At 42.8% G+C, this 140,926-nt stretch overlaps 12 protein-coding genes across 24 annotated transcripts; 3 read left to right on the top strand and 9 right to left on the bottom strand.

The window, feature by feature from the left end:
• Positions 1-19,339: 19,339 nt before the first annotated feature.
• LOC103978474 (transcription factor MYB117) lies at positions 19,340-20,689 on the bottom strand. Its single transcript, XM_009394268.3, has 2 exons — positions 20,361-20,689; positions 19,340-20,135 (listed from the first exon to the last, which is right to left on the bottom strand). Exons 1-2 carry the CDS (start codon positions 20,521-20,523, stop codon positions 19,528-19,530), a joined length of 771 nt encoding a protein of 256 aa, XP_009392543.2. The 5' UTR covers positions 20,524-20,689; the 3' UTR covers positions 19,340-19,527.
• Positions 20,690-27,884: 7,195 nt separating this feature from the next.
• On the bottom strand, positions 27,885-41,209 carry LOC103978476 (small RNA degrading nuclease 5). Of its 4 annotated transcripts, none has more exons than XM_065099875.1 (16): positions 41,020-41,209; positions 40,782-40,901; positions 40,066-40,122; positions 39,928-39,993; positions 38,670-38,803; positions 38,423-38,535; positions 37,806-37,913; positions 37,669-37,739; positions 36,369-36,428; positions 33,946-34,001; positions 32,687-32,747; positions 32,222-32,489; positions 29,876-30,057; positions 29,486-29,781; positions 28,206-28,342; positions 27,885-28,111 (listed from the first exon to the last, which is right to left on the bottom strand). In XM_065099875.1, exons 1-15 carry the CDS (start codon positions 41,116-41,118, stop codon positions 28,219-28,221), a joined length of 1,815 nt encoding a protein of 604 aa, XP_064955947.1. In that variant the 5' UTR covers positions 41,119-41,209; the 3' UTR covers positions 27,885-28,111; positions 28,206-28,218. The 4 variants fall into 4 exon arrangements, with proteins under 4 accessions (XP_064955947.1, XP_018679511.2, XP_009392545.3 ...); XM_018823966.2 differs by having other exon boundaries at positions 40,782-40,847; positions 41,020-41,208; XM_009394270.3 differs by lacking the exon at positions 40,782-40,901 and having other exon boundaries at positions 41,020-41,207.
• Positions 41,210-41,638: 429 nt separating this feature from the next.
• LOC135607791 (NAD(P)H-quinone oxidoreductase subunit O, chloroplastic-like) lies at positions 41,639-49,168 on the bottom strand. Its single transcript, XM_065099878.1, has 6 exons — positions 48,810-49,168; positions 48,227-48,282; positions 47,251-47,316; positions 47,048-47,089; positions 42,125-42,184; positions 41,639-41,910 (listed from the first exon to the last, which is right to left on the bottom strand). The coding sequence occupies exons 1-6, from the start codon at positions 49,036-49,038 to the stop codon at positions 41,881-41,883; spliced, it is 483 nt and encodes a 160-aa protein (XP_064955950.1). The 5' UTR covers positions 49,039-49,168; the 3' UTR covers positions 41,639-41,880.
• Positions 49,169-49,560: 392 nt separating this feature from the next.
• LOC103978478 (peroxidase 43) lies at positions 49,561-51,017 on the bottom strand. 2 transcript variants are annotated; one of them, XM_018823409.2, is made up of 4 exons: positions 50,725-51,017; positions 50,448-50,636; positions 50,199-50,364; positions 49,561-50,110 (listed from the first exon to the last, which is right to left on the bottom strand). In XM_018823409.2, exons 1-4 carry the CDS (start codon positions 50,953-50,955, stop codon positions 49,695-49,697), a joined length of 1,002 nt encoding a protein of 333 aa, XP_018678954.2. In that variant the 5' UTR covers positions 50,956-51,017; the 3' UTR covers positions 49,561-49,694. The 2 variants fall into 2 exon arrangements, with proteins under 2 accessions (XP_018678954.2, XP_009392548.3); XM_009394273.3 differs by having other exon boundaries at positions 50,199-50,361; positions 50,725-51,005.
• Positions 51,018-51,598: 581 nt separating this feature from the next.
• LOC135607790 (putative UDP-glucuronate:xylan alpha-glucuronosyltransferase 3) lies at positions 51,599-56,466 on the bottom strand. Of its 6 annotated transcripts, XM_065099870.1 has the most exons (6): positions 56,026-56,466; positions 55,847-55,903; positions 55,404-55,536; positions 53,749-53,958; positions 52,951-53,594; positions 51,599-52,770 (listed from the first exon to the last, which is right to left on the bottom strand). In XM_065099870.1, the coding sequence occupies exons 3-6, from the start codon at positions 55,469-55,471 to the stop codon at positions 51,764-51,766; spliced, it is 1,929 nt and encodes a 642-aa protein (XP_064955942.1). In that variant the 5' UTR covers positions 55,472-55,536; positions 55,847-55,903; positions 56,026-56,466; the 3' UTR covers positions 51,599-51,763. The 6 variants fall into 6 exon arrangements, with proteins under 6 accessions (XP_064955942.1, XP_064955941.1, XP_064955943.1 ...); XM_065099869.1 differs by having other exon boundaries at positions 55,847-56,466; XM_065099871.1 differs by lacking the exon at positions 55,847-55,903.
• A 2,750-nt stretch (positions 56,467-59,216) lies between these two features.
• On the bottom strand, positions 59,217-63,432 carry LOC135607789 (probable ubiquitin-like-specific protease 2A). The gene is made up of 10 exons (XM_065099868.1): positions 63,218-63,432; positions 63,039-63,094; positions 61,203-61,389; positions 60,951-61,118; positions 60,744-60,875; positions 60,573-60,654; positions 60,390-60,500; positions 60,235-60,302; positions 59,723-59,783; positions 59,217-59,632 (listed from the first exon to the last, which is right to left on the bottom strand). Exons 3-9 carry the CDS (start codon positions 61,370-61,372, stop codon positions 59,756-59,758), a joined length of 759 nt encoding a protein of 252 aa, XP_064955940.1. The 5' UTR covers positions 61,373-61,389; positions 63,039-63,094; positions 63,218-63,432; the 3' UTR covers positions 59,217-59,632; positions 59,723-59,755.
• Positions 63,433-80,311: 16,879 nt separating this feature from the next.
• Positions 80,312-89,084, top strand: LOC135607788 (uncharacterized). The gene is made up of 12 exons (XM_065099867.1): positions 80,312-80,665; positions 82,063-82,184; positions 82,607-83,051; positions 83,353-83,459; positions 83,533-84,346; positions 85,598-86,047; positions 86,402-86,584; positions 86,753-86,980; positions 87,448-87,678; positions 87,761-87,842; positions 87,992-88,178; positions 88,288-89,084. The coding sequence occupies exons 1-12, from the start codon at positions 80,462-80,464 to the stop codon at positions 88,757-88,759; spliced, it is 3,525 nt and encodes a 1,174-aa protein (XP_064955939.1). The 5' UTR covers positions 80,312-80,461; the 3' UTR covers positions 88,760-89,084.
• Positions 89,085-89,354: 270 nt separating this feature from the next.
• On the bottom strand, positions 89,355-95,929 carry LOC135583952 (serine/arginine-rich splicing factor SR45-like). Of its 4 annotated transcripts, none has more exons than XM_065099862.1 (12): positions 95,640-95,929; positions 94,279-94,344; positions 93,243-93,331; positions 92,787-92,833; positions 92,624-92,704; positions 92,328-92,493; positions 91,822-92,062; positions 91,678-91,743; positions 90,341-90,457; positions 90,104-90,176; positions 89,945-89,982; positions 89,355-89,662 (listed from the first exon to the last, which is right to left on the bottom strand). In XM_065099862.1, exons 1-12 carry the CDS (start codon positions 95,837-95,839, stop codon positions 89,599-89,601), a joined length of 1,248 nt encoding a protein of 415 aa, XP_064955934.1. In that variant the 5' UTR covers positions 95,840-95,929; the 3' UTR covers positions 89,355-89,598. The 4 variants fall into 4 exon arrangements, with proteins under 4 accessions (XP_064955934.1, XP_064955935.1, XP_064955936.1 ...); XM_065099863.1 differs by having other exon boundaries at positions 90,104-90,173; XM_065099864.1 differs by lacking the exon at positions 94,279-94,344.
• A 935-nt stretch (positions 95,930-96,864) lies between these two features.
• LOC135606520 (chaperone protein dnaJ 8, chloroplastic-like) lies at positions 96,865-97,868 on the bottom strand. The gene is made up of 3 exons (XM_065097551.1): positions 97,629-97,868; positions 97,292-97,372; positions 96,865-97,216 (listed from the first exon to the last, which is right to left on the bottom strand). Exons 1-3 carry the CDS (start codon positions 97,827-97,829, stop codon positions 97,088-97,090), a joined length of 411 nt encoding a protein of 136 aa, XP_064953623.1. The 5' UTR covers positions 97,830-97,868; the 3' UTR covers positions 96,865-97,087.
• A 21,463-nt stretch (positions 97,869-119,331) lies between these two features.
• On the bottom strand, positions 119,332-122,363 carry LOC135607787 (serine/threonine-protein kinase-like protein CCR4). The gene has a single exon (XM_065099861.1). The coding sequence runs from the start codon at positions 121,781-121,783 to the stop codon at positions 119,426-119,428; it is 2,358 nt and encodes a 785-aa protein (XP_064955933.1). The 5' UTR covers positions 121,784-122,363; the 3' UTR covers positions 119,332-119,425.
• A 3,885-nt stretch (positions 122,364-126,248) lies between these two features.
• Positions 126,249-130,329, top strand: LOC135587038 (leucine-rich repeat receptor-like serine/threonine-protein kinase BAM3). The gene is made up of 2 exons (XM_065099860.1): positions 126,249-129,156; positions 129,661-130,329. The coding sequence occupies exons 1-2, from the start codon at positions 126,492-126,494 to the stop codon at positions 130,116-130,118; spliced, it is 3,123 nt and encodes a 1,040-aa protein (XP_064955932.1). The 5' UTR covers positions 126,249-126,491; the 3' UTR covers positions 130,119-130,329.
• Positions 130,330-132,490: 2,161 nt separating this feature from the next.
• Positions 132,491-134,258, top strand: LOC135606519 (uncharacterized). The gene is made up of 2 exons (XM_065097550.1): positions 132,491-132,830; positions 132,904-134,258. Exon 2 carries the CDS (start codon positions 133,536-133,538, stop codon positions 134,190-134,192), a length of 657 nt encoding a protein of 218 aa, XP_064953622.1. The 5' UTR covers positions 132,491-132,830; positions 132,904-133,535; the 3' UTR covers positions 134,193-134,258.
• The last annotated feature ends 6,668 nt before the right edge of the window (positions 134,259-140,926 follow it).

Below are 140,926 nucleotides of genomic sequence, written 5' to 3'. Positions count from 1 at the left end.
AATAAACTTGAACCCAAAAAGGACCAAGTGATCTGCTATGAATGCAAAAAGCCGGGACACTACAAAAGTGATTGTCCCCAAGTCAAGAAAAGAACAACAAAGAAGAAGGCGCTCCAAGCAACATGGGATGATTCGAGCGCATCTGAGGAAGAGGAGTCCAACACCGAGCAAGTTGCTCATTACGCCTTAATGGCCATCGAAGACGAGGTAACAAATTCAATAGATGCTGATTTATCTTTCGATGAATTATTAAATGCTTTCAATGACTTATTTGATGAATGCAAGAGTATAAGTAGAAAATATAAATTGCTGAAAAAGATGCATGATAGTCTTACTTGTGAGTTTGATAAGTTAAAAGTCGAACATCATGATAGTTTAAATTCATGTATCAAATGTCATGATTTAGAAACTATGCAAAAAGAAAACCTGCTACTCAAGGACACCTTGAAGAAATCCGAGGTTGGTAGCAAGTCATTAAACATGATCCTTGCAAATAAGAGTCACATTCCAAAAAGGAGCGGGATTGGATTTGTGAGAAATCCTCACCAAAATCCAACCACCTTCATAAAAGGCTCCATCTTACATGTTCAACACCAAACCAAGTGCAACTTTTGTTGCAAATCTGGACACAAGACACATTGTTGTCCATTCAAGAAAATAAGTCCAAACAAATTAATTTGGGTTCCTAAAGGAACCATGATAAACTCTATGCAACATGATAGAAAATGTAGATCTATTTATGAGGCACCCAAAAGCAAATGGGTACCTAAACATCATCCTTTCTTGTAGAAAACTAAACAATCGCAAGCTAGGAGCAAGAAATGGTACCTTGATAGTGGATGCTCAAGGCATATGACCGGAGATCCATCTCAATTCTCTAAGCTCACTAGCATAGACGAAGGATATGTCACCTTCGGAGACAACAACAAGGGTAAAATCATTGGCAAAGGAACCATAGGTAACAAATCCAACCTCTCTATTGAAGATGTTTTACTAGTTGATGGTTTAAAACATAACCTCTTGAGCATTAGTCAATTATGTGATAAAGGATATATTATAAGATTTGAATCTAATGCTTGCATCATTGAAAAACCACACAAAAATATATCTATGATTGCATTAAAACAAAACAACGTATACACTATTGACATCAATGACTTATGTGATGAAATGTGCCTTGCCGTTATGAATGAGGATGCTTGGCTATGGCATAGAAGATTAGGTCATGCTAGCATGAAACTAATCACTCAAGTATCATCTAGAGAACTTGTAAGAGGAATTCCTCATATCAAGTTCATCAAAGATAATGTATGTGATGCTTGCCAATTAGGTAAGCAAATTAAGGGTAGCTTCAAAGCTAAGAATCAAATAAGCACCTCTAGGCCCTTACAATTGATCCATATGGACTTGTTCGGACCAATCTCTACATCGAGTCTAGGAGGTAGCAAATACGCCTTTGTCATTATTGATGACTATAGCAGATATACATGGACCTACTTCTTAAAACAGAAAAATGAATGCTTTAGATATTTTACCAAGTTTTGTAAACTTGTTCAAAATGAAAAGGGATCTATGATTTCGTCAATTAGAAGTGATCATGGTGGAGAATTTCAAAACCATGACTTCCAAGAATTCTGTGAACTCAACGGATATAACCATAATTTCTCTACTCCAAGAAATCCTCAACAAAATGGGGTAGTAGAAAGAAAAAATCGAAATTTACAAGAAATGGCAAGAACAATGTTGAATGAACATAGCCTACCCAAATATTTTTGGGCCAAAGCTGTAAACACTGCATGCTATATTTTAAATAGAGTCCTAGTAAGACCCTTACTCACCAAAACTCCTTATGAGTTATGGAATAACAAAAAACCCAATGTCTCATATTTCAAAGTCTTTGGGTGTAAGTGTTTTATCTTGAATGAAAAGGATAACTTAGGAAAATTCGATGCTAAATCTGATGAAGGAATCTTTCTTGGTTATTCTTCGGTTTCTAAAGCTTTTCGCATCTTCAATAAAAGAACCTTAATTATTGAAGAATCCATCCATGTTGTTTTCAATGAGATTTCAGAAATTAAGAAAAATGATCTTGATGATGATTTTGATTCCTTGAATTTAAACGAAACCCCGTCTCCAACTAGCAACTTGGATGCATCCACTTCCGAAACATCCTTACCCAAGGATTGGAAGTATATAGATGCTCATCCTAAGGAGCTAATCCTAGGAGACACATCAAAGGGGGTTCAAACACGATCTTCTTTTAAAAACTTTTGTGCCAACGCCGCCTTTCTCTCCCAAATTGAACCCAAATGTGTTGATGAAGCCATGAAAGATGATTCATGGATTATCGCAATGCAAGATGAATTAAATCAATTTGAGAGAAATGAGGTGTGGACGCTTGTTCCTAGGCCAAATAACCATTTAGTTATTGGTACTAAATGGGTCTTTAGAAACAAGCAAGATGAAAATGGTATCATGGTTAGAAACAAGGCTAGATTAGTGGCCAAAGGTTTCAACCAAGAAGAAGGTATCGATTACGAAGAAACCTTCGCACCTGTGGCTCGATTGGAAGCCATAAGGATGCTCCTTGCCTACGCCAGTTGCAATAATTTTAAGTTATTTCAAATGGATGTTAAAAGCGCTTTTCTAAATGGTTTCATTTTCGAAAAAGTTTATGTTGAACAACCCCCCGGATTTGAAAATAATGGCTACCCTAATCATGTGTTTAGACTAATTAAAGCTCTCTATGGTTTAAAACAAGCCCCAAGGGCTTGGTATGAGAGACTTAGTTCTTTTCTCATTGAAAATAATTTCATAAAAGGCAAGGTTGATACTACATTGTTTATCAAGAATTTTGAAAATAATTTTCTCATTGTTCAAATTTATGTTGATGATATCATCTTTGGCTCTACAAATGAATCTCTTTGTGAATCGTTTGGTAAAACTATGAGTCTTGAATTCGAAATGAGCTTAATGGGAGAATTAACATTCTTCTTAGGTTTACAAATCAAACAACTAAGCAATGGCATCTTTATTAGTCAAACTAAATATGCCATGAATTTATTAAAAAGGTTTAACATGAACAACTCAAAGGCCAGTAACACTCCTATTAGCACCTCCACTAAATTAGAAATTGATGAAAGTGGAGAAAGCTTTGATCAAAAAACTTATAGGGGTATGATAGGAAGTTTACTTTACCTCACTGCAACCAGACCAGACATCATGTTCAGTGTAGGACTTTGTGCTAGATTTCAATCAAACCCTAAGATGTCTCATCTCAAAGCAGTTAAAAGAATATTTAGATATCTTAATGGTACCACAAATCTAGGATTATGGTACCCAAAATCAGAAAATTTTGAGTTAATTGCTTATGCTGATGCTGACTTTGCTGGGTGTAGATTAGATAGAAAAAGCACATCAGGATCATGTCAATTTTTAGGACATGCCCTTGTTTTCTGGTCATCAAAGAAACAAAACTCAGTTGCACTATCAACAACCGAAGCTGAATATATTGCAGCAAGTGCATGCTGTGCACAAGTTGTATGGATGAAAAATACCTTAGAAGATTATAAAGTTCATCTCAAAAATATTCCAATTAAATGTGATAACACAAGTGCAATATGCTTAACCAAAAATCCTATACAACACTCAAGAACAAAACATATTGATATTAGACATCACTTTATACGAGATCATGTCACCAATCATGACGTAACCATAGAATTCATTGATACTAAACATCAACTAGCTGACATTTTTACAAAACCTCTAAGTGAAGAACAATTTGATTTCATTAGAAGAGAGTTAGGAATGCTCATGTGTCCGAATAAATAAACTTGTTAGAATTATTTTTCGGACTATATTGAATGATCAGATCACATGAATGCCATTTTCTATGATTATATCTGTAACAAAATCTTGTCCAAATGCATCTTAGTTGTTCGAATGCTATAAAACAGATTTATTCGTACACTTTCATGAAAAATGAGTTTTTTGAAATAAATCTGATAAAGTGATTCCTGAATATGTATGTCATTCTGTAATATCTTTATGGGTAAAATGAATTATAACAAAAGGGGGAAGAAGTTTTCAAAGCAATCTATGTAAAATCCCTCTATAAGCTTTCGTCTAAATTGGTCTTCCTTGTATAACAATGCTTTTTGTTGATGACAAAGGGGGAGAAATATATGAATTGATAAACACTGTGATTAGAAATACCTTGAGTGATGCTATAAATAATGTTTGCACAATGCCATCCTTGCATCACCAAGAGATATATGAAACATGTGCTATAGTTTGCATTATGTCTTGAGTTGATATCCTATTTTGTGAAGTAAATGCAAACTTGCTAGAATGATAATATGTGTGCATCATGTAATAGTCCTTCGAGCTTTAAATGATAATGTTCAATTACATGATGAATAGTCACAAACACTATCATACAAACTTGATGATGAATGTCAAGCTTTGACATCATCCTTGAAGAGATACATCATGATAGGTATCATGATGGGAGTATTGATAAGTTTAACTGATCTAACTTATCAATACGTCACTTGAATTCTTAGGTCTTGAATTCAAGGTTGACTTATCTCAACTATGGCATATAGACAGGGGGAGTTAAGGATAACTCCATTATCAATTGATTGTCATCATCAAAAAGGGGGAGATTGTTGAATCTCGGATTTTGATGATGAAGTCAATTGTCATTTGTTGTCTAATCTATGTGTTGAGATAAGTGTGCAGGATTAACTACGATGAAAGATAGACAAGCAGCAGGAGTTGCGCCGGAGTCAAGTTCATGATCACGTTGGGAGTTCGAGAGTTCGACGGAAGTACGGACGGTCGTCGGAGGTTCTGCGGGAACAGATCCGAGAAGTCCAGAAGCTTGCCAAGCGAAGCTCGTCGGAACTCGCCAAGTGGATCGTCGCAAAGTCCAGGAGTTTGCCGGAAGTCCGCAGAAGCATCACCGAGGGTTCATCGGATGATCGACGGAAGTTCGCCGGAAACTCGCCGGAAAAAGCAATTGACGTACCGAAGCAAAGCTGCAGAAATTGTCTTAGATTTAATCGTAGTTAGCACGGTGATTAAGTTAGAAATGGGAGGTGATCCCATTAGCTTAATCCTGGGGCAATTGGGCCCCTGAAGAACTCAAGTTGGGTCGAATGGTTCAACCCATTCGAACCCAAGAAGCTGTGGGAGGTGCAACCGCCCAGGCAGGGAGGTGCCACCGCCCAGGCTAAGTCTCCCAGCGAGACTGGGAGGTGCAACCGCTCCAGCCAGGCGGTGCAACCGCCCAGGGCTCAGTCTCCAAGCGAGACTGGGCGGTGCAACCTCCTCTGTCAAGCGGTAGCACCGCCTGAGCTCAAGTTTCGAGCTCTGCCTGGTGATGCAATCACCGAGCTCAGTCTTCGAGCTCTGGAAGAGAAGTACGACCTCTCTGGCCAGGAGATGCACAGCCTAAGCTCAGTCTTCGAGCTCTGGCAGAGAGGTGCAACCACCTCTGGCAGAGAGGTGCAACCACCTCTGGCAGAGAGGTGCAACCACCTCTGGCAGAAAGGGGCGATCACCTCTGGCAGAGAAGAGAAACTTCTCTGGTCAGGAGATGCACCGCCTGAGCTCGGTCTTCGAGCTCTGGCAGGAAGGTGCAACCACCCCTGACAGAGAAGGTGCAACCGTCTGAGCTCAGTCTTCGAGCTCTGCCAGGCGGTGCCACCTCTCCAGTTGAGAGGTGCAACCGCCTGAGCTCAGACTTCGAGCTCTGCCAGGCGGTGCCACCTCTCCAGTCAAGAGGTGCAACCGCCTGATCCCGGAATTTCGGGATTTGATCGTTTTGAGCTCGAAATTTGAATTGGGTTGGGGCCTATAAATACCCCACCCATTCAGCACTGAAAAGAAACAGACCCACACCAAAATCTTGATCTTTTCTGTGATTCTAAGAGCTCAAAAGTGTTGTAAAGCCTTTAAGTCTCCTCCTTCTGTTCTTCAAGTTTTCAGTTGTAAAGTGAGGAGAGAAAGGTCTGTAAAGGTTGTCTCCTGAGCCTGTTAAAAGGAGAGAAACTGTAAAAGGGCAGTTTGGCCTTCGCCCATTGAAGGAAGGCCCCTAGTTGACGTCGGCAACCTCGTCGGTGGAGGAAGCCAAAAGTGGAGTAGGTCAAGGCTGACCGAACCACTCTAAATCTCTGGTTTGCGTTTATTTTTGAGCACTTTATCATTACTGCAAACCTCCTCCATTACTACTGCTCTCTGCGCTTTCACGAACAAGTTCTAAGTGCTGTTCTTCCGAATCTGCATTCAGACGTAAATTCGTATTTTCGTACATTACAGTTTACGTTTACGTTTGATTCTGCAGAACTGTCTTCGGTGCTTTTACGAAAGAGTTTCTTTGCAGTTTACACTTACATTTTGATCCTATTGATAACTGCAAACTGTCCTCTACAATTTTACGAACGAGTTTCAACATTTAGACGTAAAACTGCATTTAGACGTAAATCGGCTTTCTTCTCACAATCATCAGTTCTCAGTTCACGTTTACGTCTTGATTTCAACTGCATACTGCTCTCTGCGAGTATACAAACGAGTTTCAAAGTTTAGACGTAAATCTGCGTCTAGACGTAAAACAGCGTTTAGACGTAAATCTGAGTTTAGACGTAAAACTGCGTTTAGACGTAAATCTGAGTTTAGACGTAAACTGCGCTTAGACGTAAAACTGCGCTTAGACGCAAACTGTGTTTAGACGCAAACTGCGCTTAGACGCAAACTGTGTTTAGACGCAAACTGCGCTTAGACGCAATCTGCGCTTAGACGCAAACTGCACTTAGATACAAACTGAGAATTAGCTTTTGCATCATAATAGTTTTTTTTTATTGAACGAACGCAGCTTTTGGTTTTTAATCGCTGTAAGATTTCCGCTGCACTAATTCACCCCCCCCCCTCTTAGTGCTCTCGATCCTAACAAAGAGAGGACGATACGCCGAAGAATTGGACGAAGCGTCAAGGGACCAATGACATGCCGGACAACTTGATTGCTTAGGAGTAATTGGCTAGATCGAAGTTTTGCTTTACTTATGCAGGATTAACTATGATAGCTTGAAGACATAAAGCAAGTCTACTGGAGTCAAGGTCGATGGGTGTTTGAGAGTCTGCCAAGAGTCCGAAGATTCATCGGAAGTGCTGCCGGAACCAACCAAGAAGGAATCGGGGACTTGCCGAAGTTTTCGGAAGTCCGCCGAAGAGATCATCGGAGGTTCACGGAGATCATCGAGAAGGTTCGACTACTTGCCAAAGACTCGCTAAACTCGCCACAAGACCGGGAGCCTACTAGGAGTCCGTCGGAAGAAATCCGAGGGTATTGGAAGTCCGTCGGAAGTTCGCCGAAAAGCTCGCCGGAAGGAAACTCGACGTTGTCGGTTAAAAACTTGCTTAGGACCATGTCTTAATTTCATAGTTTGTATATAATTAGGGTTAGGATTAATGGTTAATCCTATAACCCGGTTAAGGGCCAATTTGGCCCAAGTTCGGACTGGTTTGGGCCAAGTTTAGAGCCCAACCAGTGAGCTAAAATAGTCTAGGCGGTGGCACCACCCAGAGCCCGAGGATCGGGCGGTGGTACCGCTGGACTAGGCGGTAGCACCGCCCAGCACTCGAGAGGTCGGGCGGTAGCACCGCCGGGCTGGGCGGTGGCACAGCCAATACACTGTCAGTGTCAGACACTAACAGGCGGTGGCACCGCCAACATCGAGAACCCAAGAGAATTCAAAATTTGGAGCCCAAATTTGAATCCTCTTGGGGCCTATAAATACCCCTCAATTCTCAGTAGAGAACACAACCTTTGAGAAGCAATAGATTGAGATAAAAGCCTTAGCAAAGTTTTTAGCAAGCCTTGTTTTCAATTGCTTGAGTGTTCACCTCCTTCCTTTTCATTGAAAATTTGTAAGAGTGTGAACCACTTGTAAAAGGTTATAAGAGGGGTATTTGTCCTTCTCCTTCAAAGTGATTTGCTAGTGGAAGTTGGGAGCCTCATCGAAGAAGGCTTCGCAAGTAGATGTAGGTCATTTGACCGAACCACTTTAAATTGTGTGTTCCTTGAATGTGTGAGTACTTACCTTTATGAAATTGTTATTTACATTACAGCAAGCTTTCGTTTTCACCTTCTCACTTTACTCAAGTTACTATCGAATCAAAATCTCCTCGCATTTACGAATTCGTTTTCAAACTTACAAGTTTTAATCCGCTATACTAATTCAAACCCCCCCCCCCCCCTCTCTTAGTGCCGCTCCGTTCCTAACAGAGGAAACCTGAGCTCGGCCTCGAGGGCATCAAGAGTTAGTCTAAACCAATCCGAGAATGGGTCATGGACCTATTGTCCAGACCGAGGGGCATATACCTCATATTCGGTCAGGATATTGTAACGATCCCTAGTGCGGCCGAACCGCGCCACAATTATGATGGAGTCAAAGTTGTATATAGATTTAGTGACTTCGAGGGCCCAAGCGACCTTCTTGTTCATAGGAGATGCCCCACCCGACGACAGACCGCTACTCGAGGTTGGCACTACAACCTCAGATTCCAACCTACCAGATGACGAAGAAGAGGAATAGAAGGAAGAAGAGGAAGAAGAGGAGGACATCTTGACCGACCTGAGATGTTTACCGACCAAGGAGGACAATGGGAGAGGTGAGCCGGAGCGCAGGAATAGACTTAGGAAGGACCGGTAGGCAAAGGGGGAGAAGGGGAAAGGGGCTTTTATAAGGCAAGATTCCGCCAACCGATGTGACCCTTCACCTCCCCTAGAATGAGAGTGATTACTCACCTCGCCATAATGCCTCATAAAAGAGCACAAGTTCTAAGGCAAGGCATTCCCGCCAGGGCAGAAATTTCCCGTTGAAACTACAAGGCGGGAAGGCTCCCACCCTGGTTAATTTTGGTCAATTGTCCGGCCATATTAGTCTTCAGTCCCTGAGCCATGGAGCTCAGCCGCATCACTCCTTCAACGCCCGAGCAATGATGCTCAATCACACCAGTCTTCAGAACCCAAGCCATGGAGCACGGCCGCATCAGTCCTTCAGTGCCCGAGCCACGGTGCTCGGTCATATCAGTCTTTAGTACTTGAGCCATCAGTCTTCAGTACTTGAGCCATGGAGCTCGACCGCATCAGTCCTTCAATGCCCGAGCCATGGTGCTCGATCACACTAGTCTTTAGAACCCAAGCCATGGAGCTCAACCGCATTAGTCCTTCAGTGCTTGAGCAATGGTGCTCGATCACACTAGTCTTTAGAACCCAAGCCATGGAGCTCGACCGCATTAGTCCTTCAATGCCCGAGCAATGGTTCTCAGTCACATCAATCTTTACAACCCAAGCCATGGAGCTCGGTCGCATCAGTCCTTCAGTGCCCCAGCCATGATGCCCGGTCACATTAGTCTTCAGAACCCAAGCCATGGAGCTCGGCCGCATCAGTTCTTCAGTGCCCGAGCCATGATGCTTAGTCACATTAGTCTTCAGAACTCGAGCCATGGAGCTCGGTTGCATCAGTCCTTCAGTGCTCGAGCCATGGTGCTCGATCACGTCAGTCTTGACCCATGGAGCTTGATCCCCTATCAACTTAACTCTAATGGATCCTCCCCTATTGGGTATTAGATCTTCATCCAACTACCCAAACCTCTTAGATTAGTGAATCTCTATCCAATAATCTCTTATGAGCTCTTATTGGATCTCATCCATAGGATCCAATAATTCAAGAGTTTATTGAATATCTAATAAGATAGGGGCTCCGACGGATATCTCATATCCGAACCTCTACTTATTGCAATGTCTATCATATGTGTGTGACCCTCTAGGCCTAATATCGAGCTAACCATGAGTTATACTTGTTGGAACTCCTTCTGGCTCAGTAAATTATTATATCCATAAAAATTCACTTGACTCATCGATTGTGGACGTACTAGGCTATTACGTCGTAGTCCCCAAACGATACAGGGGAATCCAATCCATTGGACTTATCTATTCTCAATTAACATATACTTATAGTCTCTCATCCATCTAATATCCCAAAGACCGTATACCAGGCATGGTGCTGTCAGACTCATACGGTTTCTACTCGAGTCTCGCTCTAATCGGATTCTCCCGGAGAACTCTTTCTCTTTCAATCCGAATGACCCTGGCTAGAGATTTATCTGAGCAAGAACATATGGGACATTCCTCTCATAATATTGAGAGTGGATGATCCTCTATTGACACTTAATAGCCCTCGTAAGCTTGACTGCCACTCCCGATGACTGACTGTGCTAGATTTGAGATATCCAAACCTATAAGTCCGGTATCAAAGAGTGGAGCACTCATACAAGACATCCTTGGTGTCTCAAGTTTAAGGACCAGATACACCACTGAGACTACGGAATCGTTGTTTGACAATAAGGTATCATCAACCATTCAGCATTTCGTAAGCGGATCAATCAGTGAACTCATTCCCTAGTGATCACTTGTATTGTATCCCTAGTGTCCCCACATAAGCAGCTATGAGACCAGCTGCATCCATTATATAGATGGGTATACAACATACCAGTCTGTCCGGTTATCTCGATGTCCCTCTCGAGTAACCTATGACTGGGATTATTTAGGATCTATGTTTAAAAGTGAATCGGTCTCATTATCGTGATCTCATCACGATCCGATTCCTATTGCACAGATCAAAGGACATCACAATATATATATGCATATATGCAACAAGCAATATAAAGTGATAAATATCAAAATATAATAAGCAAAAAAATTGTGTGTTAAGTCACATGTGCCATCACTCACGTGATTGGCTTGCAGGACACCTATGACTAGCACCCGAGCCATGGTGCTCGGTCACGTTAGTCTTCAATACCTAACTCATGGAGCTCAATCGTAATAGTACTTCAGTGCCCGAGTCACGACGCTCGGCACCACCAATCCAAACCGCTGCGCTCAGTATCAAGCAACGCCACTTGTCCAGTCAAAACTTTGACATTTGTTCCCAACAAACCCTATCTGTGACCGATGCTCGTTCCCAGAAATACCCAGCCAACCACTAGTCGTACCACCAATCACTATGCAATGATCGACCTGACTCGCAAGACGCACCACGCCATGCACCAGGCCTCTTAGAAAGTGACCCGATGTATGTCACATCAGTGCCAACTAGGAGCATCAAAGTCAACATGACGGACCACATCGGCACCACGCCCCTCGGGTATGATGACACTAATTGAGTACGATGTCGCCCCCACAAAGATTGGAACAGCATTGAAGAGTACAATGTCGCCTCGCAAAGGTCTGGGCGACGCCAACCAAGTACAACGTCACCCCGTAAAGATCGAGATGGCACCAATCAAGTACAACGTCGCCTCGTCGGATCGGGACGGCGCCGATCGAGTGCGACACCGTTGTTTGGCGCCGAGGCATAAAGGACGACCGATGTCCGCAAGATAAGTGAGTTCGCCACTTAAAGGGTCAGCGGCCATAAATGTGTCAGGTATGGCTAGTCCCCATACATAGGGTATAAAAACCCACCATCGTGTCATGGCCTTAGCTGGAATTACCTAAGGCGTGAGGCACCCTTGCGACCAAAGACGCGAACTTAACTTGCGTTACCTAAGTCACGAGTCACCCTTGCAGCAAAGACGCGAACTTAGCTTGCATTGCCTAAGTCGCGCTTCGCCCTTGCGATATTGCTCCGCAAGGATCAGCCCACTTGTAACCTCTCACAGGTCCCGAAGGACCTGTAAAAAGAGAAAGTTGATTAGTTCGAAAGAACGAGCAACGGACAAGTCCCGAAGTCTCGCGAAAAGGGGAAGCTTTACAAGTAATTCAGCGAGCACCTTGTGTGCACAAGAGAAAAGAGGGAGAGGAGGAAAACAAGGGCTTTAGAAGGTTGAACCAACAGCTGTAAGCCCACAAACAGCCGCTCACCTGGTCCCGGGCGCGACAACAAGTTCCCGTCAAGGCAACGTGCGAACTTGCGAAAGAGTGTACAACGCCCGGTATATATCCGAAGCCCCATCCAGCCCTGTGCCACCCAAGGAGTTCAAAGGGGCTAAGATGGCTAATGTTTTGGTGAGCAGAGGCAGATTCTAGAAATCAGCCCGCGGCACGCGAAAACGGAGCTGTTTTGGGCTGTTTTGGGGTTGTTTTGCTCGGTTCGGTGAGCGGTCGCTTTGTAACGCTGCAGCTTATTCGAACTTACATTTTTACAAGCAAAATGACCCAAAACCAAGAGAAAACATGCTATCAAGCAGCTGTACATGTAGGTGTGAGCGACGAACGATTCGTTGAACAGAGTTGTTGCGAGTGCGCGACAACCGTTCGTGACATTCTTCCTCACTTAAACTGTCAACGCCCTCGTCGACGCTTGTTGGTAGTTTTTGATGATTTCTTCTTCATGTCGTAGGGTGTCTTCAGGCTCCCAATTGGCTTCAGTTCGAGGAAGCTTTCGCCACTTCACCAAGTACTCTGTCTGTTCAGCTCCGTTGGGTAGCTTTATCTTCGATCCGCTAGAATAGTTTCAACTCGCTTCTCGTAGGATGCTGTGATGGGAGGTAGCCGAGTTGGAACACTTCGGGAAGCATCTTGCGGATCCGAGTGGTAGGCTTTTAGGTTGCTGGCATGAAGAACGTTGTGAATTTTGAACCACGCCGGCAACTGCAACTTGTAAGAGACATTGCCTACCCTGCTGATAATTGGGAAGGGCCCTTCATACTTGCGCACCAATCCTTTGTGGACTTTGTTCCTAAAGAATTGGAGTGATGCCGGTTGGAGCTTTACCAACACCAAATTATCAACTTTGAACTCTTGCGGTCTCCTTCCCAAGTCTGCCCACTTCTTCATCCTTTTTGTCGCCTTCTCCAAGTAAGCCTGCGCAATATCTGCATTTTGATGCCACTCCTTTGCGAAATGATAGGCTGATGGACTACTCGCAGTATACCCAATTGCCATGGTGTGCAAAGTCGACGGTTGTTGTCCTGTGATGATCTCGAAGGAGCTCTTGTTGGATGCAGAGCTCCGTTGCAAGTTGTAGGAGAATTGGGCAATGTCCAACAGCTTCATCCAATCTCGTTGGTTGGCACTCACGTAGTGTCGGAGATATTGCTCCAGGAGCGAGTTTATCCTTTCAGTTTGGCCATCCGTATGGGGGTGGAGGCTTGTAGAGAAGTATAACTTCGACCCCAACAATTTGAATAGCTCGGTCCAGAATCGTCCCAGGAACCGAGCATCTCGATCACTAATGATATTGTGTGGGACTCCCCAATACTTCACCACATCCTTCATCATCAGCTTGGCCGCCTCCTCTGCTGAACAGTGTAGGAGAGCAGCAATGAAAGTTGCATACTTTGAAAACCGATCGACCACCACGAGTATTGATCCGAGTCCCCCTACAAGTGGCAAGCTTGATATGAAATCCAAGGAAATGCTCTCCCACGGCCTTTTTAGTACGGGCAATGGCTCCAAAAGTCCCACCGGCTTCCGCTGCTCCACCTTGTCTTGTTGGCAAGACATGTTCGAACATATTCCTCCACATCAGTCCCCATCTTCGGTCAGTAGAAGGCCCTCTCCACAAGAGCCAACGTTCTGTGAATACTTGGGTGTCCAACCCAAAGGGAATCGTGACACTCTTTTAAGAGTTCACGCCTCAAATTCTCCACTCGAGGAACATAAACCCTATTCCCTTTTATGTAAACGAGTCCCTCCTGGACCCAAAATTGTTGTGTCTTGCCTTCTTTGATGAGCTGCATCAGGATAACTGCCTGGGGGTCACTATACAGTCCATCCCTGATTCTAGAAAGGAAGTTGGAGTGCAACTGACTTGTTTGGTTTCCGCCCTCCAATTGTGCGACATTCACACGCTCCACCTTCCGACTCAATGCATCGGCCACGACATTTGCCTTCCCAGGCTTATACTCCATTGCCATATCAAATTCAGCCAGGAAGTCCTGCCAACGCGCCTACTTTGGGGAGAGCTTCTTCTGAGTTTAGAAATAGCTCAGAGCGATGTTGTCCGTCCTTAGCACAAATCGCGATCCGAGGAGATAGTGTCGCCAAACTCGTAGACAGTGGATCACTGCTGTCATCTCCTCCTCATACACTAGATACCGTCGCTCGGTCTCGTTGAGATTGCGGCTCTCGTAGGCCACCGGATGACCCTCCTGCATGAGTACTCCCCCAATAGCGAAGTCTGAAGCATCTGTATGGACTTCAAAAGGCTCCCCATAGTCTGGCAATTTGAGTACTAGTTCTTCCATAACAACAGCCTTCAGATCTTGGAATGATATTTCACATTTGTCAGACCACTTCTAAGGATGCTCCTTCTTCAGCAACTCCGTCAGTAGGGTTGCATGCTTCGAATATCCCGCTATGAAGCATCGATAATAATTGACGAAACCAAGGAAGGATCTCAACTTTGGCACTTTCTTTGGAGTTTGCCATTCCGCAACCGCTTGCACCTTCGACTTGTCCATCCGAATGGAGCCATCACCGATTCGATGTCCCAAGAATAATATCTCAGTTTGAGCAAAGTAGCATTTCTCCCTTTTCACGAACAAAGTGTTCTCCCTGAGAACCTTGAAAATCGTCCGAAGGTGCTTGACGTGCTCCTCGAGCGTTTGACTATAGACGACGATATCATCCAAGTAGACGACCATTAACTTATCCAAATACTCCTTGAATAGCTGGTTCATGAGAGTGCAGAATGTGGCCGGAGCGTTGGTTAAGCCGAAAGGCATCACCAAGAACTCAAACGCTCCATACCTGGTCACACAGGTAGTCTTCGCTTCGTCGCCTTCAGCAATGCGCACCTGCCAATACCCTGACCGAAGGTCGAGTTTTGAGAAATACTTAGCTTTGCCCAATTGGTCGAACAAGTCCACAATGAGCGGGATGGGATACTTGTTCTTCACTGTCACTTTGTTGAGGGCTCGGTAGTCGACGCATAATCGGAGGCTCCCATCTTGTTTCTTTTGGAAGAGAACTGGAGCTCCGAAAGGTGCTTTAGAGCTACGGATGAGACCACCGCTTAGCAGTTCACCTAACTGCTTCTTGAGTTCTGCCAACTCTGGCGGGGGCATGCGGTAGGGTGGTCTCACTGGAGGCTTCACTCCTGGCTCCAACTCGATGCTGTGATCCACGCCTCTGCGTGGTGGAAGAGTCTTCGGCAACTCAGGTGGCATAACGTCCTTGAACTCTTTCAAGACGTTCGCCACTATAGTAGGTTCTTGAATGGCCTTCTCGTTGAGTGGCTCTAGCTTCATAGTAGCCACGAATGTCAATTCGCCTTTTCGCACCCCTTTATTCAGTTGTAATGCCGATATATGTTGGGGCTCCTTGGTTCCTCTCCGAGAGACGGGAACCACGCAGGGGTCATCGCCTCCCATCATACATAGGGAGTTCAAGAACGGCATCGGCACCAACTTCGCCGCGTGCATAAACTCCATTCCAAGAATCACTTGGAAGTCATCCAGTGGCACGGCCATCATGTTGGTGTTCCCTCTCCATGTCCAGATTTTGATGGGAACTCCCTTCGCCAACCTGGAGATTCGTCTGGCCTCCGAGTTCACCGCCTTCATTCGGCTTGGGCTCTTCTCCAAGATCAACCTATGTCATTGTGCTTCTCGATCGGCTATGAAGTTGTGGGTAGCACTCGTGTCCACCATTACACGGGTCGTTTGGCCATTTAGCTTGATGTCCACATACATCAGCTCACTACTTCCTGCTTTTTGTAACTTTGTCTTCATGTTCTTCCCCACTTGACCCCGCATAGCGTTCAACAAACGCATTGCTCCCATTCGGGATCCTTGCGACTCCTCGTCGTCGCTGCTGGATTCAGAACTGCTCGAACTAAGAGCAACAGCTTTGCCCTTGTCCGATCAAGGGGGGTGGATGGAAGCCGTCAAAGCATTGAGTGCTTATTTTTGTGGGCACTCCCTCACCATGTGCAGTCCTCAGCACAAGAAACATCCTCCAGGTTTTGAGGCCTTGCCTTTCGGGTTTGGCCCTTTGTAGGAACTCTTCTTCTTTTGCTCGCCCCCGAGCTCCTTCCCCCGAGAATGTTTTAGAGGGCGATTACCTGAAGATTGTTTCCTTCTTCCTGGGTCTTCAGAGGAAACAAAGTTAGTGAGCCTTTCTGCAGCAGCAATTGCCCCGACCACATCAGTAACATTCCTTCGATTTAGCTCCTATTGAGCCCATGGCTTCAAACTATCGAGGAAGCTGAACAACTTGTCCTTCTCGGACATATCCTGTATGTCCAGCATTAGTGTAGAAAATTGTTTCACAGAGTCTCGTATGGTGGTACTGTGGCAGAGTTGTCTCAACCTCCTTCTTGCGACGAACTCTATGTTCTCCGGTAGGAACTGAGTTCTCAACTCCCGCTTCAAGTCCTCCCATGTGTCGACTCGACACTGACCTTGTTGGATCTCCTCCCAATCGATTCGCCACCAAAGTTTCGCATCTCCGTTCAGATACATTGTTGCTATAGAAACTTTGGTATCTTCAGAATCGGGCCTTGTAGCTCGAAAGTATTATTCCATGTCAAACAGAAAGTTCTCGAGCTCTTTGGCATCTCTGGCCCCTCCATATCCATGAGGCTCGGGTGCCCTCAAATTTTGTGGCGGTGCAACGCGGGTGTTGCTTCCTCCTGCATTTAGTGTTCTTGTGAGCATGGCCACCTTTGAAGTGAGTTCCGCCACAACATCTTGTAAGTGTTGCACGAAGTCTTTGGTGTCATCAGATAGTCGGTCGACTAGGGCCTCGACCTTGTCGATCCTGGACTCTGCTTCCTCTTGCGAGCTCTCTACCCCAACAAGCCTTTGTTGGCCATGGTAGAGTTCCTTCATGCTCGCTTCAAGAACATCCAGGCGGGTTTCCACCGTTGTGAGTCTTTCCTTGTGACTCTTTTTCCCAGTTAGCGCTCTAGATTGCGCTTCCTCCGCTCGCGGAGAGTAGCCAACTTCTCGCTCATCATGTTTGCTGCCGCGCTCCTCTTGAGCGGCTCCAATAGCATGAGAACGAGTGTGCACATGCAGCCCACCTGCGGCTGCTTGGGGCAAGGGTCCGGCTTGCCCCGTCTTGCTTGATTCACCATGATGCTTTGCCATGGCGAAGTTGCGAAGTTCGTTCGCTGCTCGCTCGAAGTGCTTGCCCACTCTGATACCACAATGTCACGGCCTTAGCTGGAATTGCCTAAGGCGTGAGGCACCCTTGCAGCCAAAGACGCGAACTTAGCTTGCGTTGCCTAAGTCGCGAGTCACCCTTACGGCAAAGGCGCAAACTTAGCTTGCGTTGCCTAAGTCGTGCTTCGCCCTTGTGATATTGCTCCATAAGGATCAGCCCACTTGTAACCTCTCGCAGGTCCCGAAAGACCTGTAAAAAGAGAAAGTTGATTAGTTCGAAAGAACGAGCAACGGACAAGTCCCGAAGTCTCGCGAAAAGGGGAAGCTTTACAAGCAATTCAGCGAGCACCTTGCGTGCACAAGAGAAAAGAGGGAGAGGGGGAAAACAAGGGCTTTAGAAGGTTGAACGAACAGATGCAAGCCCACAAACAGTCGATCACCTGGTCCCGGGCACGACAAGAAGTTCCCATCAAGGCAACGTGCGAACTTACGAAAGAGTGTTCAACGCCCGGTATATATCCGAAGCCCCATCCAGCCCTGTGCCACCCGGGGGGTTCAAAGGGGCTGAGATGGCTGACGTTTTGGTGAGCAGAGGCAGATTCCAGAAATCAGCCCGCGGCACACGAAAACGGAGATGTTTTGGGCTGTTTTGGGGCAGTTTTGCTCGGTTCGGTGAGCGGTCGCTTTGTAATGCTGTAGCTTGTTCGAACTTACATTTTTACAAGCAAAATGACCCAAAACCAAGAGAAAACATGCTGTCAAGCAGTTGTACATGTAGGTGTGAGCGACGAACTATCACGGACTTAGCTGGTTTTGCCTAAGTCGTGCGGCACCCTTGCATGTCCGTCCGTAAAGGTCAGCCTCCCCGAAGCCTCCCATTGTCCCTTAGGACCACCAGAAGAGAGAATGGGTTAGAGAGAACGCCTCAATCGGGATCCACAAGCAAACATCTCCGAAAAACACTTCATAGACAATGCAAATTACAAACAGACTTTAGAAGCTCTGAACAGTGGCACAACAAAGGGTAAAATGGTCCATTATAAATCGAAAATCTCTCACATGTGTCCACATGACACAACCTTTATTTACAAGCCTAAAGAGGCCACCAACCCAACTAAAATGGGACTATTAAGCATTCGGCCGCCCCTCTACATGTTGTACAAGGCATGAACATGCCAAAAGACACGGACATACATAAGCATTACATCAAACATCTTGTTTAGAAGTTTGTCCGTGACAGAACGGTTCGTTGAACGGAGTTGTTGCGAGTGCACGATGACCGTTCGTAATAGTCGGGCCAATGCTAAAGGAGGATTTTCTCGTTTTCACTCAATTATAACTAAATCTTCAGATGGGTCGAGTCGACAAATCTCCCTCCCAACCCCGACCTCTGTGTAGGAGCCAAGCGATGGGAAAGGAAGCGACTAATCAAAGGGGACCCCTCGCGTTCCAAAAGCAAGGTTCGAGCTCGACCCAACCGAACAACGACTTCCGCTGCCCGAGTATCCACGCGGGCGATCTTGCACATCTGGGACGAGCCCGAACCATGTTGGCACCTCAGCCACGGTACAAAGGTTCACTAACACTTTTAAAACTGAAACTATTTACAATCTTTAAAGTTAAATTATTAATGAAATGATTTAGTATAGCCCATATTAGTTAGGTTCAAATTCGGGTAAATTTATAAATGCTTTACGAGGTTGTCATAACTATTTTTTTTCTTAAAAAGATAATGATAATAAATCTAGCCAACAATTTGATGAAACAGTCCTAATTAATCTCCCAACATAAGTTCTGATATTTGGGCTCGGGAAGAGCCCATAGTATTTGTAAGCGAAACTGTTAGTCTAATGGAGATATGAGCCCAAATTCAAGTCCATCATAACCCACCTGAACTTTTAGCAAAACAATATTATTGTATTTTCTCAGCCATTTTATTTTAGAACAATGATAAATGTAGGTTTAATAAGGCTATTGTAAGTAGTTTTTTTCTTTACAAAGCGAGAAGAATATTAATACCACTTCAACTTTCATCATCCATGTTAAAGACGAACAATACAGTACTGATGATGACCTCACATCAATTTCTGTGATAATATATGTACATACATACATCAAATGTTGCATATTCCAACATTTTCCAAGTGGAAAATAAGACCTCCCTATTTCAACATTTCTTCATCGCACGTATTTATAAAGTGTATGTCAGACTCAGACAACACAAAGCTCGCAACGTTGGCATCGATTCCTTAAATTCCATCAAGTAATATTCGTTACATCATGTCAGGTTAACAAGTAAAGTTTCATATATTACTTCCACACATCCATACAAAGATATCCATCGTTTGACCAAACGATCCAACTTCCTGCCTTTATCATCTTTCACTTCCTTCATCAGATTCAAGAAGTTATTCCGACGCCCAAAAAATCTATGAAGGGAACGCCATCGCGCTGCAAGGATCCGTCGTCATCCCCACCATGCTCGTTGCTAGGATTCGTCTCACTTGAATTAGGTGCCTCATCTCCGTATCCATGTCCCAGGGAAGAAAGCTTGACGGAACGAGCAGTCACCCTGTCGCAATTAGCATCCCCCGCTAAGCTTCTGTACGTGAGATGGTAAGGGTGAAAGGACCAGCTGCGGAGCTTGGAACTACCGAAGGTGCTGAACTCCCATGGAAGCATTGAAGTGCCGCTCCCAATTCCCAAGAGCTTTCTAGTGTGCAACTGTGGGTGTTGTGTGGTAGTAGCGGTGCCCTTGTGAGGGACCGAGAATGAAGTTGTCATGTTGAACAGTCTGGATCGTTCTCTGCGCCGTCGAGCCATGACGACATGCCAATGGTTCTTCACGGCGTTGTCGGTCCTCCCGGGGAAGAGGCGTGCGATCAGCGCCCACTTGTTTCCATGAATCCTGTGAGCCGCGAGGAGCCTCTCTTCCTCTTCGTCCGTGAAGGGCCTCTTGTTGATCCTGGGGTCGAGTTGGTTGAACCACCTCAATCTACAGCTCTTTCCTGCACCGAGGGTGGAGGATGATGACCTTTGAGTTAACCCATTTCTTAGAACGCAAGGGAAAGAGAAACATGACACAGACGCCATCACAGAAGAGAGAGAGAGAGAGAGAGAGAGAGCAAGTGGAAGCTTGATGGGATTAAACCATAAGATTACTAAGCTTATTATGATGATCGAACCCTTGCGAGAACAGTAGGGCAGTAGAACTGCTGCGTCGATCGACTCACCTGATCTACCTTGCAGCTTCTCTGCAATCGAATTCCAGTTCTGCGGTCCGAACTGCTCCACCAGCTGCCGCAGCTTCTCGTCTTCTCCTGGCCTCCAGTGCCCGCGCAGGCATGCACGCCTCCCCTCGTCTGATCCACCAGCCGACTTGGAGGACGATCCCATCACCCCAAGAAGAACTTCCCCTCCCCGACAAGAAGGTGATCGCACAGCAGGCGTTGGAAGAAAAAGGATGAGAGGCCGGAGGAAGGACAGTAACAGCTACGAAGAAATTAGGGTTTTGGATGGGAAGTCCTTTTTGTTAGTTTTACACGACAAAGAGGGAATTAGCATTCTATCTATCTATCCATCTTTCCCTCTCGACTGCACTCCTTTAACAAAGTCTCCCCCCACATCACACATGCACGCATGCCAACATCAAACTACAACAATAATACCTAATATTGTCCATCACTGAGATTTGTGCAAGCCAATACACCCTTATTTAAACTAAGCACAGCAGTTTCATCCTATCATTTCGTGATGAACGAGTCTCAAATGCCGCATACATTAACATGGAGAGAAGTTACAGATGGCTCATTAATCCGTATCAGTACTGTGGTCCTCCATGTTATATATATATATATGGTTATTCTTGTTCTCTTCAACACACACTCTAATCTTGTTCTCTCCAAAATGGCAGGCAGTTCTTCTAATAACCAGACCACGGACGTCAGTATTTGTACAGTAACCATTCTAAATGCACCATCGATCAAACCGGCAAATGGCTTTCCAGATACGTATCGAGTACTGTTTTTGTACAGTATGTTCTTATAGTTTCCACAGGTCCAAAATAGATGGAATAGCAATTGCACCGAGTTAGGTGAGGGACATGAAATTTCCAGGTAGGTGGTCTTCGAGGAAGGGCAAGACAAGTAAAAACGCTTACTTGGTCTTGATTTCTGAACTTGGTGACTCTAATGGCGTGCAAGTATGGCATCTATAGGAATGGAGATAGATAGGTAGCCTATCTCCCTTTCTCCACCTTCATGCAGATGCCAAGTCCAAGTTTACTGATGGGGAATTAATTTCTGAAGGGTATACTTTTTCTTACTGATGGGGATTTCACATCTCTTTTGGCTATATTATTCTCCCAATTCTTCTTTTTTATAATCCCTTAAGATTTATGTTGCCACAACTTTGACTCAAATATTTGATTAAAACCTATGTCTTTGCATGTATAGTTAATTATATATCAAAGCCAAAATGAAGGACTGCTCAATTTTTGGATCATTGGATCACTAATGGAACTATATTCTTAATTAAAAATATTATTACTTATAAATTTAATTAAAATTATATGCAATATAAATATATCACTAAAGCCTTTACTAGTAAAACTAACAAACACCTTTTATATATATATATATATATATATATATATATATATATATATATATATATATATATATATTACTTGTCAGTTGTTTATCAATACAAATGATCTAATAAATGAATTGGCGATTTAGTTTCTGATTTTTTATCCAATCATCAATTAATATTAATAACTTTACTTGTAAGTATAGTTAGATATAGACATTGATATTGAGTGGGTACAACTCATATGTCACAAACTCATCATGTTTTCTTGGTCAAAGTAGCTCCACCGGTCAACATATATACTAGGATGATGGAGGGCTGACCCGGTCAACATCAATTAGTCCACCAAACTAAGTAAAAAAATATGGTAATTGGATTTAGAATCGATCGATTTTTGCAAACTAATTAAAAGAATGTATCGATGCAACCAAACCAAATAATCTTAAACAATCAAAATTTGTTTACATCCTCTTTGTACTAATCATCGATAAAAAATGATATTTTTTTTAATCTTTTAAGTGGTCATCATAATGAAAATACTTAGAAAATAACATTAAGATGTTGATTCAAAGTCATAAACCATTATTTAGAATGTTATATAAAATATTAGTTTCTTATTAGACATATAGTATGATTCATTGAACCATAGGCATATGTGTTCCGTGAACTAAAAGATGGCACAATCCACATCAAGTAGAATGGTCCAATCCATGCCTTCACATTTTACTTGGCATTGAGAGGGATGCTTAAACCGATGGCCATAAGAGGAAGGAACGAGGATATGCGTTATGTTTGAGCATTTAAGGAACACCTTCCATGATCATATCTCTTCGCGTTCAAGATGAAGTGCCTTTATCTAATATCAAACAAGTTAGATGAGTGGATATGGATTTAAAGAACTTGTACGTCACGCATGAGAACACATATGCATCATCATATGTCATGGAAAGGATTATAGATACTAAAAGTGTTCCATGACATACATAAATCAATTACATATAATTATCATATCTACTCATCTTAATTATCATATAATTCGATAAGTCAATTACATACATAACTCCGTAGTGTCAGATAAGTTTCCTCCCCCTCATGACATCAAATGAGGTGCCATCATAACAATAATGTCATTTCATCATCACAGGCTTGGAAGTACGGTTACCACCACATGCTTCCTTTGACCACCCACCCGCCTTTAACGCCACATCAATCTATCGGACGTCACGAAATGGGTGGGAAAGATTTGAAGTAGCTCTCCCCAAGTAATTAATGAGCTCGGCTTGTTATCTGCATTCACGTACATTTCCTTTCCTTGGGAACGACTCGAAGTCGACACATGTCTCCGAACGCAACAACCTTGTATCTATTTCCATCACCACACTTAGTTTTCGACGCCGACATCGGCTTGACAGCAACCATAATGATTCCACCCTCACCAAATTCATGACATGTTTGTTCTCCTTAAAATTAAATAGAGACAATTAGTGGTGATTATATATAATTGATTTATGTGTGTGTTTTGATAGGTAGGAAAGATATCGATCCACCAATTTACCGGAGTATCAAGTTTAAATCACGTCCGTTCCTTTTCGTATCATCAAGTTTACACGGCACACGTTTCGGCCATCCGCTGCTCACACGTGTACGCGCGAGCCCTATAAATAGAGCAGATGCTTCGAAACTCCGCAAAACCGTTCGGGACAACGAGATCGGGAAGCCATCGAACCGTCTCTCCCTCCCTTCCGCGGATCGTCGCCTTCTTCCGTTGCGACCGGGCCGAGGACTACCTGCGGCTCCCATGCCGAGGGGCAGGAGGACGGAGCCGTCGCGCGGCCCAAGGCGTTGCTCCTACTTTGGGGCTATTGATGGGGTTCACTTGGGCCGATCATCATCGGAGTCGATGTGGAGTGTGATCTGCTCTTGTCTCGTGCTTGACGTTCTTGATCTTTTGCGCTGTTAGTTTCTCGATCCTTTTTTCTCATCTTGAATTCGGAAGACATGATTTAGATTCCGATCCTACCTCGTCATCGGACTCCGCTGCCGCTCGCACGCTGGTCGTCGCTTTCTTCTGCTGCTGCCGTGGCGAGACCGATGACAAGGAGCAGGAGGACGGAGCCGTCGCGAGGCCCGCGGCGGTTCTCCTTCGTTGGGGCCGATCATCATCGGACTCTCCGGTTTCTCGTCGATGTGGAGTGTGATCTGCTCTATTCTCGTGTCTGATGTTCTTGATCTGGTACCTATGTTTGTTTCTTGATTCTTGTTTCTGGTCTTGCATGTAGAAGACATCATTTAGATCCCGATCCTACTTTCCCCCCCAAGACTTATGGAGCTGTCGCGAGACGTTCAACAAGTTCGCCTCTGTTTAGGCCCAAGCCGGCTTCGCTTCGGCAGATTATCATCGGAGCTTCCGGTTTCCCGCTGATCCCGATCTCAAGGTGACATCTACCCTTTGTTCATGATCTGTTGCTCTCTCTCTCTCTCTCTCTCTCTCTCTCTCTCTCTCTCTCTCTCTCTCTCTCTTGAAATCTGCCCTTCGTTCATGATATGTTCTCTCTCCGTTTCGTGAATCTTTGTTTTGTCAATCTTGGATCTTCAAATGGTAGAAGACATGGTGTAGATTTGGGTTCAATCGAGGGGAGTTCTTATTCGTGGGAAGTTGTTGCCGATGATCAGTTAATATGAAACTTGAAATGATATTAAAGGCTTTCACTTAGTGTTACAGAGGACTGGACTTTTAGAGCATATATGGGGTTTGGAGTAGTTCTTTCCCCAAGAAGGAAAAAGATAAAAAGATATAATAAAGACGAATCTTCGGAAAGTTTTATCTTAATTTGTTCACATCTGTCATCGTGTGTACTACCTGAATCATCTTTCAAATATGAACATAATATTATGTATATATGTGTATTTATTCAGTGGGATTAACAAGGCGAACTAAATATTATTATAGATACCTTGGTATGTGCAATTATAGGTGTAACAAGCTCTTGCAGTAATACTTGGTGCTATGGTGTTGAAACAAAATTTGATGGATCTTATAGTTATTTAGTCAATATCCTTTCGTTTTTATAGAATTTAGGGTTATAGAGCCTTGAAGCACCACACTAGATGAAGGTTACATCAACGGAGCATAACACTTCTCACTCATACCATGTAAATATGCTCCTGCTTACATCCGTATTTCACTAAAAAAACAAGAAGAAAAGAAAACAACTATAGTATTTGTAATCAGGCATGATCATACTTTCTTTTCTTTTTTTGTAGATTGTTTCTTTTGTTTTCATAACGTTGTGATGCTAGATATCTTCTTAGTCCCTAAGATCGTTGCTTTAATTAGTCACTTTTCTGTAACTTCTAGGATTTTAGTTTAAAATGGTCATTATTGATGATTCGTTCGTTTTTATTTTGTTTTCGTTGGGGGGTGGGGAGTGGGGGTAGAGGAGAGAGAGGGAAATCTCAACCACTGTTAGTGCATCCTTTGAAGATGTGGTATTTAATCTGATTAAACTAATTACATGCGTTGTCATTATCAGTGTCCCCCAACATAAAAACGGACATACTCTCAGTATACGAGGCTTCCCTAACATATGAGAACAAATTCCATTAAAAATTGATAGTTAATGTTGCTTTGTCTTGGGCCCCATAAATCTCAATATCCTTTAGGCACAATCTCGTTCCAACGAGGGATGGGAGATTATTCTTAGGCTCAGTAGTCATGTGCTATATTCGCTTTCCAGCTTTATCTTAATTGCATTTGACGGTAAAATTAGAATGTATATTGACAAAAATCGTCTTTAAAGGCATCATTGTATCAGGCGAAAAAAAATGTCTGCATTGCTTTTAAAATTAGAACGCGGTGCTTATCATCAAGTGCTTATAATTTAATAAGGGTGAATGTGGCTATTCGAAAGTAGTTTGAATAGTGAGGAGTTGACATTACGAGACGTTGCGCTCTGATGAGGTTGAAAATACAAATAGATTTTATTGTGATCTCTGTTTTATGTTCTTGATATGTTTACTCTGTTTCTATATTCTTGCTTCTGATCTTGCATATAGAAGACATGATTTCCTTCGTCCCTCGTCGAAAGTGAAGGCCTAACCCGGCTTCACTTCAGCCGATCTTCAATCGAGTATACGGTTTCACATCTGGCGAGTTTGAAAGTTAAGATGCAAACTCCATCTATAATTGTTTTGCCTCTCATTCTGTGCTAACTCCCACATTAGTGTCGTTTCAGCTTCCTGAACAGGCTTCCAGAATCTTGTAAATGTCAAGAAAAATCTGTATATGCAATCATTCCAGAAACTCTACAACGAATGCTCTTTAAATGGTCATATGCCAAGTAGAGCCGATCCAGAAGATCATCAAAACTTGATGATCCTGCAACTTTAATATTGACCCGGAAATTATTATTCTTTACTATAACGAAGAGTGTTTATTAATCCAAAATATATTACCTGTTAGAATATCATTGACTATAGAAATGATAAGAAATCAGATTACCGTAGATTTATTTGATGATAGTAACCATATGATTTTTCCATTTTCTTTTCTTGAAATTGTGGTACACCCGGAACAACCTACCATTCAGCAACTTCTTATAATCAAGCGAAACATTTTCTTTTCAAGTCAAAGATGTTTGAACTGATTGGTTTAACAGGATACATTCAGTAAAGACATCGAATGAGATCAGCATGCTCTTACAAATAAATGATTCAATATCTTGATATAGAATGAAGACGATACTCAGTGAACTGTCATCATATCAACAAAAAAACTCACAAAAGCAACATGATATTAAATGGAACCTGTAACTGTCAAGCAATCAAACTAAAATCCCTTCGATTTCAAGACGATTAATAATGAGTGCCAAAGCAAGGATTATTCTAAACGTTCAACACCAATCAAATGGAATCTGTAACTGTCAAGCAATCAAAATAATCCCATTCCACTTCTAGATGAATAATAAAGAGTGCAAGGCAAGGATTCTTGTAAATATTCAACACCAAAAGCCATTGATATAAAAAGCAAAAACTTCCTGATGATAATCCCAGTAATTAATTATAGCCAACGGAATAACCAACAAATCGATCTTAATAACTACGACTTTTCCTAACTAACTGAGAAGGAATGCTCCCAATAGTCCAAAAGCAATCTCGAAACGGAGATTGACAACGTTAACTCCGCAAGTTGCGTAATAATAAAAAAAGAGAATAATAGTTGATTCAACATCTTTGGAGCAACCACGTCAGTTTCACATTATCCTATAGATACATATAATCATGGGGTGGCAACATTCTTTAACAGACCCATGAAAAATTAAGACAGACAAGAAGATATGGAGTTGGAGACCGAATAGACGGCAATGAACAGGCGAGCAGAGGCCAGGTTCGTGACAGACGAATGTGGCACCTGCGATGACCCAACTCAAGAAAACAAGCAAAAGCGAGAGTATCTTTAAAACCTAAAGAACAGTGAAAAAGAACTGCGATAAGGAGAGACAAGATAAGAAAGAAAGTGCCATAGGCCATGCTATCATTTACACGAAAGAGTACATGATGGAGAAGAGAAGGGCAGAGAGGATCAACACAGTGAGAGTTAAGATACCACGAGACCTGGACGGGTTTGTCGCGGGGTTCGTTGCTTGCGTTGATCTTATCTGAGAAACGAAAGAACCACGAGGACATATCTAAGAACCCACAAGAACCCTCGAAAAGAACTGGGAGAGAGATCGTTTACCCTCCGATCGACGACAAGATGATCGCTCGGATCCTGCGCCTTCTTCGACCCCTTGCTCGAGGGTTTCACAGTGAGATCTTAACCATTAGCTCACCGACGAGAACGAAGACGATGATCGCTCGGATTTTGCTCGACGGTTTCACGGTGAGAATGGATCTCGCTCGGATCCTGCTCCTTCTTCGACTCCTCGCAAGAGGGTTTCATGGGGAAGGGAAACACCGTTGCGCCAATGAGACAGACACGTCATATATAGTACCGAGAGACGGGCACTTGCTTTGGCAGGTGAACATTCTAGACACTGCCAACCCATCGCAGATAACGTGCTTCAGGTCTTTGTACAAACGACTTGCGCGGCAAGATCATCGCTCGACTGTAGCATGATCCGACTGAATCGGACGGTCCAGATTTTGAACCCTTGGCGAATCGAGGCTTCACCAAACAATCTACTTCACATTAAATATGCACATTTCTCATTCATGACATGGAAGAAGAACGAGAAGGCGACGGCAAAAAAAATGTCATACAATAGAGAGTCTGGCACATTATACCGGCGTGCTTTCAAATCATTTCGTGGGAAAATATTGTGCCCACACTCAAAACTGTTTGTACTTCTCGTGCTTTGCTGTATTCTCATCCACTACGCCTCTTGACGAATCCCTGGCAAGCGAACAGTAATGTTAGCGAAAGCAACCACCAACCAAGAGTAAAGAAGGTCAGAGACGTTCAAGATGTCCATGCAAAAAGGGCCTACCATAATAAAGATATCAATGTTTGACACAGACAAAGCAAAGTGCCACTTCCGCTCGGGCTTGGAGTTCTTCCAAGGCTCGCACAACTTCTTCACGATTAATATTTTCGTCACAACCATCGGTGAGCATTTTCCTTAATCTTCACATGTACAAGGATAAGAATAAGTGGTAAGTGGAACCAAAGAGAAGATGAAAAAGTAAAAGAAACTAGGGAACCAAATCTAGAACTAATATCTAGAATTAACACCAGCATAATACAGTAAACAGAGAGGAAGCACACTGTTTCTATTTGCTGGAATTCACCACTCATGGAAATCTTGTGTAGGGGGGTACGTATGATGACTTAAAGATACTGAGAATAACTAAAAGTATTGGACTTTGGACTAAACATGTAATTTGAACTGACAGAACATGATATTATCATGAAGATTAAATAAAAATTCCAGAATAAGTGTGTCCTGAACATGAAATAGTTTGCAGATTGCCAAAATGTACAGTAGTCAATAACACCCTTAAACAGGCCTAAACAAAAGGCTAGGGACATAGACAATCAACTAGAAATTGTATAAAAGAATTAAATGCTAATACTTCAACAAACCAGCCTTGTAGCACACATGATATATCATATGCAATTCCTGTCTATTAGTTTTTGTGTGCATGGGTATATGGTGTTCTTTTCATCACATCACAGCCAATAGTTGCTAGATTTTCCCCTCTAAATAAAATCCTTTCCCATAATGTTTTCATGACAATACACTTTCTCCATATTCCCAAAAACCACCCAATATCTGAGAAAGTAAAAAAGTGTTCCAATTACCATTATAGCTAAAAGACATCCTTCTTGGCCTTCAATGAAAAATATGAATCAAATTTGCAATTTGCACTCAGCTAATAAAAATAAAAAGGAAAAACTTCTGTTCAACTATATTCTTTCCAAGTTTACTTTCTGCTGCACCATCTGTGTACTCTTATTCTGCCCCCTTGTTTGATTTGACCCTTTTTTTAATCTATTGCATCATTTTCTTTTTTTTTATTGTTTCACTAGGGAGTCCTTGAAAAGAAAGGTCCTAAGAAAGAAAAAAGCGGATAAACTTTGACCATAGTTTCAAAAGTATCAAGACAACTGCCAACCTAAACATGGCCAGACTAAACACATCACTAGTTCAAGTCATTTGCTCCAAAAAAAAAAAAGAAAAAAAAACAATATGAAATCAGATCATTCTCATAAGATCAGCAAAAGTAAAAGAGTAGCTGCTCTTATTGTAGAGACGGTTAAACTTACCTCTGAACAATAGCTGTATCTCCATGACCGGTAGAAACTATTAATAAAGCATTATTAGGTAATGCATTGTACAGCTTTTGAATTTTAACATCTATCCCAGTTAGGATATCCTTCAATTCTGAGCATACTGCACCATGCTTTATGGTTGTCCTGGCTTTTTTTCTCTTACATGTCAGGGACGATATCACCTCCGCAATTCGATGTCTCAACCTCTCTACATCTTGAGCTTGCTTCTTGAAATAAGAGAACAATCCAGAAAAACGGGTCCAAATAAAGCTTACTTTTTCATTTTTTACCTACATTAAGAATAAAAGTTCATATTCAAAACCAATTGATCATTAATAAAAAGCAACTCAGAAAGCTGATTCAAAGAGTTAAAACATTTTGAACCTCTTTTATAGCTCTGGAAAGCGCCTCAGAATCTGAAAATACTGGAATTGAATTGCATGATTCATCAGAATATCTTTTCAGAATCGATACATCATCAACGAGAGAACAACTTTTCCCACTCTGATGCAAAGCAGAAACCAGCTTGCTTCGAGTGAATTTTGGTGGTAAGCCAAAATCAGGTCCTGGTGCAACAGAAGTTAAGAAAATAAGGCACTGAAAGATTGACTCATATTTGAATAAACATGTATCAGATACAGCACAAAAGAAGCCTGATTCATGTTATAATCCAAAGCAAGGAAAGAGTATGTCATGCAACAATGGGCATGTATAATTCTAAATGGATGATCATGGATATAAAAAAAAGTTGCCATGATATTGTTTTACCATTTTCACTGCTTTGAAGTAAACTGCAAGAGCTACAAAGCCCGATTTATGCAATTCAGTAGTTTTGGGGGATGAAGTGAATGTTTCATATTTTATACCAAAAGCTCAAACTTCAGAATCAGCAATATCAAGACAATTCAATCCTCTCAATCTCAATGTAACTTCTTGTCTCATCCCTCACCAAGCATAAAATGACAGTAAAGTTCAAAGCCCCCCATATCTGGAGGGTAAAAACAAGACAGCTCTTCATGTACAACTCTACTTTCCAAATGAAAACAAAGATTTATCAGATGCCACGTACAAATTAGCAACTCTCATATACAGCATAAACCCAAATCTACCCCCAAAAATTTGAAGCGTACAGGTGACTATCAACTCACAGACAAACCAACTAAACAGGGCACTTTCAGTAATTAAAACCATTCCTTGCTGATGAAACAGTAAAAACTCTACATCCGTCTCACTGCTCAAGCAAAAAAAAAATATATCCTCAATTCAGATATGCACAAACAATTTTCTGTTTACAAAAAACAAATTGTACAAGTAGGGTATAGAGGCCTAAAAATGATGTACAGCTGTCACGTGAACTACTTAATCCTAAGTTCCTCCCAAGAAATCAATTGTACAAGTGACACCACCTTGTAAGGAAAACACAATTCTACATCAAACTTGCTCAAACAACAAATGGAACAGTACAATGAGTCAAATTAGATATACAGCACAAAGAAACAGCTGTTTGCTGCAATCTCCAGAAATCAAGCTGCTCTCTGTTACTTGGGATCATCCTTCACTGTCACTGCCACACGAACTTTTGATCTTATAGCCTTTATAATATGAGACGATGGACCATTTTTCTCAATTTTCCTTTTCTATTTATCCCAGTGTTGTCAAAAGAGCTAGGCGCTAAAAGATGCCAAAATTCCAAAATGATCAAAGCACTAGGTGCTTCAGTCCATTTGTTTGTATATCTATCTGAATGGTGGTTTGATACTTCTAGTCATTGCCACACTAACTTTTGATCTTACAGCCTCCATAATATGAGACGATGGACCATTTTTCTCAATTTTCCTTTTCTATTTATCCCAGTGTTGTCAAAGGAGCTAGGCGCTAAAAGATGCCAAATTTCCAAAATGATCAAAGCCCTAGGCGCTTCAGTCCATTTGTTTATATATCTATCTGAATGGTGGTTTGATACTTCTAGTCATGTTCATAACTGTTGCAATAGAAGCAACAGTTATCCAAAGATTATTTACCAGACCATGTCCAAGTTCCTTAAGTTCATTAATTTCCCCTAATGTGTAATTAGAGAATAAAACGTCAGAGCAAGAACAGATATCATAATCATGTACTGAGTCATATTAGTGGAGAAACAACAAATACCATGACAACTTGCATATGCCATCAGCATCTAGAACAAAAGAATACAGTCTTTAGTGTGATAGTAGGTTTCTCAATGAAATACGGAAGACAATGGACACTTAGGATGGTCCTTCTAATATCATTTTCAGCAACCTGTCACAATACTAGGATACCAGGTACTATACCAACTTGTACTCCCTGATATCATGGTTTATAATTATTAAAAAAAATTAAAAACCAGACTAAAAAGAACATTAACTGCTTGAAAAAAATGTAGTGCTTTATAGAACTTCTGCATGGTGCATGAATACCTCCTACTACAAAAAGGTGAAACTAGGTCAAGACCTGAGAAGATTTGGTTGAATAACCTAAGTAATCCAAAAGTAATCTATTGTTGGGAAGAAACTGTAAATATCCTTCAAAGACATCTGACATACATGACTATAGTTGGAGAGTGACACATTAACAATACATCAAGCCTTGTTAACAAGATAAGTACTGACAATTCACAAATAGAAATAGCATCAAAACCAAAAAAATAAAACATAACTCCCTAAACTATAATATTAGGATAGGTTGATCACAGTGTCTTGCAAAACATACCATGTCTAATCTTCAAAAGTGCTAATTCCATAGCAGCTCTTGCATCTTCGATACTGTCATGTCCATTTCCTGATGCCTGAATCTGTCGCGAAAGAAATCTACTAGATAGAACTCGCAGAGCTATCTTGTAGCAAGCACCACGAGAATGCTTGTACAAAATAGCCGTATCGATTACCAAATCATGAGATATCTTTAATGCTAGAAGGTCATTCTCAAGAGAATGGCCAACAAGAATTGTTTCTTTGTGCACAAGCTTAAGGAACTCTTCCTGATGATACAAATCAGAACTACCATCAGATAAATCAATTTCTAATGTACTTATAGTAAAAAAGAATTACCCTATGTTAAGGTAACAAAAAACCAAGTATATATTACCATATTAAGCAGAAAGAGTAAGAAAAAAAAATTAATATAAGCATATCTAAAACCATTAAACAAAAAAAAGAATATGCATTTCCACTATACCTGAACGTCCTTGATTGTGGTTGTCACATCATTTAGCATCTCACGAGTAATTCCACTGTACCTGCATAAGCTAAAACCTCATTTTTCTGCAATAAAATCAATGCATTCCAATAGAAAAGAAATACTGCACATAAAACTCCATAAGTAGGCAGTCACTAGCATAAGAAATAATTTATCGAATATTAATTAATTTTATTCGTTATCCTTATCATAAAACACCAAGTTACTACATAATATACTATGTGGATGTGCACTGGGCGGCATAATACATAAACAGAGTACATGATCAGCCATAAAAATATAAGAACATTCACAATTACAATATGTGACCCTCGGCGACTACCTAAGGGCACTGTAGCATCAACATAATATTCGTACATGTCAGACATCTAAGGAATTAGCTATGTACCATCCCAGCACACTATTTCAGATCGGATAATCAGCATCCAGAAAGAAGACAATTAATTTCCTTGAAGAAAGCCCAGATATCTATGAAACTAAATTCCTGACAATTGCAAGACTATTGCCTTCCATATAAAAACATGAAATAATTGCATCTTCCAATCATCACAAGGCAACCAATAAATAAACTGGTCAAAAAGAGCAAGTATAATGTCGAAAGCTAGCTATTCATTCTAATAATTGATATCCAGTAAGCAAGAATGGTATCATTTGGTTAGAAGGAAAACTACTAATTAAATTTATCTTAAATGTACCTAGTATTGTAGTCGAGAATGCTGTTGGAAGGTTTGACTAGTTTGTCAAGACCTGAGAAGATTTGGTTGAATAACCTAAGGAATCCAAAAGTAATCTATTGTTGGGAAGAAACTGTAAATATCCTTCAAAGACATCTGACATATGTGACTATAGTTGGAGAGTGACACATTAACAATACATCAAGCCTTGTTAACAAGATAAGGACTGACAATTCACACATAGAAATAGCATCAAAACCAAAAAAACAAAACATAACTCCCTTAACTATAGCATTAGGATAGGTTGAACAGTGTCTTGCAAAATATACCATGTCTAATCTAAATTCCTGATAATTGCAAGACTGTAGCCTTCCATATGAAATCATGAAATAATTGTATCTTCCAACCATCACAAGGCAACCAATAAATAAACTGGTCAAACGGAGCAAGTATAATGTTGAAAGCTAGCTATGCATTCTAATAATAAGTCGATATCCAGTAAGCAAGAATGGCATTATTTGGTTAGAAGAACGAAAACTACTAATTAAATTTATCTAAATTTACCTAGTATTGTAGTCGAGAATGCTGTTGGAAGGTTTGACTAGTTTGTCGAGCACCACCTGCAAGGAAAATATTGTAAGCTCAAATAAATTCACAGACTCACGGTAACCTTTAAAGGCTAAACAAGAAAAATCCCATATCAAGGATAAAGCATCCATATGACATCCATTATACATAGAATACATGTGCTTGGAATAACAAGAAGACAATGGCATTTTAATATACCATAGATTTTAAGAAATTTTATTTTATTTATTCTCTACAAGATAGAAAAGGGAAGCATAGTTGTATTAATGTACCCATTTTATGCCATTCAGCATGAATATCGACATAGGCAAAAGTTCGGCAGAAACAGTGACCCCTCAGATTTTGTGTTTTGACTCTTGAACAGTCAGTTTTAAAAATTTGAATATTGCAAATTTTACAAATAGCTCCATGTTAGATTACTCGTAAGAACAAACTTCAGAACAAACAAAACATTTAACATACGATCCCTTTGACTTTTTTCTCACTATTACTCATCAAAATCAAGATCATTCTCACAAGAAAAAAAAAAAGTTAATGTAACTCTATTTAGGAAAGCCTCCAAGTATAGATCCTTCATATCTATAATATATAGCAAAAAGAAAGTCAGTTCATCTAATAGATTTTGGCTAAAATAAAAATTTTAAGGTCAGCACTAATTCTTAAACATCTTGCAGGAAGTTATGCTTAATACAATGGGCCAGACATCTGCAACAAACAGAATTGTCTTAAAGGTTGTTAAAGGACAGTTAAATCCTATGCCCGTTCAGTGTGTGACAACGCAAACTTTAAAAAAGACTCTAAGAAAGCTACAAAATTTACCTTCCCAATTAGAATTTGGAGTCTCTAATCAAATTGCCTAATGAGTGCCCAACGATCAACTACATAACTAACACGATCAGTAGGAGTGGAAGCAACAATCCACATAAACATGGGTGCAACTAGTTATGCAGTCATCCATCACCCAAGATGGAATTTACTTGGAAACTCCAAAAATTAAGGAGAAAAAAAAGGAATAAATTCAGAAGATAATGTTCATTTAATGTAACAACAAAGAGAAAATCAGACAAAAACCAATCAAGATTTTTCTTTGAAGCAAGACCTAGATGTTTACAATTCAGCAAGAGAAAAGACACATGGGCGATAAATAACAAAACTGGAATGCTAGATCACCTTTTCTACGCTGGAAAGCGTAGAACTGACTCAACTTCTTTAAACTCATGCAGAAACCCAAAAGGAAACTTACCACTTCAAACTGAGAACAGGTGGTAATACAAAAGAGGGCTTTTGGCTGTTGGAACTGGTCTACCAGACAATAACCTTACCCTGGGTTATCGGAACCGAAGAGACTCATCAAGGGTCTATTTTGACTTTTTTAACCCTCCTTTCCCTTCCTTTCCTCCCATCTTACATCTCTCTTCATTCCCTCTCCCAATCCTACTCAAATTTCACTCAAATTCTATCCCAAGCTCAAGATTTCTCAAAGGAAAGCTCAATCTCAACAAATTAAAGTCTCATTTTGAGATCCAAATTGGGTTTTCTTTTATAAAAAGGTTAATCCATGAGGATCAATTTATCTTTCAAGCTAATCACTATCTAGTTTGTTGCAGTTATTTCATGAATCTAGGGCTAGGTTTTAGATGATTCCCTTAACAGATTCAGGGCTAAATCCATGAGGATCAAGCTGTGAACATTGCAGATATAGGCTAGATCCATGAGGATCAAGACCAGATCTGAGAGGATCAAGGCTTCATCCGCCTAGATCCACAAGATTCTAGGCTTGATCCTATCATCTCTAGCTTAGATCCATGAAAACCTAGCTTAGATCGATATTAATCAAGTCTTGATCCTCGCAGATCTGACCTAGATTCACAAAATTGTAGCCTAGATTCAAAAGGCTAGATCCGCATAGATGAAGCCTAGGTCCATGTTTAGAATTCTTCTATGTATGTTTTCTCTGAATACAATTTGTAATCCACATGTTAAACATGTTTTGACTCATCACTCATTGTTTTCATAGTCAAAATCGACCCATATAATTAGTAGATTTTGACTCTAACAATGTAGAATTCATTGAAAAACCCTAAACTGGGTTCATTTCTTTTTATGGTCCAGCCAGTCCAGACAAATCAAAGCCATGATACCAACCAGTACACCAGCATATGGACCCATTGTATGCTGGTACAAACCTGACCACTACCGGTCTGACTGGTATCGTTCCAGTACTAAGACTTGAAACTTACATAAATAATAGCTTATCCACAATTAAACACATAATTAGACAATTATTGGATGGTTGTTAAATAACTGTCCAGCCAAGTATAGAAGGTGCTACAATATGAAAAAAAAACAATATTACCTAAACTTAATGAGCAAAATTGAAAAGGGAACAAACTGCCTACCTCTCCTGCAACATTTACCAGTGTAACTCTTGTGAGTTCAAACCCTTCTGCAGTCACGCACTAACACCAACAAATGAAAGGTGTCAGTTTTAAATTATGAAATTAGGAGAGTTATTAAGTCTCAAAAGAAACACATGAAATAAAAGGAAAGTTACCCTACAAATAAATATTATAAGAATAAAAAAAACATACAATTAGTCTAAAAGGATAATTAAATTACTAGGAATCAAGTTTTAAAATATCTGTCACGTTATATAGGATTTGGATGCTCCCTATGAACACTCTGTATCTTAAAGAAATACCTTGTCATGTAAGCCTATATGAACACACCCTATCTTAATGAAACAAAACATTCAACTACAAGAAATTAATCTAAGAAAATTTCCTTCTTGGCATATGGTCTGAGGCTGTAGATTTTGTATGTGCACAAAGGGGCGATATGGAGTGAGTCCACAACCATAATAAGTTCAGCCCTTTATCCCTTATCATCTTTTTTCATCTGAACTCTTAACTTTCAAATTTATTTCCAGAATCATATTGCTAGTTTTCTTAATTGTTTGGCTCTCAATCTCTATGCAACCTCTAATATTCCATTATTCTTATGAACATTTGATTGACAATCTCAAACTCATCCATACCCACATTTCACTAATCCAAGTTCCTGACTATCTTTCCCATCAGTTTATTTTGAAATATGTTTCATATACCTTGAATCCCTTTGCATACCATCCATGCATGAGGCCTGTTATCCAACTCATAATCTCAACCAAGTTTATTTACTTAGGGAATGGCAGTGCCTATACTTGGATCAGGACCTTCTCTGGGTCTAGAATCAAGGTCTCTTATATCGTAACAGATTTGTTTGTTAACTAACTTTTTTTTTTCTACAGGTAAAACAATATAAAAATAGTTTCATATATCATAATGTGACAAAGAACGCAAACCTAGCATTACATAACAGCAGTCTCAATCCTATAATCCTTATCTGATCCAAGGAAAAAGGAGCACTTTAAACATGACAACCAACTCCTTTAAACAAATGGTGGGTACATAATCTTCAACTCATTAAGTTCGCAGGATCATTTTTGCTTAGTAAAAAAAATCTGTAATGGGTTATAAATTTGCGCTGAGGTTCTTCTTGATAAGGTTCCTACAACATAATAACTAAGCATTAAGTTACAATGGAGGATAAACACACCTCAAGATGATAGAATGTTATCTGATAAGCTTATGAGCAGCATCCACTAGAAGTTTGTAATGAATAAATTCAATCTAAAACATTATTTTTAGTAAATGTTACCATCTCACAGTCAAGTGCAAGAATTTCATGCAATGGGGACCCTGAAGGAGAAGGAAGAGTGGCGATCACACCTGCATAATATATTTAGCATCACAAACTAATAGAAGGACTAAGAAATATATAAATCAGCAAACTACCTGGCTGATTCAAGATATATCCATTATCCTCAAGTTCCTTTCTGGAAAGGGTATAATAGTGGATAGGAAAAGGTAGTTCCCTTAAATTTTCCAGAGCAAATAATTCTCCTGCAAGAAGCATAGTTATTATTTGTTTAAGAATATAACGAAATTTATGTTGTAGACAACTAGACATATGAACTGAATATAATAGATTGCATAAATTGCACTGTTGGGTAATACCACAAAGAAAATGAAATTCTAATTAGACATTTAGATTTCATCAAACGATGGGTTTAAGAATCAGACTAAAAGCAAAAAAAGAAGTCGATGAATCTACTTAACATAATGGAAAGGTTAACACATGTGAATTAGTTCTAACAACACAAGTACTCGGTTTGGGCACAAACGTAATTTAACAGTAACAATTTAGGATTTGCTAAGCAGTAGATTTTCAAATTTTGGAAAGTTTCCAGCCACGCTGTAACATGTCGTGTGCCATCAGCATGAAGGGTCCATGCCATACTACACTCAAGAATGGAAAGCCAAATGCACTATCAAGCAAAACTCTCATTGCCCATGTCATATGGAGTGTTCGCCAACATCAAATGCATCACGTCACTGAGATCTATACATACCTTGTTCGAAAGTTTGACCAGATGTCTTGGGTTTTAAATCAACCTCATCACGCTTTCTTTTCACTTTGCATGTTAGAAGCGCATCAATTGTTTGCAATTCATCTGAAACACAACTGACATCTAACATAGTAAATTAACAATACTGATGTCTATGTTCCAGCAAGTATCTTAAAACAATAAACATAAGCTCATGTGCTGACAGAAATGTTCCAGAAGCAAGTCAAGAAACTAATACTCAGCCACAGACCTTAAAGCCAATGCTGGCTTGGGAGCACCACAACTGTCCCTTAGACCAGTAAGTAGGCCAGAGTTTTCCATGTACAAAGCTGCATCCAGGCCTGGAATATAGAGTAGTATGACTTTCTGTATAAGTGGCTTGTTCTGAGAAAAATAAAGAGATTGATTAGGTGCTACTAAAGACACAAGAACTGCATCACATGTTATTCAAATAAATCAGTCATGATACAAGTACTTGACTGCAAATGAATGGCATTAGGGCAGTTAAAAAACTAGCATAAGGGTGGTCGATGTTTCGCCAGACAAGAAGGTTTTTAGCGTGAGCAGATGAAACAACAAGAGCTAGAAAGATGAATGACATCAACACATTGACAAATGCAAGTAACAAATACATCCTTGGTAGTGTCATTGAATATGAATCCACATTTTAGTTGAATGATAATCAATGAGAAACAGACCAACGGAATATTGTTGATCACCATGAATATTGAGTTTTCATTCTAAAATACAATTTTCAAACAAATAAGCATAAGGACAAAATTTCTTAATCAAATCACACAATTAATAACCAAATCACATAATTTTCACAACAACCTCAATCTGTGATCATGTTCCAGCATTTCCTATCCCTAAACTTGTTCTGACATGTCCATGAAACATAAACCACAAAAAAATTGGAGTTCTTCCATCCCACTGCTGAATCTCAAGAAAGGGTTTATCCATAGGGACTCTATACATTCAATGATGAACCAGAAGGTATCATATTGTGCTATGTTAGTGATACATCTGGCAAAGATAACTCCTCAACTACGACAATAAGCAGACACCAGCCTTTATAATGCACTACCATTTCATCCAAATAATATCCGACTGAGATCTGAATGCGGATTAGGCAACAATGTTATCCATCACTAAGGCAAGAAGATGTGAGCAGCAGGTGCAACAAAAGATTTCAATGATTAAATTATGGACTCATGAAAGACAAAGAACATTCCTTTTTTACCAAAGATATTTATAGGAAAAAAACCTCACAAGCATAAGGTAAAAGGGTGAGAGTCTTCCAGTCCATTAAATTATAGGAACAGCTAATAAATCATGGTTTATTGGGAACAGCTAATAAGTAACACAAATTTGGCCTCTTATCAATTTCAACTGAATACATAAGGTAAAAGGGTGAGAGTCTTACAGTCCATTAAATTATAGGAGTTAAACATGTTGAAAAACATATACTAGACATCATCATAGTAAGAAGGACAAAGCATTTGTACCTTGACAAAAACCCAGGATGGCATGAGACCATCACCAATGACCCAGGTTACAAGCCCTTGAATATCCTGCTTCACAAGAAACACATGTCAAAATTTAATAGAGCGAGAAACTTCATTAAAAAAAAAGTACTACATAACCTGAAGATTTAGAGTTGAATCAGCTGCAGGGGTTTTATATATAACATCAGCCTTTCCCTGCAAGACATAATCCATAACATATATTAAACACAAACAGGATAACTGCACATCAGATCACCAAATAATTAGATAGAAACATCATGCAATTTATAAAAAAACATAGTTTTAAATAGAAATTAAATTATTTACTTGACAATGCAACTTTATATGCCAACTTTGTCGGCATCATCATCTTCTTCAAACTAACAAATATTTAAAATAAGTTAACATTCGCAACACAGCTCAAGTCATTTAAGGACCAAGGATATAGACAGAACATTTTGTTTGAAAGAGTCGGTTGATCCCCCACTAGCTTTAAACCAGAAATGTCCAAAGTATTGACATGGAAATTACATTTGGGTTGACCTAAAAAGTTATTTGATGGCTCTCCTGGGACAGAGGCATAGACAGTAGCTGCACCTAGCAGGAGTGTTGTGCCCTTATACTAAACCAAAAGGTAAAATATGAGTCTTCGGTAACCAAGACAATAGACAGTCGATGACAATGGAATACGTAGCAACAGATACAGGCAAAATCCCATGTCTGGTAGCGGATTAACTGCAAGCATTGCATCTCATGGGACTTCAAAACTGAATCCACAATAGTCACATTCTATTCAGTAAAAAATTATTCCATATTACTAGGAAACCAAAAATCCAACTTTGGTCGCGGAGTACCTCAGTAAACGCATCCCAGGGGTACTCCGGCTTCGCTTCAGCCAATCTTTGACTGATCACACACCACTTACAACGATGACCAGAGGGAGATTCAAAAGGGTCACAGCTTTCTTCAAACAACTTCAAGAAAGAAAAAAAAAAAACAAGCAAGACAAACTCTCGGCACGCAGGGAAACCCTAGGTTTCCAAGAGATCATGCTTTCGAAGATGAGAGAGAGAGAGAACAAAGGATGCTTACGTCAGGTCCATAGATGTCGAAGAAAGAGGCGGCGGAGCCATCATCGTGGTTCTCTCGGTTAAGGCTCTCGGGGGCTTTGGGGGAGGAGGACGAGCCCATCGAAGGCGGCCGCGATGGTTTTGCGACGTCCGATAGGGGAGGCAAAGCGGAGAAACAAAGCGAGGCTCCGGAAACAAAGGGGCTTCGAGTCATAAAGAGGCCACAATACGAAAGGCTTCCCTTCTCTTAATTTTTTATGTCTTTTCCTTTTTTTATTTTTCTTTTAGAAACAGTTGGGTAAAACTACAGCGGTCGGATACTCGCTTAAGTCGAATTTAAATATTATTTATCATTATTCTTTCAAAGGTTAGTCGATTAAGAAAATTAATAACAACTATTTTCATATGTTAAGTTCGAGTTTGGAGAAGCAAAAAAAATTGCAGGTAAATCGGTTTTGTATCGAGCAATTCTACTATTCTCAGAACTATTTATGGTGTGGTGCGAACCCAACTAGGATTCGATTTCCGGCCACCTCTAAGTTTAGGAATGACTCGACAAATCTTACCAATTGACTCGATAAATTAAACCGAGCCAAACCTGAGTTTTGGTTTAGTCCACATTAGATGCGAAGAAACTCATCTCGACGAACACACACTGAGTTGTCCCATTGACGAAGAAAGGCAGGCAGCCAAACTTGAATTGGACTACCCACACCAGACAGCACTGTGCGAAACCACAAACGAAAATGTGTTCACGGAACAAATATTTTTGTTGCAAAATATGTGTCATTGAACATATAAGAAAAACAAGAAACAACTTTGGTGTGAATGACTTCATTGATCTCTGCAAATATACTACATAAGGATGAAGCTCCCTCCCAGGTCACATCCTCTCGTAGTCGAGTTTCTCCGACTGCAAAAATGATGTTATAAGTGTGAGGGATATATGTGTGGATGATATATAATCACTTGAGCTCATTCTCCTGCTTCTTTCAGTAATAACATACTGTTCATTCCTCTAGTTAGTCCCTACAGTATGTCCTCCCCAATTTCACTGAACATTCAACACATGCCGGTAATCTTACAACGTGAATAGTGTCAAAAGTGTTTTAGATAGAAGCGTTAACCTTGATAAGCATGTCTGTTGGTAGCCATGCAGGTGCAGTAGGAATCCCTACCCAAGCAACCTGTGGTTAGAAATAAAAAAAGTTGAAATTATATTGAATTCCAGCCTCTGGTTACACCATATATTGGCCAAAAAAGGAAATCTCTCTAGTGGCAGACATATCGAGATTGAAGTTACTTATCATTAAAACAAAATAAAGGAAGTACTGATGAAGAATAGGATCTGATCGAACAAAAGATACATTTGAATGATAGATTTAGATGCATCATTAATAAAAATCATAGTTACACAAACAAGCCAATGGCAGAAGGTTTATTAACAGTGAAAGTATTATGCTGTCAAGGTAAAAGGCCAACTATAGAAAAGCTGAATCTGATGAGGTTTTGCCATGACTTTCATAACTAGCAACATGTGACAGAAAAACTAAACCAGACTTCAACTGGCGCTAGTACTTGGACTTCTTGATTGATTCTTAAGCAATCATATCTGGAGAAGGCACCAGTGGTTGGTTCAATCAAATTAGTCCCTGATCAAACTCAAAATGATTTTAATAAAAACTAGAACGGCATATCAAGCTAACTAGCTTGATAAAGATCAAGCCTAATTTCAAGCAAAGCCATACATGACTTGACTACAATCAGCTTGATAATCTTCAGCATTATGTATATCAGACCAAACTAGACTAGAGCATTACTTATAAAATTTCAGATAGCCTCAAGCTTGAGAAGAATTGTAACTAGGGGTGTTCAAATTGAACTGGAAAATCAAATCCAACTGGAACAAAACCTGAACCAAACTGGTTTGGTCCAAACCGATTCACCATCTTGAAGGCTATAAACAGTTCTGATTTGAGGGTACTCTTCTGTGGTTCGGTTAACTGGTTCAAGCTGAACCGATTTTAATTTCAAAGATATCAATCAGGTTGAGTTCACTATCCTAAGCTATTAACTGGTTCAAACCGATTAATCAAACCAACTCAAAGGCCCAATTTTACAAATGACATGGGCTCAATTTCACAAATCTTGTCGTGTCACCCAATTAGACCAAGATTCTGGTTCGATTTGATTAAATTGAATCGATTCATTTAATAAATTTTTTTTTAAGTTAAAATTATAAACCGATTAACCGAATCGGATTATCCGGTTTTAAATCAGTTACGTTAGGTAGATCCAAATTGGTTCCAGTTTGGACTACCTTACTTTAACTGAACCGAAAAAATGGTTTGATTCAGTTCGATCCTTATCGATTTGATTTGAACCGCTAACTGTAAAACCTCGATTAGTCTCACATCGAAAGTGGGTAAAACTAAGATTCACTTATAAGGATCTACTAAGTATACTATTATCAATTTCAGCTTAAGTATTTGACCAGTAGTTTGGGCTAAACGAAGTTGACAAGTCAATTATCACATCGTTATATTGGGCCTTAACGAGGATGTCAATTAAGCATTTTGAATTGAGTTATACAATCCAAAGAGAATAAAGGTGACCAATATTTTTTCGACTTTTGGCAGGATTAAAAAGCTTCAAGAATATATGATCAATCATTGATATAGCTTGGATGTACCATCATGAAATAATGCGATCAAGATGTTCGACAGGCCAGTTATCCCATCAAGTCGGGTTGTGACAAGAACACTTGCTTGAGTTATATAATCCAAAGAGAAGAAAGATAACAAGTGTTTTTTCCATGAACCTCAAACAATTTGGCCCGAGTTATATAATCGAAAGAGAATAAAGGTGATCAGTATTTTTCCAACTTTTGGCAGGATTAAAAAGCTTCAAGAATATGTGATCAATCATTGATATAGCTTGGATGTACCATCATGAAGCAATGCGGTCAAGATGTTCGACAGGCTAGTTATCCCATCAGGTTGGATTGTGACAAGAACACTTGATTGAGTTATATAATACAAAGAGAAGAAAGGTGACAAGTTTTTTTTCCATGAACCTCAATAACCAACCATAACTTTTGGCAGGATTGGGTCAAAAAGCTTCAAGAATATATGATCAATCATTGATATAGCTTGGATGCACCATCATGGAGCAATGAAGTCAAGATTTTTAACGCATGCTCATAACACTTTTCAGTTCTTGTTTCCCATTGTTTTTTTAGTGTTTTCAAGTGTTTTCTTGTAGGTAGCATGTATAGGGTAGAAAGTACCCATCAACCTCATTTTGATTTGTTGTTGATTTTTTTGTTTTATTTTTTTCTATTTTGTAGAACTCGGAATATTTCTAACTATGCGGCGTCACACGGAGAGGAAAATGGCCAAAACAAACCAGTTCTTAGGTGCCATAAGCTGGTTTCTAGCTGATCTTCTTACAGTGCGAAATGTTCTCAGCATCCTAGAACCCCCTGGGTAGCATTAGACCTGATGGGGCCTTGGTTATATGTCTGAGATGTAGCGCAACATCTTTAGTGTGCCCGCATTCTGTTCGACGAAAGTGCTATGTGAACATTGGGCATGCACCTGCCTTCAAACCCTCCCCCCTTTGTGTGAGGTCATTCAACCCATTTCCGAGAGCTTTTTGTGTCGAGTAAAAGCAAATTGCTTTGGGTTTCTTGCGATCCTAGTTATCTTATTACCCACATGTCCGTTTCTCTAACATTTTTCTTCTTTGTGCAAGTCCTTTGTGGATTGCACGAAGTTAAGGTCTAAGATGACCCTTGTGGATGAATATTGTTTGGGTGCCGCATACCTTAGGCAATCTCAGCTAAGTACGTGACAGTATGATGATATAAATGTCAAACCCTATAAGCTACAAGTGATTTTTCAAGCAAAACATTAAACAGGCTTTCAACTGAAGTATTCATTTACAACTCAAGTAGTATATATCAAGGTTTGCCGTACCGGACTGTACCGCCCGGTACGGGCGGTACGTACCGGTCCGACAGACCAACGGTACGCGGACCGCACTATACCGTACCGACACTGTAGCACACTGTAGCACACTGTGGCACACTGTAGCTGGGTGTACCGCTCGGTACACCGTACCATACCGGTATCGAGCCCGGGTCAAAACACTGGTACGGTACGATACGGCGAACCTTGGTATATATCAGAGAAAGGTATAGTAAAAGGCCATAAACAGAATGGAAAAGGAGCAGATTTTGAGCAGTTTAGTTCAGTTACAGTAATCAAATGCAGAATACTGGAAACTTAAACAACACTTACAAAAACTCAACAAGATTTTTTACTGCTATTTCCTACAATGCCTTTAGTTGCTTATCTACTGCTATAAAATTCCATAGATTTCTCTAGGACTTCGTTTAAGTGAAGATAAGCTGTAAATATACTTCACAGAATATGAGAAGCTATCATGCGAGGTATTTCCTTTATGGACACGTATAGTCCATGGATTCATGAACTTAATTCCTAGTAGGTTTAAGACTCATTTGGCCAACATAAACCAAAGGACTCGGATAAAAGAACGCAGCTCAAAGTAGTACCAGACACTTTTTGAAATAGCAATGTTTTCAAAAGGCACTTGGGCACTCCGGCAAGGTGAGGCCCGAGCGCCTTGCAGAAACTCTAGGCGCAACGCTTCAATGAAGCACTACTCGGGCGCTCACCTGAGCCCAGGGGTCAAGCGCCTCGGGCAAGCGCCCGAGCCAAATTTGGTTGGGTTCAAACTTTGGTTCGATTAGACTTATAAGTTGGTTCCATCGAACCAACTAACGTAGTTACCCTAACACCGTCCAACCCCCTCCCTTGCCCGACCCAGTAAAAGAAAACAAAGGGGAAATGAAACCCTACATTTGTCGCCTTTGTTCGCTCTGGCCGCCATCATCGGCAGCCTCATCCAATCTCGTTCGTCGTTGCAACTCGATTGCCGTCACTGCAACTCGTCCATCGCTGCAGCTCGTCCGCCACTACAGCTCATCTAAACCCTAAACCTCACCCACCACTATAGCTTGGTCTGCTACTGTAGTAGCTCTGTTTGCCGCCGACGATAGCCTCTTTCATCGCCTTCGCTCACCACCTTTGCACGCTCCATCTGACACTGCAGCTCTGTCCGCCGTCATCAACAACATCATCTGCTGCCTTCGTCCTCCGCTGCAGCTTCGTTCATTCGTAACTGCAGTTTCTTTCACCGCCCTCTGCTTCCCTCACCTTCCTGTTAATTAAACTGCTTCGTCCATTCCCTCACCTTCTAGTTAATTAAATTGTGAATGGATGAGCAGCAACTCATTTGGAGCAATTTAAATATATTTGTTGTATCTACAACACCATGGACAATATGCACTTCGATTTATACATGAAACTCCCTTAGCTTTTACTTAATGATGTCTTAGAGGAGCAAATCATTCCTAGTTAACAAGATACTTTTGGAGCAGTTTAATTCTAACATAAGTCTCCATAAACGTATTTAGCATATTTCTATTTAGCTGCATATTATTTTAATTATAATATTCAGGAGTGCCTTGCTTCGCTCGGGCGGATGCCTAGGCGAGCACCTAGCGCCTCGGGCGTTTCGAGACCTTGGCACGTAACGCTTTTAAAAACACTTTGACAGAGCAATCAATAGTATTAGCAACTAGATCTCCACCACTCTAGGCTCATCAATAGTTGGCTATGTGCACTTCTTTCGTACTTAAGAAAGCTCCAAATAAACTTAGAGGGAAACAAGTTTCGGGATAGCATAAAACAGCAACATATGGAAAGAGGCAGGTTATAGTAGCTATATAGCACAAGAATTTGACTGTTATTCAACATAGACTAACAGTAGAAAAACTGGAAGCTGGCCAGACTTGTTATGAAGGTTAATCCAAAATAAATTGAAATGAACAAAGTAATATTACAAAAAGCCTCCAGAGGAGCCTTTGCAAGCCCATCAGCATAAAATCATTAAGGAAGAAGGATATCTTTGGAGTAGTAAATAAAGAAGAAGAAGCAGGGATCAGAATGAGAATTACTTACAAGAGCATGTTCCCCAGTCTCGAAAATTCGGAGTTCCAAGACCTAAAAGTACAAAGTAAACAGCAAAGAGATAGAATACAATATGAGCACAAAAAAGCACAACTACTGGATTGATTACGCAAGTGGAAATAAAACATGAGAAAGACAAAAACAAGTTGAATGTGCCAATATCAACTAAAAAGGTGTAACAAAGTGGGGAGCACCTCACCACGGTCTTCATATATGTAATCCAATCCCTTGTAATAAGGAGGGTGGCCAACAGACAGATACTGAAATGTAAAGTATAACTGGTTATCCATATGACAACTTTGTTATGATAGTATAAGCACTCAGAACGTAATGTAATGAACACAAACTTCAATAAAGATATAAGCAAGTCAGCAGCTAAATGTTCTTTTTAACCACTCTGTGAAAATAATCTGACAAAATTTGAATCAACTTCTGTTCAAAATTAAACAGCAGAAGCAAATCTAGCTCTCAATCCTAACAAAATTAGACAAACAACTAAAGGGAACAAATGACACTCTTCATAAGTTGAATAACATGTCTCGATTATTCCTTTTAAGATAGGGCTTGGCTTTTCAAATTCCAGCCTATTCCATGACTTAATTCTATAGTCAAAATCTATCGACCCTCCAATTTGTACAAATCCTCCTCCCCCTTCCCATTGTGCTCTCTGTTCCCCTAGTGCTTTGTCCTCTCTACGCTTTTTCTCTTTAGGCTTTGTAAATCTTGTTTGTGCTGTGACAGACAATGTGGCTCATCTGTAGTCAACGCTCACCACCACCAAACCCTTACTTATATGCTGCATAATATAAGAAAAATATGCAACTTATGTCAATCCAGCATGCATGACCTAAAACCTCTTTCTCATTATCTCAATCTTTGCACATCAACTATCTATCTACCATCAACATGCACAAACCATAGCTTTTAAAATTGAATTCCACTTTGTAACTAAATAGAGTTTGGAAAGCTAATGCCGATGCAACAATGCTGATGTATGACACATTGCAAGGAGAGGCTTAGAGAGCAAAGAAAATATATTCTTTTAGGATAACTGGAGAATCAGGAAACTTGAATTTGTTCTTAGAAGCTCATTCATAAACAAAATAACAATGGAGAAAAAGAACATAATAATGGCACAGATAGGAAGAGTGCATGTCAGAACAGGCTCACATTGATGCTATTTAGGTATTTCTCTTTGTCCACTCGCACAATCTGCCCTTTTTTCACTGCAAGAAAAGAACAATGAGCAAAGTCTACTTCATCCCTCCCACAGCAATTGAAGAGGAAACATAGTTGCTTTCATATAGAATCATAACTTCTTTCCATGACCAATCATCCATCGAGATATTTTTTGTAAGAATTTTCAACTGATATTATTTTCTACACTTAAACAAGCTTAATTTCAGTAGAATATTTCAACATGTTGGCTTATCATGACAAAAACGAATGTGGACTAGAAAAACAGATTCTTTCAATATAATCAAGGATATAAATTCTCCAGAACAAAGCCAGTTATCAATTTTAATCAAACCAATTTAATCTTCAGACTTCAGCTGACAGTTCAACCAACTATCTTCCGATCCTCAAAATCACATCTTTTTATCGAAGAAAATCGTCTGCAGCATAACATTGTTCACGTATGCGGAGAAGAGACATGATCCATGCTAAGAACTATTTTTCATCTCGAAAATTAGGGTTTATCTTAAAATCCAAGAATCGGCTTGACGAGATAGAGGACGGAAGAGGAGAATACTCGAATAGACGGGCTTCTTGGGCAAGGAAGTAGGTGAGCGCGTGGGGACGGGCGTCTTGGTCGCTTCAGTGGAGCTCTTGGCGGGCGTCTCCTTCTGGGGCTCGGCAGAGCTGACGGCCCTAATCCGCGGCAGCCGATGCGGCCCAGCCCTCGCCACGGCGGCGGAGGGGGAGGTAAGGGAGAGGGAGTTGTGGTGGAGAGTGGCAGAAGACGAGAGAAGAGAAGCCATGGGTCGGAACGGGACCGCGACGGACTGGGGGGTTCTTGGAGTCTCTTCCCCACCATCGGTTCTTTCTCGCCTCTCCTTCCTTCGCCCCTTTCGGATAAGACGCGCCGTTGCTCGGTCGCGGGTCGCAGCTTTCACCCCAAACCGTTACGACAAGGTTGCAAATGACGCGGCTCGTCGGCCAAGAAATCCTCAGGCGGGCCTACACCACCAACCAGGAAACGACGTCTTCCTATTGGGTATATGAAGCGGGGCCATCGCAAAGAACGTGTGACGCAATCCCATTCCTCCCCCAGGTGGCGTGTTTGGTCGCTGGATCGAGACACAGGAGCACCGTCAAGGTGAAATGACTTCGGTGGAGACGTCTCATGCAATAATATGAGCCCTCGTCGATTTATTCGATTGATGTATCCAAACATTTGAGTTAAAGTAGATATGTGACCTTATAAATTAATTCAATCTACTTCGATTTCTAACCCAAAAAAAGAAATTAAATTGGGTGTCATAATTTCTCTCGCTCAGCTCTCGTCAAACTCATTAAACGTATATTATTGATATGTTGGCCTATTTTCTATAATGCCATTATACGCACACCGCACACCGCACACCGCACACGTCCCTTTTCACAGAGCATTGCAAAACAAAAAAGGACGGAGAGCTCAGTTGAATCTGGAGCAGACGCGCCTGATCTCGCCGTGCGAGCCTGTGTGCACGTCAAGCATTCCCATCCTCACCATGGACTCCGCGAAGTCCCTGTCGAAGGACGGCACTGGACTTAGGGAGCCCAAGTAGGAGTCGATGATGGCCCTCGTCGACGCATCGGCGTAGAGCTTGGCGTCCGATTCGATCACCCCGAGGCCGGAGCGGATGTTCCGGAGTATGTGCATGTCGAACACCGTCTCGCTTCCGGGGTCGAGCGGCAAACGGACGTTGATGTCCCCGCCCGCCGGGCAGCGCAGCTTCAGCTCCGGCAGAAAATGGGGGTTGATCGAGGGGTCGGAGCCGCCGCCTAAAAAGAAGTTGTACAGCCTGTCCTCCAGGAAGAAGCACGCCGTCGTTCCGATCGTGTGCGCCGCTGGAAGAACGCCATTGCAGATTAGATGGAACGAGGTAGCGGATCGATCGTGCCGCATGCATGGGAGAGGAAGGAGTCGATCGATTACCACTGAGGAGGACCAGATCCTTCTCCGAGAGGCCTTTCTTAGCGAACTTTGCTTTGAGGACTGCGACGGACTCGCGAATGTCCGGCATGTGGGAGGCGTCGGAGACGTTGGAGACTCTGCCGTCCCTTCGCCCCGTCGGGACATCGTAGTACGGCCCTCGGCTCTGCTTCATGCACAGCAAGATTTCCCATGAAACCTCGACGCAAGGCGAAACGTCACCCAATGATTCATTCGGCTTGCAGTCTGTACCAGAAAGACGGCGTCGCGGGCTGCGAGAGCGACGATGTCCGCGCAGGAGACGACGCCTTCGCACTCGGCTTCCAACCTGGCTTTCGCTCGGTCGATCACGTCGAAGCCGCGCACCCCGGCGTGGTTTGACGATTTCTTCTCTAGGCTGGCGTCATCTGGGTCTCTTATCAGTATCGATCCATCGCATCCCTCGAACACAAACAGATGGAAACAAAGAAACGCTCATGCTCGAGCAATCACAAGCAGTAAAAAGGACGAAGGTGGAAGAGCGGAGTACTCGAACAATGCAATCATGGTAATGGAGCCTCAGCAAGGCTGCAGGAATGGCAGAGTCAGAATTTGCAGCTTCGGCGACTACCCAGCGAACAATTTCCTCGGCATTTGGGCAAGAGGTGGAGTAGAATCCGACCTCGAGTTCACCCACAGAAAACCCTCGGAGCGAGGAGATGAGAACCATGACCGATGGAACGAACAACATGAGGACACATGGTGGTGTTAAGATAGCCATGAAAGGAGGAGCAAAGAACTTGGATACGGTCAAGAAGAGGAAGGAGCTGCATTGTTACATAAAGAAAGGGTGTTAGGGGAATCGGATATGTGTCACAGTCATTCGCATGTAACAGGGGGGTTAAGAAGCAGGTGTCATTGCAGCTCCACCACCATGTGTCACCATCCCTTCCTTGACTTGAGCATGGAATTCCCAAAATCTAAGTCTTTTTCTGTCTTGATTTGGAAGCTGCTCACCATCTGTCAGCTGAAATAATGCACTTTGTATGTTCGGGTGGCAGTGCATCCAAGTTTAGACTCTCTGTCTTGAAGTGGTAGCACAGTAGTGGAAAGAGCACTCTGTTTCTTCCTTCCCTGAACTGGAATTCCCCGTCCATTATTCCATGTTGGGATGTGTTCAGGCTTTTGCATGTTCTGAGGCCAATTTTGGGGCAGATAGAACATGGATTTCGAAATCACATGCCCATGAGAGGTAAGGTGTTGTCATCTTCTCCCCAGCTACAACTCTGTTGCATGTCTTCGCTGCTCAATTCACTCAAAGATAGGAATGACATGAAGAACAAAACAGTTCGTGAAACCAATACAAGATTACCCACAGCAGAAAACGGAGCTTAATACTCCACAGAACATGACAAAGCATGATATCAAGGTAAACAAAAAGAAGATGTTCACCTCTCTATATATACGTATATATTATTTGCAGAGCATCATCTATCCTGTGAAGCTCTTAAACAGCCTAGTTCTAAGAACTTTTATGTCCATCGGAGAAAAGAATTCAGCGAGATTGGCAAAGCAAGAACAATGGAAGATTATGATTTTGGTGTGGGATTAGATGTGGTGTCATTATCAAACCAGTTGGGATCGCCCCAGTGCCATAGCATGCTCTCCCAGTAGCAGAAGTCTTCGAAACATATCTTTAGACGAGGATCGGTAATGTTTCGTCTCCAATGGCCATCAGAATAATTTGCCTTCTCCGCCTGCCTCCGATCCCACTCCAGTCCAGCTTTCTGCTTTGATCTTAGAAGACAGAAGCTCTGCAAGTGTTGCGGCATCGTATCGTGCACTTTCCACCAAGTTGCATGCGCGACATCACTCGCGAACTCCTGCATTATGTCCACATTCCAGTTGCAGTCATAGTCCCGGAAACACAGCCATGGCTTCAGGCCCAGGTAGTGAAGAACATAGAGAAGCGGAGGATCAGCGCCAAACAAACGAATCTTCTTCGCTTTGATCTCCTCCTCATCGCCGAACCAGAAGTGCTTCAGGAAGTTCATGTGCCTCGGTATACGGTGCCACCATGTAAAGATTTCATTCAAGTAACCTTGGTCTCCACCATTGTAGGATTCTATCTCGTTGATATGATCCATTAACAGCTGAAACGTGCAGTTGGAAGGCTCGACAACCATCACGCCCGAGTTGAAGAACGTCACGTTGTTTCCTGTGGCGGTGATCTCAGGCGTAGTGAACAAGAAATCAATGTTTCGTAGGATGAGAAGGTCTGCGTCGATGAATATGATCTTGTCATACTCCGTGAGCTGCCAAAGCCTGAATTTGCTGTAGTTCCACTCGTTGTAAGCGTCACGCTCGGCCTTGGGATTTCGGATCCTTGTGATAGTTTTGATCTTCCATCCTGCAGCTTCGAGACCGCCTCGGTGGTGATCACTGACTGTTTCATCAACGAGGATCACTAGGTCTCTCTTTGATCCTGCTAACCGAATGCTTTGGGCTGCTGCAATGGCACCACAGACATAAACATTGGCAGAGTGGAGTATGGTGGCATATGCTTCTCGGTGAGGAGTATCAGATTGCGGCCGCTCTGTTATCACAATGAGTCGAAGGTGAACATGTTTAGGTTCTACAGATTCAATGATGCTAATTGGAAGTACAAGTGAGAAATTGATGAGCCTTTCAACTGCCAAGTCCTAAACTTTTAATCTGAGAAAAACCTGACAAATAAAAAGGCAAATTAAAGAAAAGAAATGAGAATCATACTGACCTTTTGCCTCGAGGGGGAGTGCGAGCTGACATGATCCGATAGGAAGCTGTAGCTTCTCCTTCAACAGATGCAAGTCTGGTTTGTACAACCAATTATTTCCTCTCCTCATGACGAGGTTCTTGCACGTAAAAAGGTTCGGGATAGGGAAACGGTCGGTCACGAAAAGTACATGAACAGGGTGGCGGCCTGCCGGAGACCCTGCAGCGACTTTCGCAGCTGCAAGCTGCAAATGCAATCGAGCAACATCTCTTGACCAGCTCCCTGAGCCACTGCAAGGAAGCTTGACTGCAATGAGATCCAAATGGAGGCCTTTAGAGAACTTGGGTTCAGGTAGGTTTGGACAAGAGGGGACTTCGGATTCTTCTTCCTCATCGATCCATTCAGGATAAAGGACCTCCCAAGTAATCTTACTCTCTGCATAATCAAGTTGGATGACAGAAATCCCTGCGTTCGGTAAGAGTTGGCGCCACTGGTTGATCTCAGAAATGTTAAAATTCAGTAAGCCAATTTTCAGATTTCCTTTACTGGCATCCATCTGTGCCACACACATCATGATTTGAGCCCAATCAACATTCGAATGCGACACATACCGCGGATCAGGTTTGGATTTGTCCCATAACCATCCAACATCCTTAAACCTGGTCCTGCAATGGCATTTCTGACGAGCATAAGCTAAGATTCCCAGCAGAAACAGTAAAAAGTCATGGAATATGATCATCTGTTTGTGGAAAACAAGCACAGAACATGTGTGATGATTAAAGTCCAGCAATGAAAAGCAGATCAGGAAAAGGCACTTACCTAGAGCCAGCATGCAACGAATGATCATTATGATAAGCCGCAGGAGAGTGGAGAAAGGTCAAAAAGGTGCAAAATACAATGAGTATCAAGCCAAGTTTCAATGTGTGCAACTTCCAGGATGAATTCCTCTCTGGAAAAAAACTGTTGAATGGCTTGTCGGCTTGTCTGAAGTCACTGCTTCTGCAAGAGCTCCTTTTGTTTGCACAGACACTAAGTCAGGATGAAAGACTAATTAGGAAATCTAATCGGTCCATGTAGATTCAGAATACATGAAATTAGAGAAGCAGGTGACAGCAGTGAAGCTAGTATGATGCAGTAACAAGACATGTTGATGGCAGCTAACCTCACAATGACACACTCATACATCCTGACTCGCCATTGTTCCGAATCAAAAATTAGTTTCTTTACCATTAATTAGTCAAACTTCTTACAAAATAACATGGAATTTTGCCTACTCATCTAAACCTTCATCATCCTTGTTTAGATTTGTTGCTTCTTACACTCGGCCGTTCTTCCTTCGACTTCCCCTTAAATCAAGGTTCAATTAGGAGCATGCATTAGATGTCCTGAAAAACAAAGCACCATCTACGATAGACCAAAATAACACAACAAAAACCTGAACATTATGTAACCTTGTTACATGGTATCACAAAATCTAATATTGGCAATTATAGGTTTTTCCATCATGTGTCTGTCGATGTGGCCGAAAAAGGGTATAGTTTGTAGTGATGACACTGCCTTCCTGCCTAGGCAGCAAATATTGCTAGATTCCCTGTGAACAGGACTTTATGGCCAAACTACTATATGTTTGATGATGAACTTTCTTCATTCTTTATATTCTAGCATATGTGATTAGTCCCAAAGCATTCCTGCTAATATAGTCTCTATCCAATTATTCTACAACTGAAAATAGTATAATTCAAACTAATTTTACTTAAATGCATTGTAAGTGCCACCATAGTCGATTCTTTTTAGAACCTCCTTAATTGATTAGACTATAGAATTAAATTCAGATTTACCTAAGCAACATAAATTAGCCTTCAGAAACATGCTTCTAACTCAAAGACATGGTGAGCATCAGCAGTTCAAGGGGAAGAAGAGACTATCCAATGATGCAAGGAAACTAGAGAACAGATGAAGACCTACATCAAAATGATAAATGACTCTGCAACAATAGAAGAGCAGATTTAACACAGCAGATGAAGCTGATTATGGAGCATATGATAGGAACGTAGCCAAGAATTCTTCCTTCAGAAATTTTGATTCAAATCTCTTTTCTGAATGATTGCATAAATCCAAGAAAACATGAACTGGAGAGCCATGAACTAAGCTAAGCAAAGACGGAAACAGCAAGCATTCATTGTTAGGGTCAATCTTGATTCTTAAAATGGTAGTTTATCTCCAATTCCAATCCTATAGCAGCAAAAGCATCAGAATATACTAATCGGAACCAAGGGAAATAGTCACTGCCGACTTCAATTCTACACTTCCTTCTTGAGCAAATCATTGAACACAAAGATGGCAAAACAAGAAGCGACGAACAGAACAGAGCAAAAGGAAGCATTTCATGATTACTTGACAGTAGAACGCAAGAATTCAAGATGGCTATATCGAAACACGAGGCAATTGAACATCTCAAGAACAGAGACACTCACGGACTTCCCCCCGATCGGTGCCTGGCCTCGCTCTGGCCGGCCCCGGCAGCGCCCGCCCCACCTCTCATCTCGATCCGGCCACAGCAAGCAACGCCATCATATGCCCTCGATCAACGCAAGAAACCGATCTCAACTGTGGGACACAAAAGAGCAAACAAAAATCAATTTTTTACGACGACCAGCAACCCTTTCTCTCCTCCCGAGATCGAAAAACCAAATCTTTGCGACTAAACAAGCGATAACAGACGAACCACTCCGACAAAGCGGAGTCACCCACTCCCGGAGGGACGGTGGCCGTCAAAAGACGACGCGGAACCTTCCACGCGTCGTTAAAACCACGAACTCTCTACCGAAAAGCGGGAACGAGCAGAACAATCCTTGAAGAAATGGCCAAGAGCGAAGCCGAAAGAAAACGATGACAGAGAGGGAAGGAGGTCACCAACCAAATAAAGAATGGATGTGATGAACACGCTAAAGCAACCGCAAGTGGAGTTTGGAGGCTGCGACCAAAGCAGGATAAGAACGAGGAACCAAGTGGCACCTCAAACCAGGCGAAGAACAATGGAGGGAGGGATTACATAAAAGGAAGGATTTTTCTATAAGAAAAGAACGAATTAATTACAGGAATAACGCATGCAATAATGACCAGTGTTGATTCCCCCTGCAATCCAACGCGGCATGGAGCATGGAGCAATGGACACCTCCGAGCAGGCCAGGAACAATGGAGGGAGAGATTACGCAAAAGGAAGGATTTTTATAGGAGGAAGTGGAATTGATTAGAGAAGGAAAGCATGGAACGATGACCAATGTGGATTCTCACTGCAATCTTGGGGACCTACAGCACTACAGTCCATGTTCCAAAGATCACTGTTCCTTTACTTGCAGAGAAAGAGCGAGAGAGAGAGGTTGGGCCTTGCAAAGGAGATCTGCAATGCAATGAAGGGAGTGTGAGGTTGGTGCAAGTGACATGGTCCCTGGGGGACCTTCAAGAGATGTGTTCTTGGGGAGTGGGTGGGAGGATGTTGAGAGAGTTGGCTGGGAAGTGTCAGTGGGAATTCTGAGACAAGCTTGTACTTGAGGAAGGAGTATAATGGGAAGAGTGTTGGATTGAGACCCCATCTCAGAGATTTAGTAATTGAGATTTGGAAAATAATGTATGAAAATGTTGAGATTAAGATAGTACATTATTTCTCAAATCTCACAACAATAATAATAACAACAATATTAGCAATAGCCTCCTATTTAGGTAATAATAATCACTAGTTTCCTCTTTGAGGAGTTTTCTCTATTTCAATCCTTGGTAAGGTTCTGATTAAAGTATTTCTCATAAAATATAAACTCATACTCAATGTATAAATAGTATAATGATAATAATAATAATAATAATAATCTCATTTATAACCAATATGGTTCTTGGCCTGGTTGTTAGTCCTCTTTTTCTAGAAGAGGTTAGGTAGGAATATAAAGATAATTAGTAAAGAATAACCTTATTCTAAGTAATTTTTCAATTAATTAATTTTTTTTATTCTAAGATAATAAAAAAAGACTAATACATAACTATATGACTTACATAAATAGTAAATATTTAACTAAGAGATACTTTACATAAATAAATAAATAAAAACTATACACAAATAATGATTAATGTTTCTATACCAATTCTAAACATGCATAATGTTAGCAATAGAGACAATATTTTCTTAATGAAGAGTAATAATAAAATGGAATTAACTCAACTAATCACCTCATGCAACAATTAAAACAATTCATAACCTACCATTTAGACTTCTTTCCAGAAAATGAGCAAAGCAAGCAAAATGCTTGGTTGGATGCACCATAAGGCTCCATGCATTGAATTTTGTTGCCAGATCTTTGATAGATGGAAAGTAAACATCCAAAAGGAACAAGACACAGTTTGAGGATCTCCCACCAACCATGGTGACTGTCTCAGTTAGTACACAGCCTTTTACAAAAACCAAATTGGTTTTGGTGGAGAAGGAAAGCCTCATTGGGTTTATTTGCCTCTCAGGAAATGAAAAGTCTCATCTTCATGAGGTGGATCAGTAAATGCTTTCATGGCTGCAGCAGCCTTAGAGATAAATAGACAAAAGTCCCCTAAATTGCTGGCAGATGTTGATAAAAGATTGTGTAAGCTGACAAATCATGGCCATATCTATCTGCCATTGGGATGAAGTGTCTCACATGATTCCTTTAGGTTACATATTAGGTGGAGTTTGCTGGCACTGATGCACATGACAAGCACTCAAAAAAGTGTCAGACCAACATGAGGTTAAACTCCCACTTTAAATGCCTGACAAAATGTTACTTGTTGTCTATCCTGGATTCTGTGTGGTCACTGCCTGCCACATTTCTTTCTCCTCTCTTTCTTTCAATGGCAGATGAACTATGATGAAAGTCCCATGTCCCCTCTTTATGTCTCATGTCCAGCACTGGATGTGAGTGCAATCAGATAAATTGGAGTCCCATGAGAAGGAATTACTACTACCCTTACTTTTTATCTTCCAATGTCTTAGATATATGGAATTAAATGGATGTGGGTGTGGGTTAGATGACATAAAGTAAGACAGATGAGAGACTGGAGTTGGGACACCTACAGAGAGAAGGATAAGAATCTAGTCTTTTTCCAAAGGTCTTCTCTCACATCACATGAACTTTTGTGGCTTCTCATGGATTCACAGGTATACTGATGTCTCTAATAAGAAAGAATTAACTGATGCCACATTGCAGGTAGATGCAGTGATCTTGTCTTGTTACCATCCTTTATGTTAAGTAGATCTTGGAAGCAAATACTATATATATATATGTGTTTAGATTTGTAACCCTAATTCGATGATTGTAACCTTAATTCAACTTTATGTTTTGGTGCAAGTGATAATCCAAATTTTGTAATCCTCATCAAACTCTTATGAGAAATCAGACTGTCATTCTAGGTGATATGATTTCATCCTTTGAAGTGTCTACTAGACACATGCAAGGTTGCAGGTCCAGTGCCAAAAGCCTAACCTAATTTGTCGATTAGGAAATAGCAACCTAAAGAGTTGAAGCTGATGGATAATAAGAACAAGACAAGTGTATCACTGAATCTCTGGAATTGTCTCAGATGGGTTCGTCTGACCCTGACTGACATGACTCTACCCACCTCCCCAATGTCACCTTCTTCCCAGATCATGGAGTGTGTGTTGGTGATACAGTGAAGTGAAGCTTTGGGATGGATCAACAAACCTAAAAGAGGTGGCTTTTGTTTTTGTTGATACATCACATTACAAGTTGTTTGGTGGGGATAGAAACTTTTATGGTAAATGTTCCAATGAAATGACAAAATCTCTCTCCCAGCCATGAGTTGAATTCTAAGCTGTAGTTAAAACTCCCAAGTGGTGCAGCGAGCAAATGCTTAGAGGTTTGGGTGGGACACAGTAAACCATCTTTGCAAAGGAAATAAAGCCATGGTAAGTACATTCACAATTAATCTCTCTTCCAAGTTGCTTGAGAATTGGATAACATGGATTCAACTTCAATGACCGGTGAACAATAAAACAGCCACACGTTAAGATGATACGTGCTGTAAATGCAATATCTTCGATCATCCTAGCAATGAACAAAGACGGAATTATCTTCTGCTAGAAATAGTGTTTTTCCAACGATTTCTTGGAGCATCTGCTTTGATACATGCATTACAGACTTGATATTGCTTCAATATCTGAAATAACATTTCCTGCTGCTACCGAAAAATGGAATTAAAAATCTCAATCTGATCTCGAGGAGACCGGAAAAGTAACCATAACAACACAAACATAATCGCAACCTTACCTGCATATTTGTATGGGAAGGCAGAATCATATATGCACATACACACATGCAGACTTCGATCCATGTTCATAAGTTACTTCTGCCGTGTCTTTGGCTTCCATGCCACAAAAACTTGTACAGACCACAGTATGAGAGGAAATTTCAGAGTTTGGCAGAACCATCACATGAACACTTAAATTCGTACCTACAGTATTTAACCCACAAAATTTCTACCATGGCGACTACTTTTCTGAACAGGAATGGAAGTGTTTGAATATGGCGATCAAAGGCCAGATTAAGCTACAATCAGTTCATCGCTGAACAAAATTTCAACCCACTAATTCACCAACTAACGACATTAAATGAGGCTTGTAACCAAAATGCACTTCAAAACGGTGTCACGTAGGTTTTCATCGGGAAACCTGCCAACAGTAAATGAATTAGAAAGTCCTGTGCCCATCATTCTAATATCACTAAAGCAGAAATAGTAAAGTGAAAAGAGAGGTGGATACAAGCCAAAGGTAGCGAATCTTGATACTTTGCTCTCATTGCACTTCCATGAAGCCTTTACTCCTAGAAGAAGATCATAATATTACGTTTATCAGGTCAAAATACAATCGTTTGACAACTCAAATAAATAATCTCAGTGAATGCCATATCAGTGGTGGTCACGAACAAAACAAACTATTTCCAATACTCCTATGATCATCAAAGCTCCACAAGTAAATAAAGCACCTAAGATGGACTCGCAGTTCTCCCTAGGAGCCTAAGTCATGAAACCCTGGACCTATATAGGCTCGTGTGGTACTGATTGGAACTATTTTATTTTATGTTCTCTCACAAAACCCACAATTTACCAAATAGGCTGTTTGTATAAAACTGGTCTTTGTGTTGGACAACATAATAGCACGATCATATATGAACTTCATGTAACTTTTTTAATAAAGGCATTCATGCAGGCCGACTAATCCATATGATGCAACTTATGCACACTGGATATATGCTGATAAAGCATTAACCCTACTTCCAGGCTGAATGGATTTCATTGTGGAAGCTCTCCAATTCTTCTAATTTAAACCAGTCCTCGTTAACCTGACAAAAGACAAAGAAATCCAGAAATGACATATAATCCCTACAGTAATTCAAAATAAGGAATATTCATTTGGAATTAAGACTTACAAAGCAAGGGCATCCCTCTTCTGTGTAACTCTTTGGGACGTTTTGCATAAATAGGTGTAAGAAATATAAAACAAAAATGCCACACTCTTCGCCTTTTTTTTGCTGTGGCACCTGCAAATAATTGTCAGCTGTTCATAATTAAGAAGCTACCATAAAGGGAAGATGTCAGTGGGGCATGGCCACCTTGGGAATTAAAAGAGGAATCTCAGATAGAAAGTCTTCATTCTCTTCCCTTTCTTCTGATCTGTAGATGTCGAGCACAAACCTGAAAGTGAAGATAGAGGAACGCATCATAATTCATGCATAGAAAATTCTGTAATTTGATAAAGAAGCAAATTAGAAGAAAAAACAAACCTTCTGATGTCTGGCTCTAGCCTCCTTGGATCTGTCTTGTGTAGAGAATCTAGCAGAAGCATATATGGCTTTCTTGCCCTGGATTGTCGTTTTTCTCCAAAATGGCATAAGATAAGAAGGCTCCAATGGCTCCTGTTATTTAGGATCAGTCAAGAGAGTATAGTGTTTTTACAAAATTTAAAAACACCAACGAGCGAGAAAACTCACCAACAAACAATGGGAACAAAGATATATCTCTTTGAAAATATCTGCTTCTTTTTGATCCAGCTAAGCACTTTTGTTCTTGTCAATTTATCCTTATACAGAAAAAACCATAAACAGTCAAGATATATACAGGATCTTCTTCTTTGTTCAGGAGTCCTGCTCCATAATTCTCTATATAAATAAAAAAAAAAACAACAACTCAGTTATGTTGTTTGAGCGAGAATATGTATAAAAGTTGACAGATATGGAACTCACTCTAGTAAAGACTGAAACAAGTTACTATCTAACTTCTTATCATGTCTGCAATTGGTCTGTTTGCTAGCTCTGAGTCTCTTTGAACGCTTGCACAAAGGAAGTGCACTAAAAATATTTGATGTAGATTCTCCAGATTTCCTCAATGTTTTGGCTGCTTGCCTTGTTATCATCTTAAATTCTGGTAATACTACACACACAGAAAATAAGTTGCATTGTTGGTATCAGTAAAATGTAAGACAAAGAACACCTTGATAAATGTGAAACTTTAGAGCAATCACTAGTGTCCAAATCATCACAGATACTGGTAGAAGAAATATACAGTCCTTTTCCCTGGCCTAGGAAAAAGGATTTTGTCCAAAGCATTACACAGATTCTGGTGGTAGAACCATGCAGACCATTTCCTCGGACTAGAAAAACGATTATGTTCAAAGTGTAACACCGTGGTAGAATAGCGAGCAGTCCTTTTCCCTCATCTAGAGAAGACCTAAGATCAAGAGATCAGGTTCTCATGCGAAGAAGAATTTTTTGTTTAGTAAATAGAAAGAAATGGTGTTTGGTACAAATTGGTATTTAATCCTTGATACTAACAGTGGTATTGCATGCCTAGGAACACCTGCAACCAAGGCATCCTGTACTTTACATGAGATACTCGTTCTTGTTTGTTACTTAAGACTCCAACAATATGCTCAAACAAGTGTCAACCCTGTGCAATTGGACCATGAGAGATGGTTACAAGAAGATGCTCTGACGGATTTGCAGAGGCAATTTAGATAATTAAGGGGAAAGAAAGGCCAAAATCAAAAATTATTTTAAAGGCTTTTGTCTTATGATCTATGGTAATTATTTATTTATAAACTTAACTAAAATTTCAGGAAGGCAACTAACTGCATATATATTAAGGTCAAGATAATGAGATTTTGAGCAGGAGGAAAACATAGAGAAGGAAAATGGAAAATATTAGAGTCGTAATGGCTCCTAGAATTCAGACCTAGGGCTTCTATCTCTCAAAAATTTAGGTTATATCAAGCCAAGTGCTTGATTCAGATGTAAACATTAATTGTATGCTAGAGAGATCGAATTTTCAGCTTGAAGTTGGTACACTAATATATTAGTCTTTCATTTGATACAACTAGCCCCATCAAACTAGAATGTCTAAAATGCTTCTCGATGATCTTGTAACAATGTACTTGGGCACACACCTTTCCGATCTGAGATGTTCATACATTAGCTAGTTTTGAAGGCTCCACAATATTACTTCCATTATCATTCTATTTTACAAATAACATGACCAAAATTAGTTCTTTCACAACCACAACATCTCTAGACAGGATTCGGTACTTAACTCTCTCTGGTAATTTCCCCATCCTGCAAAGCATGGCACTACGGTATACTGTAACACTATCAGGTTCAAGAGGAATGGACAACAATGGGAAATCCAACCTTACGACATGCTGCAAGAGGCAACAAACATGAAAGGGGCAAAACAAAGAAAGTAAAGAACTGCAAAAAGCCGTATAAGTTTATAAGATTAAGTGCAGGTTTCAAACTAAAACTACAGAAAGATCCAGTTTTTAGATCAATTCTGAGGAGGGTCAAGAGAAAAGATTTATGAGATAGACACCAACGAGAAAGTTACGAACAAAGAAAATTAGAATGAGAACCCATAAATGAGCTTAATAAACACTAAATCAGTGCAAATTCGTTCCTCGAATAGTTAAAGTGCAAAGATCGAACCAATAGAGACAAACAAAAGTCATCCACATCTGAAGACATTCTTCGATGATTCCCCAAAAGGTACGAAAGAAACCGAATAATTTTGAAGAAATTGAGGCTTACAGCACGACGTCAGAGTTGGTGCTCCAGATTTGCTCTCCAGCGCCGGAACGAAGAAGCTACAAGGAACGCAAGAATTTTACTGTCGTTAATGGGCGATTCACAGTCTAAAAGAGAGGGCGAGATTCGAAAGAAAGAAAACTAGGTAAATAGGAAGACAGAGGGCGGTGTCTAACACCCACTGCTTCCGGTGATGCAGTGGTGGCCGACGCCACTGGAATGAACGATAGACAAGTTGATCGGATGCCGGCTGCCGTTGCCGGAGTTGCCGCGGTGGGAAGGAGACATAGGAGAGGACAGGAAATAGAAACGATCTTACGCTGAGCGGCGGATCGGCGGCAGACGAGCGGCGGGTGGAGCGCCGGCGGAGGCGGGCTTCTTGTTTTATCAGCCTTCCCACATTTACATTTATCGGTGTCGTGAACTCTTTTAGTCGGAGACGTCGGATTCGGGAAGCACGGTCACGATTCGCCTTAAGTCTCGCACGGCAAATCAATCAAGGGAACGGATCGTCAATCAATCAATGGAAATCGAACGGCGAATGGTCAGATTGGATACCAAATTGTCCGACTAATGCATGAGTGGATCGGTTGCGTCGAACTCGATGATTTAAATATTGACTTCTCGATATAAATGATAATTGAAAAGAGCGAATTATGAGGACAAATTACTTTTTTTTGTTTTATTTTAATCTTTCTTTATCGTAATCTCTAAAATATGTCTTAATTAATAATTTTTAAAAATCATTACATAATTAAGACCTATTAGTTATATAATAATGTACTAATTATTTCGGATGACTCGATAAAAGTATATTAATTAATAAGTCAAATGCTCATAATAGTCACAATAAGAAGAGGGTTTTTTTGTATATTAAGAGTTGGGAGTCTTCCTATTGGGCTTAGCTCTCATCAGTCAAGAGAGAGCCTCGTATTGAATTCTTGGATTGTGTTCTTTAATAAGTGCACCTAGAATTCATCTTCAGCTCGTACGTACATTGGTCTTGGCTTCTAGTACTGCCATGTTTCTGCTGCATTATCACTGTTACTTCTTTCTTTTATCCCATCCATCCATTGTCGTTGTTATCTGTATTCGAAGCTCAGTTCAACAGCTGTAGAAAGTTTCATGATCCTTTTCTTCACATTCTCGTATCTCTAGCACCTCCTACCAATTCTGTACAGGTCTGTCCAACTGCTACAACTGTTCATCATCATCAATTCATCCTCTGAAGAGTGGAGAAGGGTTCAGAGATTCGCGGCAGCTACTTGTACTTATATTGATCTTGTCTCTTTAATATATTAGATTTTTAATTATAATTATAATTTAATAAAAAATAAATTTAGTTATTATAGAATTTCTTAGAAGATAAGATGAGACTCTACTCTTGTCTATATATATATAAAAAAAAAGATATTGATAGGTTACATAAGGATAAAACAATCAAATTAGTTATCGAGAGATTAGATATCTTTTATAAAAAGATAAGATCTCGAAACAACTTTGTTATTTTTTCTTTGTCTTTAATTCGTCACTCATAGTGATCTTATGAATAATAGAAAGATAGGAGAAAACGAGTCTAGCTTTTTTTTTTTACCGATCGACATCATTATAGCTTTCAGATTCGATGATGGTGCACCTATAGATTAGATAAAAGCTTTTTGAGTAGCATAAAAAAGTATGCATCATATATTTGATCTACTATTATTTGATTTTATTTTTTAATATTAAAATTATTCATATAATAGCATAATCATGATTTTTATGCTTGGAACCATGTTTTGAAATCAAATACTTTATATCTTAAAAATATTTTAGATTCATTTTATATTTAGATTTGTTTATTAGTACCCTTTACTTGCAAAAAGGTGTTATCTGATTTTGATTTACGATGCTTGAACGATTTATTTATATTGTCGATCTGCTTTCAATCTAGTCCATCCTATCATTTATTTGCGAGTGATGCAAGGTTCATGGTATTTGATCGATGGACCACTTTTCGATGGCTATCTATCAATGATAAAATTGTTGAGGGTGGTGGTCACCAGTCTAGTCATGGGCAATAGCTACAAACACAACAGAAGCACCGTGGGGTGTAACAATCTTGCGGTGGTCGACCTTTGTTGCAGGCGGCTACAGCAACAGTGTTGTTGCTTGCGATGACTACTGATGTGACATTTGCTAGTTTCAGTCAACGTCAATTAGACCTCATAAGTCATGATTCCTATTGGTTGAACAATAAAAAAGAAAACGACAACAATGGTTGGTGGGTTGTATCGCTAACCCACTATAAGCGATGACTCCACAATGGGTGACGATGTGGGTGATACCATGATAATCACAAGCGATGCACACTATGCACCATTGACGAGACACGTACATGTGGGCATGGTGGAATACGATAACGACAGTTGAGAGTTTTAGGGTTTCTTTACTTTTTAACTAATAGAACATTTTTACCCCTAAAAAAATCTAATCTATGTCTTTAGATTTACTTTCTAATTATGACCTTAAGAAATTAAAAATTTTCATTATTTATCCCAAGAAAAATTATAGTTTTACTCCTTAGAAATTAAAAATTTTATGACTTATGTCCTTAATTATAAATAAACTATTTCAATTTATTTTAATCATATTTTGATCGGACTTTATCATGATTGTATTTTGATTGCTTGATTGGATTTAGATTTGATAAATCAAGTTTTAATTGAATTTAAAGAAAGTTAAATTTTGATTTTTTTTTTGTTTTACTTTGATCAACTTTAATTTTGATAAGTCTAATTGGATAAATGATTAGCCCAAATCTCTGAACCATAATAATAAAATTTTATATGTGATAGTTAAAATTTAATTATTATTTTTGGATACTTATATGATTATTTCAATATATATTTAAAATTATAAAATAATAATTATTTTTCATACAAGGACATGATTTATTATTACAGTTATCATATGAGTTTTTCTTTATATTGATTAATATTTGATGATTATTATGATTATGCTTGGGATATTAGGCTTATGAGATATGAATTATAATAAAAATTTTATTTATTTATAGGATATTCTAAAATAATTTTTTTTATTATATTAATTTTATAGTCGCCAAAGTGGCATAGATCGAATGCAGACTCGGTGGCTAAAGGAGTTCGAAATGAATAAGTAATTAGGGACGGCCAAGCGGAGTCCAATTTCCATTCAGGAGTTGCACCATAGGAACTTATGAAACACTCAACAGCTTGTCCCGCTTCCGCTCCTTGTGATGTAGTTATTGTTTCATTTGATAAAGAAATAGGTCACTAAAGAGTTAGCTTCAAAATAAGTACTTTCTGCCTCCCCTCACTCGACTTAAAGTTAATCCAAATTTGATACATCTTTTGCAATTGGCATAGATTTGGATAAGGATAAAGCTCCTTCTTTTGTCGACCTATATCCCTGAAGTTTAGAATAGAATTGGATTTCAGAGCACATTGTTTATATAGATCTAAGCACAGAACTGGGCGAACTTAACTCAACAGTACGTACTATCTACTTCATAATTAATAGAATCTTTGACTTTAGAATCTTATACTTGCGCATTAGGAGTGTAGTCGGCCCTCACAGCTTCCGCGCGGTCAACTAAAATGAGGGAACTAAACTTCCCTAGCACCGCATATTCTCTCGTAGATAACTTTCGAACAGGCAATTCTGCTGCCGACTTGCGCACTGCTTTAGATCCTGTTTCTTATCCTACAGTTGGTGGCTATAATCAAAGGGCAACAAATCAATAATTGGATCTATCTCTTGTGCGTGCATATATATATCAATATTTATTGGAATGTCATCTCCCTTCCCGTTACTTGTGAGTCTTGCCCGAACTCACGTTACTTTAATGCTTGGACCACACCTCGCTTACTTATACTTCTGTTATAGTTAAAGTCAGTTACTTTTCTCTATTAGCAGGAGCAGGGGAAGAAACAAGGTCGGTCGGAGTGCCTATCTGAAACAAGACTCAGTGCGGCAAAAGGTTAGTGTTTCCAGTCGCAGAGCTAGAGGGCAAAGCAAAGATGATAGGCATCAATGCATTTGTTGGACAAAGCAAGAAGACAGAAAAATGGAGACTTGGACACTGAATCACTTACCGTTGTGCTTACCTTGGCTTCTTATTCCAGAGTAGCAAACAAGGACGATGGATGAACACTAGCGACCCTTTACCTTTAGCCTTGGAATTAGGACTCGGAACAACTAGTTAGAATATATTGACTGTTTGCTATTCCGGTTGCCAGCTGCTGGGCTTGTTTAATTCTTTGTTGACTGAAGCACTAAGTCAATGAGTAGCGTGGAGTTATTGGCGTTAAAGCCCTAGTAGTGGTCCTGTTTAATCAGTATTAGGAGCCAGAGGAGTGGTAGATGGAATCGGTAACACTTCGCCTAGTACTCTTTCTCTCAAGTAGTAAAGTAAGAGACAACCTACTACTGTTTTCCTTCCTCTGCGCTAAGATAAGTTGTTGTTTGAAAGTTCAGTTATTGTTTCAGTTGCAAAGTATAGTTAAGGTAAGAAGAATCAGAGGATTTATTAGGTATAGTAGATAGGGTAGCTGACCTAGTGCTTATAGTTCTCTTAATTGAAAAGTTAGAATTCAACTCATGAGTAGGGAAAGCCAGAAGTCACTACAAAAGTGAGAATGAAACCAATGAGTAGGGAAAGCCAGAAGTCACTACAAAAGTGAGAATGAAACCAATGAGTACAATAACGGAACTGCTAGTTAAGAAACATAATAAGGGGATTTAGCTAGGTATGATAGTTCTATTACTATTGAATTAAAGAATTTAGTGCTTCAGAGTCTACCTCTTCTTGATGAGCCTTATTGTCTCCCTTGCCTTTGTCTACTAGCTACGTTGCTAAGGTTAGCTTGCCTCTTGGATTTTCTTGTTTTGATGATTTTCTTCCTTTTATTCCACAAATCTACCCCACTATTTTCTTCCTTTTATTCCACAAGTCTACCCCACAAAGTCAGTCAACTACCCGAGTCAAAGAATGAAACCAGCCTACCCTAGCCTAGTAACTGACTGAGGACAATCGGTGGGAATGCGGGCAATCGGTTGTATTGGTTTAGTCTAGATGCGGGCAATCGGTAGGCTTCCTAATAACTTAGGGCTTACTCATAACTTTGGGCTTACTCCTAGTAACCGACTTCGAGCTGACTCTATAGTCTCTCGGGCAATCGGTGGGCTTTTTCGTTTAGTAAGTCAAGATAGGGTTCATTGACTTAGCTTCTTTTAAATACTCTAATTCCATCCATGTAAACATCGAGTATTATGCTTTTTGCCAAGCTGCCACTCAGTTCCTAGTAGGCGCGGCTACGGGTCAAATGCTTAAGTTTTTTCTATATTTACATTCCCATTACTTTTGAGGGGAAAGCCCCCTCTCAAACATCAAAATGCCCCTTTTTTGTTAGGCTAGAGCTCTAATATAAGTCTCGATAGCGTCCCATGGTCGTAAATAAAGGTACGGTAACAAAACGTAGCAACAATCTCCGAAAATACATGCTTCTTACGCTTTTCAGAGCAGATGATACTGCTGAAAGGATTAAAGTGGATAAAGGAGTCATTTTTCAAAGAATCAATGAAAGGTTCGAAGCGTCGACTCTTATTGTTGCTACTGGGGGACACGTCGAAAAAGGAGCCTATTTTCAAGCAGGAATTCTGTTAAAGGTAGGTGTACAAAGAGGAAGTACGCCCCTGACCTTCAGAAGGATCTTCCCTGAATTTGCAGACACGCAGCTAAACCTTTCCTTTTTCAAATCTTGGCCTTCGTTGTGCAAATATATCCTCGAGCAAGTTCCGGAGGATCAAGCGCCTCTTGTTTGGGGTAAGCATTCTATGGAGCAAATTATTGAAATAGTGAAAGCTCAAGCACATCATAGAAAGAGCCCTCCGAAGGACTTAGATGCGGGGTCTCAATCCAGGGTTTCCGATGCCAAGATACAGGAATCACTTGGAGCTGCCTCTCCGAGCTACGTGGAGAAAAGGAAGTTACGTAGTTCCGCCACTACCAACATAGCAACACCAATACATACATGATTCTTCCCTTATGAACATAGCTACACCAGTAGTCTCTTCTTCTCCTAGCAACTTACAGAGCGGAATGGGGACTCATCCAAAGACAAAAGGCTTGCCCCAAGAGTATCTGGTCAAGTATTATCAAAAGAGAGAACTAACTTTATATGCTAGGTTAGTAAGCTACTTGTCTGCTGCGAATTGGCCAGAAGAGTATTCAATGCAATACTTAAAAGAGAAATATGTCTTATTAGACTGGATAGCTGTCAATCTGATCTTCAATAGACCCATAGGTACCAAGCAGCTGCTACTTTATGGCCTTCCCAATACTCAAAAGACGCTCGTTTTTCAGCTTTTGAACGAGGTTTTACATATCTACCATGCCACCACGAATGATTATACAGGTGCGCATGATGATTATGATCTTTGGCTTTTTGATGAAATTCATATAGTGGAAGATAATATGAGCTCCGGTTTTGGTCAATCCATGACGGCTTCTTCAAATAACACTCTCTTGCATGTCCTAAATGGCGAGGAATGCAAGTTAGATACGAAGGATGGTCGTGCTTTTACGAAGGGAAAAAACGTCCCTATCGTAGGAACAACAAACAAGCTTGTCCGTAGTTTAAGAGAGAGTAGCCCTCTTCAGGATATATTCTTTCGTTTAGAATTTCAGAGTCGGTTGCCTTTGCTAAGGGCGGAGCGGTTGATATCTACCCTTTTTGGCTGTATCAATCGTCGTTTACAGCAAAAGGATGTTTCATGGAATGATGCGAAATTCATTTCTCTCCAATATAATGAGGAGCACGGTAAGCTGCACCTCTTCCCTACGAGCCTCACTACTCAACTCAATTCTGAGATCTCTCAATTACGAGCAATGAGTAGCTCAGAGATGCATCAGAGAGCAGGGGCACTTCTCGAAAATTGTTTAGCGCTTAGCGATGGGGGTTATATCGAAATAACAGAATCCCTCAAGATCGAAATAATAGTTGCTCATCAATTAGAGAGGCATGGGCCCCTATCGCACGAGCACCTACATTTCAATGGTCGAATTCTTGCGAGTTATGTACAAGCACAACGAGATTCTTCTGATTGTCCATTCCTTTCTTATGATGAACTCTCGCGTAGGAAAGTTTTTTCTTTCATGGAATTCGCCTTCATACCTTTAAAGTCCCGCCGGCAGCTCTTCGACGAACGGTGTAGAGAGTCCTACATTACATGGTTTCATTTAAATGGTATCGATGGACAGTGGCGCCCGTTTGTTATGGGCATCCACGGGGATACTGAGCAGGTTCCATACTTAGGACACCAAAGCCCATATTTGTCAGACATTGCTCTAGATCTAGATACAAAATTTACTAAGAAGGAGTCGGCTTCTTATGCTGCGTGGCCTATTCAAGTTTACATCAAAGGGTTCTCCATTTCCAGTGCGCTCGCATTAAACTTTACACATAATGAAGAATAGACATTCCAAAAGTGTGTATCTCCGGGTGATGTGCATTACTTCTATCCTTCAACACTGGAAGCATTGGGGGAGGTTACTCTGAAAATCAATGGTGGTATTGGTCTAGTAACTGACTCATAACTTCCTCCTTACATCGGGGAATCGGTGGTCTAATTACTTTACTATAGCATCGGACAATTGGTGGGCTTTTTAGCTAGTACTAGATGCGGGCAAGCCTTAACTTAATAAGTAGGGGCTTCCTTTCCAGTTGCATCAGTAGTAGTCAATAAGAATAGGGTTTCCTCGGTGCCAGTTGCATTCTTTGCTTTTGTGTTGCAAGAGGAGAGTTGAGGTCTAGTATCTAGCTAACTCAGGTGCCAGTATGGAATGAAACTCCTCCGGTCTGAACTTTCACAGAACAAGTATACAAAACAGGAACAGGTCATTCTTTCTTAAGTAACAAGACAGCTTTCATTACCTATGTACTGTATGAGTTATCAAAAGTGCTGTGTTCGCCTTAGCTTAGTGACTTGGCCCTTGAATGGATGCTTAGTACTAGATGCGCCAAGTAACTACGTCAGTTACGCGGCAGCAACCGAGTCATAGGGAAGAATTGGTAATATGAGTGCAATTCTTTAATTCCTACTTATGAGCTTGCTGGCTCTTAGTAACTTCATTCTCACTTTCACTAGTTGCATTCTTACTTCCTACCTTACTGGCTGAGTCTACTTAGGTCAATTCTGATACCTAGCATCAGTACCACACCACCCAATAACAGCTATTAGACCTTAGTGACCAATACAGAGAATCAGTAGACACCACATCAGCCTGCCCGGCACTGGGTTAAGTCTTTAACTATCTAGCTTAAAGTGTAATAGGCTATTCTGGTCATTACTTTGAGTGGGCAACTCTTGTTCCGTTGCTTCTTGTTCTTTCGCTGTTTAGCGTTAGGGAGCTACTTAACCCAAGGTAGAAGGATTATGATACCTTACTTTAGACTTATAAAGCACGCAACTGTGCCCCGAACTTGTATTGAAGTTCAGAATGGAATTATTAGTTTGACACCCGATACTCCAACTATCAGATACCTCGCCTCTTGCTCTTGCTACGTTAGCTTAGTCTTTAAAGCTGCCTTAATAAGTAAGGGTTTCACTAGTTTACTTACCGCTACTCATGAACTAACTCCTACAGCACCTAGTAACAGACTTCGGGGGCCAAGCAACGACTAGTGTGTAGCGGCAGTAACTTATAAAATTATATTAAGGAATTAGTCTAAAATGATATTAAAAAATATATAATTCATAATGATATACATAATTAGGATATTTAAATAATCTCAATGGAGAATCTATTTTGAATAATTATATAATGTGGTAGGATGATACTGTTTTATATATCCTTATAGTTTAGGGTTATATATCTAAAGATAATAATATTATTGCATAAGGATGATATCAATTATCCATAAATAATTTTGTTTGAATACTATAAATGTTAATATTTCATTCAGGAGTGAAATAGAGATAATATTAATAATTTAATATTTATTAATAATTTAAAGTATTAATATTATTTTATTATAATGATACTTGTATCATTGTATTTGTATAAATGTCCTTATATTTCTAGATTAAATTATTATAAATTGCTTAAGCATATGCAATTTATACTATGTATATTAGACCTTGATTAAACTATTTGAAAAATCATACACATTACTACTAAAAGTTCTATAAAATAAATACTTGAGATATATAATCAAAAAATAATTTAAAAGATTAAGTTTTATAGTAATTGATAATAATATTTAGGTTTCATTACAAACTACAACGAATATATTGAAATATTTTAAAAATAAATTTAAATTTACTAACAATTCATTGGTCGACATATTAATAAAAGAATTGGCTAAAACTTAGTATGACGATAAAGTTATAAGCTTAAGAATATTTGACATGAATGTAGTTGAGTCATTTCTCATATAATTTATTATTAATTCTATTTCTTCTTAGTTTCACTCATTTAAATTTTAGTGTAATAAAATTAAGGATAAATAAATTTTTAATAAGCTAACTAGTATATGTATTTAAAAGGAATTAAGATTAAATGAGGAAAGACTCCTAATATTTTGGATACTACTGGAGTAAGTAACAATAAAGAAAATATTAAAACGTAAATCATTCAAGTTTTTAAATGTTATATAAACTCATAAAATGAAAAACTTTATAATAAAGTGTTATTTTTGTGATAAGAAATGTCACGTGAAAAAAAACTATAAGGTTTTGGTTCAACAGGAAAAAAATATAAGTTCGAGTCAAATATTATAGAAGTCCTTTTCTAATACTTAGTAGATTGATACTAATGCTTTAAATTATGTTTATAATAATAGAGACTTATTTTAATATGAGAACTAAAAGAATATAAAATATTCATTATCTAGGAAATCATCTTAAAACAAAAGTGATAATAATTAGTACTTATCGCATGCTTAGAAATGATTCATTTGATAAATCTTAAGGATACATGTTATGTTCTTACAATTCTAAAAGTTTAGTTTCTTTATCTAGAATTATTATGATATTATTTTTTTTAATGGTTATAAGTTTAATATATTTATAATTCTATAGAAGTTAATTTTAAAATTTTGTATGACGGTTTGTATGAAATTAATATGAATATTGAGTTTACAAAGATCCTAGAATCAAATATTGAAATGAAACATAGTTTCATAAACTCTCTAAGATTATATATGTTTGCATCAACATATCATTCAATATTTCTTATTTTAGTAGAGAGAGATATTTTATCAAACTTATATATTACCTGTTGAGATATAACTATTCAAGGTCTCAGGCTATTGACACCATTAGGTATACATAAGTAAAGTCAAAAAATAATTAGATAAAATATTAAAATTATCATATATACCACAATAAAATCGAATTACTAAAAGGTAAAATCATACTATTATAGATATGGTTAGGAGCACGATGAGTTATTATTCTGTACCTGAATTAAAGAGAAACTTTAAGGATAACTGTTTTATATCTTGAATAGAGTTTCTAATAAGTCAGTTTTATTAACTTATTTTGAGTTATGGACTAGTAGGAAACTTAATTTGATATATTTATATATTTGAGATTATACTATAAAGATAATGATCTTCAAATCATATGAAAAGAAATTAAATTTAATGACTATTTTTATATATTTTATTATTTATCTAAAAAATTAAAGAGGTATAGTTTTTATTACCATATGAGAATATGGTTATATAAGATTTCTATATTATAACAAATCATGAGAGTGAAAATTTCAAATTTTAATTTGTTACTAATGAACTTATAGAATAATCACAATCAACATTTTGAGAAGATCTCAAAGGAAAATAAGACTTACTATTTCTGATTATTATTTAGTATATCTACAAAAGTCATATTATAATATAATACTTAAAAGGATCTCTCATTATTTTTATAAATTATGAAAGTAACGATTCTGAAAAATGATACGCTACAATAAAAGAACAATTAAAATCGATGAACCAAAATGGTATTTGGGACCTCGTTGAATTACCTAATATAATAATCAGACTTATGGTTAAATATTTTACTAATAAAAAATATATTAGTCATAACGAGATATTTTCTTTAGTTTTTTTAAATAAACTCGTTAAGAATCATCATGACATTAGTAGCTCATTATGATTTTGAGTTATATCATATGAATATAAAATAAGTTTTCAGGATGAAGATCTAAATTTATATGAATTAACTTAAATGATTTGTAGAGAAAATAAAAGAAATATAAAATTTGGTGTGCAAATTTAGAAAATCTATTTAAGACTTTAAGCAAGTTTTTGATATATAAAGTTTCTTAATACCATTATTTCCTTCAACTTTATTATATTGGTCTTATATATATAATATTTTATTCACTAATAGTAATCTTAGTTTATTATAAATTTATTATATTGGTCTTATATATAGATAATATTATATAGAATCAATAAATTTTTCACTAAGAATTTTGATATTATTGATATAAATGAGACATATTATGTTATTAGCATTGACATATTAAGGGATATACTCAAAGATTATTAGAATTATTATAAAAAATATATATTGATTGAGTCTTGGAGAGATCACTATATAGTCTTCTTCAACAAATGATAAATGTAAAAAATTCCAATCAAAATAAGTATTTTTAAAATAATTTTTAAAAAATATTTATTATGTATATATAGTTGAAGTTTATTACATATTTAAGTTTATATTATACCATATATCAATTTTGCAATCAGAATATTGAATATATATGAATATATATTAGAGTTACTTAGGAATAAAATACTAAAAGACTACAAAAAAAAAAAAAAAAGATACCTAGAAGGGAGAAAATATTATATGCTCACATATATAAAATTAGATCAGTTTGAAATGATGATATTTTCATATGCTAATTTTATAAATTATCTCGATAATAGAAAGTTTAATTTGTGTTTTATATTTATATTAGTTATAGTGGTAATTTATAAGAAAAATTATAAAATAATATATTATTACATTATCAATAATAGAAGCTAATTTTATGATATGTTGTAACATAACTAATCGGGCTTTATTACTATAAAATTTTATCTCAGGACTTAGTGCAGTCATACTCATTTGTCAAGTCACTGAATATACTCTGTGACATATCGTAATAATTTTCTTCTCTAAGAATAGCAATTTTTTTATAGTTATTTATATTATGATATAAAATACTTAGTGGTTAGAGAAAATAGTCTAAAAATAATTAATATCAATTAAAAACTTAAATTTTATTTTATTGATTACTAATTCATTTACTTACAACTTAGAAATTTAAAAGAACATATTCTCATTATTGGGTTTATAATCAACATATAGAAGATATGATGATGCATATTTGAGTATATATTATAATTAACATTCTTATTTATAGAATTAAAGTTATTTATTTTTTCTATCCTATTCATATTTATATATTTGTATATTATAGTTGCATGTATGAATAGGACTATATTGATAATATAAATTATATAAATCATTTTAGACTATATTAAGAAGGGTTAACAATATTATGACACATAGAAAGAAGTATGACATTGATAACATATAATTATTATCGCTTGTATTAATAGTTAGACTTAATGTGTTATTATCATGTTTATTAAACTTATTAGAATATTTTATAAATTTCATACACACGTGTAAAATAATTTTTCAAAGATTTAGAATTCAATTAAATAAATTTATTTTTAAATAATATTTTATGTTTATTTATTTTGATTTTAAATTTATTTTATATTTTACTAATTAATGGTTTATCTGGAAGAATATTAGATTATGTGACCCTATCTAATTAAGTAAAATATATTATATATATGATTAGATTTTTATTATGGTTATCGATCAACAATAAAGATGTCCAATTATGATAGGATTTATTAGGATATGATCTTGTACGAGAGACTCTCATAATTATTTATCTTAAATCCTCTATTTTTTATAATTTTTAAGAGATTAGAAATCTTCTCTCATTTTGTTCATAATCTGTTGTTCATAGTGGTTTTATAAATAATAAGAAGAAAGAAGAAGATAAGTCTAGTTTTTCTTGCAAATTAGTATCATTGTAATTTTTGAATTCGATGATGATACTCCTACGGATCACATAAAGATTTTCTAAGTAATATTGAAAGATACGCATCGCATCATATATAATAATATAATCGTTGATTTTCTTACTTAAGGTTGTGGCTCAGGATTTGGGCACTTAACGGGTGATACTATGCCTAATCGATCAAAAAATTAATGTATGAAAAAATAATTGGTAAATCCTGAGGATTTACTCCAAGTTCTAATTTTGCTGATTTTAGTCATGGATTTGATTAAGATCAAGAAGCAATGCTTGATTTTTGTATCTTCTTTTTGCTAACTCAACCACGAAGTTAGCTATAGAAACTCATTATAGTATGACTGACACCTAATGTTCTTTGTTTAATTTCACCATCATTAGTGATAGATAAGTCTTGAGAATTGATCGTGGGATTTCCAAGGTTACTATTCTTGTTAACGCAAAATATCTTAAGGATTGATTGTGGTGTTAGATTATGTGATATGATTTAATTATGTAAGATATATTATGGATATAATTATATTTTAATTATGGTTATTAGCTAATAGAAAAGAAGTTCATGTTAAAATATAATTTTTTATGAAATAATCTTATGGGAGGAACTCTTATAATAACTTATTCTAGACTCTCTGCTCTCGCATATAAATAGACAAGACCTCTAGGGACTAAAAAAAAAAGGGGGGAAATATCTCAATACAACTTCAATGCAATTGGAAGATTAAAGTTTTTCTTTCAATTTTCCTAATCCATCAATCTAGGTGGTCATGTGAAAAAATAAGAAGAGAGGAGAATGATCTAGTTCTCCTTACATATTGATATCTCAGATCCGACGACGATGAGACATTCGTAGATCAAATAAGATTTATTTTTCTAAACAATAATGAGAAGGTATGTATCGTAATATTGTTAGATCTAATTTTATTTAATTTTAATTTTAGCATAAAAAATTTTCACATGATTACAAATTTTATTTTACGCTAACACGTGCACCTCTCAAGACTATTGCTAGTCAACTCATAGTCAACTCAAAAGAACTTTTTCATATATTGAATACACTGAACATATATGTTGATCGATGCTTTTGCCTACTTTCTTCACTCTTTTATTTTTATTTTTACCCATACCACTCGATTTAAAAGATTGATGGAAATAGTTTGAACTAAAAATATAAAGCGATTTTTTTTGGTAAAACTAGTTATGTTAATCATACATCTCGTACGATAAATATGATATTGTATCCATGATGATAACTTTGATATCGATAACATTTAGATTATCCAAAAGATAATATATAAAAACTAGAGAAAAATCTAAGAACACAAACAACATTTAGATTATCCAAACGCGGTGGAGGGTATTAAAATAGGCACCGGAATTTTCTCTACCAACACAACTATTGTGGTGGCTAACAACCAGTTCTCTAACTCAATCCACACACACACAAAACACATGGAATCTAAGAGAGGACAAGAGGATAGCCACACCGTGAACGACCCATGGCCACAGCCTCAAGGAATCCAGAGGCCATGGCAGGTCCACAGCCGAAGCTCCACACTCTATGATGCTGTCATGATGGTATAGTGTAGGATGTGACACTGTTGGTGGTGGGCAACACAGCAACAATTTCAGCCACAACATTGCAAGATGAGATTACAATATCTATCTATCTATACTAATTATTATCCTTTCCTGCAATTATATTCCTGATCTCATCATTTCTTCATTGCATTGCAATAAATGCTACAGAAAGTTAAAAGCCCTGCATAAATGCTTACCTGCCCGAATTAATCACCATAACGATGGACAAGACCTTGAAGCTAAATAAATAATTGAAGAATCAATAACAAAATACAAACTCAAATGATAACAAGTAAAAATGGCAGACATATAGCCATCAAGTCATTAATGGCAGACAGACAACAGTCCACATCATAATTGTCTCCAATTTCCTTGTTCCCAATAATAGGTCAATGCGGAATGATCTTATCGTTGAGGATAAGTCAACCTGGGAGTTGAGAGTAAATGGCATGCCGTTTACTCTCCATCAACTCCAAAGACAGTTTAGCCTTTTGCTCCCCAACAAGCAAAGCCATCAACAAGATTCTTGGAAATCAACATCATCTTTCTTATTTAAATGATGATTCAACTATACCATGTGATTTGACATTTTTCATTCACATCAAAGTAGATTCCCAGAAGGATCAATACATGCAAAATTTACTTCTACAAACAAATTATTATATTATTATTTTTTGTTCATCCTCCTTTACCAAAACATCGATAAGGAATTGTATTGACATTATTGATCTCAAATTCGAATCTGTATAAATATCATTTATACTATTTAATATAAAATATATTTTAAATTAAAAAAGCATGAGCAAATGCAGCGATATCTAATCCAATTCCAACTTTGCATCTAGAAAGGTCGATGAAGGCACTCGGTTGACGCCGTCGAGGAAGAGATAAGAGGTCATCAAATAGGAGAAGCAATTCAATTGGTCGACTGAGAAGGTCCGATAAGCCAAATCCATTCAAGATCATGAAACATGCATCAAGAAACGTGTGAGACGTGCATTCCATGATCTGTACAAGGACTTTCGAGCTTCTTTCATTTTATAATTAACTTATATATATATATATATATATATATATATATATATATATATATATATATATATATATATATATACTACTTCGCCACGCGTCGCGTAGACGGATATCCACGTGGTATATGGAACACGTTTTTGTTATTTATTTATTAGGCGTCCACGACGAGACGTCAAAAAGCCTACGACGCGTCGGCCGAAGTGGGCCCCGCCCTCGGTCTGACCACTCCGAAAAGTCCAACCGCCCACGTCAGCGCGCTTCCGTTGGTTTCCCAAAGAACTCACGGTGGATCCAATGGCCAGCGTTTCATCCGGCGGGCCCCACGAGGCCGATCCTCGTCGGTGGCCACAACGAATCCGTACCCTGTTTTGAACGGAACAGGATATCCCGGCCCGTCTTTGGAACCGTCGACGAAGACGGGAAGTAATTCTGCTCTCCTCGTAGGCCCGATTTGGTAATTCTGCTCTCCTCGTAGGCCCGAAAGGGAAGGATTTGCTGCGGGAAAGAGGCGTCCGCGATCGGAGAACCGGCGTGTATTCTTTGGTTTCGTCGCTGTCGACCGCCGCGTCAAAGAGGTCGGCGTTGGCGCGCTTCGAGGGAAGCAAACACTCGATCCTCCGCAACCCAACGCGGTTACATAGAGCCGTCGTCTCGTCGTTTCCACGCAATGAAGACGATGAGATTGATATAAATCCTTTTTCTTCTTTTATTATATTTCGACCATTTTTTGGCTTTAAATTATCTTCATAAACAACTTCGCAGGTTTGTACTCATTCGACGAAGTGCAATTGGGAGAGTCTCGTGAATAGCGGTCCTCTTTTTATTCGATTTATTCCCGATCGCACCAAATATAATTTCTAAGGTCTGCAATCTGTACGACGAAATGCCATTCGTGTTCCAACCGAATTGATTGATGGAATCGAACTAAATAAAAGTAATCATTTAATTTGATTAAAATTTTAAGTAGCATCGGTTCTGTTTTTGAGATATTTAAGTTTAGTTGATATTTTTATTATTAAAATTAATTTAATTCGATCTGAATCGATTAATCGAAATTATTTATAAATTTCAAAATTAAATTATTGACGAATCGATTTGGATGAAGTCTGTTCGAAGCTGATTTGATACAGATTTAATCCGGTTTAATTTTTCGGTTCGATTTGACCACACGAAGCTTAGGCCACAAAATGAGGTAGGTGCGGGTTTGGCCGTGGCCGTCTGATGTTAAGGGCTTTTCCGTCCAAAATTCGCCAACTGGCATTAGATAAGCCTTCTAAGTTAGCCGTTCACTAACTGCTCCGTCAAGAAAAAGCAATTAAGATAAAGTTACTCAATTATAATTACTTTTGCCACACGGATTCTCACCCGAATCCTTACCCGTCGTCTCAGGCGGCCCACAGGTGACGCGAACGATTTAATTTTCCAACTGAAATGTGGGTAAGAATGAGGGTGCCGAGGAAGGGAAAAGGTCTCGTTCCCTCAAAAAGAAGCCATCCCTTTATAAAGCGACCGGAGAGAAGAGAGGCGAGGCGAACTCAAAAGGAAACGTGTGTCCTTCGTCGAATTGATCTCGATCAATACCTTCCCATTTCCATTCTTCTTCGGGTCTGGTCGGAGGAGTCTCTACTTGGCCGAGTCCTTCGTGGAGGGTTTGTGGAGCGACCGTGGTAGGCCGATGGATTCGTGCGGGGCGGTGGAGTCACCGGAGGCAAGGCCTGCGGCGGTGGCGATCGACTTCACCGATGGGGACACGTCGCCATCCCGCGCGAGGATCCCGAGGAGGATACGCCGGAGGCTCCTTGAGGGCAAGAGCAGCGGCGGCCGCTCGAGCGTGGAGGAGATTGAAGCTAAACTCAGGGATGCCGACCTCAGAAGACAGGTGGTTTATTCGAGAAAATTTGTGTCTTCTATCGTATTTTGGTTATTAGGTTTACGTGTTGCTTCGATTTTTTGTTCTTTCATGAAATTTTAGGGTTTTTCCCCCTCCGATTTTAGAGTCTGTGGTTCTCTGAATACCAGTGTCGTTTCGAGGTTCAATTCAGAGAAAACTAGCTCAGAAGTCGGCTTTTGTCGAAAGATCGAAATTTTCGTTGTTCTGGAGTCATTGTTTGGTTTTATTTTCTTTCCTTTGCTTTTCTCTAGTAAGTTTGATTACAGGTTTTAAGTATGGGGCTTTTTTGGGGGTCCTTTTTAATGATCTGGAAGCTTTGTCTTCTTTTGTTTTTATTCTTTCTCGGTTCTTTCTTCTTTGGATGCTTCTTGGGTAAACGATTTTGTTTCTTCTTTGTGTTCGTTGGTTGTGTTTCAATTATGTCCTCCATCAAATTATGTCATATCTTTGGATGTTCGGTCCTTCTGCTATCATACCAGGATTTATTAGCTCCTTCAAGTACTTGCCGTAAGTTTTTCTTCGAGAACCTAAGACTTCCATGTGAATGATTTTCGTTTTATAAAAAAGGTGCTTTTTCCTTGCCATATTTTTTATTCTTCACTATAGAACACTGTGGTATTAACAACTAATTTTGTTTATATTACACAACTTTTGTGTTTTTTGCTATTTGTCCGAGTCAGCAGGGGTAGCTCTTTCCAATTTATAACTTGTAGTACTCCGAGAACAAAAAAAACTGTAGCACTACGGGAATTTTAAATAGATTTTTTTATTATTCTGCTGTCCCTTTTGTATGACTTTTTTTTGTTTTATATTCACATAATTGCCTGAACCTCTCTTTTACTTATTTTTTTCTTACTTATTAAATTTCCTTATGATGTATGGCTAATTTTTTCTCTATCCTCCATGTTCACAAAATTGTCTGGTAATCTATCTTACTTTCTGCTTGTTTTCTTTCTCCTATCTTTTACATCGGATTTGCTCATGATGCATGGTTGGTTTTTTTTTTCCTTTATGTATGTTTCTATGGAAATAAATGGTTCCTTTGCGATTTTTATTACTGCTAGATTGTAAGGCATCAATGTGGTCCTTTAAGAAATTGCCTTCTATCAATTTTGATAAATTTCCTTCTATCTATTTGGATCCTAAAAGATTGTTTTTTGTTAAACATGTTCTTTCTAGTTCTTGATGTTGAATTTATATGCACATACATTTCCTTGTGGAGGTTTTGTACTCTTAGGTCCTTTATCTGGTTGTCACTTCTTTGTTTTATAAATTGTAGAAATTTCTTTTTCATTTGCAAGCAAAGTGTTGGTTTGCATTGGGCTTCTTCTTTTACGTGACATGATAGTTGTTGTGTATTTTGACGTTTGTTTTTCGTGTGGCAGCAATTTCACGAATTGTTATCGAGCAAAGCAAGGCCAAAACCAAGAAGCCCCTCATGGTCATCTCAAGAGGATGATCCTGGTCAACGGATTGAAGCAAAACTTTTTGCAGCTGAGCAGAAAAGGTGATTTTCTTGGTAGTCTCAACCTTTGGTTGTTTTATCAATCCTATTATTCTGTAATACTAATTTTTCTGTAACAGTTTAGATTGGTATGAAGCATTAAATGGCACGCATCACTATTTCCAAATATTGAAAATGTTTTGTTTTTGTTTAGATTTGTACAACTTGAAGTTGTTTATAGCTTACTTAGCATTCTTCCATTGACAACTACATATTGTGAATTTTTCTGAAATTGTACCTTATATTTCCTATCCACTTTAGCTTGTTTTTGAAAGCCATTCGAAGCATCCAAAGCACTGTGGTGGTCTACGGTTAAAAGTTTAAAGTTTAAAGTTGAGATTACTTGGTTTTATCAGTTGGAGCAATTACATTTTTTGGTCATTTTGTCCAAACTGAAAATTGGTTCTTCCTCTTTGAGTGGATAGGTTGAACCTTTTGGCAAAGGCGCAGATGCGGTTAGCTAGATTGGATGAGCTACGACAAGCTGCTAAAAGTGGTGTAGAAATGCGTTTTGTAAAGGAACGTGAAGAGCTGGGTACAAAAGTTGAATCCCGTGTACAACAGGCTGAGGCAAACCGTATGCGCCTTCTTAAGGCTCATATGCAGAGAAGAGCTGCCATTCGCGAGAGAACTGCATCATCTCTGTTGCAACGGGTAATCCGAGAGAACAAACATAAAGAGTGTGTGCGCTCTGCAATCTTTCAGAAGCGTGCTGCTGCTGAGAAAAAACGTTTGGGATTGTTAGAAGCAGAAAAGAAAAGAGCCCATGCTAGAGTAGTGCAGGCACGCAGGGTAGCCAAAACTGTGTACCATCGAAGAGAAACTGAAAGGAGAAGATTGAAAGAGCAGTTAGAATATCGGCTCCAAAATGTATGTGCCAGTCATTTTAGGTTCTTTTTCAATATTTTGTAATATTGTAATCTCGTCACTCTAGTCTAAATACTATCTACTGGTGTAGGATTATAGCTGGATACTGTTTTAACTTATTATAGTAGGCATAGCTGATTGGACTTATTTTGGCTGCAATTGGTTTATAAGATTATAGCTGGACTCTGATTAATATGAAACTGTTGTCGAGAAAATTAGGGATGCATGGTTTGCAATTATGTAGTTTCTGTCATTGTTATAAGGTTTCGTTGCTCGTTCTTATACAAGCTACACTGGTGTTCAGGCAAAGCGACAAAGGGCAGAGTATCTTAAACAAAGAGGTGGCTCTCATGGTTCTGCACGGATCAATTTGATCAGACATGGAGATTTTCTTTCAAGAAAATTAGCAAGGTGATATTTTTTACTAGTTGATAATTGCAGTCTCTGATTTTTATTTGCTTCTCAAGGTTGACTGGGTATTTAGGTGCTGGAGGCAGTTTGTGAAATCAAGGAGGACTACTTTTGCCTTGGCTAAAGCTTATGCAGCTATGGGGTTAAACGAGAACTCTGTTAAATGTATGCCATTCGAACAAGTCGCTCTCCTTATTGAATCATCCAAAACACTGGCCACGGCGAAATCCTTGCTAGATCGGTTGGAGAGCCGTATCTCACTCTTACTTTCATCTGGACCTTCAAGTGTCGAAAATATTAATCATCTGCTTAAGCAGCTAGCCTCTCCAAATAGAAAAGTCCCATCCAGTAGAACCTCAAGAGAGAGAGGTGGGACAAAAAGAGTGGCTGTCAGAGAATCTAGAAGTTCTGAAACAAAGATGTCAAGGTATCCGGTCAGAGTAATACTCTGTGCTTACATGATATTAGGTCATCCAAATGCTGTTCTCAGTGGCCAAGGGGAGCGCGAAGTTTCCTTGAGGGAGGCAGCTATAAACTTTCTTCGGGAGTTTGAATTGTTAGTGAATACCATATTGGATGGTCCTAAAAGTGCTCACTCCTCGAGGCAATCATCACCGGATGCCTTGTCTTTGAATCATCATGAAGACTCCTCTACCGGTTTGCCTCGGGAACAGAATTTTAGATGCCAGCTGAGAACATTCGACACGGCATGGTGTTCTTACCTTTACAGGTTTGTGGTATGGAAAGTGAAAGATGCTAGATCTCTGGAGGAAGACCTTGTGAGAGCTGCTTGTCAATTGGAACTGTCGATGATGCAGACATGCAAGATGACTGCAGAAGGACAGACAGTTGATCTTAGTCATGATATGAGGGCTATTCAAAAACAGGTTTGTCTGATCTTAACCGATTATTTTTCTTCTTAAGAAAACATGTTACTGGAACATGCATGAGACAATGATTTTCCATTACTGTAAAGAAGTGGGCATAACAAGAGTTGGATGGCACAAAAATGTCCTTGTAGCCAGACAATAATCTAGTAGTTGAAGTTTGTTTTATATTAATCATTGACTTTGTTTGTTAAACACGAGTGACAAATTCATATAACCCAACATTCTAAAGTTGTTCTGCCTTTATCTTTAACTAGCACTGTTGTTTTGCTCTTTTGGAAGGAGGCTTCAAAATTCTGAGAGAGAATTACATGAGACCTTTATTGTGATGTTACAAGGCTACTCAGGCTTTTCTAAATTATATATTCCGATCAAAAAATTTGGTGTGGTTTACTTCCACTGGTTGATTAGGAGAATTGTTGGCGTGTTTTATGTTTACTGTTATCACCTGACTATTGCAATCTGCATAGAGAAATCACTGATATTTTTCCAAAATGAAAATAGCTCCTTTTCTTTTTACTCTTTTCCAAGGAGGACAGCAAGGCAACTTCCTCATCTATCCATTTCTCTTTGTCACCCTCCCCACACTTCAACCATATGTTATACTTGCTAGCGTCATCATAACTGAGAGAGGGAGTAGGGTAATGATAATAGAGGTGAAAGAGAATGAGGATGACTAGGAAAGGGAAATAATTGACAATGAAGAGAAATTAAGAGATAAATGAAAAGAGGAGCAAGTTGAGGAGGAAGTTGGGCAAATCAAGAGCAAGAAAGGTGGGGTTGGAATTAGAGAATTTGATGGGTAGTCGCTATCAAACAGAACTGTCGGGATGGAATTAGAGCAAGAAAGGAGGGATTGCCTTCTTAAGAATTTTTACTAATTAAATCCAAGAGTTCTTTTTGACCTTTTAGAAGACAGAGTAACAGTTAAATCATCACTATGGTAAACCTAACAAGACCATCAGATGTTTTCTGCAATAAGTAAGTTCATAATTTTCTGAGTCTTATTAACAAACTTATAGGTCTTAACTAATAGATACATATAAAAAACACAGATGTATATATGCCTAACTTCATTAGCGTAAAGGAGTTAACTGCTTCACAAATGTTGATTAATGGTAGAATAATTTAGCACCTCGAAATTACAAATATTTGTAATATTTTGTTCGTCAGATTGAAAGGTTCATGGCTACCATCATGTTCTTTCTTTTACGTTTGTGTCATGAATATCCTAAGGGTGTTTTGATGTAGGTTATTGAAGACCAGAAACTTCTGAGGGAGAAAGTGCAACACCTAGGTGGCAATGCTGGAATTGAACGAATGGAATGTGCTTTATCAGATACACGATCCAAATTCTTTGAAGCAAAAGAGAACGGTAGCCCTTTGGCAACATCTGTTGCTCATATTTCATCACCTTCGGCACCCGACACTTCAGGAAAAAATGTGGTCTCTGTGCCTCATGAGCAGAGTGTTGATATTAAAGGGAGATCCAATCATGTTGTTCGTTCTCTGTTTGGTGCTTCATATTCCACTCAGCCTACGGTTGGTTCAGAAATTCAAAATGTAGATGTTCAGTCAAGTTTCAGAACGGTCACACAGTCGCCCACGGAAAATGAACTGCTTGTCAATGAGATAATGCATTGGGGCAATGGAAATATTGCTGATAATCTTGACCTCAAAGCTGAAGAGATTGGTATCCAGGTAATTGGACTTCTTTCCCCAAACATACAGGTGGCGCTCAAAACATTTTTTTTCTTATATGAGCCATGCCATAATGCATGAGAAAAGAATCAGTAAGACCATTGTTTGATAATCTTTTAGACCTACTCGTATAGAGGGTTTAATTTTCAGATTGATGATGTCTTTTGAGGATGATTGGTGATGCATGATTAGGCAATTTTTTTCTCTTGTTTTTTTTCCAAGTCACTGGCTCATGTGAATAAATTTATTGCACATTGCTGGTCTACTGTTCTCTTGAGGTTGATCCTTGTTGTATTAGGTTTTTCTTCAAGGGGCCATTAACAGATTTCGTTTCATGTTTTGTCTGCCTGGTAGGTTAAAGAGACGATGGAGAAGGCATTTTGGGATGGAATATTGGATTCTCTAAAGGAAGACAGACCTGATTACAGTAGAATACTGGGTCTTGTAAAGGAAGTACGGGATGAATTATGTGATTTGGCTCCACAGAGTTGGAAGCAAGATATTCTCAATAGTATTGATCTTGACATTCTCTCCCAGGTAAATCTATGATCTCCTAGATTATAAAGTCTCTATGGTGTTAGTGTTTCTTTTTGTCCCTGACATTTTTTATAATATGTCACACATATTGACCCAATATACTTTTTAATCCCTTGGCCTTGATTTCCAACTTCAAGCTCATACTTTCCTTGTTAATTTTGGTGAAAGGTCCTTGAGTCAGGCTCTCATGACATACATTATCTTGGAAATATTTTAGAGTTTGTGCTGACCATGCTTCGGAAATTATCTACTCCTGCAAGTGAAGATGACATGAGAAAGGACCACCAGAAGTTGTTAAATAGTTTGGAAGATATTGCTCGATCTAATGACAAACAGAACAACCTTTTTGTTATTGCCGCAATCAAGGGTCTGCGCTTTGTTTTGGAGCAAATACAGGTCAGATCCTTATGTCATTCATCAAAGTACTTTTGTGGATATACTAGATGAAAATGATTATTATTGTGTTTTCACCAACTTAATTGATTCGATTTTATATTGAAACATGGATAATTATAATTGTCTTTTCAGAGTTGTGGATTTCGTGGATGATACATATATAAATGTGAACAAAGTGATACTTGTATATAATCTTTAGTTAAATTGGCATTCGAATGTTCAAACTATTTTGATGCCAGTGCAGATTCTCTAGTTAAAATGGCAGAAAATGACCAACATTTCAAGAGTGAAGATCTTGTCTGAGGAAACTATGGTTTCTGATAGTTCTTATGAGGAATCTTGGCTTTTGAAATATGTGCACTCTTTAAATGTTGTCATATTTTTCAAAAATATTGAACTAATATATTTCACTGCATAAACTATTTGTCATACTTTTCAAAAATTTGATTGAGACATTCTGTTGACAGACACTGAAGAAGGAAGTTAGTCTTGCCCGTATAAAGTTGATGGAACCAATCATCAAGGGATCTGCAGGATTGGAATATTTGCAGAAGGCATTCATGGACCGCTGTGGATCTCCTGTTGGTGCTGCCAACTCTCTTCCAAAAACTTCTCGTTGGTTATCCTCATTTGTTGGCAGTTTGGAAGAAGAATGGAACGAGCACGTCGACCTCTGTTCTGTTCTATCGGCAAGTCATGTGAGTTTCTCTTAAATTGGCTTTGGCACATAACATGTGTAATAAATTGCCTAACAAAATGTGCTGGACATCTTCAATTTAGGGACTTCCTATTACTACCCTCCGTACAGGTGGTGGCCTTTCATCCTCATCAAAACAGTATGATGTTCTTTTTAATGCTTCAGGTAAAATTCTCTGTTAATTTTCTTTCTTCATAACTTTCAAGATGACCAAGTTCTAGGCCATTTGAATAATTAACAGTGATGTACAGTGCATGATTGTTCATAATCATCAATGCCATAGTAATTTATAGTGACCTTGCTTCCTGAGCCAGGTGGTGACGAACTACCAGAATGCAGTGGAGAAAAGGTGGACAAGTTGGTTCGGCTTGGTTTGCTAAAACTTGCGAGTGCAATAGCCGGATTGACAACTGAGATGGCTCCTGAAACTCTTGAGCTTAATGTTTTGAGATTGAGAGCTGTTCAGAGCCAACTCCAGCAAATAATTGTTGTCGCAACAAGGTGATTTTTCTAATCTGATTAGGCTAGGTGTGCTCTCCATCAGTAAATAAATGGTTCAAACATTAGTAGTTTGTCATCTGTTAGTTACTCCTTTATCCATGGCATGCAGCATTTTGGTTTTCCGACAAGTTGTCCTCGGCGAAAAATCTGTTGCTCCTTCAGAGTTGGAATCTGTAGTTTCAAAAACAGTCGAGGGGCTCTCCGATCTCTTGAAGAATTCACCTGATGTAGGTTTTGAAGAGATCACTGAGATGATGGTGAGCTTATCTGGCTCATATTCAACTTCCTCTCTGGAAACAAAGCTTCAAAGCAGAAAGGAGATTATGGCAAGAATGCTCACAAAAAGCCTGCAAAATGACGATGCCATATTCGCAAAGGTCTCACGGTCAATTTACTTGGCTGTACGAGGAGTCGTACTTGGGGGGAGCGGTGCCCGAGGCCGGAAGCTGGCAGATGCAGCACTCCGACGAGTTGGGGCCGCCATGCTTTTGGACCAAGTGGTTAATGCAGGCAACATGATTGTTATAATGGCAATGGTCACCAGCCGAGTTCATGGGCCGTGGTACAGGGTCTTGGTGTAAAGATTCAGTGATTCAGTTTGCATCTTGTAAGTAAGAAATCAGCATAAGCACTTCCGATTGGAACCTGTGGGGAAGACCTGCAAGATATGGTGTTCATGATTCAACCTCTAGCGTACGTAGGGCTGTATTTTTAGCTTTAATCTGTTTAACATTGCAAAGTGTTGGGGGGAAGGAACTCTGCATTGTTGTGTACATAATTGTATAAAGATGCATAGATAAATGCGAATGCATTACATGTTTCAGGTCCTTTGGTCGTATGCACGTTGTACCCTAATGTAACCACCCTTAATATAAAGCTTTTCTGTTTTTGGGTTTGCCAGTTTAATGTTGATGTCGATAAATCAGATTTCGCCTCTACTGTGAGAGGATTTCTCTCATCTGTGATCATTTAATTATGGCCTCATCATAAGTAAATTATGGGCTATATATATATCTTTTGGTAACTTTGCACATGCACTAAACTTACTTTATCAATGTCGAAGAATTAAGTCAGATAATGGTATGAGATAAGTCCGATAACATTTTAATGGGATATCTGAAACACGATAGAATCATTCATATAAATACCTTTAAAAAAAAAAGAGGAGCAAATGGGTGAGGATAATAAAAAGCCATATTTGCAAAATATTTAACATCTAACACAGAAAGGAATTGGTAATTACATATTCGAAAACAGTGTCAACCTAACAACAGTTGGAGGAACAACTACATGGAGTCAGATACCAATCATCCTCAGAAGAGAAAACTTCAGTTGCTTGACAGATCTAAATCCTTTTCGTGTTTGGTGCAGATGGTCTCAGCTTGTTACCTTGCAATGCCATATATGGTCACATCGGGAATCAGTTACCTTTAGGAGGGGAGCCGCTGCTCCTACTGTTGCTGGTGCTTCTTCCTCTAACAGGTCTGCATGATGTATCCAAGAGTAAGTCGTGAGAATATTCTACTTTGTCCGATTCAAAACGAATCTGTAAAACTACACTCTTTAAGAGGAGGAAAGTGCAATTCGGTGAAGTTAAATCTATTGTGCATCCACTAGAAGGAAAATAAAAAGTGTACCGCAAGCAACGCAGCTCACACTGAAACTAATTTTCAGCGATCATGAAACATCTACCACTATGTTGTGTTTCAACCTAAATGTAATCACGAGATGCAAATGTGCTCAATAAAAAAAAGCCGAACAATTACCTTCTAGGACTGCGATTTCTTGATATCTTGCGAGCTCCCTGGGAGGCAAAACAAGAAAAATAAATATTAATATTCCCGAATGTGTACCATCCGCAATTGAGGAAGATGCAAGAACGTGCTTCCATGTAAGTGCACATATAGCATGCTGAAGATAACTACCTTGCGAGGACTGGGAGAACCAGAATATGATGAACCAGAACTTGCACGCCTTGGTGGTGGCCCTCGCCCCCTGCTGTCAAAGATGGTCAGAATTGACAAATTTTAAGACAGGCATGCCATGCAAAAATAACCATGGAAAATCAGACAAAAGATCTTTTGAGCTTGGCTTATAAAAACTAGGGAAAAGGGGGAACCAAATTGAACTAGATAAAAACCAGAATGCAATACTGCTGTTACCTGCGAGGAGAAACTGATCTAGAACGCGAATGAAGAGGCCTCCTTATCGGTGAACGACTACGACGGCGAGGCGGTGGTGACCTCCTTGGTGGACTCCTTGGTCGCCTAGGAGGTGATCTGACATGAAAGCAAATTCATTGAGAAAATTTAGTACTATATTGATTTATTCCAAAAACAGCTCACTGGACTATTAGAACAACAAGATTTAATGAAAAGAGAAATGCAAGGTTTAAAGAAGTTTGTCTAGCAACGGGGTCACAAAAGTGGCAGGTTCGGGGTAGTTGCACTGCTTCAAACAAGGCAAGCAGGTTTGCAGATGGTAGAACTCGTAGATCAGTAAAAACATATAATTCAACCAAATCTAAAATGGGAACCTGTACCTTAGTTAATTGAGTTTGAATGCTAAATCATACAAATCATGATCCAGATGGATTTAGGAAGAGGTCAAAACTTATTAACATGGCGACGATAGATGAAAGATTTGGAGTTGATTTGCCTAAATCTGAAGTAACTTTCCTCAGCTTTTCATTAGGAAGAAAGAGGGCGGGCACTAGTTACACCAAGTTAGTGTCACTTTAGACATCAGGAAAATCTGCTGCCAGTGTCTATTAAGATATTTTGGTTGAGAGTTCCTTTAAATGATAATGAGAAATATACTATATATGTATATGTTACAATTTCAGATATATGTCATGATCAGATGCTCTAATGAAGGTTGAGAGCTCCTTCATTGGAACATCAGATGCTCCAATTTCAGATATTTTGGTTGAGAGTTCCTTTCTCATAATCAGATGCTCCAATGAAGGTTGATCTGATCATGATCAGATCAACCTTCATTGGAGCATCTGATTATGAGAAAGGTAACTAAAGGATGGTCAAACTGTTGGTAAAAAAAGCTCTTGTTAAATGTGAAGATCTATTCCAACCAGATATAGGGACGAGTCCATTAACAGGCCAACTTAATGGAGCTTTCACTTAAATAATGTAAAAAACATAAATACCATGCTTGAGAACAAAAGACACTGTGAAAGCAATAGCAAAGAATGTCAGCATAAGACATTCACCTATATCCTCCAGAATATAGGTATGTCAATTCCTGCAACAAATTATGATTAACACTATTTTCCAGTATCAATTCCACAATCGAAGGACGATTGACATCACTGTTTATTAGATAAACTTCAGAAAGAAATTCAAAACATGACAAGTGACAGTGATTAAAAATAACATATATTGGTCTTTCTTCAGTGTCATTGAATGACACATCATATTCATAATTTTTGCTTAAATTCACAGCAAAACACAGTATCAATACATTATCATAAAAGACAACTTACCGCCGCCTTGGAGGAATAGGGGATCGTTTACGGACAGGGCTCCCACGCCCCCTTCTTGGAGAAATCCTACAAATATATACCAATTATATTAAACATACCAATTGACATGATAAAAACATTGAAAACTTCAAAAAATTAACTAACCGAGCCGGTGACCTGTGCCTTCGAGCAGGAGAAGGAGAACGTCTTCTAGGAGGAGATGCTGCTCTTCGTCGAGGTGGTGTTTCGCCACGTCGGTGTGGGGAAGAATCTACTCGGCGACGTACGGGAGACTCCACACGACGACGAGGAGAGGAATCAGGTCGACGTCTGGGTGAACTAACTCTTCTATTTGGAGGAGGGGATCGCCTCGGTGGCGGTGACAGAGGTTTCCGCCGTGGAGAAGCTAATATAGTAAATCAGAAAAAGAAGATAAATTTGCAAAATCTCGATGACAAGAAATAACAAATAAAACAACATGCTATTGGACACATCCATTTTAAGTCGGAGTCCTCATATGAAAGAAAATAAGTCACAATTTGTCAAAAAGGAAAAGTGGAAGAAGCATATAAATCACCATGAGCCCCAAAAGAGATCCTTAAAATAATAAGTTCCTGGAGAAGAGAATGTCCAAGTACAGCTAAGAAGAATAATTTGAAAAGCTAACTTACGCTCTCTAGGACGCAGTGGAACATCTTTTTCTGCACTAGTACCAACTTTATCTCTCAGTGGAGCTTCTCTTTTTGCAGCCACAGGTATAGCCTTCGGGGGGGAAGAAGGTTTTTGGCGTTGTGTTAATGTAAATCTCACACGGACAACACATCCATCAATCTGGCCCTGCAATCCAAGTATGAAGGAAGCAGGTTTGAAAAAGGATCTTCGAGTGTCTAGAGTTGGGTCAAGAGGGTCTCAGCTTAAGAACCATATGTATTTGCAACATTTTTATTTAAAGGAATGAGAAACATACACCATCCATGTAAACAAGAGCCTTCTCAGCATCGACCCTCTTCTTGAACTCAACATACCCATAACCTCGAGGAAGATTAACCTAAACAGCATGTAGAACAGGTGATCAGATGAAAAAACTAGTGTCCATGTCCATAGGTTACAACCAGAAATTGTTAACATACCAGGCGGTCCATTGCCAGTTCCACATTAATTACATCACCAAAATTGCCTGCAAAGCCAATAACATGGCATTACAATTTCCCACCATCATACTTGAAAAGAACATATATAACATGGATTAGCAAGCCCTATGCATGAAAACAGAAAGCACTTATATAATCAATAAAATGAACTTAAAAACATATGCAAAGAAACTAAAATGGCTCAAAACTCAATTAAGATCTGATATCAGCACAGGATATTTTGATATTCAATTATCAACTTTCTTTCTTGCTTTATAAACTGATCAATTTCAGGTAAAAGGATCTTCATACTCATTCACTACTAAGAGGATCCTCGTTAATGTTATATATAGCCTGTGGCTGGCACACAGAAGTGAAGGATACTCATAGCTAAAACATATTTATATAAATTCTACACTCTTGGAAACAAATGAAACAGGGCCGAAATTAACTTACCAAAAATTTCTTTAAGATGTGCTTCATTAACATTCCTAGACAGATGATCAATGTGAAGAACCACAGACTCTGACACTGGAGATGGTTTCCTGAAGCAAAAGCAAATTCCATCATATAAAATTACTTTCCACCACGAAGAAAATGTGTAAATAACCTCTATGAGAGTCATGAGGAATTATCAAGCGTACAGATAAATGTTGCTTTTCTGCTTTAATTTTGTTTCTGCTTACATATTTATGTGAGTCCACTTTATCCTATTTCTAAAAGAACTTCTCTATCTTTGCAAAATTATTATCCTTTGAATTATTTTTTAATTGTATTGTTCACTGCTTGGGTATTCCGCTTGTTAGGCCAAGCAACTAATTGTCTTGGTCATGGTGTTTTGCATAGATCCTATTCAATGTGTAAATCGTGGCATTCTTTTTTATGTTTAGAAACTACTTGAAAATTATGGAAAACCAAAAAAAAAAGTTTAACCAGAATAACTATCTTGTTCAATTTATACTAAACCTGCCTACCTTGTTAGGATGCTCCACAAAAAATTCCAAGTTCTAAACTCGCCACAGTTCTCATTAATCACAGTGAATTTCACCATTTAAAACATCCCTTTAACAGAAACATTATAAAAAACTTTGAAGCAACAATATAAGAATGACTGAGCATTGCTATGTGCCTGCAAGGGAAAGAAATTATTCAACAAAGAAATTGAAGACATGCTCTATGTTACTGTTTACATAACAATTGAAAGAAAAGTACAATGAGTGTAAAGCATGTAGTCGATAAAATCAAGGTTCTAGGTAAGAATTTAATAGGATCAGTTCAGATTGGGCAGAGCTAGGATCAACACCAACAGCAATCAACTAGAACTAGCTATAATATATTGGCTGGTTCTTATAACCAATCCATGATTTTTTAGGAATTCAGGGGTCAGCAATATGGATCCTCCTGATTTTGTTTGACCAATTCTTCAAAGCATTCACAGAGTTTACTTGGTGTGCATAACAAGGATCAGAACACATTTTAAATATAATCATACCTCTCTGGTGAAGCTTTTTTAGGCGGTGGTGTTGGCGAATGAGCTCTTCTACCAGTTAGAGGTGGACTGAGTGGACAATCATCATGCATGAGATAACTTGTTTCAGAGAAATTGACAGTCTTTGACAAAATGGATAAGATACATACAAGAGTAAACTAGTGAACACATTGCTGTAAATTTATCATCACTAAACAAAAGAATCATTCAATAACATCAAAAGCGTATTGGAAGGATATTAAAGGTGAATCTATTTATGTCTAAGCATACCTCATTAAGGAAGAAACAGGAAGAAATGCATGAAAGCGTTACCAAAAACATGTTTTGTAGCACCAATCTACTATGTTGTCATATAAAAGCAAAATTTATAATTTATGTTGGATCGGTCTGCAGAGACCATTATTTCTGGTTGGTGAAGACATAAGCTAGATTAGCATAAATCTAAAAAATATTTGTGCATATCTAGGTTAGATCCATGCAAATTCAGCCTAGATCTAAACAAATATATTCTACATCACCTAGACCTAGATTGTATGTCCACTATAGTGTAATTTTTTTCATTATATACCTGAAATCCGTATTTTAACTTTTGTAAGATAAACACACTGAACCAACTCTGACATGGTAGCAAGCTCATCGCTTTGAATACCTATGTTGATTGCATTGTAAGACTGATAAAACTAAAACTGCATTTGACTAGTGGATTCGACATGGCCAAATGCACAAAAGTCCCACAAGAAATCAGATGGACTTTCATGGTACTATTGGATGCCCAAAAAGCCCTAATAGTGCCAAAAGCACAGAGGGAGGGCTCGATGGACAAGCATATGTGCAGTCTGATAGGAATCAATCAAAAACTGGTCTGGACCTACTCGAAGAAATCAAGGATTCATCTGAACAAAAGAATGGAAACTCAGCAGAATTGCAGGAGACCAGCTGCAGCAGACCAAATCTAATTTAAATACGTGTGGGAGCACAAGTAGGATTAATATCTCTAACAACTGATCGATTCAGGTGATGCTAGACGACTCAGCATATCTACCAGCATTTTTGTGCGGAGCAGGAAACAAAGACAACCACTCTTATGCAAACAGAGATAATATGCAGATCCCAACAAACCGCCCACCAAGAAAAAAAGACAAATATATTTAAATCAACAAATAGTAAATCAAAGGTGATCAATTGTCGTCAGATTTTGTTACTCCAGAGTACCACATGCACGAAAGAACACATGGAGAACAGAGTAAATAAAGGTCGAGCGGAGACACATTTTCCTAGCTCAACAAACCCGACTCAAAAGTTTGGACTTTCCGGAGGGTCTCCAAAGCGATGTTTCGGGCACAGATTTAACGTGACCGACTCACCTCTTTCTCTGCGGGGGAGGGGACCGGCTTCGCGAGCTCACGCTTCGCGAGGGCGAGGAGGAGGAGGAGGGTGACCCGGAACGGGATCGGGAGCGGGAGCGCGACGGGGAATCCGAGCCGGAGAAGGAGCGCGAGGGAGACGAAGATCGCGACGGCGACACCGACGGGCTCGTCGGCCGCGCTCGGCCGGGCTTGGCCATGGGTACGGTGGGTGTCGGTGGAAACCCTAGAGAAAGGGTAGGGTTTTGGGGCGAGGAACGGCCGAGCGATGCTAGAATGAAAGACGAGAACACGTAAAAGTGCATTTATCTGTCTCCAATTACTAAAATACCCTCACGTTTTGCTCATATTTAGTCATTGGGTCCGACGAATCCAACTTACTCATAAGGGAAATATTATGTGGCTTTTGCTGATATTAAAAAAAATTATTCCAATAAATTTCTTTTTTTATTTTATGTATCAGACTTATAACAATTATGTGGCTTTGAGGGTTATTATATTAGATCTTGTGATGTTATACTAAATTTATATATCAAGTATTGATGTTTGGAAACTTCATGTTATATATTTTAAAGATGTCAACTATGTTAACTAATAAATACCTTGATTATTGATAATAATAAAATCATTTCAAATTTTGATAATGATATTTTTATTTTCTGTGTGTTGTTATATTTAAAAAAAATATTATTTTCTAAGGGAAGGCAGTCGAGTCGATGAGTCATGACTCACTCGATCAAGCAAAAATATTATTTTTGTATCTCGTTTTAATTTATTTCTTAAAAAAAAAGATCCATAGTGAAAAGCTTGTAAGTTAGCATCTTACTAAACTAGTATGACTTATAAGTTAGTATGATATCAATCAAATATGAGTTATTAAGATGTTACAATATAATTTAAATTTTTCAAAGAGAAAAACATATTTTTAAAAATATTTATATAATTTGTATAGGATGAAGGGAAAAAAAATTAAAATCAAAAGAATATTCAAAGACTAACAAGCTAAAAAGTATATTAAAAAATCGACCAAGTTCAACAAATCCTATCACATCCACGGAGAAAAATTAAAAACACTGAGTTAACTCAACTTAAATATATATTTTTTTATAGATCCTCTCATATAATTTTTTTAAAAAATTATATTCTTTTCTTTAGCTCCCTTTAAATATAAAAAAAATTTAAGAACATCAAAAATATTTTTCTCTCAATAAAAAATTGTAAGATATTATTTATCAATCGTAAAACGATAAAACATTGTTTTATTATCAATAGATATATCACATATAAACGGGATGGTTTGACCCGATTGACTGTGTCAGACAAAGATAACTCCATCACAAAACAGAATCCAAGACATTACACTATTCTGCAAATGCCGAACATGAACTCGACCATCTGTAAATTGCATCACTAAGATGGCAGCAACAGCAGCAGCTTCAAATCAAGAGCTACGAAGGATTGCACACCACAGGAAACCCTCCTTCAAATCCCATCCATTCGTCCCACTCATCCCACTCGTCACCATAGCCATCCACCACGTCCGAGTTGCTCTCTTCCTCAAACTTGGCCATGAGGCTCTGTCCACCTTACACGAGCACTCGTCAGATACATGCAGGAAGAAACACCAAACGTCTATCGCCTCCGTCACTTACCTCGTAAGCCGACTTGATCTCCCTAAACGTCTCGTCCTTCTCTCCGCCCCCGTTGTCCCCTCTCACCACGTCCGGATGATACTGCGCACGTTGGCAAAAGAGTTGCCGAGTCAACCAACAGGAAATGGTCACAAACCAAAGCTTCAATCTAATATAGACAGTTCCTTTTCGATAAGAATGTGATATGAAACTATCCATCATGTTCTAACATAGAAAAGTCAACGTTTATGCACTTTGACTTTGGAACTGCTGCTCCACGATTGTTTCCACAGAGAAACATATATCAGCGCTAAGGAGTAAATGTAATCCAGAAAGAAAAAGGATGCAGATTGCTTGCCTTCAACGCGAGGCGCTTGTACGCGCGCTTGACGTCGCACCTGGACGCGAAGGGCGTCAGCCCAAGAGCCACGAACTCGCCGGCGATGGGGAGCGACCTGGCCGGGATCCTAAGGCACCGCCCGCCCTTCGCCAGCCTTGCAGCCGGGAAGCGGTCCATCGGTCCGTTCCCGAGTGCCCGCGGAGTCGCCGCTCTCCTCATCGATCCCCTCTTCTCCTCTCCTCTCCTCTCTTCTCCTCTCGAAGGCCTTGAAGAAAAAATCTGAAAGAAATAGACCTGAGACTTGGTCTAAATGACGACGTTGCCATTGCATGACCACCCGTCGATTAGTGTGGGAGTGGTTCTTTTGTAATAGGGAGGGCCTCCTGGAATAAAAAGACGGATATAGCCCTTAGCTACTTACTCCTCGCGACGTGTACTTTTCTCCACGGAGTCGGGAATCTTCCGTTCGTTAGCAGCCATTCATCTAAAACATGTCATACGAGAACGCTAATCTAAAAGCTCCGATGTGAACCACCTCATGATGCTTGGTGCGATGAGACCAACGCGCATGAGAGAAGCACCGCGTCGCGGTCGCGTCAATATCCGTGCGCGAGCATTTTGCCGAAGTGCACCGGTACTGATGCAGCACGCACAATGATGAGATTAGATTTTGTTGATGTATGTATGCAACACCGCATAGATTCTGAATCAAGAGGAGATGATCGTTCTGATGTACCTTTGAAGTTGGGCCCAAATTATATATAAGGCCCAATTTAGGCCGGGGTTAGTTTCGAAAATATCAGTCTAATATGTACGTATATGTGTATATATAGGATCCAAATTATTCATTAGCCGATAAATAATATATTTAATGGACTTTGGAATTCTCCTTCTCATCTTACTAATTTTTTATTTTATTTTTGCCAAGAAATCTAAAATAAACATGATATTGAATTGACATTTAGCTTGATAAGCCTTAGAAATTATTCTTGTTCGGTTTTTTCGAATTTTAGATTTTATTATTTGTAATTTTATGGTTTCTTTTATGAATAAAACAAAGGACTACAAGCTGATTTACTGAAGGGAATTTTATCATATTATAGATTTTTTTTCTGTGTTCCTTTTGCTTACCTGAATGCAATTCTTATAATTATCTTGTGTGCGATCTATTTGAAAATTTTTAATCTATAATAAATTATTTTTGTGTTTAAAAATTCTTAATCCATAGTAAATTAAATGAATATTTTTAATTATGTAGAGAAGATATTGTTGACATGGTTCGGACCTATATGCGTATGGTTATCCAAAGTGCTTTTAAGGTAGAAACGTCGAGTCCCCGAGATATCATCTGTACAAAGATGAAGGTTGGAAAAGATTTCTTGACTCAATTCCTCTAACTTCCTAACTTGAGGCAACTAAGTGTAAACGCAAGTGATCAAAAAAGATAACCCCCCTCTTCATTGTGTTGAAGAGGAGCTTTTATAGCTGCTCGTAAAAGGGCAAAATATTCTATGAAATATTTTATGAGGAGACGATCTCTAATTACCTTTAATAACCTCTCTTTGGTGTCTTATCCACATGGGTGACAAGAGGGCAACTAATAACTGCCTACCTTGGACCCTAACCCACATGGGCAAATGGGTGGAGGGTGACAATCACATGTCATATGAAGATTATTTGATGATGTACTTTGTATCATTGTCTCCTCCCAAGGTGTGCTTTGGGGCTCTCACGAGAGTGATTTGAAGTGCAGCATCTAGTTCATTTGACACGTTAAACTTATGTCTCTTCATTTGGTTCTTCGACTCCACACATTAAGTGACTCCAATAAGGTCGGGGGCGCCTGACCCCCATCTTGAATTGATGACCTTAGTCCCTTAGTAAATGGTCGCTTCTTGTTGATGGGCTCTCATCGATGGTAGGTTAATCATTATCGTTGTGAATCCAACCCTCATTCGAGTGTGGATATCGACAATAATAGATATCAGTTTCTTAACTTCCATACCTCGGGCCGAGGAGGAGGGTTAAGTTTTCTAATCTACTTGGCTCTGTGAGGATCACAGATAATGAGTGCGAGCATTGCTAACAAGACGGTCATGTTGGAAAATTTGGGATAGCATCATATGCACAATAAAAGAATAGAAAACAAAATCATAGATTTCGTACAGAAAAAGTTTTATCATCATATGAAGATTGGTGCACAAAAATCATAAAACCGAAAACTACGTGTATATGAAAGATGTGTTACCTAAGGAGATCGTATATCTTTGAAATCTTATAGATCTATGGGAGAAGATGAAGGATGTCAACTGTTCTTATCTCTAGCGGTGATCCACATGGTAGGGACTATCAAGACGCTTATCAAATTGCTATAAAGTCTTTCTTTCCACGCGCACCATGTGATCAAGAAGGAGTTGTCTCTTATTACTATCCACATGCCCCAAACTGAGGCTGTTGGCTGAGGAGAAGAGGGAGAGAGGAGTCTAAGAGGTGATAACCGAAAATGATCTAGCCTATGACCCTTTTATTCCCTTCTATTTATAAAGGCCCATTGTCAATTTAATCTTAATGGATCATGCGCTATTGGGTATTGGATCTTCATCCAACTACTAAAGCCTCTTGGATTAGTGGATCTCTACCCAATAATCTCTCAATGACTCTTATTGGATTTTATCCATAATATCCAATAATTTAGGGGCTTATTGGATATCCAATAAGATATGAGCTCTAGTGGATATCTCATATCTAAACTTCTAATCGTTGCAATACTTACCATATATGTGTGACCCTCTAGGCCCAATATCGAGTTAACTATGAGTCATACATGTCATATGTCATTCTATCTTAATGAATTATTATCTCTATAATGATTCACTCGACTCATCGACTATAGACGTATTAGACTACTACGTCGTAGTCCCTAAATGATATAAGAGAATCCAATCCATTGGACTTGTCTATCTTTAGTTATTGTATATCTATAGTCTTTCATCCATCTAATATCTCAAAGATCGTATACCAGCCATGGTGCTTTCAGGCTCATTCGGAATTTGCTCGAGTCTCGCTCTAATCGGATTCTCCAAGAAAACTCTTTCTTTCTTAATCCGAATGACTCTGGCTAGGAATTTGCCTTAATAAGAACATATAAGATATTTTTCTTATGACACTGAGAGTGGATAATCCTCTATCGATACTCAAATGACCATCGTAAGGTTAGCTATCACTCTCGATGACCAACTATGCTATATCTGGAACTATCAATCATATAAGTTCGGTATCAAATAGCGGAGTACTCATATAGAACATCATTAGTATCTTAATTATAATGACCAGATACACCATTGGGACGTTGAAATCATGGTCTAACAATGAGGTATCATCAACCATCTAGCATTCCATGAGCGGATCGATCAGTGAACTCATTCTCCAATTAGTACTTGTACTGTATCCCTAGTGTCCACACACAAGTAACTATAAAACTAACCACCTCCATCATATGGATGAGTTTCCAACACACTAATCTATTCGATTATCTTGATGTCCCTTTCGAGTAACATATGATTGAGATTATTTAGGGTTTATGTTTAAAGGCAAATCAGTCTTATTATTGTGTTCTCATCATGATCCAATCTTATTTTACAGATCTATGGACATTACTATACATATAATAGGCAACATAAAGTGAGAAAAAATATCAATAAATAATAAGAAAAAAGAGTATATATCATGTCACATGTGCCATTACTCACGTGATTGACTTGCAGGGCACCTATAACTAGTAGGTCCTTCATCGACCTACCACTCTCATTGTTGAGGAACCCATCTCGGGTGGAGGGGGCATGTCTTTACCCAACTTGGTTGAGCTTTTCAACCGTCAGACCTCGGACGAAGGAAGGAGGGGGTTAAGTATCGTGACCTCCTTGGCTCAATAAGGATCGTAAGCAAGGGTTGTGATCGATGTTAGCTTTGGTCTATCATTAACCTACCCCTCTTCTTCTACTAGCTGTCGAGGTGGGTTATGAGAGGAGTAAGATGGGTTGTAGGTCATGTGAAGGTGGGCTCCTCTTTTGCTCATTCTTGAGGGACTCACGTTAAGTAATGGATCCATAGAGAAGATGTTGCAAAGCCCCCCATTGCAAACTGTTGGATCTAGCCCATATGTGGGCTTGGATAATTGGACAATTTGGTCTTTTGAGCTCAAATCAGTAATTAAAAAGAGACGTGCACGACGTGTGCAGCGAAGTTTTTGAGGGTAGCGAACGTGAGAGAAAAAAACATGAACGAGAGCGCACAACAAAATGTGGCGGCGCACGGTGAGAGAAAAGGCAGAGAGAGAAAAAAAGAAGAGAAGAAAAATTAGGACTTTAAGTTTTTTGCTTGGCGATCAGTAGCTAAACGTTGTTAGTTTTGGCCCAAATTTTATGTAGAGAATCCTTGTAGCAAGCTCTACAATCCTAATGGTGTTGATCTATAGTTTACCCTCTAAGGTACTTTCCTACTATATCCATTTTCTAAGACCTAAAATTCTCTCATGATAAAATCCATCTATGTGATGAAGATATGTTATTCTTGAGCCAAGATATATGAGTTATTGTGATCCTCTGGTTATTTTAGAGAAGACTTATTCTAAACCTATTAGCATTACTATTTGATATGGCAAAAAATGGTAAACCCCACTCCCGGCAACGCCCCCCGCACGTGGACAGGCGCGGCGCCCCAGGGAGAGCAACGAGGGCAACGGTCTGCGTCCGGACGTCAGCCTCACTGAGCCCACAGCCCCTCAGTCAACCCAGCACAGTAGGACGAGACAGAAGTAGGTAGCGGTTGAAGCTCGCCCATGCCCTGCGATTCCCCGATCCCATACGCAACATCCTCGGCGATGTCGGACGCCATCAGAGATACGGCCCCGACCGACGGGATGGCGCGCCCGATAATGCCGAGTTCCCCTATAAACGTCCTTGAGCCAGAGGGAAGAGAGCAGACTGGACGCCCAGAACAACCGCCACTTCATCTCTCTAACTTGATCGTCGGAGGGGTCGGGTCAAACCGACCCGACCTTTGTGCAGGTATCAAGCCGAGGTCTCCCGTTCGGGACACGCAGGCAAGGAGTCCCCACCCGGAGGAAGTCGCTGCATCGCCCCGAGTCCGAGGCCGCACCCGACCACCCCGGTGGAGACGAGCATCGCCCTAGGGAGATCCCCGCCATTCGGACCCCCGAACGAGTCGAGACGACCTCCCGGGTCACGGCTAAGAAAAAAAGGTGTTTACACCAACATAATGGCGCTAGAAGGAGGGCCGGTCCGAATGTCAAGCGATCAACAGGCTCACTCCGACGAACCCCCAGCCGTCTGGTCGCACACGACCGACGCAACGGAAGAACATCCCCAACAGGAGGGGGTTCGGGACGAACGCCCCGCTGCGATCTCGGAGCGCTATTGGCGATTGTTCAACGATCCGGGTCTATCGCCACCCATCGCCAATCCCGGTGGCCCGACACCCGTGCCACCCGAAGCCTTCTACGACCTCACGCACCAGGTCCGGGCTCTTACGGGAGTGATGTAGACCATCATCCCGCTGGTCTCTCCCCCGACGGCTTCACACTCAACTCTACCTCCACCACGGCAACGGCCCGCCGCTCAAAACCCCGCACCGCTCCCCGAGTCTCCCGCTTCGCCTCCGGACCAATCGACCCAACCCGGGAGCCGAGGAGCGGAGGAACCAGCGGCGCACCCGATGCCCGTGGCCCCACTTTCAGACTCGGCAGAGGGCCTGTGGGCCCAGCTACGCCTCGTAGGCCGCCGGCTGGACGAGGTGCAGCGTGAGGTTCGCCGGACCAGGGGAGACCCGGGGGCCGAGCGACACCAGGGGTCCCCCTTCACCCCCGAGATTCAAGAGCAAGCAATCCCGCCGCATTTTCGGCTCCCGTCATTGGATGCCTATGACGGTGCCACCGATCCGGCGGACCACGTAGCTGCTTTCCGCGCCCAAATGGCACTATACGGGACATCCGATGCCCTGATGTGCAGGGCGTTCCCGACAACCCTGCGGGGCCCAGCCCGAGCGTGGTACAGCAATCTGAAGACCGCGACCATCGCCTCTTTCGACCAATTGGCCAAAGACTTTGAGCTTAACTTCCTCGCTCATGCCAAACCGAAGCCGTCGGTGGCGATGCTCCTCGGGCTCAACCAGAGGGAGGATGAGCCCCTCTCTCACTTTGTGAACCGCTTCACCTCACAAATCCGCGGGTTGTCTGACGCTCACCCTTCTTTAATGATGCAGGCATTCATGATGGGCCTGCGCCCTACCCGATTCTTTTGGTCCCTGGTGGAGCGACCCCCCACTTCGGTTCCCGAAATGTTGCAGCGTGCGAACCAGTACATCGCTGCTGAGGCATGGATGGTCGGGAGGCGCGACGAGCGCAAGAGGGTCAAGCCAGAGCAGTCCCAACAACAACAGCCCGCTACCTCCCGGCGTAGGGCCGGCGGCCTCAACGATGCGGCACCTAGGTCCCCTCCCCCGGGCCTGAACTCCTCTCGGACCGAAATATTTCTCCACATTAAGGAGAAAGGCCTTCTCAAAGACCCCTACCCGATGAGGAGCCCGCGCGAACTCGCGGACCGCTCTAAATACTGCCGTTTCCACCGACAGCCCGGTCACGACACCGAGGAGTGTCGAGAATTAAAAAGGCAAATTGAGGAGCTCATCCGCCGAGGGCACCTCGGCTCATACCTCCGACCAGACAAGGAGCTCTCGCCACGCCCGGAAGGCCCCATCGAGCGGCACATAGATGTCATAACCGGCGGACCAGCGTCCGGAGGGAGTTCCATGGCGGGCGGAAGGGCATACGCCAGGGCCTCCCGGGCTGAAGCCACCAAACAGGAAAAAGGCCCCGAAGTCACCTTCCCGACCGGGGGACCTGAACCAGCCGAACATGATGACGCGTTGGTAATATCAGCCAGAATCGCCAACGCGCAAGTGAGAAGGATCATGGTCGACACTGGAAGCTCGGCCGATATACTTTACTGGGACGCCTTCCAAAAGCTCGGTCTGGTAAAGGAGAACATGAAGCCGGTATACTCAACACTCACGGGGTTCACCGGCGCCTCAATCTCGTCACTAGGGGTCATCACCCTGCCCCTAACTTTGGGAGTCTTCCCGAAGGCAAAAACAGTGATGACCTCCTTTCTGGTGGTCGACCTCCCCACGGCATACAACGCCATCCTCGGACGGCCAACCCTCAACAAGACCCGAGCCATCATCTCAACTTACTACCAAACCATCAAGTTCCCGACCCACGATGGGGTCGGGGAAGTGGCGGGGAACTCCTGGGAGTCCAGGCGCTGCTACTTGACCGCTGTGTCACTAAACAAGAGAGCGAGGATCCAATCCCCGCTGGAAGACCCCCGGGAGGGAAAAAAACCGACCCCCCGCCCCGAGCCGAAGGAATCCACCATTGACTTGCCACTGATCGAAGGAAGGCCCGACCAAACAGTCAAAGTCGGGTCGGGACTGCCCGAACAAGAGCAACAGCAACTCGTCGGCCTTCTGCGAGCCAACGCCGACATCTTCGCTTGGACGCCGACTGACCTAGTCGGAGTCCACCCGGAAGTCGCGCTGCACCACTTGAACATCTCGTCCGACGCCCGCCCGGTAAAACAGAGACCCAGGCGGCAGGCCCCGGATCGGCAACTGGCCATCCGAGAAGAGGTAAACCGACTTCTGGCGGCCGGTTTCATAGAAGAGGCAAGGTACCCACAGTGGCTCTCCAATGTAGTCCTTGTCAAAAAGCCTAATGGAAGCTGGCGGATGTGCGTTGACTACACCAGTCTCAATAATGCTTGCCCAAAAGATTGCTACCCCCTACCGAAGATCGACCAGCTAGTTGACGCCACGGCCGGCTACGCCCGTCTTTCGTTTATGGACGCATTCTCCGGGTACAACCAGGTCAGGATGGCACCCGAAGACCAAGAACACACAGCCTTCCTCACCGAGCAAGGGGTATATTTTTACAAAGTCATGCCGTTCGGGTTGAAAAATGCCGGGGCGACCTACCAGAGGACGGTGAACAGGATATTCGCCCACCAGATTGGACGAAACATGGAGATATATGTCGACGACATGATCGTAAAGAGCCGAATGGCGGAGGCCCATCCTTCCGACCTAGCTGAAACATTCGACACCTTGCGAAAGTTCGGCTTGCGCCTCAACCCCGCCAAGTGCGCCTTCGGCGTGACCTCGGGAAAATTCCTCGGATTCATCATACATGAGAGAGGGATTGACGCCAACCCGGAAAAGATACAGGCCATCGTTGACATGCAGCCTCCTCGGACGATCAGAGACCTGCAGCGCCTTAACGGGAGGCTAGTCGCGTTATCACGTTTTCTTTCCCGATCGGGAGATCGCTGCCTCCCCTTCTTCCAGGCCCTGAAGGATCCGAAGAACTTCCGATGGACGACGGAATGCGAGAGGGCCTTCGAGCGGATGAAGCAACACCTGGCCAACCTCCCCCGACTCGCTTCAGTCTCCCCTGGGGAGAAATTGAGTCTCTACCTCGCCGCCTCCCAGCACGCGGTCAGTTCGGTTCTGGTCAAAGAAAACTCCGGCGACCAACTGCCGGTCTACTATGTCAGCCACATGCTGAGCGGGCCAGAAGAACGCTACCCGCCAATCGAAAAGCTGGCGCTGGCGCTCGTTCTGTCGGCGCGAAAGCTCCGCCCTTATTTCCAGGCCCACCCGATGGAGGTAATAACTGACCAGCCGCTCCGGCTTGTCCTGTCTAAGTTCGACGTTGCAGGGCGTCTCCTCAAATGGGCAGTAGAGCTCGGCGAGCACGACATACAGTATATACCACGGACCGCCATCAAAGCCCAGGCCGTGGCAGACTTCATTGCAGAGCTGACCCCGAGCACAGGCGAGGAACTCGAGCCACCGCGTGAGACGTGGACCCTCCACGTAGACGGGTCGGCCAACACAAAAGGCGCCGGTGCAGGGCTGGTGCTGGTGACGCCTGACGGCCGCTCGATCGAGCGCTCCTTCCGCTTCGGGTTCAGGGCCACCAACAACGAGGCAGAATACGAGGCTCTCCTAGCGGGGCTCCAGTTGGCACTGGAAATGCGGGTGACCGACATACACGTCATCACCGACTCACAGCTGGTGGCTAGGCAGCTCGACGGCGGATACGAAGCCCGGGACCCGACTATGGCGAAATATCTGGCACAGGTAAAAAACCTTGCCACCAAGTTTGCCCATTTTGAATTGTCGAATGTTCCCAGGAGCGAGAACCAGCGAGCCGACACCCTGGCAAAATGGGCGTCCGGCTCGGCCCCCTGGGCTCTACCCGAGACCGAAGTGCTCCCCCACCGAGCCATAGAGGTCGTCGCGACGGTCACGGGCGGCGCGCCGGCCACTTGGGTACAAGAGATGCTACGCTTCAAGCGGGATGGGGCCCTACCCGACAATGAAACCACGGCTCGACGCTTGCGTCGGACGCAGGCATGGTACATCGAAGAGGAAGGACGGCTGTACAAGCGGTCCTTCTCGCGCCCCTTGTTACGCTGCCTAGAGCCGAACGAAGCTCGGACCATTCTGTCCGACATGCATGAAGGGGCCTGCGGGGAACACATAGGCGAACGAGCCCTGGCGCACAAGATACTCCGACAGGGGTACTACTGGCCGACCATGCGCCAGGACGCGAAAGCTTTCGTGCGGCGGTGCAGCTCGTGCCAGGAGCACGCCCGCACCGCCCGACGGCCGGCGGTCCTGTTCACCCCTGTCGACTGTGCCTGGCCATTCGCGCAATGGGGACTGGACATACTAGGGCCTCTCCCACCCGCCTCCGGCCAGCGGAAGTACATCATCGTGGGAGTGGACTACTTTACCAGGTGGGTCGAAGCCGAGCCTCTAGCGACCATTACGGAGTCACAAGTGGAAAGGTTCGTGTGGAGAAACCTCATAACTCGGTTCGGCCTGCCCCAGTCCATCGTCACCGACAATGGACCTCAATTCGCCGACAGGAGATTCCAAGAGTTTTGCGCCAAGCACAAAATACAGCTGAGGTTCAGCTCGGTGGCTTACCCCCAGGCGAATGGGCTAGCTGAGGTAACCAACCGGTCCATCGTCGACGGCCTCAAGAGAAGGGTATCCGCTGCCCGATCGGCTTGGATCGACGAGCTCCCGAGCGTCCTATGGGCGATGCGCACTACCCCCAAGACCCCGACCGGGGAGTCTCCCTACAGCCTCACGTTCGGGACCGAGGCCGTATTGCCATCCGAAGTAGCCATCCCGACTCCGCGGACGGCAGACTACAGCGAAGAGGCCTCGGGAGAAGGGCTCCGATCCAACCTGGACCTACTCGAGGAAAGACGGGCTAACGCACACCAGAAAGCTCTTTCTTACAAAAGAGCCGTAGCGAGGGTCTACAACCGGAGAGTACGACCCCGATCAATAAAATTAGAGGACCTAGTCCTGCGCAAAGTCGAGGTCAGCCGCCCAACCCAAGCAAGGGGGAAGCTGACCCCAAAGTGGGAAGGACCCTATCGGGTCATTGGAGTATCCCGACCGGGGACGTTCCGACTCGCGACAATGGATGGCGACCCCGTGCCCCGGACTTGGAACATACAAAACCTTAGGAAATACTTCGTTTGAAGGTGCAGGCACTACGCAAACACAGAAAACGAAAAAAATCATTTTATTAAGAAGGAGGGGATACAGAAGCCAAAACCCATACAGAAAACCCCTCGCACCCTCGACCCCGACATACAAAAACGACCCTCACTACTCTTCTGGAGTCTTCGGGCGATCGTCGAATGGCACGTCCTCCGGCATGTCCACCTCCAGGTCCACGGGGCAGGAGGCGAACGGGTCCTTTTCCACCTCGCAACCAGGAGGACATGAGCGGAAGCGACCCAGGGCGATTTTGTATCCATACTCGTAGGATACTCGTCCCATGCGGGTCAGCCCGAGTTCGAAGTTCTCGGACCTCTTGTAGGCTTCAATCGCCTCCTTGTCCTTCGACGGACGGAGGCGAACCTCCTCGGCCAGCGCATCGGAGGCAGCGCGGGCTTCGGCCTCGGCCTTCCCCGCCCTCTTGGTAAGACCAAGCGCCTCCGACTTCAACAGGCGGAGCTCGGCCCGATCCAAACGGAGGAACTCCTGGAGCTCCTTGACTGAATCGCCCGACTGCTCGAGCTCTGCTCTTAGGCGCGCCACCTCTTCCTCGGAATCGGTCGCACGTTTTTCCGCGGCCGCTACCGCCTCAGGGCCCGACCCGGCCCGAACCTCCTCTAGTTGGCGGCACAACTCGGAGTTACGCTCGCTGAGGTCCCAGATTGCCTGGCCAGCGTCGCGCACTCAGTCCATTAGCGCCGTCGAATAGTGGAGGCCCTGCCACAGGAAAATAAGAGTCAGCACGCAGTCGCGGGGATGCCCGGAGTTAGCAAAACGCTTACCAGTGTTAGAAACCTCCCCGCCTTGTTAAGCATGGTCTCTGAAGGCAGGGTGTATAGGTCCCGAGCCAGGTCGGGGTGGAGCACGCCTCGAAGAAAGGCAGCAGAAGGATCTCCCCCGGCCCATACCTTGTCCCCTCGGGACAGCCCCTTCCATCGGGCAACCAGCGGGTCGGAAGCCTCCCCCGGCGGAAGCTCGCCCATCACCGCTGACCATAGGGGCTCGTCGACCCCCGTGCGTAGCCCGCACAGATCATCCACCGTGGGCAGGCTCGACCTCTTCCCGGCCGTCCCCTGGCTAGGCCCTTCAACTCGGGAAGGCCCCTCGTCCCGAGTGGTCCGCTTGGCGCCCACGATTGTTGAAGGAGTGGTCCCCGCCTTGGCTTTCCCGGGACCCGTCGTCTTTGCCTTCTTTGACGGACGTCCCTCTGGGATCTCTAATGGGGCACCCGCCGAACCGGGCAACGGGTCGGCTGGGGAACGCGGAGAGGAAGCAGCGTACTGGCGCGGAGAAGAAGCCGACGAGGAGCGACCACCACGAAGGGACAGGAGCTTCATTCCTACAAAGGAGACAAGCAAACCATCACAAACTGTGGAAACAAACAAGGCATAGAGAACACCCTCTACAAACATACCCCCGAAAGCCGGGCTAAGACCCGCCTCGGCTAGCCACTCCTCGGTCATAGCTCGAATGGCTTGAGAACTGGGAAGGATTGCCCGAAGCCTCTTCAAGTCCCGACGCTCCTCGTCGTTCAAGTCCGGGACTGTGTTATCTATCACCCTCATCGCCCACCGAACTCCGAAGCCCCAGTCCCTCGGCCAGCTAACGTAAAAAAACCGCCCTTTCCACCCTTTGTTATTCGAAGGGGCTCCCCCGACGCGAAAGCCAGTCCGGGCTGACACAAAATAGCCCCCCGGCCCCTTGAGAAGGCGAAAGCAAGAGAGAAAGAGGTTTCGGGTAGGGGTGATGTTAGCATAGTAACATTCCCCCAAGAACGCTACCAGGTACCGCCATGAGTTAGGCGCCACCTGGGAAGGCGAAATCCGCCATAGAGATAGGCAGGAGACGATGATGGGGTGAAGGGGAAGGCGCAACCCAGCCTCTAGGGCGTCTTGGGTCAGCGCGAAACCTCGAGGCACCGGGTCGTACGACCGCTGCCCCGGGTCAGGTGCGACCAGAACAAACTCCTCCGGGATGTGATAACGCCCCCGGAGCTTCTCCAGCAACGACCCGCTCACCGCCGAGTCGAGGTCGTGCGGCCACATTAGAGCCTCAAGGGCTCGCGCCGCCTCCTCGTCCGGGGAGGGCGGAGGCGTGCGCTCCCACACTCTATCAGGGGACGGAGATGAAGAGACAGGTGAGGAGGGCATCCTTACCGGCTTTGGGACGAACAAGAGCAACTGGGGAGTGACGGCGTAGGAAAGGAGAGGATGTGATGACAGAAAGGGCGACGAGGTCCAAGACTCAGCGACCAGAATCGTGAAACGGGCCGAGTGCACCGTTTATATAGGAAAAGCCCCGCCAGGAGAGACGTCCCTTCGTCTCCCCATAGCGGCCAACAGCTCATCCGCACACTCGCTCGTCGCACCAGGGAAGGCCAACGAACACCCCATCATAAATGCGGACCCAAGGTCGCTGCGGGGAACAACACGGAGAACGGCCACTGCGACCCCTCCGACGTCTGATAAGAACGACGATCTTCCCGCGTGTCCCCGAGACCACATCCTCGGCACGGCCGGCCCGCCCGAGACGTGCTCCTCGGCCACATGTCCCCGAGACCACCTCCTCGGCACGGCCGGCCCGCCCGAGACGTGCTCCTCGGCCACATGTCCCCGAGACCACATACTCGGCGCGGCCAGCCCGCCCGAGACGTGCTCCTCGGCCGCATGTCCCCGAGACCACATACTCGGCGCGGCCAGCCCGCCCGAGACGTGCTCCTCGGCCGCATGTCCCCGAGACCACCTCCTCGGCGCGGCCAGCCCGCCCGAGACGTGCTCCTCGGCCGCATGTCCCCGAGACCACCTCCTCGGCACGGCCGGCCCGCCCGAGACGTGCTCCTCGGCCACATGTCCCCGAGACCACATACTCGGCGCGGCCAGCCCGCCCGAGACGTGCTCCTCGGCCGCATGTCCCCGAGACCACATACTCGGCGCGGCCAGCCCGCCCGAGACGTGCTCCTCGGCCGCATGTCCCCGAGACCACCCCCTCGGCACGGCCAGCCCGCCCGAGACGTGCTCCTCGGCCGCATGTCCCCGAGACCACCTCCTCGGCACGGCCGGCCCGCCCGAGACGTGCTCCTCGGCCACATGTCCCCGAGACCACCTCCTCGGCGCGGCCAGCCCGCCCGAGACGTGCTCCTCGGCCGCATGTCCCCGAGACCACCCCCTCGGCACGGCCAGCCCGCCCGAGACGTGCTCCTCGGCCGCATGTCCCCGAGACCACCTCCTCGGCACGGCCGGCCCGCCCGAGACGTGCTCCTCGGCCACATGTCCCCGAGACCACCTACTCGGCGTGGCCAGCCCGCCCGAGACGTGCTCCTCGCCCGCATGTTCCCGAGACCACCTCCTCGGCGCGGCCAGCCCGCCCGAGACGTGCTCCTCGACCGCATGCTCCCGAGACCACATCCTCGGCGCGGCCAGCACGCCCGAGACACATTCCCCGACCTCATGCCGCACTAAGCACCTACGCAGCGCGGCCTACTTGCCCCGGACCTGTGCCTCAATCGTGAACCGCGAAGAACACCGCCGCTTACCGATCAAAGCCACGCCTCGAATCCCCACCGTCCGGTGCCGAGCCATGGCTTCCTTTGGGGGGGGGGATATGATATGGCAAAAAATGGTAAACCCCACTCCCGGCAACACCCCCCGCACGTGGACAGGCGCGGCGCCCCAGGGAGAGCAACGAGGGCAACGGTCTGCGTCCGGACGTCAGCCTCACTGAGCCCACAGCCCCTCAGTCAACCCAGCACAGTAGGACGAGACAGAAGTAGGTAGCGGTTGAAGCTCGCCCATGCCCTGCGATTCCCCGATCCCATACGCAACATCCTCGGCGATGTCGGACGCCATCAGAGATACGGCCCCGACCGACGGGATGGCGCGCCCGATAATGCTGAGTTCCCCTATAAACGTCCTTGAGCCAGAGGGAAGAGAGCAGACTGGACGCCCAGAACAACCGCCACTTCATCTCTCTAACTTGATCGTCGGAGGGGTCGGGTCAAACCGACCCGACCTTTGTGCAGGTATCAAGCCGAGGTCTCCCGTTCGGGACACGCAGGCAAGGAGTCCCCACCCGGAGGAAGTCACTGCATCGCCCCGAGTCCGAGGCCGCACCCGACCACCCCGGTGGAGACGAGCATCGCCCTAGGGAGATCCCCGCCATTCGGACCCCCGAACGAGCCGAGACGACCTCCCGGGTCACGGCTAAGAAAAAAAGGTGTTTACACCAACACTATTGATAGTGGAAGTTTGAGGTGGACTACGGTCCCGTGATTTTTCCCGCATTGGGTTTTTCACGTTAAAAATTTGGTCTCACCGTATGATTCATTTATTGCTTTACTATTTATGCTGTGCTAGTTAATATTTACATTTTGATGTCAATTTGGTATTTTGATGAGGAACTCATTTTGATACACAAAGAGGGAAAAGAATTATTCCGCTTTAACATGTTTTTTCCCAATAAGTGGTATCAAAGCAGCCAGGTTATTTGGTGATAGTTTTTCTTATGTGATTGAAATGGAGCAGTCAGATGGTATGATTAAATTGAACTCATCAAATTATTCCACTTGAAGGCGTATGATGGAAGATTTGCTCTATTGTAAAAATTTGTATAAGCCTATCAAGGTTAAAGATAAACCTTCTACTATGGACGATGAAGAATAAGAAGTTCAACATAGAAAAGCTATTGCCTATATTAGAAGATGGATGAATATAAACTTGCATGAGCATATTTATGATGAAACCAGAGCTGATGTTGTTTGGCAAAGGTTAGAAAACCTCTTTGCGAAAAAGACAATAGGAAATAGAATTTCTCCTCATAAGACTTGTAAATTTGAAGTATAAAGATTGTAGTAATATTGTTGAGCACATAAGCCAATTTCAGAGTCTTGCAAATAAGCTTGTTGCTATGAAAATGAATATAGATGATGAGATGCAAGGATTACTACTTCTCAGCTCTTTACCAGAAAGTCATGAAACATATGTGGTGATAATTTGTAACTCCATGCCAGAGGGGACTCTAACTATAGATATGGTTAAAAACAGTTTGCTAAATGAAGATGCTAGAAGAAAAGAACATGGTGAATCTTCTACTGGTGCATTTATTACTGAAAAACAAAAAAGACGTGGAAGAAGTGAAAGCAGAAATCTATATGGTTATAGAGGAAGATCGAAGTCTATAAGAGATATCAAATGTTTCCACTGTAACAAGCTATGCTATATGAAGAAAGAGTGTATGTTTTGGAAGTGAGAACAGAATGAAAGGAAGAAAAAATGAGAAAGAGACCAATATAGTTGCTGCTGAAGGTTATATCATTATTGTTTGTAATGACGATTGTATCAGTCTTACAGCTCAAGACAGTAACTGGGTAATTGACTCTAGTGCTTCATTTCATGTTACCTTTTATGGTAATTTTTTCAGATCTTACACTACTAGTGATTTTGGTAATGTCAGAATAAGAAACAGTGGTACATCTAAGATTGTGGGTATTGGAGATATTTACTTGGAGACTAGTATTGGGAGCAAATTGATACTCAAAGATATAAGACATATTCTAGATATTCGTCTTAACTTGATATCTACAGGCATACTTGATGATGAGGGCTTTGCACATTATTTTGATGAAAGCAAATGGAAACTCACTAAAGGTTCTCTAATTGTGACAAGAGGAAAAAAGCTTAACTCTTTTTATAGCATGGAAGCTAAGCTACATAAAGAAGAGATTACTGTAATTCAGAAGGGTGAAAATATAGATATTTGGCATAAGAGGCTTGGTCATATCAACGAGAAGAGACTTCAAACTCTTGCTAGAAAGCAATTCTTACCAGAGTTGCAAGGTACATCTTTTAAATATTGTAATCATTGCTTAGTTAAAAAAACACATAGAGTTGCCTTTCATACATATCCATCATCTAGAAAATCAGATGTTATTGATTTAGTTTATACTGATGTTTGTACTATGCAAACTAGAACTCTTGGATGTGCTCTTTATTTTGTTACTTTTATTTATGACCATTCTAGAAAAGTGTGAGTTTTTGCTTTGAAATCTAAAGACCAGGTACTCGATGTTTTCGAGGAGTTTCATGTCAGTGTTGAAAGAGAAACTGGTAAAAATGTAAAGTGTGTTTGATTAGATAATGGTGGCGAGTACAAAGGTCCTTTTAAACATTATTACAGGTTCCATAGTATTAGGCTTGAGAAAACAGTTTCTAAAACTCTTCAACAGAACGGTGTGGCAGAAAGGATGAACAAAATCATTGAAGAAAAGATTAAGTGTATGCTTTCCCATGCCAAGTTACCTAAGTCATTTTAAGGGGAGGCTTTGAGAACTACAATTGACCTGATAAATTTTTCTCCATCAGTTCCTCTGAAAGGTGATGTTCCAGAGAGAGTATAGAAAAGAAAATATATATCTTATAATCACTCGAGAGTTTTTGGGTGTAAAGCATTTGTTTATATTCCAAAAAATAAGAGGTCCAAGCTTGATAATAAGGCAAAAGCATATATCTTCTTGGGATATGATCATGAAGAGTTTGGGTATAGATTATGGGATCTAACGAATAAGAAGATTATTAAAAGCCGAGATATTGTATTTCTTGAAGACCAATTATTTGATGATGATGATAATGTTGAGAAGCCAAAAACCTCTATTTATATTCCTTGGAGTTTATGTCTAGTTCCTTCACTTGTAGTTCATAATGATCATGGGAGAGATGAACAAGAAGATCATGGTGAGAATGTCAGTGATGATACTCCTACGGTTGATGATGTTGAACCAACTGAACAAGTACCTCCACCACCAGTTGAGATTCCATTGAGAAGATCCATAAGAGAGCGACAATCATCTACTAGATATCCTCCATATGAATATGTTATGCTTACTGATGGGGGAGAGCCAGAAACTTACCAAGAAACTATTCTACACGAGCATAAGAATGAGTGGGTTAAAGCCATGCAAGAAGAAATGAAATCCTTGCTTAAGAACCATACATATGACTTGGTAAAATTGCCTAAAGAGAAGAAAATTCTTAAAAATAAATGGGTTTACAAATTGAAGACTGAAAATAATAACTCACAATGAAGATATAATGCACGACTAGTTATGAAAGGATTTAGTCAGAAGAAAGATATTAACTTTGAAGAAATATTTTCTCCAATTATGAAAATATCTTCTATCCGAGTTATTCTTGGTTTAGCTGTCCACTTAAATTTAGAAGTTGAGCAACTTGATGTGAAAACAATATTCTTCATGGTGACCTAGAAGAAGAAATTTACATGGAGCAACAAGAAGGTTTCAAAGTTAAGAGAAAAGAAAATATGATGTGTAAGCTTAGGAAAAACTTATATGGACTCAAACAAGCACCTAGAAAGTAGTACAAGAAGTTTGATTCCTTTATGATGAGTTAAGGGTATGATAGAACCACATCTGATCATTGTGTGTTTATAAAAAAAATTTAAGATGATGATTTCATTATTCTCTCGCTATATGTTGATGATATGCTGATTATTGGTCATGATGCTGGTAAAATTAAAAAACTTAAAAGAGAGCTAAGTAAGTCTTTTGTCATGAAAGACTTTGGATCGGTGAAACAAATACTTGGCATAAATATTCTTCGTGATAGGAAGAAAAGGAAGATTTGAGGAGACTTACATTGAAAAGGTTCTTGAAAGATTCAATATGAGTAAAGCCAAAGCAGTTGGTTCTCCACTTGTAGGTCATTTCAAGTTTAGTTTGAAACAATGTCCTACAAGTGAGAAAGAAAAAGAAAAAATGTCCAGAGTGCCTTACTCATCTGTAGTAGGCAATTTGATGTATACTATGATTTATACTAGTAGAAACCGTATGGGTCTAACAACACCATGCTCGATATACGGTCTCTAGGATATTAGATGGATGAGGGACTATAGGTACACGGTAATTGAGGACAGACATGTCCAATGGATTGGATTCTCCTGTATCGTCTGAGGACTATGGCGTAGTGGCCTAGTACGTCCGTAGTCGATAAGCCAAGTGAATTATTATAGAGATAATAATTTACTGAGTTAAAAGGAGTTCTGACAGGTATGACTCACGGCCAACTCGATATTGAGCCTAGAGGGTCACACACATATGGTAGGCATTGCGATGAGTAGAGGTTCGGATATGAGATATCCGACGGAGCCTTTATCTTATTGGATATCCAATAAACCCCTGAATGATTGGATCCCATGGACGAGATCCAATAAGAGCCCATGAGAGATTATTGGATAGAGATCCACTAATCTAAAAGGCTTAGGTTATTGTATACAGATCCAATACCCATTAGGGGAGGATCCATTAGGGTTTGACAGGGGACCTCTATAAATAGGAGGTATTCATAGCCTCATAGGCTAGAGCCTTTGTTTGCCCCTCCTATTCTCCTTCCTCTCTCCACCTCATAGTAGGCCTAGAGTTTTGAGGAGCATTGTCGTAGTCCTACTGTGTGGATCACCGCTAGAGAGGAGGACACTTAACCTCCTTCACCCTCTCCTAAGGATCTACAAGGAAACAAGGATATACGATCTCCCTAGGTAACACAATATATTCTATACGTAGTTTTTTTAGTTTCGCGGATTTTGCACATCAATCTTCGCACGACAACGAACATCTCTTTGGGAATCAGGGATTTTATTTTCTTATTCTTCTGTTGTGCATGTGATGTCACCCCCAAAGATTTCCCAACACTTTGACAAAGCTACTGATTGACTCTCTATTAATGACTATAAGAGGCGAGAGGGCCTTAGCCCTATCGTAAAGGTTGACATATGAGTATCTAGCATGCCTTGGATCTCACTCGTGAACTGAATGTTGAAGTTTGCGACTATTTTTTCCTTCCCTTGCTTAAGTCCAATAAGTATTGCCATCGATAGTCTCGAGCATACGTTCCTAAGGAAGTGAATTTTGAACTCGCTCGCTTGCTAGACAAAAGAACTGATGGAAAGTGGTTTCAAGCGAGCATACTATTTTCATGCTAGGCCTCTAAGTGTGGTCAGGAGGGTACGATACATTAGGATATCTGAAGTACCATACAATGATATTTGAGCATGAAAAGTTACAATGTACTCTATCGAGCCAATATTGCCATCGAATGCCTATAACAAAAGTCCATTGGATCGATTCCTTCTAAATTTTCTAGGTAAATGATGACCGACTAGAGGTGGGGACAACTAGCACTTCCTCTTTAGATTGTTGAAACTTTTGTCATGTCTTATCCAGATGTTGATCCATTTGCCATAGTTGGATCTGCATAGAATCTTCATTGAATTTGTCGATTGAGTCTCAAATTCAGTTAGGATAGAATGGTGGTATGGTCTACTAAATTTTAAGGTTATAGAGTGAAATGCCCCTTAACTGGTGGTTCAATGGGTCTTGGGCACTCATGAGATATTGATACCACGTTGAGTTAGGGAACCTCGATGGGTGTTGGTGCTAATGGTTGAGCCGATGGCTATAACTAAGTTGGTGGTTTCGCTTGTTAGGTTAATGAGACAAAAGTGGAGTGATGATTTATATCATACTCGTTAGCATTTGCACTTGTTAGGTGAGATTTAATAATACATTAGTAGAGACGAGCAGGTGGCTTGTGGGTCATCCCCAAGGGTGAGAGATTTAGATTATTAAATAGACGTCAATATCACATAGATATTTGCATCGAGATTGATGCATTCATGCGCAAAAAAAGGTGGTTATTGCCTCCCTTGAGTAAAAATACTATTGGTCGAGAGCAAAGCCTCCTTGCTCAAGCGTTCGTTGTAAGGATTGGTAGGTGTGTGTTTATGTGACAGCCATTCTTCTAGCACTAAAAATATTAAGGAAATAAGTCATTGATGTTCTAGTCAGCTCGACATGGTTTGAACCCGTATATATATGGTTGTCCGAGCGAGGTGAAAATGTTGATCTCCTAAGGTGCCATATGCATGATGATTGAGGTCGGAAGAGGTTTTCTGACTCGATCCCTCCGATATCCAAATTAGTAATTTAAAATATTTGAGTATGGACATGAGTGGTCAAAAAAGGTAACCCTATATTCATTATATTAGATATAAACTTTCATATATGATCGTAAAGGGATAAGATATTTCATTGAATATTTTATACACAATATCTAACGATTTTCGAGACCGACCTTCTCCTTAGCCTCTTGTTCACATGAGTGATATAAGGGGTAACACATAATCGTTTATCTTGGATCTTTACCCACGTGGACAGATAAGTGAATGATGACATTTATTTTTTCCTTTCACCTTACACATTATGTGATGACCATGTGTTTTGAATAAAGATTAAATAATGGTGTACTTGATATTAAATTATAATTTAAAGGATTCTACCACTATATAAATATTTGATCACATCTGAACGGTATCAATTTAAATTTTAATTTAATTTTTCCTTCAATATCCTAATTCAACATGGGGACCAAATCAAACTCAATCCAATTTAAAATATACATTATAGATTCCACAATCTCCCAACCATTAAAATATTTATCCTGCGCATGGCATGGGGCCCCGCACACAGCTTGCAGTAATTTAATTAGGTAGCTTATTAGGGTTCCAACCGGTGAAACATTATTGTACTCGTCCCAGCAATGATGCAGTGACATTGACATCAGAGTACCAAATGCCCTAATGATGGTAACGGTATCCTAATAAAAATAATACACCACCAGAAACATGACCTATCCAACGTATTCACTTGGATTCACTTCTACTAAACCCAAAACTGCAGCCATGCCATGCTCGAAACAATGGCATCAATTACACACACTGAAATATCCACCTAATTTCCATAGTCAACATTGTCAGGAATGCCTCTCCCATGGCTTCAGGCCAACACAGCTTGAATCAGTCCTTTCTTTGTTTGCTGGCGAGCCACATTTAATATGTGGGAATGGTCTTCCACGTTCCCGTGACTTGCGTTGGTTTGGTGCGTCCCCATCCCATATGAGATTGCAAGAAGTGGGGTACGACTCCACTAGCCAAATGTCACATCCCACCATCTTCCTCCAACCATAGTAGCCCGAATTTTAAAGCACTCAGAGGCATAAAAATATCTTTTATTCAACCAATGAATTATAGATTACAAAATAAAAAAAAAATTTGGGAAGACGTGCGAGCCGCTTCGCATCTGCGGTTCAGATGGACCGGACCGTGGTGGACCGGTCCAGGGACCCAGCCGGCGTGTCGCAAGCCGCCACGGCCCGCTCCAGCCCGTCGACGACCTCGGTCATGGTCGGCCGCTCTCGGCCCTCCGGACTCACGCAGTCGATCGCCAGGTAGCCGACGTAGGTGACCGCCTCGATCTCGCTCGGTATCGGGGGCGGGAGGTTCGGGTCGAGCACCCGGCGGATGTCGTGGGCCACGATGTGCGGCACCGCGAACTCCACTATGTTCTTTGGCGTGCCGCTGTCGTCGTACCGCCGGATCACCTTGCACCCGGTGAGCAGCTCCAGTAGCACGACGCCGAAGCTGTAGACGTCGCTCTTGGCGGTCAGGTGCTGGAGGCGATAGTACTCGGGGTCCATGTAGCCGACCGTGCCGGCGGTCCGGACCGGACCCTGTTCCTCGTCGACCGGGTTCATTAGGGAGAGGCCGAAATCGGAGACCTTGGCCGTCCATGTGTCGTCGAGCAGGATGTTGGAGGACTTGATGTCACGGTGGATGATGGGAGGGACGGCGTAGGTGTGGAGGTACTCGAGCCCGCGTGCGGCGTCGAGCGCGACCCGGAGACGCGCGCTCCACGACGCGAGGCTGGCGCCCGGGAGCTTGTGGAGCTGGTCGTGGAGTGTGCCGTTGGTCATGAACTCGTAGACGAGGACGCGCTCCGCGCCCTGCTTGCAGTAGCCCAGCAGGCGCACCAGGTTCTTATGGTTCACCCTTGAGAGGAGGGCGAGCTCGGAGAGGAACGCCGACTCCTTGTCGTGGCGCTTGTTCTCGGCCGCTGCTGATGCGGGGGCGGCGGGGGTGTTCGACGTCGAGGCCGACGTCTCGGCCCGCTTGATGGCCACGACGCGGCCGTCGTCCAGCGTGGCTCGGTAGACCGACCCGAAGCTGCCGGAGCCGGTCTTGTGGGACTCTGCGAAGTTGTCGGTCGCGGCGAGGAGGACTGACAGCGGGAATTCCTCCACCATGGGACTGCGGCCTCCGCCGACCAGCGAGCTAAATCGCCACTCGATCGGCGTGTGCGAGGTTTCCGAGCCGTGCGGCCTCGCGAGCGCTGACGGAACGGCCGGAGGCAGCGCCCCTGCCGCCGCGCTGTGCATTCCGCCCAAGTCGTGGACGCGGCCATTGCATCGACCGAAGTGGAGCAGACAGAAGCAGAACGATGCCGCAACCCCGAGGGCCAGCCCGACGGAGCCTATCACCACGAAAACCGTTCTCCTCTTGTGAGAAGCCTCGGCTCTGTTTGTCGATGGAGGAGGAGGAGGAGAGGAAGGAGTCGGAGATGCCGTCGGATTCGATATTTTCTCGGGCTCGCATAGACGGCAGACGGCGCTTCCTCTGTCGCACAGTGTGCCGGAGCCTTCCAGGACGCCGCAGCGACAACTAGATATCGGCACGCAAGTGCCGGGCAACACGTTCGCGTAGACGACCGGATTGTGATCGAAAACGTCGCTGCCCCAACAATACAACGAGTAGTCCACCCTGAGGATCCCACAGATGGCGCTGCCCTTCGCTTGAATCGCCATGAACTGGGTGTCGTTGAAGCTGCACGGCAAATTCGACCTCTCTCCCCAGCACGTCACTCTTCCTTGGCTTCCGAGGGCGCACGTCTTGTTCTCCCCCAAGGCCAATGAGCTGATCTCGGACGGAGTCGCTCCCATTGCTGGCGCCCCTGTTCCCCAGCAGACCAGTTTGCCTTCCCTGGACACCGCGCAGGCGTGCCGGGATCCGGCGGCGATCGTCCGATACGACCCCGTCGGCTCGTGGCCCACGACGCCGGTGTCATTTCCGAAGCACCGGATCTCCATGGAGCCCCGTAACAATCCGCAGACGAAGTCCCGGCCGACGGCGATGTCAGAGAATCTTACCCCCTCCGGGAAGACCAGCTGCTTCCATCGCCAGCAAATGGGGCGGCCTCCGGCATGGATGCCGCAAACACGCGAGTCTCCAGCCGAGAGGTCAGCGAGGGGCGGCCCACGGTAGACCCTCTTGTAGTCCCGCGACGAGCCATAGTAGTCGGATTCCTGATAGAAGCCCCACCACACCATGGTGGAGACATTGGTGGACATGCGGAGGAAACACAGGAATCCCTCACCGCCAGCGATGGCCGAGGAGGAGATGTTGCCCGACGTGTACGTGAGTTGGAGCCCCGTGGGCAGGCTGGTGCAACTAAGCTCGTACTCATCGTTGGCTATGGAACGAACCACAGCACAAACCACCGTCGTGTTGGACGCACGGGATATAGCTACCGTCGACAGAGGAGAAGCAACACTGGCCGGCAAAGAGATCGAAAGAAGGACTAGGAGGAGCACGAAGCTTGGAGGACGCATTGGAGGCGAAGGGCGGCAAAGAGGATGGCGTATATCATCGTAACACAGGAAGAGACGGAACGAGGAGGAATAGTGGGGGAGAGAGAAAGAGAGGAAGATGAGCTTGAAGAATTGAACTCGTCTTTCGGATCATTGTTAATTCCAAGGGGTGGGAGGTGATGGTTTTGTTGGGGTTGAAGACGGTGCAGACGCGGGTTTAGGTATGTCAGTGGCACAGACCAAGTCCATCGTGTAAGAACCTCTCAGGAATACTCTTTCTGAGTTCCCTTCAGCCACAAAGTCTCGTCTGACTCATTCCATACTCGATCTGTTGTTAGCTGTCTATTGTCAAAAGGACCGTGGAGAAGGGGTCGCCAATCTGATGATGATGCAAAGATTTAGTCTCTCTCACAACCCGAAGATAAAAAGAGAAATGATGAGAACTTCGCTAGAGAGAAATGATGAGAATCACTATTGACATAATATTCTGGAAAAGAAGGATTTTGCTTTGGCTTTTGAACACAAAGAACGAAGCATGGCAAGTGATGGGATTGAGAGGATGTAAAGCAGTCGCGGTAGAAGAACTTATCGATCTCACCATCAGCAATGATAGCATCATACATGTAATCAGATTCTTGCAGCCAGCAAACTGATATAGACAATGGAAATGTGGAATCTTCAAACACCAAGTAAGAAGCACTTCTGTGGCCCAAACCATACTCGAGTCTTCTCCTTGAATATCTAATGGAAGGATAGGGTTGGTGGGGTTTGGCATTTTTGGTTGAGGACTTTGGAAAGGCTTGTCAGCTTCTGAAGGAAGCGTGCAGATCATGACAACCGCACATAAGACGGTGGTTGTTTAGGCCCCCCTCCCCCCCCCACCTCAAACCTATTTGACCTTTCCATGTTTACCTCTTCTTTTGGACAGAGAAGCCATCGAGTGTTGATAAATATGAAATACAAGATTACATTAAGTTGAAACAATACACAATACTCTCTATTTAAAGAAAAAAATTTAGAAGGATTTTTCTTAATAGATTTACGATATTTCCTCATGTAGTTAAGTAGATTTTGGTTGTTGTTGAGATTGTTATCACGACGGTCTGATTCCATGATAGATAGAAATAAAATATAAAGAAGAAGATTGTATTGAGTTGAAACAATACACAATACAATACTCCCTATTTATACATGTTAGAAGGGAGATCTACGATATTTTTTCATATAGTTGGAAAGATCTTGACTATTATCAAGCATAAACCTCAAGAACAGAAGCTATTGGGTCCTCCCATACCCAGAGAGGCGAATCCAAGAAAGATCAATCTGGTGAGGTGCAGAAACAATTGGTTTTTTGTGTCTACAAATCAATCATGAGCAGAGGGAGTAGCAAGCCAAGTTTGAAGACTCTCTGTGAACATCGCCAACCAAACTCAACAAGTCCAAACATGCTCAACATTTTCTTCTTCTCTTGGAGTTGTTGATAGAAAAGAATAGAATCACAAGTCCTTCCATCACCAGTCTTCTATGTCAATCTACTCCAGCCATTATGTGAGGAAGCAGCAAGTGATTAATGAGATGAAGATAAGCTGTTTTTGACTTTTGATAGATGTTGGTCAGAAGAACATATATTTAACTACTTTATTCACCAAAACCAAGGGAGGTCATGCTTTGTCCAGTCTTCATCAATCTCTGAGTGTATCAAGTTGCCCAAAAAAATGCATATTTTCTCAGCAAATAAAGTGTTTGGATCCACATCACAAAGCTGTAGATGGAGAAGATATAATATCTGACCTCTGATAATACCATAGAGTAATGCAAAACATGTTCCCACTTTGTATCAATGATTTGGTCTTACCCTTTTAAATCACAATTTGCAATGCAATAAAAAAAAAAGTATATTTTTATTGGGATAAACAGTCATGGTAATACCATGAAAGCTACAGTTAGATACTCTTATGTTGGACTAATGACTGCTGCAAGGGAGAAGAAGAGAGATGGGGCCACTTGTTCATATTCAAGTCTTCTTTGAGCACTGACCTACATATTGAGCTGTAGAACATTATTATGAGTCACAATCAATCAATCCAAGGCCATTCACACACAGTTTAATTAGCTCAACTTAAAACAATTCTACAAAATATTGTTTTAATCTTGGATTCCATCGATGTCATTTGCAGTCAAGAAATCTGGATCACCATCATTGACCTTCGTTCCAGTGACCCAATCTTGTCTTTTGAATTCGAGCATTGCATACATTTCATACTTTAAGAGTATGATAGATAGATAGATACAGATTCAGATGTCAGCCGTCCTTCTGCGACGTGAACAGCGTACCTTCCTGCCATTACAATTTGGAAGAAGTGGCAGCAGAGATAAGAGACAAAGTTTCCCTTTCTTTTATAGATCACTGGCAGGCAAACTTGATGCAGAGAGGGGTGTTAAGATACCTGAGCAACAACAGCAGCAGCGGCACATACAACTTGAACGCAAGCAAACAAAGCAGGGTGTGCAGATTATGTGAGGAAGAGTTCAACCGTGTCATGGTGGTGAACATAGCATGGGCTGTTTGTCTTCATCCTCTGATCGTATGTCCGAAGGCTGGACTCTTGAGATGTTTGTTTCTTGTGACTGTGTGCCGAGACACAGCAGAAATCAAATGAACAGGCATTCAAACAATGAAGCTCATGTCCTCATTCAGATCCTTTCACCTCTCATGTCATTCGTTGCAGCACAAAGGGAGAACCTTGGCACCTTCCATAGATACTCTCTTCTCCTGGAAGGCAGACTGAGCTCCAAAGCGTGTATAGATCTCGAGGAAGAACTCTGTGTTCCTGCTTTACTTTCTTCCCTATGATGATGGCCTCCTTTCATTCAATATAATATAAGCTGAAGTGCACCATGCAACAAAGATAAAAAAGGCTGTGCCTTGCGCTTTAGCTTTTAGATGGCCTTCATCTCCATCTCCTCCACGAATGAAGACCAGCTTTTTGGCAGATATCAATGTGCATGGGATATCAAAGAAAGATAGGGGAGTAGTGTTCCACTCGGCAATCATTCAGCTGATGGCAGAGTATGATTATGATATGATGTTTTCGACACAAAAAGTGGCATTTCAATCTTCCTTTTACTGAGACCATCGATGTGAAACGCTAAATCCCTCTCCCGAACCAAAGTGTCTGCAATCGCAAATTACCTGTGTCTGGATGAAGCAGTACATAAGTGCTTATTTGCAGACCTCATTAGGCCAGTCTACTAAGTTCATAAAGTGATCTTCCTGTAAGAAAGCCTGTTGATGCCCTCTGAAGCTGTAGGAAGAAGGGCAGCAGCATGGAAGAAGCAAAGAATCCTTACCGTATTCATCAAACTCAAACTATAGAACTCAATGCATTTACTCACCATCATTCCGTATCTCATCTTTGATGAATCTTTCTGTGCATACGGATTCAGAATGGTCTTTCAGAAAGAAAGAACTTGTTGCCTAAACCACTGGCAATCCATCAACCTGCCTCGGTCATTTAGTGGTGTGTGAACCCCAGTGACAGACCACTCGCTTCTTGCACTGTAATGAAATAAAGGCTCGTATTGTGATCTCTCAGAAAACAGAGTCACCCTTGCTAAGGGACTTGGAAGGGTGAGTCACAAAAGTCTGCAGTAGTAAAAAGGAGATCTAAGAGAGGAATAAGGCTACTTTAGAAAGGCAGAGGGAGAAAGGAGATCATGCACCGATCTGAATCCATACGATACAAGAGCTTTCTTTCCCATGTGGAGTGGGAGGGGATTTAACCCCACATTTTCTCTCCTTTGCTTTTCTAGCCTTCTCTTTAAGATTACATATCCTTGGGGTGGGGAAGGAAGAGGCAAAGAATAAAGCTCACAAAAGCTTCAATGATTCCTTGCCATGATGATTCATCCTCCTCCTGCCAAAACCCCAATTTGAAGTAGGCTTTTTGAAATGATAGTTCAGCCATCATCAACTGCATAGTAATCCATTTGCACTTGCATCTATGTGAGTGAAACCATACAGTGACCACTCAGTTTTGGTGAGATCTTGTGACACAAGATTGACTTGTAATGGCAGTGTACGGTTCTGAAGTGAGTAGAGCAGGAGGATGCCGGAACCAATGCCTGTGTGTAAACTAGTGATCTCATGTAACTAGTTCCATACGAACATCATGTTTCCTGACTCACTTGAGTTGACCATAACTATGAATCTTTGTTGGTCAAAGACAAATTGATGTTGGATCTCTGGTTTTGGAACAGGATCATTCAATATCAAGCTTGTTCTACCTTCGCCAACAGATCCAGAGAGGGCTGGGTGAAGAACATTGAGCATAAAAAGAGGCAATCTGCAGCCAATGCACTAGTGTTTTTGTCCTGCTAATAGAATTTAAATCAGCTCTCCCATTCCCTCTCTCTCTCTCTCTCTCTCTCTCTCTCTCTCTCTCTCTCTCCCCTGCTTCTTTTGCCCATCTTAAGTGGCATAAGCAGTGAACCTCTAACCACAGCCATCAGCCACTTCCTACACGCAAAACCATGAGCAGAGCAGCAGGAGAATCAACACATCAGCAAGCATTACTCTCTTGCTGAACATAAAAATAGAAGAGGTACTTATTCCATATCCTCTTCTTCCTTCACTCTGAAGTCTCTCCTCCAAAGATGCCTCTGCTCCCATACCACTACCCTCTGAAGCTTCTCTTATCTCATCTCCTCTCCCTTTCCTTAGCCTTGTATGCTTCTCTGCACACTTAACACTCCATTTCTGTCCTCCATCCTTCGAACTCCAATGACCACAAGACCATGTCCAACTAGAAGATCCAAGAAGAAGAAACCTCAGGAGATGGACCCTGTTCCTCTGTTTCTTGTTACCCTGTTAGCTCTTCTAAGTTCTTGCACTTGCACTACGCTTCAGAGTGATGCCTTAGCGTTAGCTTCTATAAGAGAAGGATTCCGTGGTTCCACCCCAGAACTAGAGAGCTGGAACACTTCCAATGTGGTCTTCGTCTGCTCGTGGTTCGGAGTCCGGTGCGAGCACGATCGCGTCGTCGGGATCGATATCTCCGACCTCAACATTTCCGGCTCCGTTCCGGTCGAGATCTCTGGCATTGACTCCCTTGTCAACCTCTCCCTTTCCGGGAACCATCTCCAAGGTGAGATCACGGTGGCGAACTTGCCTGGTCTCCGATACCTCAACATCTCTTCCAATCAGTTCAACGGCGGGCTCGATTGGAACTACACCAGCCTGCCGAGCTTGGAGGTGTTCGACGCCTACGACAACAACTTCACGGCCTCGTTACCGCTCGGCGTCGCAGATTTGAGGAGGCTCAAGTACCTGGACCTCGGTGGCAACTACTTCACTGGAAGAATCCCGGTGACCTATGGAAGCTTAGCTGCTTTAGAGTACCTCTCGCTGAACGGCAATGATCTCCGAGGTCGAATTCCCAGCGAACTGGGCAATCTCACAGGCCTCAAGCAGCTCTACTTGGGCTACTACAATGTGTTCGACGGCGGCATTCCTGTCGAACTCGGGAAGTTGGTCAATCTAGCCCATCTCGACCTGTCGAGCTGCGGCCTTGGCGGCGGAATTCCCCACCAGATCGGCTACTTGACCAACCTCGACACCCTCTTCCTCCACACCAACGAATTATCCGGCCCGCTGCCGCTGTCACTCGGGAACCTCACGAGGCTGGTCTCGCTCGACCTGTCCAACAACGAGCTCACAGGAGAAGTCCCGCAGCAGCTCGCCGCGCTCACCGAGCTGAGCCTCCTCAACCTCTTCATGAACCGTTTGCACGGGCCGGTGCCGGAGTTCGTCGCTGAGCTGCCCAAACTGGACACTCTCCAGCTCTTCATGAACAACTTCACCGGCGGCATACCACAGAAGCTCGGCGCCGGCGGCCACATCAGCGTGCTCGACATTTCGTCGAACAGGTTCACCGGTAAGATCCCCTCAAACCTCTGCCCGTTCAACAGGCTCAAAGTCCTCATCCTCTTGAGGAACTCCTTGTTTGGTCCCATCCCTGAGAGCTTAGGCGAGTGTTTGAGCCTAACCAGAGCGAGGCTCGGTCAGAATCATCTCAATGGAAGCATCCCTTCCGGCCTCCTCTACTTGCCACGGCTCAACCTATTAGAGCTCCAAGCCAACTACCTCTCCGGTCCAATCCCAGAGAACTCTAACCCTGACCAGAGTCCGACCGAGTTGGTCCAACTCAACCTCTCAGATAATTCGCTCACTGGACCGCTTCCTTCCTCGATTCGCAACCTATCTTCCGTCCAAACCTTGCTAGTTAGCGGCAATCGATTGACCGGTCCGGTCCCCGGTTCGATCGGCTCGTTGCGCCATGTGGTCAAGCTCGACCTTAGCCGCAATGGGCTATCGGGCTCGATCCCGCCGGAGGTCGGAGCTTGCCGCCAGCTCACCTACCTCGATCTGAGCCAGAACAACCTCTCCGGCCCCATCCCGCCGGAGATCGCCGGAATCGGGATACTGAACTATCTGAATCTATCGCGCAATGGATTGAACGGGCCGATGCCGAGGTCGATCGCGGCGATGAGGAGCCTCACCGCCGCCGATTTCTCCTTCAACGACCTCTCCGGCAGGCTGCCGGACTTGGGGGAGTTGGCTTTCTTGAACGCCAGCGCCTTCTCCGGCAACCCCAAGCTGTGCGGGCCGGGTTTCGGCAACCCGTGCGACGACGCGGCGGGCGCGTCCCGGTCTGGGCACTCCCATGGCGATTCTAAGCTGATCTTCGCACTGGGGCTTCTGCTGTGCTCGCTCGCGCTCGGGCTCGCGGCAACGGTGCGGGCCCGGTCGCGCCGCGGCGGTACGTGGCGCCTCACCGCGTTCCACGAGGTGGATTTCGGCGCGTCGGATGTGCTGGGGTGCATGAAGGACGCTAACGTGGTGGGGCGCGGCGGCGCCGGGGTGGTGTACCGGGGAAGGACCCGCTCCGGCGGCGCGATCGCGGTGAAGCGGCTGGCGGCGCTGGGATCGGACGGCGGGTTCGGCGCCGAGATCCGGACGCTGGGGAGCGTCCGCCACCGGAACATCGTCCGGCTGCTCGCCGTCTGCTCCGACTCTGCCACCAACGTGCTGGTGTACGAGTACATGACCAACGGGAGCTTGGGGGAAGCGCTGCACGGGAAGGGCGGCGGGCGCCTGAGCTGGGGCCGTCGGTACAGGATAGCGGTGGCGGCGGCCAGGGGCTTATGTTACCTCCACCACGACTGCAGTCCGATGATAGTGCACCGCGACGTGAAGTCCAGCAACATCCTGCTCGACGCGAAGTTTGAGGCACACGTGGCGGATTTCGGGCTAGCCAGATTCTTGCAGGACGACAATGGTGGGTCTGAGTGCATGTCTGCCATCGCTGGGTCCTACGGATACATCGCCCCGGGTACGTTGCACGGTTTCATTTGCTCCTGCTTCCCGCATCGTTTACAACAGTTACATTATAAAGATTGGATGTATATTGGATTAGAACCGTAGTTAGATTCTCTCCGATCAAACATTAGTTGAAGTCTAAATAGTCAACTCAGACGCCCCATAAAGACAAGTCAGGAAACACCAGCAGTCACTGTCAGCGATCGTACCATCGCAAATGGAAGTCCAAGTCATTGGCATGGGAACGGCGACGGAGACGGCAGCTCGGCTCGATAAAGCAGCTCAACAGTAGCAGACTAGGGTTTCGTGAAAGTGAAGCCCTCAGATCACCAACCCAACTCCTCCATGTCTTTGCCAAGCATGTGCTGCGCACCATCTCGGTGCCAAGATACCAAAGATTCTCGCCCTCTTCTTACCTTGGGACTGCTGAGGCTGTTGCCACCCACTTCATCCCTGTCTCCGAACATGATGCTGGTGTTATTGACATTGAGCCCTTACATGGCGATTCTGTGTGCAGAGTATGCCTACACTCTCAAGGTGGATGAGAAAAGCGATGTCTACAGCTTCGGGGTGGTGCTCCTGGAGCTCATCACCGGCCGGCGCCCGGTCGGGGACTTTGGGGACGGCGTCGACATAGTTCAGTGGGTCAAGAGGGCCACCGCCTGCAGAAGAGAGAACGCCGCAAGCATCGTGGACTGCAGGCTGAGCAGTGTGCCGACGGATGAAGTCATGCATGTCTTCTTCGTCGCGATGCTGTGCGTCCAAGAGAACAGCGTGGAGAGGCCAACCATGAGGGACGTGGTGCAGATGCTCTCCGAGTTCCCTCACCACGTTACGGACGACCAATGTCCACTCCCATCATCCCCTCCTCCTCCTCCTCCTGGAGAAGACGGGAGCGGAGCCGACAAGGAGGCCAACAGCTACGAGCTCTGTCCTGATCTCTTGACCCAATGCAAGCTATTTCCTCAGAATTGAACGGAATTTGGTAAGGAAAGGCTTGGAATAACGGTGCTTTTTCCCAGTTCAACATGTGTACAGGGTTTTGCTGGATGCAGAGTAAGCATGACAGCATCGTCACGCAGCTCTATTCGGGTCCATGTACAATACAGTCTTCCATCATAGCATTTGGCTTTTGTAATCCCTTCCTGATCTCTGCCTATCGTCTCCTGTCAAATCCCTTCAATCATTCATAAGCATTAGTGTCGCTTTCCTACGTGAGTTGCCTTGCCATCATTTGACGATGACAGCCGACGGACATTCGATGGGCTCTCCTCTTCCTCTGCGACCTGCACTGGCCCTTCCTGCCCTCGGAAGCTTTGCTACTCGAGTCTACGAAGCTTTAGCTGGTTTCTTTAGTAGAAAAGAAAGATTCAATTAGCTCCCAAAATAATCAACTAAATAAAAGAATGTCCACTGTCTGCTGTCAGTGTAAACAACTTTATGTCGTGACCTCGGGGCTAACACAGTTTGGTTCGGGTCCGAATGGGCGGGGATCTTGTACGGCGTTCCTCGAGCCCGCTGAGGAGGTCGGGGGTGGTGTCCGATCGAGACGGTGTAATCGTCTCTTCCGGGTAGGAACTCCTCGCCTGCGCGTCTGGAGGGGACCTTCGGCCTCGCACTTGCACAAAGGTTGGGCCGAGGTGCTCGGCTCGACTCCTCCGACGATCAAGTTAGCAGATGCGGAGGGGGTTTCAGATGAAGCAGTATCTTTGTGTGTGTGTCCCCTCTTTTCTAATGAACGAGAGGGTATTTATAGGGAAGCATACTGCTTCCTGAGCTGCCCGCCTACAGGGGGCAGGTAGCGTCTGACTTTGAGATGACGTGGCGTGAAGAACCGAACTACCGTAGGGTATGAGCGTGCCTTGGTCGTCGTTCTCCTTTGCCTCGGCTAAGCGTGTTGGGTCATAACGATGAAATCGTTGTTTGAGAGCGGGTGACGTCAGCGCACATCGCGTCGACATTATTGCCCTCTTTGGGCAAAGTGTCGTCCAGGTGTGGCTGACGTCGTGGCGTGTCATGTCGCCATTATTACCCTCATCATATTCTCCCCCCGAAAGAAGCTATGCGTCGGTTGTTGCAAAAGGGGGAGTCCGAGGCATGGCTTCAGTCTCCAGTACCGTGGTAGTCTCAGGCGGCATGAGACCGAGGAGCACGTCTCGGGCGGGCAGGCCGCGCGGAGGAGGTGGTCTCGGGCGACATGAGGCCGAGGGGCACGTCTCGGGCGGGCAGGCGACATGAGGCCGAGGAGCACGTCTCGGGTGTGCAGGCCGCGCAAAGGTGGTCTCGGGCAATATGAGGCCGAGGAGCATGTCTCGGGCGGGCAGGCCGCGCAGAGGAGGTGGTCTTGGGCGACATGAGGCCGAGGAGCACGTCTCGGGCGGGCAGGCCGCACAGAGGAGGTGGTCTCGGGCGACATGAGGCCGAGGAGCACGTCTCGGGCGGGCAGGCCGCACAAAGGATGTGGTCTCGGGCGACATGAGGCCGAGGAGCACGTCTCGGGCGGGCATGACGCGTAGAGGAGGTGGTCTTGGGCGACATGAGGTCGAGAAGCAACTTCGTTTTGGTCAGTGACTAATTGCTCAGCCGTGCGCGGGCACGAACGGTCAGGCTGCTTTCTTCCCAGGGAAGCTCAAGGGGCCGTCACTTTCGGGAGTCGCTGGCTTTCGAGGCTGACATGATTAGCGCTTTCGTATTCGCACCGCGCGATAGTTGGCTGCCACATCAAGCTACATTTATGGCGAAGTGACGTTGGGTCATCGCAGTATACTTCGGGAGAGGAAGGGTCGCCGTTTTGGCGGGATGTGGCCTATAAATAGTGCACCATCAACTTCCTGCACGTCCTGACACTTGCATTTGTTCAACCCTCTCTCCAGGCGACCTTGTTTCGTACCCATCAGTTGCCCTACCTTCCTTTCCAAGACTTGGTAAGGATGGCTTCTCTTTCTCTGCCCTCTTCTTCCTCGCCTTCCACTTCCAGTATTGTCGGAGAGAGGGCGTTGTCAACGAGTCCCTACTCGTCGTCTGATGAGAGGGCTGCCAAAGCCCTCAAATCTCTAATGTGGCCACATGACCTCGACTCAACTGTAAGCGAGTCGTCGCTCGGCTCCCTTCGGGATCGTTACGATATCTCGACGGAATTCACGCTCATTGCCCCCGAGCTGGGGTAGCGGGCGTATGACCCTATACCTAGGGGCTTCGCCCTAACCCTAGATGCCTTCGAGGCCAGGTTGCTCCTCCCTCTCCATCCAGTCATAAGCTCGTGCGTCTCGTGGTGGCACATTTCCCCTTCTCAGATGGCGCCAAATTCCTAGCGCTATCTGGTGGCATTCCTAGGGGAATGTCACTACGCTAGCATTCCTCCGAGCTGATCCCTTTTTCTCTCCTGCTTCCGTCTATCCAGGGGGTCGGGGGGTTATTACCTATTCGCCCGACCGGGCTTCCGGGTCAGCGGGGCTCCTTCCAGCAACAAGGGGTGGAAGGAGCGTTTCTTCTACGTATGCCATCCGGAGGGCTGGAGTTTTGGGCTCCGGTGGGCGGCGCGCGCCGTCGACAACACCGCCCCTGTCCTGGACAAGGAGGAGCACCAGGCCCTTCGAAGACTGAAGGAGATTCTCTCGGCCTCCCGAGTCATCCGAAAGATGACCGAGGCATGGCTGGTCGAGGCGGGTTTGAGCCCGGTGCCTCGAGGTATGCCTTAAGAGGGTAGCGGTAGGTTTTCATGTTTTTGGTGTTCTGACCGAGGTCATCGTTTTTCGTGCAGAAATGGTGAACCTTGTTGCTGTGCGCGAAGGGTGCTCTTCATCAACCACATCCCCGTGTCATCCAGTTGGCTCGGGCATCGGCACGAGGGAGGCGCCGGTGGAGCTCGAGGCCGGCCATCCCCGGAAGAAGGCCAAGATTACTGCCCAGAAGAAACCAAATCCGCCAGGGGCTCGGGCATGTGAAGTCGTTGTGGAGCCGGGCACACGCGACCGACGACGAGGACTTGGCTGGGGGGAGGCCGGGCCGAGCAACGAGGGGGCAGGGAAAGCGCCCAGGGAGCCCTCCATTCGAGACTTGCGCCGCCTCCCTACGGGGGCGTCGAACGAGTCCTATCAGGCGCGCTTGATGGGCAAGCTTTCGAAGGGCCAACCCTCCGACCGATTAGCGGCCCGTTGGGGGGGGTTGACCCGTGGGACCCGGGTATGGGCCGACGGGGAAACTGCGGCTGCGTTCATCCGATGAGGGCTTCACCCTGATATGGCTCGCTCGTTGTATACCATGCCCTCGAATGTCCTGCTAGTCAAATCTGCGAAGTCATTGCTGTGGGTTCACCTTTTCTCGCCATTGGACCCCAACTTCCTGCCCGGGCGGCGTCGGTTCACCTTTTCTTTGTAGGGCCAACACTACACAATGGTGTTGGCAGACCGCGTGCGTGACGCGGGTCGGACCCTCGGCATTTTGTGCGACCGGAATGCCGAGCTGCGCAAACAGCTCGACGAGGTCCGTGCGGGGGCGGCTCTGGAGGTGGTTGCAGCAGCCGAGCAATGCTCCTCGGAGCTAGAGGCGGAAGTGACGCGCCTCAAGTCCGAGGCGACGGTGGCCGATCAACGCACCTCGGCGCTGGAGGCAGAAGTCCTTCGCCTTAAATCTGAGGTGAAGGCGGCTGAAGAGGAGAAGGAGGGGCTCCAAGGGCTCCTAAAGGTGACACGGACCGAGGCTCGTTTGGCTCGGAACAAGGTGGTCACCCTGACTGAAAATCTGGAAGGGGCCCTGGCTGAGGCGAAGGGGGCTTCAGAGGCTCTAGCTGCTAAGCGGGATCGGCGGCTAGAAAAAGATAAGGAAATAATCGAGGGCTACAAACAGGCCTCGGGCTTCCAGCTTGGGCTGGTCCAGTCGGGGGAGGTAACTTACGAGTACGGGTACCAGATTGCCCTAGGCCGATTCAAAACGCGCTACCCCGAACTGGAAGTTGAGGTGGATCCTTTTGCCTCGCACCCCGAGGACTTAGACGTAGATATGCCAGACGAGGTTCCCTTCGACGATAGCGTCGGGGCTTCTAACGGCTAGGTTAGAAACTTGTAATTCTCTAGGGGGTCGGTTTTGACCGTGTGAGTCAAGGTCGAGTTCTGTAATCCTCATTTTTTCTTAAATAAAAGAAAATTTTCCTTTTCTTGCTTGTTACCCAGCTTCCACTTTCCTTAGACGAAAAACTTCTTAAGGTTCTGTACATTCCATGTTCTCGGCATAGAAGAGCCATCCATTGTCGCGAGCCGGTATGTGCTCGGTCGGATTATCTCGACGACCCTATAAGGTCCTTCCCATTTGGGGGCCAGCTTCCCCCTTGCTCGGATCGGGTCGCTGATTTCGGTCTTGCGGAGGACCAAGTCGTCTAACTTAATTGGTCGGGGTCGTACCTTCCGGTTGTAGACCCTTGCGATAGCTTTTTTATAAGAGAGGGCCTTCAAGTGTGCATCGGCACACCGCTCCTCGAGCATGTCGAGGTCGGCTCAAAGTCCTTCGTTTGTGGTTCTCTCGTCATAGTTTCTTGTCCGAAGGGTGGGAATAGCTACCTCAGGCGGTAGGACAGCTTTGGTCCCGAACGCGAGGCTGTAGGGGGACTCTCCAGTCGCGGTTTTGGGGGTGGTGCGTAATGACCATAAGACGCTCAGGAGTTCGTCCGTCCAAGCTGATCGGGCTACGGACACTCTTCTTTTAAGCCCGTCTAGAATGGACCGATTGGTTACCTCCGCTAGCCCGTTCGTCTGAGGGTAAGCCACCGAGCTGAACCTCAGTTGGATCCCGTGGCTTGCACAGAATTCCCGGAACCTTTTACCGGCGAACTGGGTCCCATTGTCTGTAATGATGGTTTTGGGCAAGCCAAACCGAGTCACCAGGTTCCTCCACAGGAACTTCTCTATTTGTTGCTCCGTGATCGTCGCCAGTGGTTCGGCCTCAACCCACTTGGTGAAGTAATCCACTCCCACGATGATGTATTTCCGCTGTCCCAAGCCTGGCGGGAAAGGTCCGAGCAGGTCCAAACCCCACTGTGCGAACTGTTGGGAAATCATGGGGGCGACATCACATGCGCAGCGGAAGAACAAGAAAACAAAATCCCCGATTCCCAAAAAGATGTTCGTCGTCGTGCGAAGATTGGTGCGCAAGATCCACGAAACTCAAAACTGCGTATAAAGTAGATTGTGTTACCTAGGGAGATCGTATATCCCTGTTTCCTTACAGATCTTTAGGAGAGGGTGAAGGAGGTCAAGCGTCCTCCTCTCTAGCGGTGATCCACACAGCAGGGTTGCGACAACGCTCCTCAAAAACTCCAGGCCTGATCTGAGGTGGAGAGGAAGAGGAGAATAGGAAAGGCAAGCAAAGGCTCTAGCCTATGAGGCTCTGAATCCCTCCTATTTATAGAGGTCCCCTGTCAAACCCTAATGGGTCCTCCCCTAGTGGGTATTGGATCTGCATCCAATAAGACAAGGGCTCCGTCGGATATCTCATATCCGAACCTCTACTCATCGCAATCCCTACCATATGTGTGTGACCCTCTAGGCCCAATATCGAGCTGGTCGTGAGTCATACCTGTCAGAACTCCTTCTAACTCAGTGAATTATTATCTCTGTAATAATTCACTTGACTCATCGACTACGGAAGTACTAGGCTACTACGCCGTAGTCACTAGACGATACAGGGGAATCCAATCCATTGGACCTGTCTGTCCTCAGTTACCGTGTACCTATAATCCCTCATCCATCTAATATCCCAGAGACCGTATATCGAGCATGGTGTTGTCAGACCCATACGGTTTCTACTCGAGTCTCGCTCTAATCGGATTCTCCCGGAGAACTCTTTCTCTCTCAACCCGAATGACCCTGGCTAGGGATTTGTCTGAGCAAGAACACATGGGATATTCCTCTCATGACGCCGAGAGTGGATGATCCTCTATCGACACTCAATAGCCCTCGTAAGGTCGACTACCACTCCCAATGACCAGCTGTACTAGATCTGGGACAACCAAACCTATAAGTCTGGTATCAAAGAGTGGAGCACTTATACAGGACATCCTTGGTGTCTCAAGTCTAAGGACCAGATACACCACTAGGACTACGGAATCGCTGTCTGACAATAAGGCATCATCAACTATCCAGCATTCCGTAAGCGGATCAATCAGTGAACTCATTCTCCAATGAGCACCTGTACTGTATCCCTAGTGTCCCTACACGAGCAACTATGAGACCAGCTGCATCCATCATATGGACGGGTATACAGCACACCAGTCTATCCGGTTATCACGATATCCCTCTCGAGTAACCTATGACCGGGATTATTTAGGATATGTGTTTAAAGGTGAATCGATCTCATTATCGTGATCTCATCACGATCCGATTCCCATTGCACAAATCCAAGGACATCACAATATATATATGCACATATGCAATAGTTATAAAGTGATATACGCCAAAATATAATAAGCAAAAAGATTCTGTATCAAGTCACACGTGCCATCACTCACGTGATTGGCTTGCTGGGCACCTATGACTAGCACGAACGACCATGCGCAGTCGATGGGGGTGAGCGGGACCACGGGCTGCCGGGGCGTGCGGGCGCGCTCCTGGCATGAATTGCACCGTTGCATGTAAGCCTTCGCGTCTCGGCACATGGTTGGCCAGTAGTACCCTTGGCGAAGTATTTTGTGCGCCAGGGTTCACCCGTCGATGTGCTCCCCGCAGACCCCTTCGTGGACCTCTGCCAGAACCGACCGAGCTTCGCTGGGCTCCAAGCACCGTAGGAGAGGGTGTGAGAAGGACCGCTTATAGAGCCGTTCGCCCATCTCTGAGTACCACGCTTGCGTACGGTGCAGGCGCCGAGCCGTAGCCTCGTCGGGGGGAAGGGTCCCATCCCGCTTGAAGTGCAGCATTTCTTGTACCCATGTGGTATGCGTGCCGCCCGAGGCCGCAGCAGCAATTTCGATGTCACGGAAAGGGAGCTCCTCGACCTCAGGTCGGGCTTCGGGGGCTGACTTCGACGCCAGCTTAGCTAGTGCGTCGGCTCGCTCGTTCTTGCCCCTCGGGACATTAGATAATGTAAAATGAGAGAACTTGGCGGTTAGGTTCTTTACCTGTGCCAGGTACTTCGCCATGATTGGGTCCCGAGCCTCGTATCCGCCACTGAGCTGCTCGGCTACCAGTTGTGAGTCGGTGAGGACGTGTATGGCAACCACTTGCATTTCAAGGGCCAACCTGAGTCCTGCTAGGAGCGACTCGTATTCCGCCTCATTGTTGGTGGCTTGGAACTCGAAGCGGAGGGAGCGCTCGAATGATCGTCCGTCGGGAGCTAGTAGCACCAGCCCCACGCCGGCGCCCTTTGAGTTGGCCGATCCGTCCACATGCAAGACCCATCCTTCAGAAGGTTGCTCAAGATCCATGTCCTCGATCTGAGTTAATTCCGCGATGAAGTCAACCACGGATTGGGCTTTGACAGCGGTTCTTGGCATGTATCGTACGCCATACTCGCCGAGCTCCACTGCCCATTTGAGAAGACGCCTTGCAACATCAAACTTAGGCAAGATTTGCCGGAGTGGTTGGTCGGTGATGACCTCCACCGGGTGAGCCTAGAAGTAGGGGCATAGTTTCCGGGCTAACAGCACAAGCGCTAGTGCCAGTTTCTCGATCGGTGGGTACCATTCCTCGGGCCCGTTCAGGACGTGGTTGATGTAGTAGACCGGTAGCTGTTCGCCGGAGGTTTCTTTGATCAGGACGGAACTGACTGCGTGTCGGGAGGTAGCCAGGTAGAGGCCAAGCTTCTCCCCGGAAGACACTGAGGCAAGTCGGGGGAGGCTGGCCAAGTGTCGTTTTACTTGTCCGAAGGCTTCCTCGCATTCCGCCATCCATTGAAAGTTATTCGGGTTCTTCAGCGCCCGGAAGAAGGGGAGACAACGATCACCCGATCGGGAAAGAAACCGAGACAGGGTGGCAAGCCTCCCGTTAAGGCGCTGTAGGTCTTTGATCGTCCGAGGTGACTGCATGTTGATGACTGCTTGGACCTTCTCCGGGTTGGCATCAATTCCTCTTTCGTGTATGATAAACCCGAGGAACTTTCCTGAGGTGACGCCGAAAGCACACTTCGCGGGGTTGAGTCGCATGCCGAACTTGCGTAGCGTGGCGAATGTCTCAGCCAGATCGGCAAGGTGAGCTTCTGCCGCTTGGCTTTTTACAATCATGTCGTCGACATAAACTTCCATGTTTCGTCCGATCTGGTGGGCGAACATCTTGTTCACTGTTCTCTATTACGTAGCTCCAGCGTTCTTTACTCTGAATGGCATGACCTTATAAAAGTATACCCCTTGATCGGTGAGAAAGGTCGTATGCTCTTGGTCTTTGGGCACCATTCTGATCTGGATGTATCCCGAGAAGGCGTCCATAAATGAGAGGCGAGCGTGTCCGGCCGTTGCCTCGACCAACTGGTCGACCTTTGGGAGGGGGTAGCAGTCCTTTGGGCATCCATTATTGAGACTGGTGTAATCAACGCACATCCTCCAGCTTCCATTGGGTTTCTTTACGAGGACTACATTGGATAGCCATCGTGGGTATCTAACTTCTTCTATGAAGCCCGCTGTTAAAAGCCGTTCCACCTCTCCTCGTACGGCGAGTTACCGATCAGGGGCCTGCCGCCTCGGTTTTTGCTTCACCGGGCGAGCGTCGGGCGAAATGTTGAGGTGGTGTTGCGCGACCTCCAGGTCGACGCCCGTCATGTCAGATGGCGACCAGGCGAAGACGTCGGTATTTTCCTGTAAGAAGCCGACGAGCCACTTTCGCTCTTGCTCGGGTAGTTCCGACCCGATTTTGACCGTCTGGTCTGGCCGACCCTCTAGTAGCGGCAAGTCGATGGTGGATCCCCTCGGCTCGGGATGGGGGGTTGGTTTCTTTATCTCCCGAGGATCTCCCAGTGGTGGTTCGACCCTCGCTTTCTTGTGTAACGAGACTACGGTCAGGTAGCAGCACCTGGATTCTCGGGGGCTTCCCGTGACTTCCCCGACCCTAGCGTGGGTCGGGAACTTTACAGTTTGGTAGTAAGTCGAGACGACGACTCTGACTTTGTTGAGGGTTGGGTGGCCGAGAATGCCATTGTATGCAGTGGGGAGGTCAACCACTAAGAAGGTGGTCATCACCGTCTTCGACCTCAGTGGGACTCCTAGGGTTAAGGGCAAAGTGATTGCCCCCAGCAGTGAGATTGAATCACCGGTGAATCTGGTGAGCGCCAAGCACATCGGCTTCATGCTCTCTCTAGGCAAGCCAAGTCTTTGGAAGGCATCGAAGTAGAGCACGTCGGCTGAGCTCCCGGTATCGACCATAATCATTCTTACTTGCGCATTGGCGATCCTGGTCGATATTATGAGCACGTCGTCGTGCTCGGATTGTTCAGACGTTTTGGCCGGGAAAGTGACCTTGGGCTCAGGGCCATGCTTGAGAGCTTCATCCGGGGTGGCTCGGGCGTACGCCTTTCTTCCAGTCATGGAGTTTCCACCAGATGCGGGTCCGCCTGCTATCACGTCGATGTGCTGCTCGACGGGACCCTCCGGGCGCGGCGAAAGTTCCTTGTCCTACCGAAGGTACTGGCCGAGGTGCCCTCTACGAATAAGCTCTTCGATGTTAGGATCAAGAGCACTAAGAGGGGGGGGGGGTGAATTAGTGCAGTAGAAAACTTTCGATGATTAAAATCGTGTTCGTACGATAAGAGCGATTTCGGTAGAAAATCTGATTCGTAAATCATTTTAACTTGTAACCAAGCAAGATACAGTTAAAGCAAAGATATAAAGGCAGTTTGCAGTTAAGATAGAAATCAGAACGTAAACGCAAACTGAAATATGATGTTCATACGATAAAAACGATTTACGTCTAAACGCCGATTCGGAAAATGCAGAGCTTGAAACACGATCATATATGCGCAGAAGGCAGTAAGCTTTAGAGGAGGTTTGTAGTAAAGATAATATACTCAAAGTAAATACAAACCGAGATTTAGAGTGGTTCGGTCTATGTTGACCTGCTCCACTTTTGGCTTCCTCCACCGACGATGTCACCGATGTCAACTAGAGGCCTTCCTTCAATAGGCGAAGGCCAACCACCCTCTTACAGTTTCACTCCTTTTGACGGGCTTAGGAGACAACCCTTACAGAATTTTCCCTCCTCTTTTTAAAGCTCAGAACTTGGAAGAAAAGAGGGAGAAGAACTTTTGGCCTTTACAATAATTTTGAGCTCTAAAAATCACATAACAAGATCATGATTTCGGTGTATATTCGATGCCCTTTCAGTGCTGAATGGGTGGGGTATTTATAGGCCCCAACCCAGTTTGAATTTGGAGCTCAAAACTATCAATTCTCGGAATTCCGGGATCTGGCGGTTGCACCGCCTGACTGGAGCAGTTGCATCGCCTGGCAGAGCTCGAAGACTGAGCCTCTAGGCGGTGCCACCTCCTGTCAGGGGCGGTTGCACCGCCCAGTCTCTCTCGGAGACTGAGCCTACGCGGTGCTACCGCCTAGCTGGGGTGGTTGCACCACCCAGTCTCGCTCGGAGACTGAGCCTAGGCGGTGCCATCGCCTGGCTTGGGCGGTTCAACCGCCTGGCAGAAATCAGGGTCCGAATGGGTTGATCCATTCGGCCCAATTTGGGTTTTTCAAGGGCCCAATTGCCCCAAGATTAAGTTAATGGGATCACCTCCCATTTCCAACTTAATCATTGTGCTAACTACGATATTTCCTAAGACATTTACTGCAACTTGCTCCGGTGCGTCAATCGCTTCTT

Source organism: Musa acuminata, chromosome BXJ2-3, assembly GCF_036884655.1.
Source record: "Musa acuminata AAA Group cultivar baxijiao chromosome BXJ2-3, Cavendish_Baxijiao_AAA, whole genome shotgun sequence".
In the NCBI taxonomy this organism is placed as follows: domain Eukaryota; kingdom Viridiplantae; phylum Streptophyta; class Magnoliopsida; order Zingiberales; family Musaceae; genus Musa; species Musa acuminata.
The sequence above is the reverse complement of the archived record's forward strand: the minus strand, read 5'-3'. Positions and strand labels throughout refer to the sequence as shown.

Bases quoted from the DNA above. Each gene is read 5' to 3' on its own strand.
- LOC135607790 (XM_065099869.1), bottom strand. From the start codon at position 55,471: ATGAGAGGTGGGGCGGGCGCTGCCGGGGCCGGCCAGAGCGAGGCCAGG. The intron at 53,959-55,403 runs GTGAGTGTCTCT...ATCCTGACTTAG, and splicing joins CACCGATCGGGGGGAAGTCC to TGTCTGTGCAAACAAAAGGA. The intron at 53,595-53,748 runs GTAAGTGCCTTT...ATGCCATTGCAG, and splicing joins TCGTTGCATGCTGGCTCTAG to GACCAGGTTTAAGGATGTTG.
- LOC135607787 (XM_065099861.1), bottom strand. From the start codon at position 121,783: ATGCGTCCTCCAAGCTTCGTGCTCCTCCTAGTCCTTCTTTCGATCTCT.
- LOC135607788 (XM_065099867.1), top strand. From the start codon at position 80,462: ATGGATTCGTGCGGGGCGGTGGAGTCACCGGAGGCAAGGCCTGCGGCG. The intron at 82,185-82,606 runs GTGATTTTCTTG...TTGAGTGGATAG, and splicing joins TTTGCAGCTGAGCAGAAAAG to GTTGAACCTTTTGGCAAAGG. The intron at 86,585-86,752 runs GTAAATCTATGA...TTTTGGTGAAAG, and splicing joins ATCTTGACATTCTCTCCCAG to GTCCTTGAGTCAGGCTCTCA.
- LOC135607791 (XM_065099878.1), bottom strand. From the start codon at position 49,038: ATGGCTTCTCTTCTCTCGTCTTCTGCCACTCTCCACCACAACTCCCTC. The intron at 47,090-47,250 runs GTGCTCCCCACT...TTGTACTTTTAG, and splicing joins TATATGAAGACCGTGGTGAG to GTCTTGGAACTCCGAATTTT. The intron at 41,911-42,124 runs GTTAACGCTTCT...TCATTTTTGCAG, and splicing joins CAACAGACATGCTTATCAAG to TCGGAGAAACTCGACTACGA.
- LOC135607789 (XM_065099868.1), bottom strand. From the start codon at position 61,372: ATGATAACAAGGCAAGCAGCCAAAACATTGAGGAAATCTGGAGAATCT. The intron at 60,501-60,572 runs GTGGCCATGCCC...AATTATTTGCAG, and splicing joins TTCCTCTTTTAATTCCCAAG to GTGCCACAGCAAAAAAAAGG. The intron at 60,303-60,389 runs GTAAGTCTTAAT...GTCTTTTGTCAG, and splicing joins AAGAGGGATGCCCTTGCTTT to GTTAACGAGGACTGGTTTAA.
- LOC135583952 (XM_065099862.1), bottom strand. From the start codon at position 95,839: ATGGCCAAGCCCGGCCGAGCGCGGCCGACGAGCCCGTCGGTGTCGCCG. The intron at 92,834-93,242 runs GTAAGTTAATTT...TTGGCTTTGCAG, and splicing joins ACATCTTAAAGAAATTTTTG to GCAATTTTGGTGATGTAATT. The intron at 92,705-92,786 runs GTATGTTAACAA...CATGCTGTTTAG, and splicing joins AACTGGCAATGGACCGCCTG to GTTAATCTTCCTCGAGGTTA.
- LOC103978478 (XM_018823409.2), bottom strand. From the start codon at position 50,955: ATGGCTATCTTAACACCACCATGTGTCCTCATGTTGTTCGTTCCATCG. The intron at 50,637-50,724 runs GTACTCCGCTCT...TTTGTGTTCGAG, and splicing joins ACCATGATTGCATTGTTCGA to GGATGCGATGGATCGATACT. The intron at 50,111-50,198 runs GTAATCGATCGA...GCGTTCTTCCAG, and splicing joins GGATCTGGTCCTCCTCAGTG to CGGCGCACACGATCGGAACG.
- LOC135587038 (XM_065099860.1), top strand. From the start codon at position 126,492: ATGCTTCTCTGCACACTTAACACTCCATTTCTGTCCTCCATCCTTCGA. The intron at 129,157-129,660 runs GTACGTTGCACG...TTCTGTGTGCAG, and splicing joins CTACGGATACATCGCCCCGG to AGTATGCCTACACTCTCAAG.
- LOC135606520 (XM_065097551.1), bottom strand. From the start codon at position 97,829: ATGAGGAGAGCGGCGACTCCGCGGGCACTCGGGAACGGACCGATGGAC. The intron at 97,373-97,628 runs GCAAGCAATCTG...CAACGTGCGCAG, and splicing joins ACAAGCGCCTCGCGTTGAAG to TATCATCCGGACGTGGTGAG. The intron at 97,217-97,291 runs GTAAGTGACGGA...TAAGGTGGACAG, and splicing joins AGATCAAGTCGGCTTACGAG to AGCCTCATGGCCAAGTTTGA.
- LOC103978476 (XM_065099875.1), bottom strand. From the start codon at position 41,118: ATGGGCTCGTCCTCCTCCCCCAAAGCCCCCGAGAGCCTTAACCGAGAG. The intron at 34,002-36,368 runs GTAGGCAGTTTG...TTTTCCTTGCAG, and splicing joins TGGTAAATGTTGCAGGAGAG to GTGGTGCTCGACAAACTAGT. The intron at 28,343-29,485 runs GTAAGTTTAACC...GTACATGTGAAG, and splicing joins GATACAGCTATTGTTCAGAG to ATTAAGGAAAATGCTCACCG.
- LOC135606519 (XM_065097550.1), top strand. From the start codon at position 133,536: ATGGTGTTGGCAGACCGCGTGCGTGACGCGGGTCGGACCCTCGGCATT.
- LOC103978474 (XM_009394268.3), bottom strand. From the start codon at position 20,523: ATGGGATCGTCCTCCAAGTCGGCTGGTGGATCAGACGAGGGGAGGCGT. The intron at 20,136-20,360 runs GTGAGTCGATCG...CCCTCGGTGCAG, and splicing joins GAAGCTGCAAGGTAGATCAG to GAAAGAGCTGTAGATTGAGG.